We start from the raw sequence: 144,179 nt of genomic DNA, 5'->3' as shown, positions 1-144,179 counted from the left end.
TATTACCCAGTGAACCACCGCACCAGGGCCCTGGATGAGTTGGGTACAGCGCCAGAAGATGGCGCTTCTATGAATGCGCCATTTTCCGGGGTGGCTGCGGACTGCAATTTGCAGCGGGGGGGGCCCAGAAAGCTTGGGCCTCCCTGCGCTGCAGATTCCAGCCCCCAGCTGCCTAGTTGTACCTGGCTGGACACAAAAATAGTGCGAAGCCCCACTTAAATTTTTTTTAATTATTTCATGAAATTCATGAAATAATTAAAAAAAAATTGACGTGGGGCTTCGCACTATATTTGTGTCCAGCCAGGTACAGCAGGCAGGAACGGGCTGCCCCCAACCACCAGCTGCCTATTTGTACCTGGCCGGACACAACAATATAGGGAAGCCCTTTTTTTCTTAATTATTTCATGAAATAATTTAAAGAAAATTGACGTGGGGCTTCGCCCTGTTTTTGTGTCCAGCCAGGTACAACTAGGCAGCTGGGGGCTGGAATCCGCAGCGCAGGGAGGCCCAAGCTTTCTGGGCCCCACCCGCTGCAAATTGCAGTCCGCAGCCGCCCCGGAAAATGGCGCGTTCATAGAAGCGCCATCTTCTGGCGCTGTACCCAACTCATCCAGGGCCCTGATGCGGTGGCTCACTGGGTAATAAAGGGGTTAGGGCCAGCTTGGCATTATCAGCTGGCCCTAAGCCCAAAATTCATGGGGTCACGCCAATATTAGACATGACCACCATGAATTTCTAGTAAAGTATTTAAAAAAAACACAACACCCAGAAAAAAGTCCTTTAATTGAAATAAACACACAATTCTTTATTGTTCTAAATTAAACCATACTTACCGTCACACCCATTCCAGCTGAAGCCAACGATCTCCTGAAATAAAAGAAAAATAATAAAGCAACATCATCCTTACCTTTCCATGGTTCCCATGACAGCTTCAGCTCTGCTACATCGAGATGACAGGCTGGACCGCAGCAGAACGCTGCCATCCAGCCTGTCATCCCGCAGACACCGAGAAGCGCAGGCTTGCTTGCGCTCCACAGTGTCTCTCTGTGAGGGCATCCAGCTGAGCCGAGGTCATGTACAATGAACTCGGCTCACCTCATGCACGTCACTGACAGCGTGGGAAAATTCTCCTGCACTCAGCGCTTCAGCGTGGGAGAATTCTCACACTGAAGCGCTGAGTGCAGGAGAATTCTCCCACGCTGTCAGTGACGTGCAGGAGGTGAGCTGAGTTCATTGGACATGAGATCACCTTATGCACGTCACTGACAGCGTGGGAGAATTCTCCTGCACTCAGCGCTTCAGCGTGAGAATTTTCCCACGCTGTCAGTGACGTGCATGAGGTGAGCCGAGTTCATTGGACATGAACTCGGCTCATCTGGATGCCGTCACAGAGAGACGCTGAGGAGCGCAACCAAGACTGCGCTTCTCAGTGTCTGCGGGATGACAGGCTGGATGGCAGCTTTCTGCTGCGGTCCAGCCTGTCATCTCGATGTAGCAGAGCTGAAGCTGTCGTGGGAACCATGGGAAGGTAAGGATTATGTTGCTTTATTATTTTTCTTTTATTGCAGGAGATCGTTGGCTTCAGCTGGAATGGGCGTGACGGTAAGTATGGTTTAATTTAGAACAATAAAGAATTGTGTCTTTATTTCAATTAAAGGACTTTATTCTGGGTGTTTGTGTTTTTTTGTAGCTTTGACTATGGGGTTAGTAATGGGGGTGTCTTATAGACGCCTCTCCATTACTAACCTGGGCTTGATGTCAGCTGGCATTATAAGCTGACATCAACCCCAGCCCTATTACCCCACTGCCACCACTACAGGGCAGTGGGAAGAGCGAGGCTAAGTGCCAGAATTGGCGCATCCTATGGATGCGCCATTTCTGGGGCGGCTGACGGCTGGTGTTTCTAGCCTGGGAGGGGGCCAATATTCATGGCACCCTTCCTGGGCTATTAATATCAGCCCCCAGCTGTCTGCCTAGCCTTTGCTAGCTATTAAAATAGGGGGGACCCCACGTCAATTTTTTGGGGGGTCCCCCATTTTAATAGCTAGTAAAGGCTAGGCATTCAGCTGGGGGCTGATATTAGTAGCCTGGGAAGCTCCGTGGGTATTACCCCTTCCCAGGCTTCAAACATCTGCCCCAGCCGTCTTCTTAACCTCCGCTAGAGACTAAAATTATGGGGGATCCCAAGCCAATTTTTTTTTAAATAAATCCTTTATTTTAACACTAAATGACAAGTACAGTAACCAACACTGTCACTGTACTTCATATATATGTGACTGACATGTTTCTATCTATCTAATCTATGTGTGATGCTCTATTCTTTCTGTTATAAATTGTCGGGTACCGCTGCTGAATTGCCGGCCGGCTTTTTTAAAGAGACGGTGCATGAAAACACTATTATTTTTTTTGATAAATCCTTTACGCTAAATGACAAGTACAGTAAGCAGCACTTTCACTGTACTTCGTATATATGTGGCTGACATGTTTATATCTATCTAATCTATGTGTGAAGCTCTATTCTTTCGGTTCTAAATTGTCGGGTACAGATGCTGAATTGCCGGCCGGCTTTTTTAAAGAGACGGTGCATGAAAACACTATTATTTTTTTTGATAAATCCTTTACGCTAAATGACAAGTACAGTAAGCAACACTGTCACTGTACTTCATATATATGTGACTGACATGTTTCTATCTATCTAATCTATGTGTGAAGCTCTATTCTTTCGGTTCTAAATTGTCGGGTACCGGTGTATGCCGCTGCTGAATTGCCGGCTTTTCATGTTTCACTGTTGGCACTGTTCCCATCGATTTGGGCAATCACTGTAATGCCACAACCACCATGGCTGTGGCATTACAGTGAGTGGCAGACAATCCCTGCATGATTGGTGCTCTAAATAGCGCCAGACATGCAGGACACGCTTTTGGTGCACGAACAGTTATCGAACATAACCTCGAACAGCCGAATTTTTTGCAAATCGTTCGGGTTCGTCGAACAACTCGAACACCACCCAAAACAGCTCGAATTTGAGATTGGCGAACAGTTCTAGTCGAACACCGCTCATCTCTAGTAAGGACTCTACTTTCTGCACTTCCTCTGTAATCCCTCCTGGAAATGTAAGAACTTTCCTTTATGCACTTCCTCTGTAATCCCTCCTGGAAATGTAAGAACTCTACTTTATGCACTTCCTCTGTAAATCCTCCTGGAAATGTAAGAACTCTACTTTATGTACTTCCTCTGTCATCCCTCCTGGAAATATAAGAATTTTACTTTATGCACTTCCTCTGTAAATCCTCCTGGAATTGTAAGGACTCTACTTTGTGCACATCCCCTGTAATCCCTCCTGGAAATGTAAGAACTCTACTTTGTTCACTTCCTCTGTAATCCCTCCTGGAAATGTAAGGACTCTACTTTCTGCACTTCCTCTGTCATCCCTCCTGGAAATGTAAGGACTCTACTTTCTGCACTTCCTCTTTAATTTCCCCTGGAAATGTACACACTTTACTTTATGCACTTCCTCTGTAAATACTCCTGGAAATGTAAGAACTTTACTTTTTGCACTTCCTTTGTAAATATTCCTGGAAATGTAAGAACTCTACTTTGTGCACTTTCTCTGTAATCCCTCCTGGAAATGTAAGGACTCTACTTTCTGCACTTCCCCTGTAATTCCTCCTGGAAATGTAAGAACTCTACTTTGTGCATTTCCTGTATAATTCCTCCTGGAAATGTAAGAACTTTACTTTATGCACTTCCTCTGTAATCCCTCCTGGAAATGTAAGAATTTTACTTTATGCACATCCTCTGTAATCCCTCCTGGAAATGTAAGAATTTTACTTTAGGCACTTCCTCTGTAAATCCTCCTGGAAATGTAAGGACTCTACTTTGTGCACTACCTCTGTAATCCCTCCTGAAAATGTAAGAACTTTACTTTATGCACATCCCCTGTAATCCCTCCTGGAAATGTAAGAACTCTACTTTCTGCACTTCCTCTTTAATTCCCCCTGGAAATGTAAGGACTCTACTTTGTGCACTTCCTCTGTAAATCCTCCTGGAAATGTAAGAACTCTACTTTCTGCACTTCCTCTTTAATTCCCCCTGGAAATGTAAGGACTCTACTTTGTGCACTTCCTCTGTCATCCCTCCTGGAAATGTAAGGACTCTACTTTCTGCACTTCCTCTTTAATTCCCCTTGGAAATGTAAGAACTTTACTTTATGCACTTCCGCTGTAATCCCTCCTGGAAATGTAAGGACTCTACTTTCTGCACTTCCTCAGTAATCCCTCCTGGAAATGTAAGGACTCTACTTTATGCACTTCCTCTGTAATCCCTCCTGGAAATGTAAGAACTTTTCTTTATGCACTTCCTCTGTAATCCCTCCTGGAAATGTAAGAACTCTACTTTATGCACTTCCTCTGTAATCCCTCCTGGAAATGTAAGAACTTTACTTTTTGCACTTCCTCTGTAAATCCTCCTGGAAATGTAAGAACTCTACTTTATGCACTTCCTCTGTCATCCCTCCTGGAAATATATGAATTTTACTTTATGCACTTCCTCTGTCATCCCTCCTGGAAATGTAAGAACTCTACTTTATGCACTTCCTCTGTCATCCCTCCTGGAAATATAAGAATTTTACTTTGTGCACTTCCTCTGTAAATCCTCCTGGAAATGTAAGGACTCTACTTTGTGCACTTCCTCTGTAAATACTCCTGGAAATGTAAGAACTTTACTATATGCACTTCCTCTGTAATCCCTCCTGGAAATGTAAGAATTTTACTTTATGCACTTCCTCTGTAATCCCTCCTGGAAATGTAAGAATTTTACTTTATGCACTTCCTCTGTAAATCCTTCTGGAAATGTAAGAACTCTACATTGTGCACTTAATCTTTAATTACTCCTGGAAATGTAAGAACTTTACTTTTTGCACTTCCTCTGTAAATCCTCCTGGAAATGTAAGATTTTTACTTTATGCATTTCCTCTGCAATCCCTCCTGGAAATTTAAGGACTCTACTTTCTGCACTTCCTCTTTAATTTCCCCTGGAAATGTAAACACTTTACTTTATGCACTTCCTCTGTAAATACTCCTGGAAATGTTAGAACTTTACTTTATGCACTTCCTCTGTAAATCCTCCTGGAAATGTAAGAACTCTACTTTATGCACTTTCTCTGTAATTCCTCCTGGAAATGTAAGGACTCTACTTTCTGCACTTCCTCTTTAATTCCCCCTGGAAATGTAAGGACTTTACTTTCTGCATTTCCTCTTTAATTCCTCCTAGAAATGTAAGAACTTTACTTTTTGCACTTCCTCTTTAATCCCTCCTGGAAATGTAAGGACTCTACTTTCTGCACTTCTTCTGTAATCCCTCCTGGAAATGTAAGAACTTTCCTTTATGCACTTCCTCTGTAATCCCTCCTGGAAATGTAAGAACTCTACTTTATGCACTTCCTCTGTAAATCCTCCTGGAAATGTAAGAACTCTACTTTATGCACCTCCTCTGTCATCACTCCTGGAAATATAAGAATTTTACTTTATCCACTTCCTCTGTAAATTCTCCTGGAATTGTAAGGACTCTACTTTGTGCACATCCCCTGTAATCCCTCCTGGAAATGTAAGGACTCTACTTTCTGCACTTCCTCTGTCATCCCTCCTGGAAATGTAAGGACTCTACTTTCTGCACTTCCTCTGTCATCCCTCCTGGAAATGTAAGGACTCTACTTTCTGCACTTCCTCTTTAATTTCCCCTGGAAATGTACACACTTTACTTTATGCACTTCCTCTGTAAATACTCCTGGAAATGTAAGAACTTTACTTTGTGCACTTTCTCTGTAATTCCTCCTGGAAATGTAAGGACTCTACTTTCTGCACTTCCTCTTTAATTCCCCCTGGAAATGCAAGGACTTTACTTTCTGCATTTCCTCTTTAATTCCTCCTAGAAATGTAAGAACTTTACTTTTTGCACTTCCTCTTTAATCCCTCCTGGAAATGTAAGGACTCTACTTTCTGCACTTCTTCTGTAATCCCTCCTGGAAATGTAAGAACTTTCCTTTATGCACTTCCTCTGTAATCCCTCCTGGAAATGTAAGAACTCTACAATATGCACTTCCTCTGTAAATCCTCCTGGAAATGTAAGAACTCTACTTTATGCACCTCCTCTGTCATCACTCCTGGAAATATAAGAATTTTACTTTATGCACTTCCTCTGTAAATTCTCCTGGAATTGTAAGGACTCTACTTTGTGCACATCCCCTGTAATCCCTCCTGGAAATGTAAGAACTCTACTTTGTGCACTTCCTCTGTAATCCCTCCTGGAAATGTAAGGACTCTACTTTCTGCACTTCCTCTGTCATCCCTCCTGGAAATGTAGGGACTCTACTTTCTGCACTTCCTCTTTAATTTCCCCTGGAAATGTACACACTTTACTTTATGCACTTCCTCTGTAAATACTCCTGGAAATGTAAGAACTTTACTTTTTGCACTTCCTCTGTAAATATTCCTGGAAATGTAAGAACTCTACTTTGTGCACTTTCTCTGTAATCCCTCCTGGAAATGTAAGGACTCTACTTTCTGCACTTCCCCTGTAATTCCTCCTGGAAATGTAAGAAATCTACTTTGTGCATTTCCTGTATAATTCCTCCTGGAAATGTAAGAACTTTACTTTATGCACTACCTCTGTAATCCCTCCTGAAAATGTAAGAACTTTACTTTATGCACATCCCCTGTAATCCCTCCTGGAAATGTAAGAACTCTATTTTCTGCACTTCCTCTTTAATTCCCCCTGGAAATGTAAGGACTCTACTTTGTGCACTTCCTCTGTAAATCCTCCTGGAAATGTAAGAACTCTACTTTCTGCACTTCCTCTTTAATTCCCCCTGGAAATGTAAGGACTCTACTTTGTGCACTTCCTCTGTCATCCCTCCTGGAAATGTAAGGACTCTACTTTCTGCACTTCCTCTTTAATTCCCCTTGGAAATGTAAGAACTTTACTTTATGCACTTCCGCTGTAATCCCTCCTGGAAATGTAAGGACTCTACTTTATGCACTTCCTCTGTAATCCCTCCTGGAAATGTAAGAACTTTTCTTTATGCACTTCCTCTGTAATCCCTCCTGGAAATGTAAGAACTCTACTTTATGCACTTCCTCTGTAATCCCTCCTGGAAATGTAAGAACTTTACTTTTTGCACTTCCTCTGTAAATCCTCCTGGAAATGTAAGAACTCTACTTTATGCACTTCCTCTGTCATCCCTCCTGGAAATATATGAATTTTACTTTATGCACTTCCTCTTTAATCCCTCCTGGAAATGTAAGGACTCTACTTTCTGCACTTCCTCTGTAATCCCTCCTGGAAATGTAAGGACTCTACTTTATGCACTTCCTCTGTAATCCCTCCTGGAAATGTAAGAACTTTCCTTTATGCACTTCCTCCGTAATCCCTCCTGGAAATGTAAGAATTTTACTTTATGCACTTCCTCTGTAAATCCTCCTGGAATTGTAAGGACTCTACTTTGTGCACATCCCCTGTAATCCCTCCTGGAAATGTAAGAACTCTACTTTGTGCACTTCCTCTGTAATCCCTCCTGGAAATGTAAGGACTCTACTTTCTGCACTTCCTCTGTAATTCCTCCTGGAAATGTAAGAATTTTACTTTATGCACTTCCTCTGTAAATCCTCCTGGAAATGTAAGAACTTTACTTTTTGCACTTCCTCTGTAAATATTCCTGGAAATGTAAGAACTTTACTTTCTGCACTTCCTCTGTAATCCCTCCTGGAAATGTAAGGACTCTACTTTCTGCACTTCCTCTGTAATTCCTCCTGGAAATGTAAGAATTTTACTTTATGCACTTCCTCTGTAATTCCCCCTGGAAATGTAAGGACTCTACTTTCTGCACTTCCTCTGTAATCCCTCCTGGAAATGTAAGAACTTTACTTTCTGCACTTCCTCTGTAATTCCTCCTGGAAATGTAAGAACTTTACTTTTTGCACTTCCTCTGTAATCCCTCCTGGAAATGTAAGGACTCTACTTTCTGCACTTCCTCTGTAATCCCTCCTGGAAATGTAAGAACTTTCCATTATGCACTTCCTCTGTAATCCCTACTGGAAATGTAAGAACTCTACTTTATGCACTTCCTCTGTCATCCCTCCTGGAAATATAAGAATTTTACTTTATGCACTTCCTCTGTAAATCCTCCTGGAATTGTAAGGACTCTACTTTGTGCACATCCCCTGTAATCCCTCCTGAAAATGTAAGAACTCTACTTTCTGCACTTCCTCTGTAAATACTCCTGGAAATGTAAGAACTTTACTTTTTGCACTTCCTCTGTAAATATTCCTGGAAATGTAAGAACTCTACTTTGTGCACTTTCTCTGCAATCCCTCCTGGAAATGTAAGGACTCTACTTTCTGCACTTCCCCTGTAATCCCTCCTGGAAATGTAAGAACTCTACTTTGTGCATTTCCTGTATAATTCCTCCTGGAAATGTAAGAACTTTACTTTATGCACTTCCTCTGTAATCCCTCCTGGAAATGTAAGAATTTTACTTTATGCACATCCTCTGTAATCCCTCCTGGAAATGTAAGAATTTTACTTTAGGCACTTCCTCTGTAAATCCTACTGGAAATGTAAGGACTCTACTTTGTGCACTTCCTCTGTAATCCCTCCTGAAAATGTAAGAACTTTACTTTATGCACTTCCTCTGTAATCCCTCCTGGAAATGTAAGAATTTTACTTTATGCACATCCTCTGTAATCCCTCCTGGAAATGTAAGAATTTTACTTTATGCACTTCCCCTGTAATCCCTCCTGGAAATGTAAGAACTCTACTTTCTGCACTTCCTCTTTAATTCCCCCTGGAAATGTAAGGACTCTACTTTGTGCACTTCCTCTGTAAATCCTCCTGGAAATGTAAGAACTCTACTTTCTGCACTTCCTCTTTAATTCCCCCTGGAAATGTAAGGACTCTACTTTGTGCACTTCCTCTGTCATCCCTCCTGGAAATGTAAGGACTCTACTTTCTGCACTTCCTCTTTAATTCCCCTTGGAAATGTAAGAACTTTACTTTATGCACTTCCTCTGTAATCCCTCCTGAAAATGTAAGGACTCTACTTTCTGCACTTCCTCTGTAATCCCTCCTGGAAATGTAAGGACTCTACTTTATGCACTTCCTCTGTCATAGCTCCTGGAAATATAAGAATTTTACTTTATGCACTTCCTCTGTAAATCCTCCTGGAATTGTAAGGACTCTACTTTGTGCACATCCCCTGTAATCCCTCCTGGAAATGTAAGAACTCTACTTTGTGCACTTCCTCTGTAATCCCTCCTGGAAATGTAAGGACTCTACTTTCTGCACTTCCTCTGTAATTGCTCCTGGAAATGTAAGAATTTTACTTTATGCACTTCCTCTGTAAATCCTCCTGGAAATGTAAGAACTCTACTTTCTGCACTTCCTCTGTAAATACTCCTGGAAATGTAAGAACTTTACTTTTTGCACTTCCTCTGTAAATATTCCTGGAAATGTAAGAACTCTACTTTGTGCACTTTCTCTGTAATCCCTCCTGGAAATGTAAGGACTCTACTTTCTGCACTTCCCCTGTAATCCCTCCTGGAAATGTAAGAACTCTACTTTGTGCATTTCCTGTATAATTCCTCCTGGAAATGTAAGAACTTTACTTTATGCACTTCCTCTGTAATCCCTCCTGGAAATGTAAGAATTTTACTTTATGCACATCCTCTGTAATCCCTCCTGGAAATGTAAGAATTTTACTTTAGGCACTTCCTCTGTAAATCCTCCTGGAAATGTAAGGACTCTACTTTGTGCACTTCCTCTGTAATCCCTCCTGAAAATGTAAGAACTTTACTTTATGCACATCCCCTGTAATCCCTCCTGGAAATATAAGAACTCTACTTTCTGCACTTCCTCTTTAATTCCCCCTGGAAATGTAAGGACTCTACTTTGTGCACTTCCTCTGTAAATCCTCCTGGAAATGTAAGAACTCTACTTTCTGCACTTCCTCTTTAATTCCCCCTGGAAATGTAAGGACTCTACTTTGTGCACTTCCTCTGTCATCCCTCCTGGAAATGTAAGGACTCTACTTTCTGCACTTCCTCTTTAATTTCCCTTGGAAATGTAAGAACTTTACTTTATGCACTTCCTCTGTAATCCCTCCTGGAAATGTAAGGACTCTACTTTCTGCACTTCCTCTGTAATCCCTCCTGGAAATGTAAGAACTTTACTTTATGCACTTCCTCTGTAATCCCTCCTGGAAATGTAAAAATTTTACTTTATGCACATCCTCTGTAATCCCTCCTGGAAATGTAAGAATATTACTTTAGGCACTTCCTCTGTAAATCCTCCTGGAAATGTAAGGACTCTACTTTGTGCACTTCCTCTGTAATCCCTCCTGAAAATGTAAGAACTTTACTTTATGCACATCCCTTGTAATCCCTCCTGGAAATGTAAGAACTCTACTTTCTGCACTCCATCTTTAATTCCCCCTGGAAATGTAAGGACTCTACTTTGTGCACTTCCTCTGTAATCCCTCCTGGAAATGTAAGAACTCTACTTTATGCACTTCCTCTGTAATCCCTCCTGGAAATGTAAGAACTTTCCTTTATGCACTTCCTCTGTAATCCCTCCTGGAAATGTAAGAACTCTACTTTATGCACTTCCTCTGTAATCCCTCCTGGAAATGTAAGAACTTTACTTTTTGCACTTCCTCTGTAAATCCTCCTGGAAATGTAAGAACTCTACTTTCTGCACTTCCTCTGTAATCCCTCCTGGAAATGCAAGGACTCTACTTTCTGCACTTCCTCTTTAATTCCCCCTGGAAATGTAAGAACTTAACTTTATGCACTTTCTCTGTAAATCCTCCTGGAACTGTAAGGACTCTGCTTTGTGCACATCCCCTGTAATCCCTCCTGGAAATGTAAGAACTCTACTTTGTGCACTTCCCCTGTAATCCCTCCTGGAAATGTAAGAACTCTACTTTGTGCATTTCCTGTATAATTCCTCCTGGAAATGTAAGAACTTTACTTTATGCACTTCCTCTGTAATCCCTCCTGGAAATGTAAGAATTTTACTTTATGCACATCCTCTGTAATCCCTCCTGGAAATGTAAGAATTTTACTTTAGGCACTTCCTCTGTAAATCCTCCTGGAAATGTAAGGACTCTACTTTGTGCACTTCCTCTGTAATCCCTCCTGAAAATGTAAGAACTTTACTTTATGCACATCCCCTGTAATCCCTCCTGGAAATATAAGAACTCTACTTTCTGCACTTCCTCTTTAATTCCCCCTGGAAATGTAAGGACTCTACTTTGTGCACTTCCTCTGTAAATCCTCCTGGAAATGTAAGAACTCTACTTTCTGCACTTCCTCTTTAATTCCCCCTGGAAATGTAAGGACTCTACTTTGTGCACTTCCTCTGTCATCCCTCCTGGAAATGTAAGGACTCTACTTTCTGCACTTCCTCTTTAATTTCCCTTGGAAATGTAAGAACTTTACTTTATGCACTTCCTCTGTAATCCCTCCTGGAAATGTAAGGACTCTACTTTCTGCACTTCCTCTGTAATCCCTCCTGGAAATGTAAGAACTTTACTTTATGCACTTCCTCTGTAATCCCTCCTGGAAATGTAAAAATTTTACTTTATGCACATCCTCTGTAATCCCTCCTGGAAATGTAAGAATATTACTTTAGGCACTTCCTCTGTAAATCCTCCTGGAAATGTAAGGACTCTACTTTGTGCACTTCCTCTGTAATCCCTCCTGAAAATGTAAGAACTTTACTTTATGCACATCCCTTGTAATCCCTCCTGGAAATGTAAGAACTCTACTTTCTGCACTCCCTCTTTAATTCCCCCTGGAAATGTAAGGACTCTACTTTGTGCACTTCCTCTGTAATCCCTCCTGGAAATGTAAGAACTCTACTTTATGCACTTCCTCTGTAATCCCTCCTGGAAATGTAAGAACTTTCCTTTATGCACTTCCTCTGTAATCCCTCCTGAAAATGTAAGAACTCTACTTTATGCACTTCCTCTGTAATCCCTCCTGGAAATGTAAGAACTTTACTTTTTGCACTTCCTCTGTAAATCCTCCTGGAAATGTAAGAACTCTACTTTCTGCACTTCCTCTGTAATCCCTCCTGGAAATGCAAGGACTCTACTTTCTGCACTTCCTCTTTAATTCCCCCTGGAAATGTAAGAACTTAACTTTATGCACTTTCTCTGTAAATCCTCCTGGAACTGTAAGGACTCTGCTTTGTGCACATCCCCTGTAATCCCTCCTGGAAATGTAAGAACTCTACTTTGTGCACTTCCTCTGTAATCCCTCCTGGAAATGTAAGAACTCTACTTTGTGCACTTTCTCTGTAATCCCTCCTGGAAATGTAAGGACTCTACTTTCTGCACTTCCTCTTGAATTCCCCCTGGAAATGTAAGGACTCTACTTTCTGCACTTCCTCTGTAAATCCTCCTGGAAATGTAAGGACTCTACTTTCTGCACTTTCTCTTTAATTCCCCCTGGAAATGTAAGGACTCTACTTTCTGCACTTCCTCTTTAATTCCTCCTGGAAATGTAAGGACTCTACTTTGTGCACATCCCCTGTAATCCCTCCTAAAAATGTAAGAACTCTACTTTGTGCACTTCCTCTGTAATCCCTCCTGGAAATGTAAGAACTCTACTTTGTGCACTTTCTCTGTAATCCCTCCTGGAAATGTAAGGACTCTACTTTCTGCACTTCCTCTTTAATTCCCCCTGGAAATGTAAGGACTCTACTTTCTGCACTTCCTCTGTAAATCCTCCTGGAAATGTAAGGACTCTACTTTGTGCACATCCCCTGTAATCCCTCCTAAAAATGTAAGAACTCTACTTTATGCACTTCCTCTGTATATCCTCCTGGAAAAATAAGGACTCTAATTTCTGCACTTCCTCTGTAATCCCTCCTGGAAATGTAAGAACTCTACTTTGTGCATTTCCTGTATAATTCCTCTTGGAAATATAAGAACTTTACTTTATGCACTTCCTCTGTAATCCCTCCTGGAAATGAAAGAATTTTACTTTATGCACATCCTCTGTAATCCCTCCTGGAAATGTAAGAATTTTACTTTATGCACATCCACTGTAATCCCTCCTGGAAATGTAAGAACTCTACTTTCTGCACTTCCTCTTTAATTCCCCCTGGAAATGTAAGGACTCTACTTTCTGCACTTCCTCTGTAAATCCTCCTGGAAATGTAAGAACTCTACTTTGTGCACTTCCTCTGTCATCCCTCCTGGAAATGTAAGGACTCTACTTTCTGCACTTCCTCTTTAATTCCCCTTGGAAATGTAAGAACTTTACTTTATGCACTTCCTCTGTAATCCCTCCTGGAAATGTAAGGACTCTACTTTCTGCACTTCCTCTGTAATCCCTCCTGGAAATGTAAGGACTCTACTTTATGCACTTCCTCTGTAATCCCTCCTGGAGATGTAAGAACTTTCCTTTATGCACTTCCTCTGTAATCCCTCCTGGAAATTTAAGGACTCTACTTTCTGTACTTCCTCTTTAATTCCCCCTGGAAATGTAAACACTTTATGCACTTCCTCTGTAAATACTACTGGAAATGTAAGAACTCTACTTTGTGCACTTTCTCTGTAATCCCTCCTGGAAATGTAAGGACTCTACTTTCTGCACTTCCTCTTTAATTCCTCCTGGAAATATAAGAATTTTACTTTATGCACTTCCTCTGTAAATCCTCCTGGAATTGTAAGGACTCTACTTTGTGCACTTCCTCTGTAATCCCTCCTGGAAATGTAAGAACTCTACTTTGTGCACATCCCCTGTAATCCCTCCTGGAAATGTAAGAACTCTACTTTGTGCACTTCCTCTGTAATCCCTCCTGGAAATGTAAGGACTCTACTTTCTGCACTTCCCCTGTAATTCCTCCTGGAAATGTAAGAATTTTACTTTATGCACTTCCTCTGTAAATCCTCCTGGAAATGTAAGAACTCTACTTTCTGCACTTCCTCTGTAATCCCTCCTGGAAATGTAAGAACTTTACTTTTTGCACTTCCTCTGTAAATCCTCCTGGAAATGTAAGAACTTTACTTTTTGCACTTCCTCTGTAAATATTCCTGGAAATGTAAGAACTCAACTTTGTGCACTTTCTCTGTAATCCCTCCTGGAAATGTAAGGACTCTACTTTCTGTACTTCCTCTTTAATTCCCCCTGGAAATGTAAGGACTCTACTTTCTGCACTCCCTCTTTAATTCCTCCTGGAAATGTAAGGACTCTACTTTCTGCACTTCCTCTTTAATTCCTCCTGGAAATGTAAGCACTTTACTTTATGCACTTTCTCTGTAAATACTCCTGGAAATGTAAGAACTTTACTTTTTGCACTTCCTCTGTTAATATTCCTGGAAATGTAAGGACTCTACTTTCTGCACTTCCTCTTTAATTCCCCCTGGAAATGTAAGGACTCTACTTTCTGCACTTCCTCTTTAATTCCCCCTGGAAATATAAGAACTCTACTTTGTGCACTTCCTCTGTAATCCCTCCTGGAAATGTAAGGACTCTACTTTCTGCACTTCCTCTGTAATTCCTCCTGGAAATGTAAGAATTTTACTTTATGCACTGCCTCTGTAAATCCTCCTGGAAATGTAAGAACTCTACTTTCTGCACTTCCTCTGTAATCCCTCCTGGAAATGTAAGAACTTTACTTTTTGCACTTCCTCTGTAAATCCTCCTGGAAATGTAAGAACTCTACTTTCTGCACTTCCTCTGTAAATACTCCTGGAAATGTAAGAACTTTACTTTTTGCACTTCCTCTGTAAATATTCCTGGAAATGTAAGAACTCTACTTTGTGCACTTCCTCTGTAATCCCTCCTGGAAATGTAAGGACTCTACTTTCTGCACTTCCTCTTTAATTCCCCCTGGAAATGTAAGGACTCTACTTTCTGCACTCCCTCTTTAATTCCTCCTGGAAATGTAAGGACTCTACTTTCTGCACTTCCTCTTTAATTCCTCCTGGAAATGTAAGGACTCTACTTTGTGCACATCCCCTGTAATCCCTCCTGGAAATGTAAGAACTTTACTTTTTGCACTTCCTCTGTAAATACTCCTGGAAATGTAAGAACTTTACTATATGCACTTCCTCTGTAATCCCTCCTGGAAATGTAAGAATTTTACTTTATGCACTTCCTCGGTAATCCCTCCTGGAAATGTAAGGACTCTACTTTGTGCACTTTCTCTGTAATCCCTCCTGGAAATGTAAGAACTCTACTTTGTGCATTTCCTGTATAATTCCTCCTGGAAATGTAAGAACTTTACTTTATGCACTTCCTCTGTAATCCCTCCTGGAAATGTAAGAATTTTACTTTAGACACTTCCTCTGTAAATCCTCCTGGAAATGTAAGAACTTTACTTTATGCACATCCCCTGTAATCCCTCCTGGAAATGTAAGAACTTTACTTTATGCACTTCCTCTGTAATCCCTCCTGGAAATGTAAGAATTTTACTTTATGCACTTCCTCTATAATCCCTCCTGGAAATGTAAGAATTTTACTTTAGGCACTTCCTCTGTAAATCCTCCTGGAAATGTAAGGACTCTACTTTCTGCACTTCCTCTGTAATCCCTCCTGGAAATGTAAGAACTTTACTTTATGCACTTCCTCTGTAATCCCTCCTGGAAATGTAAGGACTCTACTTTGTGCACTTACTCTGTAATCCCTCCTGGAAATGTAAGAACTTTACTTTAGACACTTCCTCTGTAAATCCTCCTGGAAATGTAAGAACTTTACTTTATGCACATCCCCTGTAATCCCTCCTGGAAATGTAAGAACTTTACTTTATGCACTTCCTCTTTAATTCCCCCTGGCAATGTAAGAACTTTACTTTATGCACTTCCTCTGTAATCCCTCCTAGAAATGTAAGAAATTTACTTTATGCACTTCCTCTGTAATCCCTCCTGGAAATGTAAGAACTTTACTTTGTGCACTTCCTCTTTAATTACTCCTGGAAATGTAAGAACTTTACTTTATGCACTTCCTCTGTAATCCCTCCTGGAAATGTAAGGACTCTACTTTCTGCACTTCCTCTTGGAAATGTTATAACGTTGCAAATACCTGTTAGCCGTTATACCCATTATATTGGCGGCTCCTGCCCATCACTGTGCGCTCACCAGAACTGCGATGTACAATTACTGTAGTTTGCATTAAAGGGTTTTTATGGGTGAAAACAAGTTCTCAGCGATGCACAGGTTGGGAAGGTGATCACTTATTTATTGGTGGAATCCGCACTGTCAGAAGATTGTGGCACTTTGAGTATTTGGTGAGATTTTTACCTCTGTATTTATAAGACAAAACCAGGAGTGGAGCAATCCGAGGTCATGTTTTATGCATTTCTCACCCACTCCTGGTTTTGTCTTATAAATACAGAGGTGAAAATCTCACCAAATGCCAACTTGCTTTCTCTGGTGAACCTCTGTAACTGCATCTCTGCTGCTGTGTAATAGTTACAGGACAGGGAGGGGTTAAACATCCAAGTATTTAATATCTATTGGAAATAAAGAGGTTTCCCCTTATTGATATCAGATAAAACAAATGACCAACCAAAATCCACTCTACCAAGACCAATATTACCAGATAGAAGGCAGAAATACCACCACACCGTGACCAGATCACATATTACCACCACATAGTGCCCAAATAATGCCACATACAAGGCACAAATACCGCCACACCATGACCAAAGCACATAATACCACCACATAGTGATCAAATGCTACCAGATACAAGGTATAAATACTGACACACCATGAGACCACATATTACCACCACATAGTGACCGAATAATACCACATACAAGGGACAAATATCGTCATGTCATGACCAAAGAACATAATGCCACCACATAGTGACAAATAATACTAAAATAATAAAAATGTAGAAAAGCTCTGTATATTGGGTCAGTGTACAGTTAATACAGTGATCACCAGTGACATACACAGGAGCTCTGTATATAGTGTACAGGTTATACAGTCATCACCAGTGACATTATGCACAGAAGCTCTGTATATAGTGTCAGTGTACAGGAAATGCAATGATCACCATTGATATTATACACAGGAGCTCTGTATATAGTGTCAGTGTACAGGTAATTCAATGATCACCATTGATATTATACACAGGAGCTCTGTATATAGTGTCAGTGTACAGGTAATGCAATGATCACCATTGATATTATACACAGGAGCTCTGTATATAGTGTACAGGTTATACAGTGATCACCATTGATATTATACACAGGAGCTCTGTACATAGTGTCAGTGTACAGGTAATGCAATGATCACCATTGATATTATACACAGGAGCTCTGTATATAGTGTACAGGTTATACAGTGATCACCACTGATATTATACACAGGAGCTCTGTATATAGTGTCAGTGTACAGGTAATACAGTGATCACCAGTGACATTATACACAGGAGCTCTGTATATAGTGTACAGGTTATACAGTCATCACCATTGATATTATACACAGGAGCTCTGTATATAGTGTCAGTGTACAGGTAATGCAATGATCACCATTGATATTATACACAGGAGCTCTGTATATAGTGTACAGGTTATACAGTGATCACCACTGATATTATACACAGGAGCTCTGTATATAGTGTCAGTGTACAGGTAATACAGTGATCACCAGTGACATTATACACAGGAGCTCTGTATATAGTGTCAGTGTGCATGTATAGGTAATACACATACTCACAAGTTCTTTATCTGCCGCAGACCGATATCACATCTTCTATGCAGGACTTATCTCTGCAGAAAATAACATAGTTAGCTATAACTGATCACTTCCAGAGCACAATCCACACTTTTCCCAAGATTTCTACACTACATGAAATGACAAAAAAGCAACATAGTGCCGCACTACACAGTAACAGTGCTCCAGTGTCATTCTGTGCCTGCTCATCTGTCAGCAGACATATTTGTCTAATGGCAAAGATGTAGCAGAGCTGAAGACAGAAGACCTATGGATTACGTTGGAGTGAGGATTTTTCTTTATTAAAGATGGAGTCCCTAAATGTGTTTTATTTTTAATAAAAAAAAAATTTCTGTCTTCTTTCTTCTGTTTACTAGAAATTCATGGTGGCTATGTCTAATTTGGCGTGACACCATGAATTTCGGGCTTAGTACCAGCTGATAATACAAAGCTGGCCTGGTACTAACCCTATTATTACCCAGGGTGCCACTCACCACCAGGGCAGCTGGAAGAGCCGGGTAAAGCACCTGGAAATGGTGCTATGATGAATGCGCCAATTTCATGGGTGGCTGCGGGCTGCGATTTTCAGCGTGGGGGGCCCAGAATGCTTGGGCCTTACCATGCTGCGAATCCCAGCCCCCAGCTGCCTGGTTTTATCTGGCTGGCGATGAACATATGGCAGGAGCCCACACATTTTTAAAAAAAATATAAATGTTAAATAAGTTTAAAACAAATATTCTGCTTCTCTGTCTTTTGATCGCCAGCCAAGGTAAAGCCAGGCAGCTGGGGTTGGCAGTACGTAGCTGTCTGCTTTATCTGCGGTGAGAATCAAAAATTCTGCGGAGTGCTACATCGTTTTTTAAAAATTTCTTTTCACACTTCTATATGTTACAGACCCAACAGCCAATCGCAGATGCTGTCAAAGAGGATGGGCGTCTGTGATTGGCTGTTTCAGTAATGTACAATCCGCCCATACATTCTAGTATGGTACTATGTATGGGCTGCTTTCAGGTTACTCAAGCAGCCAATCACAGACGCCCATTCTCTGTGTCAGCGTCTGTGATTGGCTGTTGGGACTGTCACACATATAGAAGTGTGAAAATATATAAATAATAAAACAAAATGACATAGCGCTCTGCAGAATTTTTGATTCTCAGCGCAGATAAAGCAGACAGCTACGGGCTGCCACCTCTAGCTGCCTGGCTTTACCGTGGCTGCTGATCAAAAGTCAGGAAAGCCCAATGGTTTTTTTAAATTATTTTAAAGAATTATTTAAAAAAAAAAATGTGTGGGCTCCCGCCATATTTTGATCGGGGGGGCTGGGATTCTCAGCATGGTAAGGCCCAAGCGTTCTGGACCCCCCATGCTGAAAACGGCAGCCTGCAGCCACCCCTGGAATTGGCGCATTCATCGTAGCGCCATTTCCAGGCACTTTATCCGGCTCTTCCAACGGCCCTGGTGGGGGGTGGCACGCTGGGTAATGATGGGGTTAGTACCAGCTTTGTATTATCAGCTGTTACTAAGCCTGAAATTCATGGAGTCACGCCAAACTAGACATGGCCACCATGAATTTCCAGTAAACAGAAGAAAAAAAAGACACAACACAGAGAAATTTTTTTTTTAATAAAGATAAAACACAAAACACATGTAGGGACTCCATCTTTAATAAAAAACAAAATGGGCAATGGGCATGCATGATGGTACCACCAGTGGCTGGCAGGACATGCTGGGCATGATTCATGCCTAGTATATCCTGCCAGCCTCCTTAGTACTATCATGCCCACCCACTATGTCCTGCCAGCCCCTGGTGGTAGTACCTGCTGCTGGGCATAGTACCAGTAACCAGAGGCTGGCAGCAGGACATGCTAGGCAATGGGCATGATGATAATCATGCCCATTGTCCAGTAGTATTTACTGCCAGCCTCGGCCAGGGGTCCTCCCAGTCACCCCTCCCCCCTATCCCTTCCTCCTCTCCCGGCCCCCGTTTCATACTGACGCGTCGAGATGAGCTGCAGCCGCTGCCCGGGGCGACGCCGGGTCCGTACTCCACAGCGCGCACAGGAAGCAGTCCCAGGGCGATGACGTCATCACCCTGAGACTGACCTCCTGCGCACGCGCCGGCAGTGTCGCTGCGCAGAGGAGGCAGAGGGCCCATCACTAATCATATCGGCAGTGCTGCGAACCAGGGGAGGGGGAGGGGGAGGGGGGCATCTGTTCTCCGTACAGGGCCCAGAGGGGGTAGGGGGCGGGGCCCACTGGGGGTTTTCCCGATCCTCCGGTGGGCCAGTCCGCCCCTGCAAGCAATCAGGACCCAGCTCTTCACACTTATGTCCTTACTCACCTCCTCCCTCTTTACCCTACTAAATAAACAGGTGGGACCCCAAGCCAACTCTGACACATACAGACATGTGGATGATTTTTTTAGGTGCATTTTCTAATGGTAAAATTTATAGAAAAGGAAAAGAAAGAAAAAAAAATAAGAAAATCACAAAACTTAGACCATGCTGTGATTAGCAATAAAAGAAAAAACGTAAAAATGCACAGAGGCAACAAAAGTATCAAAAAGACAAAATAATGCAAAATAACGCAAACATAAAAAAATAAATAATCCAAGCAAAAAAAAACACAGTATCAATTTCTTAAAAACATTTGTGAATCTTTTTCTTTATTGCTCTTGGACATGATTTCCATAATCGTAGCAGAGCCGGGCTGTGTGGTGAAGACTGCAATACTTTTGCTGTGATTACAGACATTGCTTGAAAAAAGGAAAACAACATGGTACAAGGGCGACTTATGCAAATGCTATAACAGTCATGGCTATGATCCTAAAAAATAATGCTTCTCATAAATGGCTATATCCTCCGTCTGGACACTTACCAGGCTTCACTGTGCTTCTTAGGTGCTAGTGGTGACGCTACCATCGTACCGATAAGGTTACGATCAGCGAATTTGCATAATATTTGCCACAATCGGAAATTATATGAGGATATATCATAGAAGGACATATATTTTCTGGTATGCCTCATTGTAAACTAGCATTGTGATGTACGATCCCTCCCCTGTGGATCCCCAGTAGAATAACAATATAGACATTCTTACCTTGCCCTCCTTTATTTTGGCCTTACACTGGAGGAAGTACCAGTACGGCGTGTTTCTTCTTCCCCTGGACCTATTATGAGCGGGTTGTGTGCCCCCAGTAATGTCCTCATCCTTTTCATATCTCAAGTCCTGGACCTCTGGAGACAATTTCTTAAACACAGTTCTTGAGGAGTATGTCTTGGACAATGTCCCAAAGTTGTCCTCCTCTGGTACCGGTGAATTATGACCAGCACCGGCATGGTCGGAGATAGTCCTGAATCGCGGTACTCTCTGCTGGGATAACAGCCGATGCGTTGCTGGAGTCCGATAAGGAGTTAGACAAATCTGTCTGCACATGGGTTGTACTGTTATTAACCATCCTGATGCCAGGGAGTAAGATGGCAACTTAGCGAGGATCTGCAGCATGCCCATGGTAGAGGGCGAGCAATGGTCTTCAGGCAGCTGAAACAATTCCCAAAAATAAAAATACATCAGCTCTAAAGAGCACGGCTGCTCCGTGGTCAGTAATGTCGCCTTACTGCACTGAAGTGGTGCAGACATACACAGTATATAGTGGGTGTACATATCCAGGCACAACCTAGAAGGAGGTAGATACAGTACAGACCAAAAGTTTGGACACACATTCTCATATAAAGATTTTTCTGCATTTTCATGACTATGAAAATTGTACATTCACACTGAAGGCATCAAAACTATGAATTAACACATGTGGAATTATATACTTAACAAAAAAAGTGTGAAACAACTGAAAATATGTCTTATAATCTAGGTTCTTCAAAGTAGCCACCTTTTGCTTTGATGACTGCTTTGCACACTCTTGGCATTCTCTTGATGAGCTTCAAGAGGTAGTCACCGGAAATGGTCTTCCAACAATCTTGAAGGAGTTCCCAGAGATGCTTAGCACTTGTTGGCCCTTTTGCCTTCACTCCGCGGTCCAGCTCACCCCAAACCATCTCGATTGGGTTCAGGTCTGGTGACTATGGAGGCCAGGTCATCTGGCGTAGCACCCCATCACTCTCCTTCTTGGTCAAATAGCCCTTACACAGCCTGGAGGTGTGTTTGGGGTCATTGTCCTGTTGAAAAATAAATAATGGTCCAGCTAAACGCAAGCCAGATGGAATAGCATGCCGCTGCAAGATGCTGTGGTAGCCATGCTGGTTCAGTATCCCTTCAATTTTGAATAAATCCCCAACAGTGTCACCAGCAAAGCACCACCACACCATCACACCTCCTCCTCCATGCTTCACGGTGGAAACCAGGCATGTAGAGTCCATCAGTTCACCTTTTCTGCATCGCTCAAAGACACGGTGGTTGGAACCAAAGATCTCAAGTATGGACTCATCAGACCAAAGCACAGATTTCCACTGGTCTAATATCCATTCCTTGTGTTCTTTAGCCCAAACAAGTCTCTTATGCTTGTTGCCTGTCCTTAGCAGTGGTTTCCTAGCAGCTATTTTACCATGAAGGCCTGCTGCACAAAGTCTCCTCTTAACAGTTGTTGAAGAGATGTCTGCTGCTAGAACTCTGTGTGGCATTGACCTGGTCTCTAATCTGAGCTGCTGTTAACCTGTGATTTCTGAGGCTGGTGACTCAGATGAACTTATCCTCAGAAGCAGAGGTGACTCTTGGTCTTCCTTTCCTGGGGCGGTCCTCATGTGAGCCAGTTTCTTTGTAGCGCTTGATGGTTTTTGCAACTGCACTTGGGGACACTTTCAAAGTTTTCCCAATTTTTCAGACCGACAGACCTTCATTTCTTAAAGTAATGATGGCCACTCGTTTTTCTTTACTTAGCTGCTTTTTTTCTTGCCATAATACAAATTCTAACAGTCTATTCAGTAGGGCTATGACTTAGGATAAAATCCAAATCAGAATCTCAATTTGCAGACTCGGTGTTTCGGGCTGTTGGCCCTCGTCAGTGCAAAGTATGAGATCTGATTTGGCTAGGTGAGAGGCTATAATTCCACATGTGTTAATTCATAGTTTTGATGCCTTCAGTGTGAATGTACAATTTTCATAGTCATGAAAATACAGAAAAATCTTTAAATGAGAAGATGTGTCCAAACTTTTGGTCTGTACTGTATATATCCATCTAAACTAACAGTCCTACTGAGGACTAATCCAGCTGCATATAATCAGTGCTAGGCAGGAGTTAGGCAGGCAGGCAGGCAGGCATATATATATATATATATATATATATATATATATATATATATATATATATACATATTGTAATGCAGCGACTTGCTGGCATTACGGTAATGGTCCAGGATGTGTTTTACCTGACCATGTACCTTCCCCCTCAGCTGTCTGATCACATGACTGTGACATCAGCAAGGTCCTGTCAGTATGTGTGTGTGTGTGCACGGGATGCATATATAAACCCTGCTTGATGGGAGACAGGTGTGTTCTGTGAGAGAGGCGTAAGGCCTGTTCCCGTGTGTGTGGGACACCGACCGTGTGAGGCCTAGTGAGGCCGAGTGAAGCCTGGTGCCTGAAAGGTCGAGACTGGATCCTGTGTGGATGCTAGTGACCTTGGAAGGAAGAGGTTTTGATGAAGAGTCCTGAAAGGCAGAGCCTGGATCCTGTGTGGATGTCAGTGGCCTTTGAGGGAACGACAGCTAGAGACCCCCACCTGGGAAGCCGCAAAGCCACAGTGGTGGCGGATTATTGAGGAAGAGTCCTGAAAGGCAGAGCCTGGATCCTGTGTGGATGTCAGTGGCCTTTGAGGGAACGACGGCTGGAGACCCCTACCTGGGAAGCCGCAAAGCCACAGTGGTGGCGGAGTAATGGACTGAGACAGCTAAACCCGGCAAAGGTAATACACTGTGTTATATGGACATTAATATGGACATTGCTATATGATTACCTTGCTGAAGGCTGTACCTGGAGCAAGTGGGCCTGTGTGTCACTTGGCTCATGAACATTATATATATATATATATATATATGTGTGTGTGTGTGTGTCGGCGTGCCACTGAGTTGGACCCGGTGAACTGTGGTTTATGAAGTAATAAACTGCAGCGTTGTGAAAAACGGAAAGACATTTCACGTGTGCATTGATTGTCGCAGCGAAGCGAGTATCCCCCATTATGATGACTAGTGCTGCCTTACATATGGTTCCAGAGTCCGGGCAGCTGCAGTCTGGTTGCTAGGGGCAACGGCACAGGACGAGTGTGGATTAAAGCATCTGGCTGCAACTCGGTGGGGTTGCGAAGATTAGCGTCGCACTCAAACCTGGTTTGCTGTGGCTCGGCGGGGCTCACGAAGTTTAAAGCATCTGGCTGCAACTCGGCGGGGTTGCGAAGGTTGTCGTCGCACTCAAATCCGGTTTTGCTGTGGCTTGGCGGGGCCACGAAGATTTTTCCGGGGAGAGCGGTGTGTGAATAGTGTCCTGAGGAAATGCAGGAGCAGATAAATATGGCTGTGAAAGGAGCAGCAACTGAGTCTGAAGCTATTGAGCGATTAGAGCGATTAAAGTGCCTGTTAAAACCGGAGCAGGAATTTGAGAAACATCTGCTGGACATGGTGCTGGGACCGCTGGAGCTGTGGGCACCATATAGACGGGCGGCAGCGGACCATTCTTTGAACTCTCCGGGGGCGCCCTTGTTGTCCCAGAGTGCCCGGGGAGGTGGTAAGAGCTGTTGTGAACTGAGTCCTAAGACTATTGTTGATTTTTCTGGTAAAAATTCCCCTGCCGGTGTGGTTGTTAAAAAAGGGGCGGTTGTTCAAAACAGCGTGGAGGATAGAAAATCAAAAAAAATTACTGGTGGTCGGTTGGTACCTCCTAAAAATGACAATGTGACCTTTGATAACGGGGTAGCTCCAGTAGAAGGGGGTGACTTCAAAGAGGGAGGTGACCTGTTAGTCCACAACACCATGGAGAGTGACACAGACCCCGCAGCTGACGGTGACACTATGAAAGTAGAGAGAGAGTTCAGTCAGGAGGGGTTAGACGAGGTGAGAGAGTCCCCATCTTGTCGACGGCGCAAGGGCCACAAAATGGTTGCTCCTGTAGACTTGGCTGAAAATGAAAATAAAGAGAATGTAGTACTGTGTGCCTTTGCTTCAAGTGTGGATCCTCCATTAGAGGTAGAAGAGGAGGTGACGTTGCCAGTAGCAACCTCCGGTACGGTACCGAGTCAGAAGGATCTGACAGTCCTGAAAGAGGAGGCGGCCAGTCGTGACCAAGAGCTGGAGCCTATCAGCCAGCAGTGTCAGAGTGACGTGCAGCAACAATGTGGAAACCTGGAGATCGTGTCCTCAGACCAGCCGAACCTGGAGTCTGAAAGGCAGAAATTATACCAGGTTGTGAGGAATTTACAGCAAGACCTGAAGGGAAGCAACGAGGAAATTAACCAGTGGAAGGAAATGTTCTACGCAATTAAGGAGGACCGCCGCAAAATCAAGGAAGAGGTTTTGCAGTTGAAGCTTGAGAAGGAGGCGCGGCAGGATGGTGTTTCTGGACGCGAACAAATCCTAGAACGACTGCGCAAACAGCTCAACCAGGAGCTGTGTGACTCCAAGAAGGAGTGTGGTCAACGCAGTAGGGAACTGCAACAGAGTAAGAGAGATTATGAGGATCTCCTCAAGATGAAGGAAAAACTAGAGGAGGATAAGGCGGGTGCAGAGCAAGTGCGCCAAGTGGTTGAGACCACTCTGTTAGACACCCGTGAGGAGAATGATGATCTCCGGGGAAAGACCCTAGATCTGGAAGCTCAGGTGAAGAAGCTACAGATGTCCTGTGATACTCTCCAGAAGGCGGAGACGTACCGTAAGGAAACAGTCAGCAAGATGGAAGCTGAGCGAGAGAAGATGGAGGAGTCCATCGGAAAAGCCACAGACCAGGGCCAGGAGTTGACCGCTGGTGATGGGAGGTATGAAGCAGATACCTCATCGAGTGATGTGGGCTCGGAGGATTCGGTGGATGTCGGAGCCGAGATCAAGCGGCTCAAGGAGTTGCTACAAGCCCAGTGGACGCAAGAGAAGCGTGAGAGACTGGCTATTGAGAGCCGAGAGGGCGCATTGGAGACGGAGAGGTCTGAGAGAGCTCTGCTGCTGGAAGAGCAGTTGAAGCAGGAAGAGCTTCAGAGATGGACTGCTGAGAGGCGAGTAACTGAGCTGGAAGGAGAAGTTTTAGAGCTCAAAGGTTGCCTAGCAAAGTGTCACGCGGTGAACGAGGTCTCCTTGGAGAAGGGAAAAGGCAAACAAGTTGCACTTACTCCCTTAGACCATGAGAAGGTGGTCCTGAGGAGAGCTAAGAGTAGGGTGTTGGAAGATAAAGGTGAAGTGGAGGTGGTCAAGACGAAAAGTTGTGAAGTTGTAACTGTGAGTCAGCTCAGGGGAAGCATACAGGGTGAAGATGCTGGAAAGCAGTGGTCCCTGAAACCTGAGCTGGTTGATCGTCTGGGAACCACTGGTGAGACCGAAACGTCTCAGTACAAGTGCCTCGTAGATGTACCCGAGGATTTGAGGGAAGAATGCCCAAGTGAGTACGTGCATGAGGAGTTTAAGAAGGCCGTGGGAGCCTGTAAGGTGTACTTGACCTCAGAAGCTAAACAGCTGGTGGTCCTGTCCACGACCGAAGTCACAGTGAAGAGGGTGGCTATCCTAAGTGACATGCACTGGCGATGTATTCGCACGAAGCGGTTTCTCCGGTTGAAGACGGAACAAGCCGTTAGACAACTGGAGTTGTTGAGGAAAGCTCACAGTATGTGTGAAGAAGTCATCCGGGTGCCTCATGTTCTGGTGAGGAAGCTCGTTGGGAGAAATGGTCGAGCCATGCAGATGATGGTCAAAAAGTCTGGTGTGGGGAAAGTAAGCAGTCCACGTGATCGTCAGGACTGGATACCAGACGAAGACGGCATGGTATCATTCTCCGCTGTAGGAACAGAAGAAAGCCTGGGGATATATGCGCATGCTGTTGGAGTACCGAGTGACCTACCTGCGAGAGGTAGAACAGTTGAATCTCGCTAGACTGCGAGTGGATAGACAGCATCATCTGAGTAGCAGAAGATGGCAGCCGTCTAGAAATTATGAGACCAGACAGAGAAAGGGCCCCCTAAATAACAGAACAGCTATAGCTGGAGTTAGGGACCTTTCAAGATGTCCTGAGAGTAGTGGGCGTGGGTTTAGAGGTAGTGAAACCTCCAGTAACTCAGGTTTGAGCAGCCCATACAAATGACCCAATAGAGGACGGGACATTACGGAGTCTAACCGGACCTTAGATACCAGGGCATGTGAGTCACACCGCTGTATGACTGACCGCTGGGAGGGGGGAGACCTGACAAGGCTACGACTGACCGCTGGGAGCAGGGGAGGTCTGACAAGATTATGACTGACCGCTGGGAGCGGGGGAGACCTGACAAGGTTACAATTGACCGCTGGGAGCGGGGGAGCTCTGACAAGGTTACGACCCGGAAAGGTGACCTGATGAAGTCAGTGACAGTGACAAATGGTAGGTCCCTAAGGAATGGGCTAATGTCGTTGACTAATGTTCCAGGGGCTGAGTAGCACAATTGTAAAGTACATGGTCTCTATGTGAACTGGGGGTTATAATGTCATTGTGTATATTATGTGTTCAACCCCACAAGTTTGAACAGAGCTGGGGGTTATAGTGATTGTGTATATTATGTGTTCAACCCCACAAGTTTGACCACAGGGGGGGGGATATGTAATGCAGCGACTTGCTGGCATTACGGTAATGGTCCAGGATGTGTTTTACCTGACCATGTACCTTCCCCCTCAGCTGTCTGATCACATGACTGTGACATCAGCAAGGTCCTGTCAGTATGTGTGTGTGCACGGGATGCATATATAAACCCTGCTTGATGGGAGATAGGTGTGTTCTGTGAGAGAGGCGTAAGGCCTGTTCCCGTGTGTGTGGGACACCCACCGTGTGAGGCCTAGTGAGGCCGAGTGAAGCCTGGTGCCTGAAAGGTCGAGACTGGATCCTGTGTGGATGCTAGTGGCCTTGGAAGGCAGAGGTTTTGATGAAGAGTCCTGAAAGGCAGAGCCTGGATCCTGTGTGGATGTCAGTGGCCTTTGAGGGAACGACGGCTAGAGACCCCCACCTGGGAAGCCGCAAAGCCACAGTGGTGGCGGATTATTGAGGAAGAGTCCTGAAAGGCAGAGCCTGGATCCTGTGTGGATGTCAGTGGCCTTTGAGGGAACGACGGCTGGAGACCCCTACCTGGGAAGCCGCAAAGCCACAGTGGTGGCAAGCCTAATGGACTGCAGCAGCTAAACCCGGCAAAGGTAATACACTGTGTTATATGGACATTAATATGGACATTGCTATATGATTACCTTGCTGAAGGCTGTACCTGGAGCAAGTGGGCCTGTGTGTCACTTGGCTCATGAACATTATATATATATATATATATATATATATATGTGTGTGTCGGCGTGCCACTGAGTTGGACCCGGTGAACTGTGGTTTATGAAGTAATAAACTGCAGCGTTGTGAAAACGGAAAGACATTGCACGTGTGCATTGATTGTCGCAGCGAAGCGAGTATCCCCCATTATGATGACTAGTGCTGCCTTACAATATATATAAAATTATATACACGGTGGGGGAAATAATTATTTGATCCCTTGCTGTCTTTGTTAGTTTGCCCACTAACAAAGACAGGAACAGTCTATAATTTTAAGGGTAGGTTAACTTTAACATTGAGAGATAGAATATCCAAAAAAAAAATCAAGAAAATCACATTGTATAAATTAGATAATTTTTTTTGCATTTTGCAGTGAGAAATAAGTATTTCATTCCCTCTGGAAAACCACACTTAATACTTGGTGGTAAAACACATGTTGGCAAGCACAGTAGTCAGACGGTTTTTGTAGTTGATGATGAGGTTTGCGCACATGTCGGGAGGAATTTTGGTCCACTCCTCTTGAAAAGATCATCTCTAAATCATTAAGATTTTGAGGTTGTTGCTTGGCAAATCAGAGCTTTAACTCCCTCTATAAGTTTTCTATTGGATTAAGGTCTGGAGACTGGCTAGGCCACTCCATGACCTTACTGTGCTGCTTTTTGATCCACTCCTTTGTTGCTTTGGTTGTATGTTTTGGGTCATTGCCTTGCTGGAAGACCTAGTCACGACCCATCTTCAATGCTCTTACTGAGGGAAGGAGGTTGTTGGCCAAAATCTCGCGCTACATGACGCCAGCCATCTTCCCTTCAATACCGTGCAGTCGTCATGTTCCCTTTGCAGAAAAGCACCCCCAAAGTATGTTTACCCCACCATGCTTCATGGTTGGAACGATGTTCTTATTGTTGTACTTCCTTCTTCTTCCTCCAAACACGGCGAGTTGAGTTAATGCCAAAGAGCTCAATTTTTGTCTCATCTGACCACAGCACCTTCTCCCAATAACTCACAGAATTATCCAGGTGTTCATTGGCAAACTTCAGATGGGCCTGCACATGTGCCTTCTTGAGCAGGGGGACCTTGCGGGCACTGCAGGATTTTAAACCTTTAAGGCGTAATGTGTTACCAATGTTTTCCTTGGTGACTGTGGTCCCAGCTGCCTGGAGATCATTAACAAGTTCCCCCCGTGTAGTTTTAGGCTGATCTCTCACCTTCCTCATGATCGAGGATAACCCACCAGGTGAGATTTTGCATGGTGCCCCAGATCGATGTTGATTGACAGTCATTTTGTATTTCTTTCATTTTCTTACAATTGCACCAACTGTTGTCTCCTTCTCACCCAGCGTCTTACTTATGGTTTTGTAGCCCATTCCAGCTTTGTGCAGGTCTATGATCTTGTCCCTGACATTCTTAGAAAGCTCTTTGGTCTTGCCCATGTTGTAGAGGTTAGAGTCTGACTGATTAATGGAGTCTGTGGACAAGAGTCTTTTATACAGGTGACTATGTAAGACAGCTGTCTTTAATGCAGGTAACGAGTTGATTAGGAGCATCTAACTGGTCTGTAGCAGCCAGAACTCATAATAGTTTGTAGGGGATGAAATACTTAATTTTTTTTGCATTTTGCAGTGAGAAATATCTAATTTATACAATGTGATTTCCTTGATTTTTTTTTGGGGGGGGATATTCTATCTCTCAATGTTAAAATTAACCTACCCTTAAAATTATAGACTGTTCATGTCTTTGTCAGTGGGCAAACTTACAAAAACAGCAAGGGATCGAATACTTTTTTTCCCCCACTGTGTATGTGTATATATATATATTGTAATGCAGCGACTTGCTGGCATTACGGTAATGGTCCAGGATGTGTTTTACCTAACCATGTACGTTCCCCCTCAGGTAACTGGTCACATGACTGTGACATAGCACAGGTCCTGCGCGCACAGAATGTCTGTCTGATCACATGACTGGGACATCAGCAAGGTCCTGTCAGTGTGTGTGTGTGTGCACGGGATGGATATATAAACCCTGCTTGATGGGAGACCGGTGTGTTCGGTGTGTTGGGCGTGAGGCCTGTTCCCCATGTGTGTGGGACACCGTGATACAGAGAAGCCTGGAAGCCTGAAAGGTCGAGGCTGGATCTTGTGTAGATGCCAGTGGCCTTGGAAGGCAGAGGCTTGCGGAAGAGTCCTGAAAGGTGCAGGCTGGATGTGAGTGAAGACATACCAGTAGCCTTCGAGGGACGACGGCTAGAGACCCCCACCTGGGAAGCCGCAAAGCCACAGTGGTGGCGGATTAAAAGGACTGCAGCAGCAACTAAACCCGTCAAAGGTAATACACTTTGTTATATGGACACTTGTATGGACATTGCTAAAGTATTACTTTGCTGAAGGCTGTAACCTGGGCCAAGTGGGCCGGTCTGCCACTTGGGCTCGTGGACATTATATGTGTGAACTGTGGTTTATGAAGTGCAATAAACTGCAGCATTGTGAAATACCGGAAAGACATTGCTGGTGTGCATTAATTGATCCGGTGCAGCGAGTATCCCCCATTATGATGACTAGTGCTGCCTTACATATGGTGGAGGATGCGGGCAACTGCAGCCCGGTTGCTAGCGGCAACGACAACCCGGTTGCTAGGGGCAACTGCAGTCCGGTTGCTAGGGGCAACTGCAGTCTGGTTGCTTGAGGTAACTGCAGCCCGGTTGCTAGGGGCAACGGCACAGGATGACGAGTGTGGTTACAAGCATCTTGCTGTGGCTCGGCGGGGCTCACGAAGCTTAAAAGCATCTGGCTGCAACTCGGCGGGGTTGCGAAGATTGTCGTCGCACTCAAACCTGGTTTGCTGTGACTCGGCGGGCCTCACGAAGGTTAAAGCATCTGGCTGCAACTCGGCAGGGTTGCGAAGGTTGTCGTCGCACTCAAATCCGGTTTTGCTGTGGCTCGGCGGGGCCACGAAATTTTTCAGGGGAGAGCTGTGTGTGAATAGTGTCCTGAGGAAATGCAGGAGCAGATAAAAATGGCTGTGAAAGGAGCAGCAACTGAGTCTGAAGCTATTGAGCGATTAGAGCGATTAAAGTGCCTGTTAAAACCAGAGCATGTATTTGAGAAACGTCTACTGGACATGAAACTGGACATGGTGCAGGAACCACAGGAGCTGTGGGCACCATATGGAATGGCGGCAGTGGACCATTCTATTAACTCTCCGGGGACGCCATTGTTGTCTCAGAGTGCCTGGGGAGGTGGTAAGAGCTGTTGTGAACTGAGTCCTAAGACTATTGTTGATTTTTCTTCTAAAAATTCCCCTGTCGGTGTGGTTGTTAAAAAGGCGGTGGAGTCTAAAAAAGGGGCGGTTGTTCAAAACAGCGTGGAGAATAGAAAATCAAAAAAAATTACTGGTGGTGGGTTGGTACCTCCTAAAAATGACAATGTGACCGTTGATAACGGGGTAGCTCCAGTAGAAGGGGGTGACGTCAAAGTGGGAGGTGACCTGTTAGTCCACAACACCATGGGGAGTGACACAGACCCCGTAGCTGACAGTGACACTACGAAAGTAGAAGGAGAGGTCAGTCAGGAGGGGCTAGACGAGGTGAGAAAGTCCCCATCTCGTAGACGGTGCAAGGGCCACAAAAAGGTTGCTCCTGTAGACTTGGCTGAAAATGAAAATAAAGAGAATGTAGTACTGTGTGCCTTTGCTTCAAGTGTGGATCCTCCATTAGAGGTAGAAGAGGAGATGACATTGCCAGTAGCAACCCCCGGTACTGTACCGAGTCAGAAGGATCTGACAGTCCTGAAAGAGGAGGCGGCCAGTCATGACCAAGAGCTGGAGCCTATCGGCCAGCAGGGTCAGAGTGACGTGCAGCAATTATGTGAAAACCTGGGGAACGTGTCCTCAGATCAGTTGATCCTTGAGTCTGAACAGCAGAAAATACACCAGCTTATGAGGAACTGGCAGCGAGACGTGGAGCAAAGCCACGCGGAAATTAACCAGTGGAAGGAAATGTTCTACGGAATTAAGGAGGACCGCCGCAAAATCAAGGAGGAGGTTTTTCAATTAGAGATTGACAAAGCGGTGTGTGAAGATGAGTTATGCGAGGTGAAAGATCGCTTCTCCCTGGTACAGTTAGAGCTGTCTGCCCTCAAAGAGTCGCTGCAGCATGAAGTTGCTGGGCATGAACAAAACCTAAAACGACTGCGCGAACAGTTCCACCAGGAACTGTGTGACTCCAAGAAGGAGTGCGATGAAAAGTTCGGTAAGGAACTGCAACAACGTAGGAGAGATTATGAGGATCTCCTCAAGGTTAAAGTAAAACTAGAGGAGGATAAGGCAGGTGCAGAGCACGTGCGCCAAGTGGTTGAGACCACCCTGCAGGACACCCGTGATGAAAATGGTGATCTCCGCAGGAAGACCCTAGGTCTGGAAGCTCAGGTGAAGGAGCTACAGATGTTCTGTGATACTCTCCAGAGGGCGGTGACGTGCCTTAAGGAAACAGTCAGCAAGATGGAAGCTGAGCGGAAAAAGGTGATGGAGTCTATTGGAGAAGCCACAGACCAGGGCCAGGAGTTGGACACTGGAGATGGGAGGTATAAAGCAGATACCTCCTCGAGTGATGTGAGCTCGGATGATTCGGTGGATGTAGGAGCCGAGATCAAGGAGCTCAAGGAGTCGCTACAAACCCATTGGAAGCAAGAGGAGCTTCAGAGACGAGCCGCTGAGAGGCGAGTTGCGGAGCTAGAGGAAGAAGTTCCCGGGCTCAAAAGTCACCTGACAAAGTATCACTCAGTGAACGAGGCCTTCTTGGAGAAGGAAAAGGGCGAACACGTTGCACTCACTCCCTTATACCAAGAGAGGGTGGACCTGAGGAGAGCTAAGAGAGTGTTAACCACAGATAAATATGAGATAGAAGTGGTCAAGACGAAAATTGGTGAATTTGTAGCTGTGAGTCAGCTCAGGGGAAGCGTAAAGGGGGAAGAAGCTGAAAGTCAGTTGTCCCTGAACCCTGAGCTGGTTGATCGTATGGAAACCACTGGTGAGACCGAAACGTCTTGGTACAAGTGCCTCGTAGATGTACCCGAGGATTTGAGGGAAGAATGCACCAGTGAGTCCGTGCATGAGGAGTTTAAGAAGGCCGTGGGAGCCTGTAAGGTGTACTTGACCTCAGAAGCTAAACAGCTGGTGGTCCTGTCCACGACCGAAGTCACAGTGAAGAGGGTGGCTATCCTAAGTGACATGCACTGGCGATGTATTTGCACGAAGCGGTTTCTCCGGTTGAAGACTGAACAAGCCGTTAGACAACTGGAGTTGATGAGGAAAGCTCACAGTATGGGTGAAGAGGTCATCCGGGTGCCTCATGTTCTGGTGAGGAAGCTCGTTGGGAGAAATGGTCGAGCCATGCAGATGATGGTCAAGAAGTCTGGTGTGGAGAAAGTAAGCAGTCCACGTGATCGTCAGGACTGGATACCAGACGAAGACGGCATGGTATCATTCTCCGCTGTAGGAACAGAAGAAAGCCTGGGATATATGCGCATGCTGTTGGAGTACCGAGTGACCTACCTGCGAGAGGTAGAACAGTTGAATCTCGCTAGACTGCGAGTGGATAGACAGCATCATCTGAGTAGCAGAAGATGGCAGCCGTCTAGAAATTATGAGACCAGACAGAGAAAGGGCCCCCTAAATAACAGAACAGCTATATCTGGGGACCTTTCAAGATGTCCTGAGAGTAGTGGGCGTGGGTTTAGAGGTAGTGAGACCTCCAGTAACTCAGGTTTGAGCAGCCCATACAAACGACCCAATAGAGGACGGGACATTACGGAGTCGAACCGGACCTTAGATACCAGGGTTTGTGAGTCACACCGCTGTATGACTGACTGCTGGGAGCGGGGGAGACCTGACAAGGTTACGACTGACCGCTGGGAGCGGGGGAGGTCTGACAAGATTATGACTGACCACTGGGAGCGGGGGAGACCTGACAAGGTTACAACTGGGAGTGGTGGAGCTCTGACAAGGTTACGACCCGGAAAGGTGACCTAACGAAGTCAGTGACAGTGACAAATGGTAGGTCCCTAAGGAATGGGCTAATGTCGTTGACTAATGTTCCAGGAGCTGAGTAGCACAATTGTAAAGTACATGGTCTCTATGTGAACTGGGGGTTATAATGTCATTGTGTATATTATGTGTTCAACCCCACAAGTTTGAACAGAGCTGGGGGTTATAGTGATTGTGTATATTATGTGTTCAACCCCACAAGTTTGAACAGAGGGGGGGGATATGTAATGCAGCGACTTGCTGGCATTACGGTAATGGTCCAGGATGTGTTTTACCTGACCATGTACGTTCCCCCTCAGGTGACTGGTCACATGACTGTGACATAGCACAGGTCCTGCGCGCACAGAATGTCTGTCTGATCACATGACTGGGACATCAGCAAGGTCCTGTCAGTGTGTGTGTGTGTGTGCACGGGATGGATATATAAACCCTGCTTGATGGGAGACAGGTGTGTTCGGTGTGTTGGGAGTGAGGCCTGTTCCCCATGTGTGTGGGACACCGTGATACAGAGACGCCTGGCAGCCTGAAAGGTCGAGGCTGGATCTTGTGTAGATGCCAGTGGCCTTGGAAGGCAGAGGCTTGCGGAAGAGTCCTGAAAGGCGCAGGCTGGATGTGAGTGAAGACATACCAGTAGCCTTCGAGGGACGACGGCTAGAGACCCCCACCTGGGAAGCCGCAAAGCCACAGTGGTGGCGGATTAAAAGGACTGCAGCAGCAACTAAACCCGTCAAAGGTAATACACTTTGTTATATGGACACTTCATAGAATCATAGAATGGTAGAGTTGGAGGGGACCTCCTGGGTCATCTGGTCCAACCCCCTGCTCAAAGCAGGATTCACTAGATCATCTCAGACAGATGTCTGTCCAGCCTCTGTTTGAAGACGTCCATTGAAGGAGAACTCACCACCTCTCGTGGCAGCCTGTTCCACTCATTAATCACCCTAACTGTCAAAAAGTTTTTTCTAATATCTAATCTGTGTCTCCTCCCATTTAGTTTCATCCCATTGCTTCTAGTCTTTCCTTGTGCAAATGAGAATAAAGATGATCCTTCTACAATGTGACAGCCCTTGACATATTTGTAGACAGCTATTAAGTCTCCTCTCAGTCTTCTTTTTTGCAAGCTAAACATTCCCAAATCCTGCAACCGTTCCTCATAGGACAGGGTTTGCAGACCAGTCACCATTCTGGTCGCTCTTCTCTGAACTTGCTCCAGTTTGTCTATGTCTTTTTTAAAATGTGGTGCCCAAAACTGTACACAGTATTCCAGATGAGGTCTGACCAAAGAGGAGTAAAGACCGATAATGACTTCACGTGATCTAAACTGTATGCTTCTGTTAATACATCCCAGAATTGTATTTGCCTTTTTTGCTGCTGCATCACACTGTTGACTCATGTTCAGTGTATGATCTATTAGTATACCTAAGTCTTTTTCACATGTACTGTTGCTTAGCTCTATTCCTCCCATTCTGTATATGCTTTTTTCATTTTTATTGCCCAGATGTAGTACTTTGCATTTTTCCCTGTTAAAAATCATTCTGTTGGTTGCTGCCCACTGCTCCAGTTTATTTAGGTCTTTTTGAATCCTCTCTCTCTTCTCTAGTATTAGCTATCCCTCCTAGCTTTGTGGCATCAGCAAATTTAATCAGTTTACCCTCAATTCCTTCATCTAAATCATTGATAAAGATGTTGAACAATACAGGTCCCAGGATGGAGCCCTGTGGTACCCCACTTGAGACATTCATCCAGCTGGATGTGAAGCCATTTACAACCACTCTTTGAGTCCGATCACTAAGCCAGTTATGAATCCACCTAACAGTTGCCTGGTCCATTGCATACTTGGTCATTTTTTTCAATAAGGATGGTGTGAGATACTTTGTCAAATGCTTTGCTGAAGTCAAGATATACTATATCTACAGCATTTCCCTGATCCACCCAGTCAGTGATTCTGTCATAGAAGGAAATTAAGTTAGTCTGACATGACTTGTTAGTTACAAACCCATGCTGACTCTGGTTAATCACTTCATTCTTATCCAGGTACTTACATACATGTTGTTTAATAATTTGTTCAAAGATCTTTCCTGGTATAGAAGTCAGACTCACCGGCCTATAGTTCCCTGGGTCCACCTTCTTCCCCTTTTTGAAGATAGGAACAACATTTGCTCTTGTATGGACCTTGACTGTAACCTGGGCCAAGTGGGCCGGTCTGCCACTTGTGCTCGTGGACATTATATGTGTGAACTGTGGTTTATGAAGTGCAATAAACTGCAGCATTGTGAAATACCGGAAAGACATTGCTGGTGTGCATTAATTGACCCGGTGCAGCGAGTATCCCCCATTATGATGACTAGTGCTGCCTTACAATATATATCTGTAGCTTTGTCGCCATAAAAAGGTGGGGGCTCGGACACATTTCTTGCACTTGGGCCCCAAGCTGTTAATGTCCCCCCCTACTTTTTTCAACCTATGTAACTATGTAGAATGCACATTAGGAAAATGCTTGAAATGCAATTTCCAATAATATTATTTTACAAGTAATTTCCTCTTTTTTTTTTCTTTGTAAAGTGCTAGTTATAAACCCAGACTCTGGATCTAGAAAGTGCAAAACACTCATGACAAACTTGCACATTTAATTTGTAATCTGTATTTCTTATGGTGCCTAAGGGAAGCCATAATGATAAGGCCCCTGCTTGGTAACAAGTGCAGTTATCTGCCTCTGTAACAAAAGCAAATTACCAATGATGAAAGGGTTAATACTTGTGCCCTGCATCAGTAATAGACCCTGTAGTCACCATGACAACTGTTATGAGGTCATAAACAAGTGTCATAAAGAAGATTCCATAAAAGAATGCCGCGCTACCACGATTAGTGCCATTACTGATGCGCCTGAGGACCTTGAGCTTGACCATCCCACGTAATGTGCCGACCTTGGTGTAATTTGGAGGTTCTAGCAGGGAAAGGGGTTGTCTGCTTTAGACACCCCTAGGGCATGGGAAGGTAACAAAGGGGGGTCCCTAGACCAGGATCCCCTTCTGTTACCCTCTATATAGAGCAGCTCTCCTTTGGGAGTTCATGGACTGATCTATGACTTTAATGGGTGATAAATTGGGAGGGATTATTTATCCTATTAGGGATTAGGCATAGCGAACTGTAACCAAATGTCCAATTTTTTGAGAGGTGGACCTGGATGTGTAAGGGAGAAATTATACATCCACCTGGCCAATCAGATCAGCCAAATTCGCTCCATGAATCAATGTGGTGACAGATATCGCAGCCAGATCTCTCCCACATCCGGTTTATCATATTTATAGTCTGTATTCATGTTGTTCTCTATAAATCTGGTAAAATGTACAAATTGTAAAATTCTGCAGTTACATCTGTTATATATTGGCACTAACTGTCTAAGCCCAAGGGATGGGCAGCCCTCCAGCCATGGTTCCCTAGAGGTTTCCTCCACAGGGGGTTTTCCTCTCCTGAGTGCTGGGGGGTGACTCTTCGTGAGTCGGGGGTTGTGCTATTTTTGGTATCATCTAAATTTAAATAAAATTTTGACCATTTGACACCTAATTACAATGCTTCGTGTATTTATTTTGTGTGCTTCTGTCTGATTAACTTTGTTTGGGGGTCGGGGTCTATCACATACGGCTGGACATCTGCCAGCAGCACAGAACCCAGTAAGCGCATTTTTCCCCAGGGGTCGCCCCTGCTCTGATGATGATGGTGAAGAGGAGACTAACATTACAGCACAACTCCTGGACGCATGCTCTCATCATTGGATAAAAGAATTGTTTTACAGCAGTATAAGCAGATTACTCATCTATTCCTGTAATTTCCGTTGTCTTCAATGGATGGAGGAGGCTGCAAGCAAGATGGTCTATAGGAACAGAGGCTACACAGAGTCTTCTTTATCCTGATAGGTGATGGTTCGGTGTCATGTAAATTTAAATAAAGTTGAGAACGTTTGACACCTAATTGCAATGCTTTGTGTATTTATTTTGTATGCTTCTGTCTGATTCATTTTGTTTGGGAGTCGGGCTCCATCACATATCACTGAGTGATACGTCTGACATCTGCCGACCGCAGTTTAGCCCCAGGGGTTGCCCCTGCTCTGGGGAGTATGATGGAGCAGAGAAGATAAGCATTACAGCACAGCACCTGCAAGTGAGCGCTCATCCTCAGAATAAGGACTTATATTACAGTATTACAAGCAGCTTCCTCGCCTCATTCACACAGTGAGTATTTTGGGCAGTAATTTACATTAGTATTTGTAAGCTAAAAACCAGAGAGGAACAAACACAGAGAAAAATAATAACTGAATCACTCTCACCTCTTCTGTGTTTTGGATCCACTCCTGGCGTCTGTTAACAAATACTGATGCAAAATATCGCCATGTAAAAGGGCCCTAAATCCTTACTGACTGATTTGACAATTCTTTAGAAAAAAACAATATATGCCTGACCATGCATTTAATCCATCCTGCTGCTCATATCTTCTGGGCTCAGACCCACAATGCCGTGACTCTCGGCCAGTGTACATAAGGAGAAAGTGGGAAAAGTCTCCAATAAAAAATAATTCTCACTTTATTGGTGCAAAATATTAAAATATACAAAAGTCCATGATAGCGGAGATGCAATCTCGACGCGTTTCTGGCTTACGCCCTTAGTCAGTGATCCTGTTGTCATGACAATCCGTGCCTCCAGGTATCCCAGTGACTGTGGCCTGCTTAGATCGAGCTAGGAGCATGGTCTCAGAGGCTTCTATCACTGTAACACTGACAGGTAGAATTCATTGCAATGCTTTATAACAGTGACTATACTAATAAAAGCTAGTCCCATAGAGGGACTAAATGAAAAAGTAAAAAAAAGAATGTGAAAAAATATTTAAAAAAAAAACTAATAAAAAAATAAACAGAAAAAAATGAAAATAATGTTATATCAATAAATGGGTATATTCATATGAAAACTAAAATAAACCAAAAAGGTCCACATATTTGTTATGATCACATCCACGGCCTATAAAATGGTCACACTAGTTAACGCCTTCAGCGGACACTGTAAAAAAAAAAATATTCTTTTTCATCTTACCGCCAAACAAAGAGTGGAACAAAACACGATCAAAAAGTCGAATGGAAATAAAAATGGTTTAGCTAAAAACTAGTGACGAGTGAGCACTAAAATGCTCGGGTGCTCGTTGCTCGAGTCGAGCAAATTGGAATACTCGGGTGCTCGGTCCAAGTAACGAGCCCAATGTAAGTCTATGGGAAACTCGAGCATTTTTCCGGCGCCCCCCCCCCCGTCGGTCTGCAGAGGGCCTAAAAATTGCCCAAATCGATGGGAACAGTACTCAAACGACATGAGAACAGCATGGGGAAGACTCCTGGAAGCATCTCAGGCTCCCAGGTCAATGATGTCAACAATGTTGTCAGAGGTATTACGCTACTTTTACGGACTCACAATAAAACATACAAAAACTAAACCAAAATGGATTTTCCTGGGAAATATGTTAAGGAACATCCTTTCCAGAGTAATGACTTGTATATAAGGCAAAATAAATAACCAAAAATAAAAATGCTCCATCACACCTTGGGCTATGTTCACACATAGCATTTTTGATGCATTTTTGCACTTTTGCATTGCTTTCAACCGTGACAAATACATTCACCAGGAAATGGCATTTTAACATTTTACAACCTTATCTGGCAATGTGGTGTATGAAACATCATCAGACATATCCTGTTTCATTTATGAAGGAGGGTTTGTGAAAGTCACAAACACTATTTTTACTGCCTTACTATTCTTAAAGGGCCAGGAGTCGGCTATGCTTTGTTGTTCCCATTATTAAAGAGTGGGTCTCCTATACTGTTATTGCGTATGCAGTGACTGCAAGGACTGCCAAAAATTTGGACACAACCCAATACCCGTTTGAAGAGACATACAGGAGGGTCTCAGTAAAAAAAATGTTCCCATTATAAAGGAGTGGGTCTCCTATAGTGGTAATGCCCATGCTGTGACTGCAAGGGCTGCCAAAATTTGGGAAAAACCCCACTAACAATTTAAAGACACATAGAGCTGGGCCACAGTAATGACATGTTCCCATTAGAAAGGATAAGGATCTGCTATACAGTTATAGGGTATGCAGTGAGTCCAACAGCTGCTAAAATTTAGGAAAAACCGCACTAACAATTTAAAGACACATAGAGCTGGGCACAGTAACGACATGTTCCCATTAGAAAGGAGACGGTCTCCTATCCAGTTATAGGGTATGCAGTGAGTCCAACGGCTGCCAAAATTTAGGAAAAACCCTATTAACAATTTAAAGACATATGGAGCTGGGCTACAGTAATGAGTACGACATGTTTCCATTAAAAAGGAGTGGGTCTCCAATACTATTTGCCTATGCAGTGAATGCAATGGCTGCCAAAAATTACGAGGCACTCCAATGCCCCTTGCAAGAGATGCAGAGGTTGGAGGGCCTCCTGAAAACAATGTTCCCATTATTAGGAAGTGGGTCTCCCATACTGTTTGCCTATGCAGTGAATGCAACGGCTGCCAAAAATTTGGAGGCACTCCAATGCCCCTTGCAAGAGACGTAGATATGGTGATATGGTAGATATGGTAGTGATATGGAGGAGAATGTGAAGGATGAGGAGAAGGAGGAGGACAAGAGCAAATAGACAAAATCAGGAAGCGTATACCCATGTCTGGGTGTGAAGACAGAGGTGCATGGGAATACAGTTAGACCTCCCAAAAAAACACACTGTATTTGAGTTTATGTTACGCTGCTATCATTCAGTGGTGTTGAGAAGTCTGGCCCAAACCAGCCTTTGATCATTTTTAAAAGAGTCAGCCTGTCAGCATTTTCAGTTGACAGCGGCAGGGCAGGCCAGGACCTTCAAGGTGTAGAGAGCCAGTTCATGCCACGTGTCCAGCTTGGATACCCAATAATTATAAGGCACAGAAGAATCAAGGACTACGTTGGCACGGTCGGCAAGGTACTCCCTCACCATCTTCCGAAACTTTTCCCTCTTTGGGAGAGTACCCCGCGCCTCAGGACCTATGAGATGGGAGGGTCTGGGAAAACTGTCCCAGAACTTTGACAGTGTTCCCCTGCCTCTGCTGGATTGAATTTGTGTCTCTCTCGCTTGTACTCCTTGGTTGTCCAACGAACTGTGACCTCTGCCGCCAGCGTTTTCAGATGGGAATTTTTTAAATAATTCCGCAACAAGAGCCTTCTCGTACTGCACCATTTTATTAGGTCTGTCCTGCAAGGGAATAAGAGACAGAAAGTTCTCCTTGTAGCGTGGGTCTAGAAGTGGCACCAACCAGTAAGGACTGTCACTCAAAATTTGGACAACGCAAGGATCACGGGAAAGGCAGCGTAGCATAAACTCAGCCATGTGTGCCAGATTGCTAACAGGCAAGACTTCCGTGTCCTCACCAAGAGGACGACTTACCATGCTCTCCTCCTCATCCTCCTCCTCTGCCCTGTCCTCAGGCCATTCACGCTGAACAGACAGTTTGACAGTTGTGCAGGTAGTACCATCTATAGTGCAGGAAACTAGCTCCTGTTCTTCCTCCTCCTCCTCGTCTTCCTCATTGTCACCTAATCCATGTTGGAATGAGATGAGGTTGGGCTGTATGGAATCACCCTGTATGGTTCCTTGCTCCATCTCATCGTGCTCTGCCTGCAATGCATCCTCTTTAATTGTGAGCAGAAAACGTTTCAGAAGACAGAGAATCGGGATGGTGACGCTAATTATGGAGTCATCGCCGCTCACCATCTTGGTGGAGTCCTCAAAGTTTTGGAGGATGGTACATATGTCTGACATCCATGTCCACTCCTGAGGTCTTATGTGTGGAGTCTGAACTGAAAACCAACGGCCTTGTTGATGCTGGTAGTCAACAACTGCCCTCGTCTGCTCACAAATACTTCCCAACATCTGCAATGTAGACTTCCAACATGTGGGGACATCACAGATCAGTAGGTAAGCTGGAAGCTGCAAACGCTGCTGAAGTACGGCAAGGGCGGCGGAAGCTGTAGCTGACTTTCTAAAACTGGCACATGGGCGACGCATTTTAAAAAGCAGATCCGGCATATTTGGGTAAGTTTTGAGAAACCGCTGAACCACGAGATTAAGCACATAGGCTAAGCATGGTACGTGTGTGAGCTCGCCTCGCCTCAGAGCTGCCACCAGGTTCCGCCCAGTGTCACACACGACCATGCCTGGCTGTAGGGCCAGCGGTGTCAGCCACAGATCTCCCTGCTCTTTCAGAGCTGTCCAAAACTCTTCAGCGTTGTGCGGTTTGTCACCTAAGCATAACAGATTCAGCACAGCCTGTTGCTGCTTGGCCGAGGCAGTACTGCAGTGCTTCCAGCTTGCGACTGATATGGTAATTTCGGAGATGGAGGCTGAAGAGGGGGAGGATGAGGTGGTGCAGGAGCTGTAGAATGTGGGGGCAACCCTGATTGATCCAGGGCCCGCAATCCTCGCGTCGGGAAGATGTGTTCCATCCAAAGGGCCAACTGGGTCCCAGCTTCCAATATATTAACCCAGTGTACTGTCAGCGAGATGTACCATCCCTGCCCACAAGCACTTGTCCAAGTTTTCTTGGTTAGGGGAACTTTCCCAGTAACTGCGTTGCTGAGGGCACAGCTAATGTTGTGGGACACATGCTCATGTAATGCAGGGACGGCACACCAGGAGAAATACCGGCGGCTGGGGACCGAGTACCAAGGGACGGCCGCCACCATCAGGTTGTGGAAAGCTTCCATCTCCATGAGCCTAAAAGGCAACATTTCTAAAGTAAGCATTCATGAAATGTGTGAATTTAGCAGTATGGCCTATGGGGCGTACGCTGCGTATTTGTGCTTGCATTCCATGGACTGGGGTAGGGACAACTGAACGCTGCACTGGGACAAGGAAGTGGACATGCTTGCTGATGGTGCTAGTTGAGAGTGTGTACCTACACGTGCAGGGCGGGAGGCATCATTGCATGCGTCATGGACAGGGGATTGGCGTGCACGCACAACAGCGGAAGAAGCAGTGGTGTCACCCGCAGACACTGTTTCTGGACCCTGGGGTTCGGCCCACTTAGTCGTGTGCTTTGCTGTCATGTGCCTGATCATGCTGGTGGTGGTCAGGCTGCTAGTTTTGCTACCCCTGTTGATGCTGGCCTGGCAGGTGGTGCAAATGGCCTTTTTGGAGTTATCTGCAGAGTCTTTAAAAAACAACCAAACTCAGGAAGACCTAACAGTTGTACTGGCAACTTCCGTCATGCTGGCGTTACGAGGAGTTCCCTCCCGCCTTGTGTCTGCGGCCACCACACTGCTTCTTTCTGCCTGTTGTGGTGCTACTCCTCCCTCCCCCCTGTGTGCTGCTGTCCTCGCTCTGTATGTCCCCCTGCCAGATTGGGTCAGTTACTATATCATCAACCACCTCGTCTTCCACTTCCGCACCCTGGTCCTCCTCCTGACTTTCTGGCAATTGTGTTTCATCATCATCCACCTCTTGCGACAGTAATTGCACTTTCCCACCATTGCCTGTGTTTGAACGTGGCTGCTCCAATATTTGGGTATCACTACACCCGTTCTCCTCTTGACTCGCTTGAAGCTGGCCAAGCGATAGGCCCCAATCTGCAAATGGAAAAGTGAACAACTCTTCTGAGTGTCCAAGTGTGGGATCCATTTGTCATGGAGGAAGGAAGGAGGATCAGGATGAGGAATATGCATTCCAGACTCACAGCTACTGAGACTTGACTGTGTGGAAGACAGGATGGTGGTGGTGGCAAAGTGACTGGAAGCATTATCTGCTATCCAACCAACAACCTTTTGACACTGCTCTGGGTTCAATAGTGGTGTACTGGGGTCCCTTAGCAATTGGGACAGGAAGGTGGAGCGACAAGATGTGGGTGTTTGTTGTGGCACAATTTCAGCTTCCCACGGCCACGTCCTCGGCCTGTGCATGCACCATCACTATCACGTCCACTTCCCCGTCCCTTGCCACGCACCTTGCCCATTTTAAATAGAGGACAATATTTTCCACGTTCACGAGAAATGGCTGATTTAGAAACGCAGTTATATGTGATACGTCTGATAAAGAACCACGGTTTTAAATAGCAGGCCTGTAATTTACTAATATTATTCTACACAGAGACCTAGTGTGAATAGCTTGACCGACACACTGCAATGAAATGAAAATGGAAGAAATGGCTGATTTTGGAACACTGTTATAGATGATATGTCTGACAGAAAACCACAGTTTTAAATAGTAGGCCTGTAATTTACTAATATTATTCTACACAGAGACCTAGTGTGAATAGCTTGACCGACATACTGCAATGAAATGAAAATGGAAGAAATGGCTGATTTTGGAACACTGTTATAGATGATATGTCTGACAGAAAACCACAGTTTTAAATAGCAGGCCTGTAATTTACTAATACTATTCTTCACAGACACCTACTGTGAATATCTTGACCGAAACACTGCAACAGAATGGAAAAGGAGGCCGATATTTTCCATGTTCAGTTCAAATTTCTGGATTTTTATCGCTGAAATATGGAACAGATCTGGCTGTATTCTGCAGTGCTAATAAGCAAATGGAGCAGAAAAATAGTGTACTCTGGATTGCTTTTTAAGCAAATAACCAGGATTAAGATAAAAAAAAAATTGTCCTGGCCCCTGATATCTGGGGCAATGTCTACAAATATCTATAATTATTACAGCAGCAGCAGACAGGATGTTCAAGGGACCCTCTTGCGCTATATGCTCTGCAGTCTGCCACATACACTGCCTGCCTGCCTAACTCCTGCCTAGCACTGATTATATGCAGCTGGATTAGTCCTCAGAAGGACTGTTAGTTTAGATGGATATATAGAGCACAGACCAAAAGTTTGGACACCTCTTCTCATTTAAAGATTTTTCTGTATTTTCAGGACTATGAAAACTGTACATTCACAGCGAAGGCATCAAAACTATGAATCAACACATGTGGAATTATATACTTAACAAAAAGTGTGAAACAACTGAAAATATGTCTTATATTCTAGCTTCTTCAAAGTAGCCATCTTTTGCTTTGATGACTGCTCCAGGTAACATCTATCAGCCATCACCATTCATACTTACCTCTTCCTGTTCTGACGCATATAAAATGGGACACATTTCCCATGTGCATACACCGGCACACTGACTGTTAGTTATGCCACATGGACGCACCCTGGTGATACTCCTGGATTCAAATAAGTAAGTTGCACAGCTATATACTCAGTTTGATACTCTCTGATACGCACTCTGAGGACTCCAGTTTCTTTTTACCTTTGGGGCATATTTATGACTTTTCATATATTTCACTATTTCTCCAAGTATTCTACCTCCTGCTTTGTTCTGAAATGAATACCTTTGGAATTCTAAGTTTGCCAGTTCCCCTTTTTTTGATTATATGGCATTGGATGATTTCTTACTGATTATTTTTATATTATAGGTACAATTTGCGCTTGAATATGACCGCCTATGCTTAAAATAAGTGACCCACTACTTGGCAACCTTGCATATGAGCTTTATGTATGTTTGGAAAAAAATATATGTATGTAATATGTATGGCTCTATTATTTGTGTGACCATATTAAATGTAGTATTCATATTTTTCATTGACACAGATAACCTTGATAAAGGCAATTAGCCGAAACAAAACGTTCCGGTGGTTATTATCTTGTTACAGTCACTCTTTGGAATTAAAAAAAAAATTCTTGAAATGATATACAGTTGTTTTTTCACTTATTAGTGCCGGAGGTTTAGTTAAGATATTAATGGACTATTTTCCTCCTGAGCACAAAATTTTTTTTTTAAACAGTGTGAACCCTTATTGCTCTTCTGATATCCTTTGACTTAAACCAGGGATGCCAAACTCAAACTCAGAGGGCCAAAATGAAAAACTTGGACAAAATCGCGGGTCAACCGGTATACAGTATAATGGGCCCCACATAGTCCTCCATACAGAATAATGGACCCCATATAGTCCTCCATACAGAATAATGGGCCTCACATAGTCCTCCATACATTATTATGGGCACCACATATTCCTCCATACATAATAATGGACCCCATATAGTCCTCCATACAGAATAATGGGCACCACATATTCCTCCATACAGAATTTTTATGGCTTGCTTTCAAAAAACGCTTTATTTTTGCCACTCTTCCATAAAGACCAGATTTCTGGACTAGTAGTTGTCCTGTGGACAGATTCTCCCACCTGAGCTGAGGATTTTCAGCTCCTCCAGAGTGACCATGGGCCTCTTGGCTGCTTCTCTAATTAGTTCTCTCCATACAAGGACTGTCAGTTTAGGTGGACGGCCATGTCTTGATAGGTTTGCAGTTGTACCATACTACTTACGTTTTTCTTTATTATCGATTGAACTGTGCTCCGTGAGTTGTTCAGAGCTTGGGCTATTTTTTTTTATAACCTAACCCTGCTTTACTCTTCTCCATAGCTTTATCTCTGACCTGCCCGGTGTATTCCTTGGTTTTCATGATGCTGTTTGATTCCTAATGTTCTCAAATAAACCTCTGAGATTTTCACAGAACAGCTGTAGTTATACTGACAATAAATTGTACGCAGGTGGACTCAGTTTACTCATTATGTGACTTCATTGGTCATTCAGGATTTTATTTAGGGGTAGTAAACTACAGGGGGCTGAATACAAATGTGGCGACCTGCTGTGCATTGCTGCCACAGATCCTAGAGGGGCGCATGAACAGATTCCTCCATAAGAGGCCCTCATAGCATACACACACCTCCACCTTCCACCTCAGACCACCAGAGGGAGCCCGTTAGGGATATAAAAAGGCAAGGTGGAGCTAGGCAGTCAGTCTGGAGAACAGTTTCCTCTGGGACAGAGCTAGTTCCAGTCTGTGAGGATCCAGTCTGTAGAAGGAAGCCTGTTGAGAGGAGCTCCTGCAGTAGCCATCCTGCAGTGGAGCACAGTCCAGACTCATTGAGCTCAGGTAGTGAGCCCAAGGCGTGCCGACGCCATAAGAGCGGTGAAGAGTAGCGAGGCCTACTGCCAGTGTGAAGCCTAGTGAGGGCCCCGAGCAGGCCGAAGGCAAGTGGAGTAAGCGAGCTACATAGGGGGCAGAGGAGCTTAACCAGCTTACCCCACAAGCATTTACCGGACACCGGGTCCGTGTCTGCAAGGATCTCTAGGACAAGCAGAAACAACCGGGATCCCTGGCGAACTACATGTCCCAGGAATACCAAAAGCTGACCGTAAAACCAGGGTCAGGAGTCACTGAGGCCCAAGAAACCAGGGAGTGTGAACTCCAACAGAAGGCCCTACCACCAGGTCAGCAGGTGCAAGACAGAGACCAAGTTAGGCCTAGCTTCAGGCAGGTCATAAACTTACTAGGAAAAGGCAAGAAACAGGAGGCTCCACACCCGCTCACTGGAGAGAGTCCTGAAATGCACCCTTCACCCTACAGTACCCCGGATCATGCCTGAAAACACCACCAGTAAAGGTACTGAAGTGAACTGTCGTGTGTGTGCCTATTCTTCCTTTCACCCGGCTGGGTCCCCTCTGTCCTGCATCCCTTCTCCTACACTGCCCTGAGGCCCCGCTCCACCTGTGGGGAGCAGAACCAACTAAGCTGCCCGACCACCAGCCTCAGAGGACTGTAACAGCTCTGGTGAGTCTCACCAGACACCACAGGTGGCGTCACGTACTTTCCCCTTTTCCCATACACCTTTCTCCCAATTCCTTGGTTTTTTTTTTAAGAGTGACCCCAGGGTACGGCCCTGGGAGTCGGCCACCTCGGCATCCCCCAAAACTAACAGCAAGGCCCGGGCGCCGAGTCCCCATCCCTTGGGCGCGTCATCTCTTCCTGGCGTCACGAACAGGATCCCGTGCCCGCTGCAACGACGGAGTGTTGTGTCCGTTGCCACCGGGTACTGTGCGCCTTTAATCAAAAACTGTATATTTAACTGTGGCGAAGATTGCCGCCATTGTTGGGCCGCCGAGCGGAAAGAAGGGCGTAAACGCGGGAAACTGAGAGGTGTACCTGCTAAAGCGCGCGAAGCCCCGGACTCGCCCCACGCCTCGAAGTCAAACCAGGAAGCGGCAGGTCCTGGAAGGAGCGCCGGTGAACGCTCTGACGTAGGACGCAAGGTCCTGAAGAAGAACGTCACCTGTGGAGCTGCGGCCTACCGGAAGAAAAGAAGAGAAGGTAGGCCACGGTTAACTAGGGGGGCGCCAGAATGTCCGAAGAACAGCACAACGCCGAAATACCGGTTAACCGCCCTGATGCTCAACTTGCGCCCGACGCCGAGCAGGCCGAAGCAGCCGCTCCACCAGCAGGGCCTGTAACCCCTGTCATACCCATGGCCCTACCGTACATCCCCGGAACGAAGTGGCTCCCCCAGTACAGCGGCAAACCAGATACCCTGTCTGGATTTAAGTGGAAAATATGCGGTATACTGGATATGTACTCTATGGCAGGCAAGCAAAGAACCGCTGTGGTATTAGGACAATTAACTGGTGCTGCGGAGCAAGAAGTAGAAACCTGGTCGGCCGCAGACCAAGAGTCAGTGTCCGCAATCTTTAAAAAGTTACAGACTGTCTTTGAGAATCGTACTGAGACAGACCTCCGGATGAGGTTCTACAACTGCTCTCAGCAACCGGAGGACTGTGATCCGGACTATGCCTGGCGTTTACAAGGGTCCCTGCGAGCTCTGAAACAGGTTAGTCCAACCAGCATCAATAATGAAAATAAAATGCTGAAGGAACAGTTTATACGGGGACTGAGGTCTCAAGAAGAGAGCAGGACTGTGCTTTGGTGGTCCCTGGATCATCCAGATGCCACCTTTGACATCCTTAAGGACATGGCTACAAAAGGACTGCAGCCCCTGGAAACAACTACTATCCAATGTTACCAGGGTGGGGCCACCCCAGTGCCTGCAGCGTCCACCTTTTCCCCAGTGGCTGCTGAAGCCAAGGTGCAAGCAACGTCCCCTAGTGAGCTGGACAGCCTGCGCTCTGAAGTGCGTCAGTTGAGCAAAACCCTGACCACTGTACTGAGAACCCTGCAGCTGCGGACGGAGCCCGAGGAGGAAAGAAGGATCCTGCTAGCCGACAGCCCTGAAGATGTCCCCTGGATGAGAAGGAGGAAGAGGACAACGCCACCCCCTGGGAGGATCAGCGACCAACGCCGTCCACCGAAGGACCCTGTCTGCCACTGCTGCCACAAGTCAGGTCACACCATCCAGAGCTGTCCTTTAAACGAGAAAACCCTGGGGCCAAGGGCCGACACCCAGGAGTAGACTCCCCAGGCCCAACAGACTGGTACAGCAGGTTCGTGGGAGGAAGACCTTTCCTGTCCGTTGTGCTGGACGGCATTGCGACATCCGCTCTGCTGGACCCACGATCTCAGGTAACCATCATGCCTGACGTCCTCTACAAAAGGTTCTGGTCCATGGATGACCTAAGCCCACCAGCTCCAAACCTTTCCGTTTATGCCTCAAATGGCCTCCCCCTTAACCTAGTCGGGGTTAAGGATGTGGCAATAAAGGTGGGAAGAGTGGAACTGCAGGACCAGGGACTAATTGTAGTAGAGACTAATCCTAATGATACCAACTTGTATATGGTACTTGGCACTAATATTGTTAGGAACTGTATGGGAGAAGTTGTGTTCTTGCTCCAACAGATAGCTGACACTGCCAGACCAGGGCAGAGAAGGGCGCTGCAGAAAGAGATCCGAGCCCTTATGTACCAGCAACAGGTAAAGCTAACAGGCGGTGAAATTGGTAATGTACGGGTGACAGACCCGGTACCCATTGTGATACCCCCTATGAGTCAAATGCTGATATGGTGTAGAGCAGCAATAGGTTTTAAAGGACGGAGCTACCAGGCGGTAGTAGAGCCGCTTAGCTCGGAACATAGGCCTACACTCTTGACTGCTAGAGGGGTAGTGGATGTACGCAATGGGAGGGTGCCCGTACGCCTCCTAAACTATGGGGAGGACTAGGTTAGATTACCACTAGTGTTGAGCGAACATGCTCGACACTGCTCGGTACTCGCCCGAGCATCACGCTACTCGGGATGTTCGGCGAGCACCGAGCATTTCCGGGTTACTCGGGCGGGAGCTCGGGTCTCCGCCCTGCATGTTTGGCGCTCTTTACAGAGCCAATGAACATGCAGGGATTGCCAGCCAGTCACTGTAATGCCGCAGCCATGTTGTTTGTGGGCATTACAGTGATTGGCTGGCCGCATAGCGTCACCTCCCAGACGATCAGCCCGTCATGATTGGTGTGTGTGTGTGTCTGTGCGTGTGTCTGCGAGTGTGTGCGGGGTGTCTGTGCGTGTGTCTGCGCGATGTCTGCGGGTGTGTGCGGTGTCTGCGGGTGTGTGCGATGTCTGTGCGATGTGTGCGGGTGTGCGCGGTGTCTGTGCGATGTCTGCGGTGTCTGTGCGATGTCTGCGAGTGTGTGCGGTGTCTGTGCGATGTCTGCGAGTGTGTGCGGTGTCTGTGCGATGCCTGCGGGTGTGTGCGGTGTCTGTGCGATGTCTGAGAGTGTGTGCGGTGTCTGTGCGATGTCTGCGGGTGTGTGCGTGCAGGCAGACATAGGCCGATGTGACACTACTACTCCCATCGGCCTATGTCTGTCCCCCGTCCACTCGTGCCAGCAGGATCAGCTCGATGGGAGCAGTAGTTCCCATCAGCCTGATCCTGCTATTTAAATTGCCCTACTGTGTCCCCAATAAATTTTAAATACATGTCATTGGTGGCCAGTGCTTGCCTACAATAAATTAGTTCATACATTACCTGTCCCCGCCGATCGCCACCTAAAATAAAGTAAAAAAATAAAAAACTACACCTATACTCACCTAGACACCTAATTCCCCGAAGCCATCGATCTCCTGTAATAAAATATAAAATAATAAACCACAACCTTATCCTTACCCCTCCGTAGTAGTCCACGAGTGTCCCACGATGATCTCCAGTTTAGAGCAGCCACATAGAATGTGACTGCTCTGAACCGCCGCCGCCGCTAGAATGACGGGGCCGTAAAGCAGCCCCGTCATTGCATAAGCGGGTTCGCCGGAGTTCAGGCAGCGCTGCTCCGGTTAGCTCCTTTACGGCCCTGCTGTATCGTGAGAAATTCCCACGGTACAGCAGTGCCGTAAAGGAGGTCTCCGGAGCTGCGCTGCCTGAATGCACTCCGGTGACCTCAGTCAGTGGCTCCCGCTGCCGGGAGCGGACATGTTCCCGGCAGTGTGAGCTTACAGCAGCCATGCACAGCTGTCACCATCTCCAGATGTGACAGCTGTGCATGGGAGATCAGCGCAGGAACGTGGAAAGGTAACTATTTTTTTTTTGTAAACTAAGAATTAAATAAAATTGTGTGTTTTATTTCAAATAAATTATTTTTTTCTGGGTGTAGTGTGTTTTTTCTTTTTAACACTTTGTAGGTTAGTAATGGGGGTGTCTTATAGACGCCCATCATTACTAACCTGGGCTTCATGGCAGCTGGCGCTGACATGAACCCCAACCCTATTACCCCCTGCCACCGCACCAGGGCAGCGTGGAAGAGCGAGGCTAAGTGCCAGAGTTGGCGCATCCTATGGATGCGCCATTTCTGGGGCGGCTGACGGCTTGTGTTTCTAGCCTGGGAGGGGCCAATATTCATGGCACCCTTCCTGGGCTATTAATATCAGCCCCCAGCTGTCTGCCTAGCCTTTGCTAGCTATTAAATAGGGGGTACCCCACGTCATTTTTTGGGGGGGTCCCCCATTTTAATAGCTAGTAAAGGCTAGGTATTCAGCTGGGGGCTGATATTAGTAGTCTGGGAAGCTCCGTGGGTATTACCCACTTCCCAGGCTTCAAACATCTGCCCCAGCCGTCTGCTTAACCTCCGCTAGAGCCTAAAATTATGGGGGATCCCACGCCAATTTTTTTTTAAATAAATCCTTTATTTTAACACTAAATGACATTTGAGGAGTTAATAAAGATGCAGTCCCTAAATTATTATTTATTTTTTAATTAATTTTTCCCAAAAATTTTGACGTGGGCTTTGCCATATTTTTGTATGCCAGCCAGGTACAGCATCCAGCTTCTATGAACGCGCCATTTTCCGGGGTGGCTGCGGTCTGCAATTTGCACCGGGGAGGGGGGCAGAAAGCTTGGGCCTCCCTGCGCTGCAGATTCCATCCCCCAGCTGCCTAGTTGTACCTGGCTGGACACACAAATAGGGAGAAGCCCCACGTATTTTTTTTTTTAATTATTTCATGAAATTCATGAAATAATAAATAAAAAAAGGGCTTCCCTATATTGTTGTGTCCGGCCAGGTACAAATAGGCAGCTGGTGGTTGGACGCAGCCCGTTCCTGCCTGCTGTACCTGGCTGGACACAAATATAGTGCGAAGCCCCACGTCAATTTTTTTTTAATTATTTCAGGAAATTCATGAAATAATTAAAAAAAAATTGATGTGGGGCTTCGCCCTATATTTGTGTCCAGCCAGGTACAACTAGGCAGCTGGGGGCTGGAATCCGTAGCGCAGGGAGGCCCAAGCTTTCTGGGCCCCACCCGCTGCAAATTGCAGTCCGCAGCCACCCCGGAAAATGGGGCGTTCATAGAAGCGCCATCTTCTGGCGCTGTACCCAACTCATCCAGGGCCCTGGTGTGGTGGCTCACTGGGTAATAAAGGGGTTAAGGCCAGCTTGGCATTATCAGCTGGCCCTAAGCCCGAAATTCATGGGGTCACGCCAATATTAGACATGACCACCATGAATTTCTAGTAAAGTATTTAAAAAAAACACAACACCCAGAAAAAAGTCCTTTAATTGAAATAAACACACAATTCTTTATTGTTCTAAATTAAACTCTACTTACCATCACGCCCATTCCAGCTGAAGCCAACGATCTCCTGCAATAAAAGAAAAATAATAAAGCAACCTCATCCTTACCTTTCCATGGTTCCCACGACAGCTTCAGCTCTGCTACATCGAGATGACAGGCTGGACCGCAGCAGAACGCTTCCATCCAGCCTGTCATCCCGCAGACACTGAGAAGCGCAGGCTTGCTTGCGCTCCTCAGTGTCTCTCTGTGACGGCATAAAGATGAGCCGAGGTCATGTCCAATGAACTCGGCTCACCTCATGCACGTCACTGACAGCGTGGGAGAATTCTCCTGCACTCAGCGCTTCAGCGTGAGAATTTTCCCACGCTGTCAGTGACGTGCATGAGGTGAGCTGAGTTCATTGGACATGACCTCACCTCATGTATGTCACTGACACCGTGGGAGAATTCTCACGATGAAGCGCTGAGTGCAGGAGAATTTTCCCACGCTGTCAGTGACGTGCATGAGGTGAGCTGAGTTCATTGGACATGAACTCGGCTCATCTTTATGCCGTCACAGCGAGACACTGAGGAGCGCAAGCAGGCCTGCACTTCTCAGTGTCCGCGGGATGACAGGCTGGATGGCAGCGTTCTGCTGCGGTCCAGCCTGTCATCTCGATGTAGCAGAGCTGAAGCTGTCGTGGGAACCATGGAAAGGTAAGGATGATGTTGCTTTATTATTTTACTTTTATTGCAGGAGATCGTTGGCTTCAGCTGGAATGGGCGTGATGGTAAGTATGGTTTAATTTAGAACAATAAAGAATTGTGTCTTTATTTCAATTAAAGGACTTTATTCTGGGTGTTTGTGTTTTCTTTTAACTTTGACTATGGGGTTAGTAATGGGGGTGTCTTATAGACGCCTCTCCATTACTAACCTGGGCTTGATGTCAGCTGGCATTATAAGCTGACATCAACCCCAACCCTATTACCCCACTGCCACCACTACAGGGCAGTGGGAAGAGCGAGGCTAAGTGCCAGAATTGGCGCATCCTATGGATGCGCCATTTCTGGGGTGGCTGACGGCTGGTGTTTCTAGCCTGGGAGGGGGCCAATATTCATGGCACCCTTCCTGGGCTATTAAAATCAGCCCCCAGCTGTCTGCCTAGCCTTTGCTAGCTATTAAATTAGGGGGGACCCCACGTCATTTTTTGGGGGGGGTTCCCCCATTTTAATAGCTAGTAAAGGCTAGGTATTCAGCTGGGGGCTGATATTAGTAGCCTGGGAAGCTCCGTGGGTATTACCCACTTCCCAGGCTTCAAACATTTGCCCCAGCTGTCTGCTTAACCTCCGCTAGAGCCTAAAATTAAGGGGAACCCCACGCCAATTTTTTTTTAAATAAATCCTTTATTTTAACACTAAATGACAAGTACAGTAAGCAACACTGTCACTGTACTTCATATATATGTGACTGACATGTTTCTATCTATCTAATCTATGTGTGATTCTCTATTCTTTCTATTCTAAATTGTCGGGTACAGATGCTGAATTGCCGGCCGGCTTTCTTAAAGAGACGGTGCATGAAAACACTATTATTTTTTTAAATAAATCCTTTACACTAAATGACAAGTACAGTAAGCAACACTGTCACTGTACTTCTTATATATGTGTCTGACATGTTTCTATCTATCTAATCTATGTGTGAAGCTCTATTCTGTCTGTTATAAATTGTCGGGTACCGCTGCTGAATTGCCGGCCGGCTTTTTTAAAGAGACGGTGCACGAAAACACTAATATTTTTTTTAATAAATCCTTTACACTAAATGACAAGTACAGTAAGCAACACTGTCACTGTACTTCATATATATGTGACTGACATGTTTCCATCTATCTAATCTATGTGTGAAGCTCTATTCTTTCTGTTGTAAATTGTCGGGTACCGGTGAATGCCGCTGATGAATTGCCGGCTTTTCATGTCATTCTACATTATTCTTAGTTGTTTTACTTCATGTAGAATTAACCTACAAGGAAAGAAAGGGTTTATTTTCATTCCGATATTTGTGTCCCATTGACTTGCATTGGTTTCCGGTATCGGAATCGGCGATATCCGATACTTTTTGGGTATCGGCCCGATCCAATCCGATACGATATTTCCTGATATCGGAAGGTATCGCTCAACACTACTCTTCACTGAAAAACAAGTCACACACTTACTTTCGTTCGCACTTACGCTCCGGACACACGCAGCTCGTTCACACTCGCAAACTAAGAGATTTAAAGTGTTTTTTTTTTTTTTTTTTTCCCTTTTCCAGCAATGTACCCTTCACCTCAATGCACTTCCAAAGGACTTTATGCCCAACCAGCTGCCCCTTATAAACCCTTAATTATGACCCCTTCCCCTTAATTAACCCCTTGTGAGTAAATCTACACCTCAGGATTTTAGTGCAATGTAGTTAACCCTTAAATACACAGGTAGTAAACTAAGAAACTAAAACTGTAGTGAGAAAATAGATTTTAAAAAGCCCAATAAATCTAAACAGGTAGAAAAGCACTCAGCAGGTCACAATGCAGCACTCACCGCAATTCACACAGGTATTTTCTGCAGGATTCCCAATACCTCTTCACGCAATTCACACAGGTATTTTCTGCAGGATTCCCAATACCTCTTCACGCAATTCACACAGGTATTTTCTGCAGGATTCCCAATACCTCTTCACCTTCACCTCAATGCACTTCCAGTTTAGGCTTTATCAGGTAAGTTTTGGCAAACTCCAGCCTGGCTTTTTTATGTCTCGGGGTAAGAAGTGGGGTCTTCCTGGGTATCCTACCATACAGTCCCTTTTCATTCAGACGCCGACGGATAGTACGGGTTGACACTGTTGTAGCCTCGGACTGCAGGGCAGCTTGAACTTGTTTGGATGTTAGTCGAGGTTCTTTATCCACCATCCGCACAATCTTGCGTTGAAATCTCTCGTCAATTTTTCTTTTCCGTCCACATGTAGGGAGGTTAGCCACAGTGCCATGGGCTTTAAACTTCTTGATGACACTGCGCACGGAAGACACAGGAACATTCAGGTCTTTGGAGACGGACTTGTAGCCTTCAGATTGCTCATGCTTCCTCACAATTTGGTTTCACAAGTCCGCAAACAGTTCTTTGGTCTTCTTTCTTTTCTCCATGCTCAATGTGGTACACACAAGGACACAGGACAGAAGTTGAGTCAACTTTAATCCATGTTAACTGGCTGCAAGTGTGATTTAGTTATTGCCAACACCTGTTAGGTGCCACAGGAGCTCTTTCAGCTGCTCATAAAACCCGGCCCTGTAATCCGGACCCATTAAATTCCTCTCAGCACTATGTGTGCTGGAGCCTGCTTCTCCGGATCCTACATCACCGAAGCATGGCACTTCGAGGACACATACCTCCCGTCCACGATCTGTCCGGCAGCAACCTTGCATACACCCCCCCTCTGTCCAAAGCCGTAGGGCTTGGCACCTTCTGTCACCATACAATAAACCCTTGACAAGGCAGCGGCATTCCCATGTTGTTTCCCAGGCCTATGCTCTACCCGGAAACTAAAATCTTGTAGAGCCAGGAACCACCTAGTCACTCTGGCATTGTTTCCCTTCTTTTCTCGCATCCACCTCAATGGGGCATGGTCTGACACTAACCTGAACCTTCTACCTAATAGGTAATACCTCAGAGTGTTTAACGCCCACTTAATGGCCAAACATTCTTTTTCTACAATGGAGTAGTCCTTCTCACAAGCGGAGAGCTTCAGACTGAGGTATTTTACAGGGTGTTCTTCTCCGTTAATCTCCTGGGACAAGACTGCTCCCAGCCCGACATCCGATGCATCCATCTGGACCACAAACTCCTTGGAGAAGCTGGGTGCCACCAAGACTGGTTGTTTACAGAGGACCAGTTTCAATTCCTGGCAGGTCGCTTCTGCTTCCGGGGACCACTTGGCCATAGCTGACTTCATCCCTTTCAGAAGATCCATCAGTGGGGCTGCTATCAGGGCAAAGTTAGGGACAAATCTTCGATAGTAGCCCACAATGCCTAGAAACGCCATGACCTGCTTCTTCGAGAGGGGCTGTGGCCAGTTCAAGATCGCCTCGACCTTATTTATTTGTGGTTTTATTTCCCCTCTACCAACCACGTACCCTAGGTACTTGGCTTCCTCCATCCCCATGGCACATTTCTTCGGGTTGATAGTAAAGCCCGCCTTCCTTAGGGCATCAAGTATGGCTTGAACTTTGTCCAGATGACTTTCCCAGTCCTGGCTAAATATGACGATGGCATCTAGGTAGGCCGCTGCATACTGTTTGTGGGGTGCTAAGATCCGGTCCATGGCTCTCTGGAAGGTGGCCGGAGCTCCCTTCAACCCAAACGGCATCCTGACGTATTGGCGTTGAGAAGGCTGTCTTCTCCTTAGCCTCTTTGGACAGGGGAATTTGCCAATATCCTTTGGTGAGGTCCAGAGTGGTGATGTACCGAGCGGGTTCTAGCCTTTCGATAAGCTCATCTACCCTAGGCATTGGGTAGGCGTCGAACTTTGAGACCTCGTTCAGCTTCCTATAGTCGTTGCAAAACCGCCATTCCCCATCTGGTTTCGGCACTAAGACTATAGGACTGGACCATCCACTTTTGGACTCTTCAATGACTCCCAGGTTTAGCATCCGCCTTACTTCTTTAGAGATCACCTCTCTGCGGGCTTCAGGGATCCGGTATGGTTTTAGATTGACGCGAACATGAGGCTCTGTGAGAACCTCATGCTCTATGACCTGAGTGAGTCCTGGCAACTCCGAAAACATGTCTTTATTTCGCTGTAACAACTCTTTGCACTGTTGCTTTTGGGCATGTGACAGTGACTCTGCCACCTTGACCTCTTTCACATCGGCCTCAGCCATTAAACAGGGAGCTTCCGCAGGCTCTCTATCTTGCCATGGCTTAATCAAGTTAACATGGTAAATTTGGTAGGGCTTCCTCTTCCCTGGTTGGTGGATCTTAAAGTTGACTTCCCCCACTTTCTCTACCACCTCATAGGGGCCCTGCCACTTGGCCATGAACTTGTCTCCACTGTGGGACTAGCACAAGCACTCGATCTCCTGGGTTGAACGATCTCACCCTGGCCGACCTATTATACACCCTGGACTGTGCCTTTTGTGCCTTAAGGAGGTGCTCCCTCACAATGGGCATCACATGGGCAATCCTCTCTTGCATCTGGGCAACGTGCTCCACCACTCTCCTATAGGGAGTGGTCTCAGCTTCCCAGGACTCTTTCTCCACCTCCAGGAGTCCTGAGGGTGTCGTCCATAGAGTGGTTCAAACTGGGAGAAACCTGTGGAAGCTTTGGGAACTTCCCTCATGGCGAACAACATATAGTCCCAGTCTCGGCCATCCTTTTCCACTGCTTTCCTCAACATTGCTTTCAAGGTTTTGTTAAACCTCTCTACCAGTCCGTCCGTCTGGGGAGAGTACACGGAGGTTCTCAGTTGTGCAATCTGCAGTGTCTTGCACAATTCCCTCATGACCTTCGACATAAATGGAGTTCCTTGGTCTGTTAGGATCTCGTTAGGCAACCCAGTTCTTGAAAACATGTGGACTAACTCCCGGGCTATACACCTGGTGGAGGAGTTTCGTAGTGGTACGGCCTCCAGATACCATGTAGCATAATCTAATACCACCAGGATATACTGATGCACTTGGGCGGACTTGACCAGAGGCCCCACTAGATCCATTGCTATGCGTTCGAATGGAACCTCGATGACTGGTAGTGGCACTAGGGGACTGCGGAAGTGGGCCACTGGGGAGGTTATCTGGCATGTGGGGCAGGAACGACAATAACTCTATATTTCTCTATAGCAACCTGGCCAGTAGAATCTTTGGAGGATCCGTTCTTGAATCTTGTCTGCACCCAGGTGACCACCCAACACATGAGAATGAGCCATGTCTAACACCCTGCGTCTATAGGGCCCTGGCACCAGCAACTATTCTATTACCTCACCCCTTGGCTTGGTTATTCTGTACAGCAAATCCCCATTCACAGCAAAATGAGGGAACCGAGTGTCAGCCCCCGGTTCCTGAGGCACCCCATTTAACACAGTAACATTTTCAAAGGCCCCTTTCAGAGTTAAATCCCTGAGTTGGGCAGTTCCAAAGTTTCCCTCGGACACCTAAAGCTCAGGGATATTGGACTCAGGGGATGCTACTTCAGCCTCATTGCCCACCAGCACACACATGGGAAACTCATCTACTATGTTCTGCGGGTAAGTTTCCTTAGGAGCGATCTGGCTGTCGTCCAAGCAACCAGGTGTCCCCGCTTTCCCCCACATTTCCCAGAATAATGCAAAGTAACGTCCAATTATTATGGGATGCAATAGGTCCTTAACGACCGCCACTTCATGAGATGTGGTGCCACAGTCTGTGTTTACATCCACCTGGGCCACAGGATAGTTCTTAGCGTCCCCATTGATACACCGGACACCCACCACCTTCCCAGAAACCAGCCGATGAGGGAGTGTGGCCCTTATCAGGGTCACCAAACTTCCTGAGACCAATAGTCCAGAGACTTGTGCCCCGTTAACTGACACTGAGCATGCCTGAGGGCCCTCGCCATGTTGACGAACCGCGCTGCAGGCGGGGTAGGCAAAATAAGAGCAACGCCGGCCCATGTTACAGTCCATTGGTTCAGAGGTTATGGGACACCGGGAGGCAATATGGCCAGGGGTATGACATCTCCAACACACTATATTATGGGGTGGGACCTTGGGCAGCAACTCAGACCCCTCCTGAACTCTAGGATGCCCCCCAGGTGTGGCGCTAGCTCCCTTCGTTTGGGTGTCCGCCACCTTTTGGGAACCCCAGTATTGAGAGGCTACGACCCCTTGTTTTCCCAACGGACTCTCAACCGCCTGGTATCTTTCCACCAACCCCACCAAGTCATCAGCATTATAGGGATCTCCCTGGGCAACCCAGGATTTTACCGACTTCGGGAGAGAGTGTATAAACCTGTCTATAACGACCTCTATCTCATATCATAGGACTATCTATCATCTATCTATTATCTATATGACGCGCCCCCTGGGCCATGGGGCACCCGGGACCGGACTTCAGGGCAATGCTGGGAGTAGTTGTGGCGACCTGGTCCCGTGGCTCAGGGTGGCCAGACCAATATTGTGGCAGTCTCTGTATCAGTATAATGCAATGTCCGACTACGCCACCCGTGGATTGCGGTCAATAAGAACGGCCGCTGCTGAGCAGACCTCTGAGGCTGATGTTGTGAGGGCAGCAGAGTGTAGTATAACTCCCCACGGGAGGAGTATAGCCTCAGGCTAGTGAGTGTGGATGATAGGAGTGATGGTACACGAGCGCAGCAGGAACGACTCAGAGGCTTTGCAGTGCAGTTCAGGGTCTTTACTGATGGTGATAAGGCAGACCCTCCCGGGAGTACTGGCTAGCATAAGAGGCCTGGTCAGTCTGTGAGCAAACTGGAGTTCCCCTGGCCAGGTGGAGTTGTAGGCCTCCCCGACTATCTGCACTCTTCCTGGCTACCTTGCTGTAAGCGAGTGGAAGTAGCCCACGTCCCTGAGTGTTCCGTGTGGTGCTCACCTGTATGGCTGGTGACTTGGGGCCTTCTGATAGCCCCCGCTCCTCGATTGCAGTGCTGGTCCCTTGCTCGTGACTGAGCCTCCGGGCTTCTATGGCCAGAGGACTTGAAATCCCCTGCCGGCGGGTTTCTGCTGCTGGGTATATATAAGTCCCCGCAACCTCGGACTCCTGTGTCCGGTTCTCAGAGTCTTCTGCCAGGACGAACTCCGCTTAGCTCAAGTCCCTGGTCTTCAGCTCCTGCTCCTACAGAGCTCCTCGCTGTTACTTTCCCTGTGTCTGGAACTAACTCCAGGCTCTGACTTCACTAACCCCGCCCCAGATCCAGTTTATATAGGGCAGGTTCCTCCCCTATCTGGTCTGGGACAGGAGGTGTTGCATGTTTAAGGGCTCCGAACCAGGAAACCTCCCACTTGCTCTCAGACATAATATTTCTATTACAGTGGTAACCAGACCCCTGGGGAGCCACATATCCATCTATCTATCTCATATCTATCTATCTATCAATCTCATATCTATCTATCTTCTCCACTTTTTATCTGGTCTCAGGTATGACTTTCATATTACCCACGACTGTTACTTGCCACAGGTGAGTTTTAACGAGCATCACATGCTTGAAGCAAAGTTGTTTTTCCACAATTTTGGAAAAGTGCCAACAATTTTGTCCGGCCCATTTTTGGAGTTTTGTGTGAAATTATGTCCAATTTGCCTTTTTTTCCCATTTTTTTGTGCTGTTTCAATACACACAAAGGAAATAAATACTATAACAAATGTATAACAAAACATGTGTAATTGTAATAATTTTCTGGGAGAAATACTTCACTTTCTGGAACAATCTCAAGGTTGCTAAACACTTCCGGCCATGACTGTGTGTATATATGGGCCCTCAATAAACCATCCCTCTCAACGAAAAGGCCACAGCAAGGGTCAGGAATCGGTGTCCTTCCCTCTCCGAATCTTAGGGAGAGACGGTTGTGCTTCCAGCATCCACCTAGGCTGCCACCCCAGTGGAACTAATAGCAGGGTAGCCAACTGTCCAGAAATTCTTGGACAGTCCATAAAAATAGGGCACTTTTTTCCCTGTCCGTAAAAAAAAATGTGATGCGTCCATAATCTTTCTGAAGTTGGAGAGACTTGTTCAGATGGAGGGAGATGTAGGGGCATCATATTGTGTATAGGGAGATGTAGGGGCATCATATTGTGTATAGGTATCATATTGTGTATCTGCATGTGTGGGGACATCATACGGTGTATATGGAGCTGTGAGCACATCATACTGTATTTAGGGAACAATGAGGGAATCATACTGTATACAAGGAGCTGTGGAAACATAATGCTGTGTAAAGGGTCTGTGGGGTCATCATCTAATATACAGTACAGACCAAAAGTTTGGACACACCTTCTCATTTAAAGATTTTTCTGTATTTTCATGACTATGAAAATTGTACATTCACACTGAAGGCATCAAAACTATGAATTAACACATGTGGAATTATATACTTAACAAAAAAAGTGTGAAACAACTGAAAATATGTCTTATATTCTAGGTTCTTCAAAGTAGCCACCTTTTGCTTTGATGACTGCTTTGCACACTCTTGGCATTCTCTTGATGAGCTTCAAGAGGTAGTCACCGGAAATGGTTTTCACTTCACAGGTGTGCCCTGTCAGGTTTAATAAGTGGGAGTTCTTGCCTTATAAATGGGGTTCGGATCATCAGCTGTGTTGTGCAGAAGTCTGGTGGATACACAGCTGATAGTCCTACTAAATAGACTGTTAGAATTTGTATTATGGCAAGAAAAAAGCAGCTAAGTAAAGAAAAATGAGTGGCCATCATTACTTTAAGAAATGAAGGTCAGTCAATGCAAAAAATTGGTAAAACTTTGAAAGTGTCCCCAAGTGCAGATGCAAAAACCATCAAGCGCTGCAAGAAACTGGCTCACATGAGGACTGCCCCAGGAAAGGAAGACCAAGAGTCACCTCTGCTTCTGAGGATAAGTTTATCCGAGTCACCAGCCTCAGAAATCGCAGGTTAACAGCAGCTCAGATTAGAGACCAGGTCAATGCCACACAGAGTTCTAGCAGCAGACACATCTCTTCAACAACTGTTAAGAGGAGACTTTGTGCAGCAGGCCTTCATGGTAAAATAGCTGCTAGGAAACCACTGCTAAGGACAGGCAACAAGCAGAAGAGACTTATTTGGGCTAAAGAACACAAGGAATGGACATTAGACCAGTGGAAATCTGTGCTTTGGTCTGATGAGTCTAAATTTGAGATCTTTGGTTCCAACCACCGTGTCTTTGTGCGATGCAGAAAAGGTGAACGGATGGACTCTACATGTCTGGTTCCCACCGAGAAGCATGGAGGAGGAGGTGTGATGGTGTGGGGGTGCTTTACTGGTGACACTGTTGGGGATTTATTCAAAATTGAAGGCATACTGAACCAGCATGGCTACAACAGCATCTTGCAGCGGCATGCTATTCCATCCGGTTTGCGTTTAGTTGGACCATCATTTATTTTTCAACAGGACAATGACCCCAAACACACCTCCAGGCTGTGTAAGGGCTATTTGACCAAGAAGGAGAATGATGGGGTGCTACGCCAGATGACCTGGCCTCCACAGTCACCAGACCTGAACCCAATCGAGATGATTTGGGGTGAGCTGGACCGCAGAGTGAAGGCAAAAGGGCCAACAAGTGCTAAGCATCTCTGGGAACTCCTTCAAGATTGTTGGAAGACCATTTCCATTGACTACCTCTTGAAGCTCATCAAGAGAATGCCAAGAGTGTGCAAAGCAGTCATCAAAGCAAAAGGTGGCTACTTTGAAGAACCTAGAATATAAGACATATTTTCAGTTGTTTCACACTTTTTTGTTAAGTATATAATTCCACATGTGTTAATTCATAGTTTTGATGCCTTCAGTGTGAATGTACAATTTTCATAGTCATGAAAATACAGAAAAATCTTGAAATGAGAAGGTGTGTCCAAACTTTTGGTCTGTACTGTATATAATCGTCTAATCCCGTCTGTCTGTCTGTCCTTCTGTCCAGGAAATCCTGCGTCGCTGATTGGTCCAGCCGCGGCCAATCAGCGACGCGGGATTTCAGAAAAAGATGGCGGCCGTTAGCAGCTCATCTGCCGCACGGAGGTCAGCGGCGATGCAGCCGGGAGATGACCGGCGCTAGCCGCTCATCTCCCGGCTGCTCGCAGCAGAAGTACCGCGACCGGCGGCGCTGCTGACCTCCATGCGGCTACCGTCGGGAGATCAATGGTTAGGGCCGCTGATCTCCCGATGGCAAGTGTGAAGCGAGGACCGGGGAGCGGCGCCGCCAGTCGGGATACTTCGGCTGTGAGCAGCCGGCCATCACCCGGTTCCTCGCAGCGGAAGTACCCGCACAGGTAGCGTCGCTGCCCGGTCCTCAGTAATACGATTCGCTGATTGGTCGGAATCAGCGATATTGGCGCCGCGACCAATCAGCGATTTTGGCGCCACATTTAAACACCACTCTGTTGATTGCGCCTGGTCGGCCGCATACAGATTCTAGAATACCCGATGCGTTAGAATCGGGACACCATCTAGTACTGTATATAAAGAGCTGTGGGAGCCATCACACTATATATAGAGACCTGTGAAAAGCTAATGTGTTGATCCAGAGGAAGTCAAAAAACCCCATGAGGCAGATGCTGCTTGCCCAAAATTAGGGGAAAAATTCCTTCCCGACTCCACATATGGCAATCAGACTAGTTGCTTGGATCAACGTCCCATAACAAAATCTAGTATGAATAACCTGTAATGTTATTCAAGAAAGTCACACAGGACCTCCTTGAACTTTTTTTTAGAGAATTAAGTATTACAAGGTCATGTGGTAGAGAGTTCCATACCTCACACAATAAAACATTGCCATCTAACTTCCTTTAGACAAAGCGAATTAGGAGCTTGATGCTAGAGTAGTTGAATTAAAACTGAAAAAAATTATTAACACAGCAAAAAAGAGGAACAGTATTTATTCTCCAGCCCAGGTCTCAAAACTAATGCACTAATCAGGATGAAGCAAACCATATAATAAAGGCAGGGGCAGCACAGGTGCAAAATACTGATGAGACAACCAACTCATAACCTACCAATTCTTGGAGGGGGTCATTGCTTAGTATTAAAACTGCACACAAAAAATGGCTTGTATAGGTCACTGGTCACACACAGATTGTTAGGGGAATGGTTGCAAACAACTTTATTAAATAATGGAAAGCAAACGAACCCGGGGTCCGTGATGCAGCCTGGAGGACTGCGGACGAACACCTTCCGGGTAAGAAGGTAAAACAACCAACTGAAATAACAATCCCCCCCGTGTTACTGCACACCGGAACGGGAATAGGGATTCGCACTATCTCCGTTAACTGCACGAGAGATGTGCGACAAATAATGGAGCCGTAGCCCTGTTAACTGCACAGAGGCTACGCAGCAGGCGCTCGGATGCGTGTGTGATTCACGCCGGCTTATACGTGCTCCCAGCCGGCTTGCTACCGGACTGAGGAGTATCTCTCCACGTGGCTAACAGGCGGTGCCGGGAATACGGAGTCCGCAGTCTGCTCGGGGTGTATAGCGACCCCCTTGTTGGAGCCAGAGTGTCAGACGAAGCTACCTGCCTCCCTCCATCTAAGGCTGTCTATCCCCTGCTAAACCTGCCTGTCAGAAGCTATAACAGCAAAAGTACACGTGGAGCCGAAACGACCAAGCGTCCACACAATAACACCAACTCAGCTCAATGATCAGAGCGCGCCGCCATGTTTGTGGGCGTGCTATTTAAATATTAAGCCCTGCCCACCGTCACATTATTGGTGACGTCACCCGCGACCAATCAGGCGGTGCCAGGTCACCGGATCAGCTGACTCCCAAACCACCAATCACGGTCCGCCATGTCACGGGCATGCTCAGTGCAGTGTATCCTGGACTTAGGCTGTAACAGCCCTGTTTCCCTCCGCAACCTATCCTTCATGTTGCTAGGAACAAAGACCCAAGAGACAGCTTGTACATCTCGTGCACCAGCTAGGCGTTGGGACCGATGACGATGCTGAGCAGCATCTGGACCGGAATGGGAGACCACAGAATCCACTGATGATTCTGAACCCATTTCGGATCCAGAAAACACCTGACGCCTAACACAGATAGTGCTCAATATAGGGCTTACAGCCTATTAGTGACCCTCATACTGTTAGATTAGGCAGGCTGCAAAGCACTATCTAAGTGCACCCCATGAGGACAGACCCCCTAGTTTACAAATCCAGCATTGATGGGCTTGTCTGAACCCTGAATAAAAATAACATGCAAAATCTATATATGAGGTACTGGTAGATATTTTGGCGCTGGTCACGCACAGTGTCTGGTTTACAGCCTATTAGTGACGCCCATACTATTAGATTAGGCGGGCTATGCTCCCCTCATACACCTTACCACGGTGTGTAGTGTGACATGGAGCTAAACCCCCTGTCTTCTTAAGAATAAGGCTGCGAAAAACCTTCTCTTTATTGATAGTAGAGAAACCTCCATACAGTAGATGCGGAAAACATACGATGAACCCCAGTATTGTACCACATAGATAGGGCTCTTACCGGCTAAGCTTGGAGCAGGCTGTGTGCACAGAGCCCAAGATACAAAACTGTAGGGATGTGGACTGTCTTACCCTGTTCCTGCCCCTGAAGACAACAAACGCGTCATGTGAATACTGTCTTGCGGTTTTATATCTAAAAGTGATATGTGTCTTATGTAATGTATAATGGTGATGTAACAGCATGTGAAGTGTTAATGCATAATGTGAGTATAGCATAAGATAAGCTTAGGATACCATAAGACATAAGTATAACATAAACCCTAAAATACAAATTTTATTAAATCTCTTTAAAATCGGGACATGCGGCATAAAGATGATCCGCATCAGTATTGCACTTTATCAAGATAAGTTCCTTTTATTGTTTAGTCTTGTGATCATTTATGTCATTGATACCTCTATGGGTGATTAATTCCAGGGCTGGCTAGGGTTATCCAGGGATAGCCGCCGTGGAGCGGGGCGCCACAGTGTCAACATTAACTAGGGTGTCACCCTCCACTATAAGGCAGGTAATCAGCATCTAGGGTGTTGAACAGGGCTGATTGTAGCCTTTGTTTGGATGCCCGAATGTATCCTTTGGCTTGGAGGTCCAAAGATATTAGGAACGTTCTTGGGTGTTTTTATAAATTTGCACATTGTCACTTTATTCACTGTTGTCACTTTAATCATTTAGTACACACTGAGGATTGATTGTTTGATGTGATATCTGTACCAGTTTCTGGTAGACTGTCAGATCTTTGGTCTATGTAAGTACGAATAAGGGACTTTTAGGGTCTAGGGGCAGCTGCCGTTCAGCAAGGGTGCCATTGTCATCTATATGTAGGATGCCCATCTCCGTTGACATGCAGGTTCAGGCTAGGGTATCTATAGGGTGAGTTTTATTGAAGTACAGTGGGTACGGAAAGCATTCAGACCCCTTTAAATTTTTCACTCTTTGTTTCATTGCAGCCATTTGGTAAATTCTAAAAAGTTCATTTTTTTCTCATTAAAGTCCACTCTGCACCCCATGTTGACTGAAAAAAACAGAAATGTAGAAATTTTTGCAAATTTATTAAAAAAGGAAAACTGAAATATCACATGGTCATAAGTATTCAGACCCTTTGCTCATATTTAAGTCACATGCTGTCCATTTCCTTGTGATCCTCCTTGAGATGGTTCTACTCTTTCATTGGAGTCCAGCTGTGTTTAATTAAACTGATAGGACTTGATTTGGAAAGGCACACACCTGTCTATATAAGACCTCACAGCTCACAGTGCATGTCAGACCAAATGACCAGTATTGAGTAGAAGCCCCCTTTTGAGCTAGTGCATCCATGAGTCTTCTTGGGAATGATGCAACAAGTTTTTCACACCAGGATTTGGGGTTCCTCTGCCATTCTTCCTTGCAGATCCTCTCCAGTTCTGTCAGGTTGGATGGTGAACGTTGGTGGACAGCCATTTTCAGGTCTCTCCAGAGATGTTCAATTGGGTTTAGGTCAGGGCTCTGGCTGGGCCAGTCTAGAATGGTCACAGAGTTGTTCTGAAGCCACTCCTTTGTTATTTTAACTGTGTGCTTAGGGTCATTGTCTTGTTGGAAGGTGAACCTTCGGCCAAGTCTGAGGTCCAGAGCACTCTGGAAGAGGTTTTCATCCAGGATATCTGTGTACTTGGCCGCATTCATGTTTCTTTCAATTCCAACCAGTCGTCCTGTCCCTGCAGCTGAAAAACACCCCCATGATGCTGCCACCACCATGTTTCACTGTTGGGATTGTATTGGGCAGGTGATGAGCAGTGCCTGGTTTTTTCCACACATACCCCTTAGAATTATCACCAAAAAGTTCTATCTTAGTCTCATCAGACCAAAGAATCTTATTTCTCATAGACTGGGAGTCCTTCATGTGTTTTTAAGCAAACTCTGTGCAGGCTTTCATATGTCTTGCACTGAGGAGAGGCTTCCGTTGGGCCACTCTGCCATAAAGGCTCGACTTGTGGAGGGCTGCAGTGATAGTTGACTTTATGCAACTTTCTCCCATCTCCCTACTGCATCTTTGGAGCTCAGCCACAGTGATCTTGGGGTTCATCTTTACCTCTCTCACCAAGGCTCTTCTCCCACGATTGCTCAGTTTAGCTGGACGGCCAGGTCTAGGAAGACTTCTGGTGGTCCCAAACTTCTTCCACTTAAGGATTATGGAGGCCACTGTGTTCTTAGGACCCTTGACTAATGCAGAAATTCTTTTGTAAACTTGGCCAGATCTGTGCCTTGCCACAATTCTGTCTCTAAGCTCCTTGGGCAGTGTCAGGATGCCAGGTTTAATTTTACTTTGCCAGTAGTTTTTCCCTTAGCCAAGATGGCTTCCATTGCCTCACTGGGGTCATGTGTTTCCTGCCTGTGGACCTACTTAAACTGCATGTGTTGCAATCATGCCTTGCCTGAGTATTGTGTGCTTTTAGCTTTCTACTCACCTGTGCTAGCCCTCTGAATAGAGTCTTGCTGACCTTGTGTTTACTCCTAGTCATCCGCTGAAAGGATTGCTGCCTGAATCCTCTGCTAAGGGGACTTCTGCTGAAAGGAACCACTGGCTGTTGTTCACTCACGCTGGGATCTCTGAACTTTTGTCTTCCTGAAGAAAACTTCTCCTGGATCTCTACACCTCTGGTATAGTCACCATCTTGCTCTGTGTTTAAATACCCGGCTCCAGCTCTGCTTAAGACATCGCTGTTTGCTCCGCTGCACCTCCTGCATTCTTCAATATCCAGATCCATATTCCAGTTTGTCTTCTCTTCTGCACTACGTGAGTCCACAATCAACTGAGGAATACCTACGTCTGCTTACTATCCTTATTTCTGTTTGCATATTACAGTACCTAAGTAAACTTGGACTATCGTTAACGTTTACATACCCTAATAGTAATGAAGGCCGTGCCTTACAGATTAGGTTCTAAGAAGTGTTGTTTGGAATGAACTTACCTTCATAAAATGTTTGCTGTGATCTTTTGCACTTGAGTTTAAAATAGACTTTCACACTACTCTTGTCTCAGTCTCTGCTTTTGGCCCACGCCATTGGACTTCAGGGTATCTACTAACATCGTAACAGGCAGTTCCTTTGAGCTCATGATTCTCATTTGGTCTGACATGCACTGTGAGCTGTGAGGTCTTATATAGACAGGTGTGTGCCTTTCCAAATCAAGTCCTATCAGTTTAATTAAACACAGCTGGACTCCAATGAAAGAGTAGAACCATCTCAAGGAGGATCACAAGAAATGGACAGCATGTGACTTAAATATGAGCAAAGGGTCTGAATACTTATGACCATGTGATATTTCAGTTTTCCTTTTTTAATAAATTTGCAAAAATTTCTACATTTCTGTTTTTTTCAGTCAAGATGGGGTGCAGAGTGGACTTTAATGAGAAAAAAAATGAACTTTTTAGAATTTACCAAATGGCTGCAATGAAACAAAGAGTGAAAGATGTAAAGGGGTCTGAATGCTTTCCGTACCCACTGTATATAGTACTCAATGTTCCAGGCAGTGGGAGGCATTACTGGGATCCAGAGCAGTCGCTCCAGTCACGTCCAGAGCCTAAGGTCTGGCATAGGAGCTGCCGGACACTTTGTGTGCTCTGAAGTACAAAGGAAGATGGACAGGGACCTGCATAGATGGAAGTTGAAGGCCAGTCCCGGGTGCACTGCAGAGGTGGACGAGAAATACAGGATGAGCTAGCAACAGGGCTGAAGAGGAGTTATGCTAAGAAGGAGGATAATGTGAATTGCTGTGCCTTATCCCATCTGTACCCACCTGATGAACTTGAACTGTCAAGTATATGTTTGACTGTTACAAAGAACTTCGTGTTCCCTAAATTGTGAGCGGCGGCTTCTGAGGACAGAAGCCTGAAGGCAGTGGAGGCCTGCGGCCTACAAGAGAGTGTGCTGCACCCCACACCCTAGAGCACACTGGGACTGGGACACCCATTGTCTGTAAAGTGCCAGAGCGAAATCAGACCGACGTTCAGTCACGACTACCGCTCTGTGCCACTTTACAAGATGAGTGATAAGGGAACTTCTCCATCAGAAGAGAAGAGGAAATAATGGTCGCTGCCCAAACTGTGACAAGAACAGGACCACAATGCAACAAGAACTGTCTCACAATGCTCTTGGAACTTTCCCATAATGCATTGCAAATTGAAACTAGAGCAAATACATTAAATCACTAGCAGACAGTGCAGTTATCAAACAATAAAAAAGAGACAGGATTCAAATGCAAGCAACATAATGTCAGAACTGATATACACATAAAGTGACTAGATTCCCTGGATAGCTAAATTCGCTGCTGAGGCAAGAACACGGGCTGCCCAGCACTATTTAAGTGCACCCCATGAAGATAGACACTCTAATTTACAAGGCCATAACATATAGGTGCATCTCACAAAATTAGAATATCATCAAAAAGTTAATTTATTTCAGTTCTTCAATGCAAAAAGTGAACCTCATATATTATATAGAGTCATTACAAACACAGTGATCTATTTCAAGTGTTTATTTCTGTTAATGTTGATGATTATGGCTTATAGCCAATGAAAACACAAAAGTCATTAACTCAGTAAATTAAAATAATTAACAAAAAACACCTGCAAAGACTTCCTAAGCATTTACAAAGGTCCCTTAGTCTGTTTTAGTAGGCTCCACAATCATGACAATCATGATGAAGACTGCTGGCTTGACAGATGTCCAGAGTTCCAATTTTCATTTGAAATCAAGGTCCCAGAGTCTGGAAGAAGAGTGGAGAGGCCACAATCCAAGCTGCTTGAGGTCTAGTGTGAAGTTTCCACAATCAGTGATGGTTTGGGGAGCCGTGTCATCTGCTGGTGTAGGTCCACTGTGTTTTTTCAACACCAAAGTCAGCGCAGCCGTCTACCAGGAAATTTTAGAGCACTTCATGCTTCCCTCTGCCACAGTATCAAGCTACCAGGGGGGCAAAGGGGGCGGTGGCCCCGGGCCCCTCGCTCTTAGGGGGCCCATCCAGGGCTACACCAGTGTAACTGTATCTAGCATGCCCCTGGTGCCAGCATCGGGCCCCACTGCCCGCCACCGCCGCAAGTTTACTGATGAGAGAGGGAGCGCGGATCTCTCTCCCATTAGTCCCTTCTGTGACTGACGTCTCTGACATCATCACTTGGCGCCCAGCCCGCTGTGCTGAAGATGTGTGCGTGCTGGGTGCTCTGAGCAGCGAGGGAACCAGGAGGAGAGATGAGTACTGTTTATTTATTTTTTGCCGGGTGGGGGGCGGCATTATATTACAGACTCTGCCTATGGGAAGGGGGAGGTGCATTATACTACAGACTCTGCCTATGGGGGAGCATTATCCTAAAGACTCTGCCCACAGAGAGGGGGGGCATTATACTAAAGACTCTGCCTATGGGGAGGGGGGGCATTATACTACAGACTGTCTATGGGGAGGGGGGGAGCATTATACTAAAGCCTCTGTCTATGGGGGGGCATTCTACTACAGACTCTGCCTATGGGGGGCATTATACTACAGACTCTGTTTATGAGCAGGGGAGAGCAGTAGACTACAGACTCTGCCTATGGGGGGACATTGTACTACAGACTCTGCCTATAAGAGGGGGAGCATTATACTACAGACTCTGCCTATGGGGGGGTGCATTTTACTACAGACTCTGCCTATAGGTGGGGCATTATACTACAGATGCTGCCTATGAGATGGGGGGGGGATTATACTACAGACTCTGACTATGAGGAGGGGGGAGCATTATACTACAGACTCTGCCTATGGGGGGCATTATACTGCAGACTCTGCCTATGGGGGGGCATTATACTACAGACTCTGCCTATAAGGAGGGGGGGAGCATTATACTACAGACTCTGCCTATGGGGGGGACATTGTACTACAGACTCTGCCTATAAGAGGGGGAGCATTATACTACAGACTCTGCCTATGGGGGGTGCATTTTACTACAGACTCTGCCTATAGGTGGTGCATTATACTACAGACGCTGCCTATGAGATGGGGGGGGGCATTATACCACAGACTCTGCCTATGAGGAGGGGGGGCACATTACACTACAGACTCTGCCTATGAGATGGGGGGGGGCATTATACTACAGATTCTGCCTATGAGGAAGAGGGGGCATTATACTACAGACTCTGCCTATGAGGAGGGGGGAGCATTATACTACAGACTCTGCCTATGGGGGGGGCATTATACTGCAGACTCTGCCTATGGGGGGGCATTATACCACAGACTCTGCCTATGAGGAGGGGGGGAGCATTATACTACAGACTCTGCCTATGGGGGGGAGCATTATACTACAGACTCTGTCAATGGGGGGAGCATTTTACTACAGACTCTGCCTATAGGGGCGCATTATACTATACGAAGGACTATGGGGAGTGCATTATACTATATTGAGGACTATCTGGTGCATTATACTATATGTAGGCTATTTATACAGTGTGGGAGATAATGTGGGTTCTTTGAACAGCGTGGGGGCCATCATACAGTGTGGGAGATAATGTGGGGTCTTTGTATAGTGTGGAGGCCATCATACAGTGTTGGAGCCATCAGCTTGGGGGCTACTAAGGGGTCAGTATACTGTGTGGGGGTACTATACAGTGAGGGGGAATTATATCGTGAATAGGAGAACATCATACTGGTTAGAGCGGAGCTCTACATGGGGGGAGACTCAGGACATTATTAAATCTTAGGTGGGCACTTATTGTTATAGGGGAACTCAGGTTATCGTGACTGTCGAAGGGGCACTATTACTTTCTAGGGGGCACAATGTGGGCACTGTTTTCTAGGACACTTGCACACGGCATTACTTTATTTTAGAGGTTTGTTTTACCATCTAGAGGGCACACAGTAGGTGCAGTAATAGGGACACATTTTGCAGCAGAGGCTCAGTATTGGGGTATCAGCAGGATGAGAAGTTTGTGCAGGTTGGGGATAGATGTGGTCAGTGCCTGAAATGTAAGGAGTCAAATGTGTCTTTGTTGTGATCTCTGCATACCTGAGACTCTGAGTCCTGGCTGGAGAAGTAGTCGTGTCGGTCTGGGCCAGATGGAAAAGACGGGAAAAGTGAACAATTTAATCAGAAAGAACGTCAGCTGTAAGGTACTATATATAACTGAGCTGTGATCTCTTATATGTTCTGCAGGACTGGCATCTATCAATATATGTCACCATATGGCGGTAATATCAGTGCTGGTCTTTGTATAGAGATTATTTTTAGTAACAGCGCGGTCATCTGCTGAGGTTTTCCTACATCAACTATCTGGGTGCGCCGCTATAGTTGGAATCAGGGTTACCTGGTTAGAGGCCCACTCAGAAGTTTCGGCCCCCTGAACCAAAACCTTAGCTACGCCAAGCTTTTTGGAGATGGAAATGTCATTTTCCAGCAGGACTTGGCCCCTGTCCACACTGCCAAAAGTACTAATACCTGGTTTACACACAACAGTATCACTGTGCTTGATTTGCAGCAAACTCGCCTGACCTTAACCCCATAAAGAATCTATGGGGTATTGTCAAGAGGAAAATGAGAGACACCAGACCAAACAATGCAGACGAGCTGAAGGCTTCTATCAAAGCCACCTGGGCTTCCATAACCCCTCAGCAGTGCCACAGGCTGATCCCTCCATGCCACATTGCCGCATTGATGCAGTAATTGATGTAAAAGGATCCCCGACCAAGTATTGAGGGCATTTATTGAACATACATTTCAGTAGGATAACATTTTGGATTTTGAAAACATTTTTCAAGCTGTTGTTATAAGGTATTCTAATTAATTGAAATAATGACTTTTGAGTTTTCATTGGCTGTAAGCCATAATCATCAATATTAACAGAAATAAACACGTGAAATAGATCACTCTGTGTGTAATGGCTCTATATAATATATGAGTTTCACGTTTTGTATTGAAGAACTGAAATAAATTAACTTTTCTGGTGATATTCTAATTTTGTGAGATGCACCTGTAGATGGGCTTGGCTGCACCCTGAATAAAAATAGCATGTAAAAAATATATATGATATATATGAGGTATTGGTCGATATTTTGGCCAAAATATACAAGCTCGCAACCTGCTCAAGGGTCCTCATACTTGCGAGTCCCTACACTAACATTAAAAGCAAAGTCACAAAAACAAGGAATTAAAGTTCCCACCAAAATTCAAGAATTAACACAGCAAATACAGCAACAATAATTACAAGGATGCAGCAAACCCATATAATGAAGAAGTCAGCAACACAGGTGCAAAATATTGATGAGACAACCGCTCACAACCTACCAATTCATGGAGGGGGTGATTGCTTAGTATTAAAACTGCACACAAATAAGCCTTGTATAGGGCACTGGTCACACATAGGTAGTGCACAATGTCTGGCTTACAGCCTATTAGTGAAGCCCAAACTATTAGATTAGGCGGGCTGCCCAGCACTTTTTAAGTACACCCCATGAAGACAGACACCCTAGTTTACAAGGCCAACATTGATGGGTCTGGCTGCACCCTGAATAAAAATAACGTGCAAAAAATATATATGATATATATGAGGTATTAGTAAATATTTTGGCCAAAATACACAAGCTCGCAACCCGCGTCAAGGGTCCTCATACTTGCGAGTCCCTACACTAACATTAAAGCAAAGACAAATTTAAATTCCCACCAAAATTCAAGAATTAACACAGGAAAAAAGGGCAACAGTGTTTACCTGCCTAGGTCTCAGTACTAATCATACCATATAATAACGATGACAGCAATACAGGTGCAAAATACTGATGTGACAACCACTCACATATTACCAATTAATGGAGGGGGGTGATTACATAGTATTAAAACTGCACACAAAATTATATGGGATTGCTACATCCTAATAGTGCATTAGTTCTGAGATCTGGGCAGGTAAATGCTATATTAATAATTGATTTTTTGAGGAAAGTTAAATTCTCTTTTGTTGGCTTTACTTTTAATCTAACTGAAATACACATAAGCTTTTTTCCTAAACATTAGGATCTGTGTAGAGCCATCAGCTCAAAAAGGCTTCCTTTGACAGACTTGGCATAAGCAGGTCAAAAGGAACCCTGATCTTTACCATTACACCCCTTTACAGGAATGGAGACTTACCACATGCTCAGGGTTGCATCTACAGAGTAGCTGCTGGCCAGAGGAGCGAGCTTGAGGCTATAACTCTAACTAAAGCTTTTTTATTACTAAATGATGGGTTCTGTCTAAGGCCATTGGCTCAAAAAGGCTTCCTCGGACAGACTTGGCGCAAGCTACTCCATTCTGCAGATCCCAAGGGAACCCTGGCCTTTACCATTACACCCCTGTACAGGGATAGATACTTACCATAGGCCCAGGGTTGCATCTACAGAGTAGCTGCTGGCCGGAGGAGCGAGCTTGAGGCTATAGTGGTTGATTCAACTCTAACTAAAGCTTTTTTTTCCTAAATACTGGGATCTGGTTAAGGCTGTTGGCTCAAACAGACTTCCTCGGACAGACTTGGCGCAAGCTACTCCATTCTGCAGATCCCAAGGGAACCCTGGTTTTTACCATTACACCCCTGTACAGGGATAGATACTTACCATAGGCCCAGGGTTGCATCTACAGAGTAGCTGCTGGCCGGAGGAGTGCGCTTGAGGCTTGAGTAGTTGAGTCAATCCTAACTAAAGAAAAACCTATCTAATGACACTTTCTTGTTAGGACCTGTCTGAGGCCTATGGCTCAAAAAAGCTTCTTTGGAAAAACTTGGCAAAAGCCAGTCTATCCTACAGGTTCCAAAGGAACTCTGACCTTCACTCTTACAGCCCTGTACAGTGATAAAGACTTATTACAGGGCCTTGATTGCATCTACATAGTAGATGCTGACTGGAGGGGCAAACTTAAGGTTAGAATGGTTCAGCCAACCCTAACTATTGCTACTTTCTTAAATGTTAGGATATTTCTGAGGCCGTTGGCTCAAACAGGCTTCCTTGGACAGACTTGGCGCAAAACACACCATTTCTGATGTTTCCAAATGAACCCTGGGCTTCACCCTTGAACCTCTATACAGGGACCGTTTCATAGTTTTAAGGTTGAAAGACACAAGTCCATCAAGTTCAACCTAAAAGCTAATGTGTTGATCCAGAGGAAGGCAAAAACCCCATGAGGCAGATGCTAATTGCCCCATATTAGGGGAAAAATTCCTTCCCGACTCCACATATGGCAATCAGACTAGTTCCCTGGATCAACGTCCCATAACAAAATCTAGTACGGATAACCTGCAATTTTATATTATTCAAGAAAGGCACACACATGCCCTCCTTGAATTTTTTTTAGAAAATTAAGTATTTCAATTTCATGTGGTAGAGAGTTTCATAACCTCATTGCTCACACAATAAAAATTTGCCAACTAACTTCCTTTAGACAAAGTGAATTAGGATCTTTATGCTAGAGTAATTGAATTAACTCTAACTGAAATAGATTAATGCTTTTTTCCTAAATGTTGAAATTTGTTTAAATCCATCAGCTCAAAAAGGCTTTCTCGGACAGACTTGGCGCAAGCTACTCCATTCTGCAGATCCCAAGGGAACCCTGGCCTTTACCATTACACCCCTGTACAGGGATAGATACTTACCATAGGCCCAGGGCTGCATCTACATAGTAGCTGCTGGCCGGAGGAGCGAGCTTGAGGCTATAGTGGTTGATTCAACTCTAACTAAAGCTTTTTTTTCCTAAATACTGGGATCTGTTTAAGGCTGTTGGCTCAAACAGACTTCCTCGGACAGACTTGGCGCAAGCTACTCCATTCTGCAGATCCCAAGGGAACCCTGTTTTTTACCATTACACACCTGTACAGGGATAGATACTTACCATAGTCCCAGGGTTGCATCTACAGAGTAGCTGCTGGCCGGAGGAGTGCGCTTGAGGCTTGAGTAGTTGAGTCAATCCTAACTAAAGAAAAACCTATCTAATGACACTTTCTTGTTAGGACCTGTCTGAGGCCTATGGCTCAAAAAAGCTTCTTTGGAAAAACTTGGCAAAAGCCAGTCTATCCTACAGGTTCCAAAGGAACTCTGACCTTCACTCTTACATCCCTGTACAGTGATAAAGACTTATTACAGGGCCTTGATTGCATCTACATAGTAGATGCTGACTGGAGGGGCAAACTTAAGGGTAGAATGGTTCAGCCAACCCTAACTGGAAAGAGGGAGGCATATCTAAAGAAGATTATAATGCAGTCTGCAGATCCTGCAGGGCACGTATCAGGTTAGCTAAAGCTGACAATGAATTAAGGCTTGCAAGAGATGTCAAAAGCAATAAAAAAGGATTTTGGGGGTATGTCAAAAGTAAAAGAAAAGTCAAAGATGCTATAGGATTTTTACAGGATGAAAATGGAGAAATGGTAAGAGAGGATGTTGAGAAGGCCGAACTTTTTAATTCCTATTTTGCATCTGTTTTCTCTCAGAAAGAAAATGTAACATCAACTGATCTTCACTGTCCTTTTAAAGGAATAGAGGAATCCAAGTTATCTGTAAACAGAAAGATTGTGAGGGAATATTTAGCTAACATAAATGAGTTCAAGTCTCCAGGTCCAGATGAATTACACCCCAGAGTACTGAAGGAGATCGTAGAAGAAATTTTAGAACCACTCTCCATAATCTTTGAAAATTCTTGGAGAACAGGAGAAGTCCCAGAAGACTGGAGAAGAGCAAATGTTGTTCCTATCTTCAAAAAGGGGAAGAAGGTGGACCCAGGGAACTATAGGCCGGTGAGTCTGACTTCTATACCAGGAAAGATCTTTGAACAAATTATTAAACAACATGTATGTAAGTATATGGATAAGAATGAAGTGATTAACCAGAGTCAGCATGGGTTTGTAACTAACAAGTCATGTCAGACTAACTTAATTTCCTTCTATGACAGAATCACTGACTGGGTGGATCAGGGAAATGCTGTAGATATAGTATATCTTGACTTCAGCAAAGCATTTGACAAAGTATCTCACACCATCCTTATTGAAAAAATGACCAAGTATGCAATGGACCAGGCAACTGTTAGGTGGATTCATAACTGGCTTAGTGATCGGACTCAAAGGGTGGTTGTAAATGGCTTCACATCCAGCTGGATGAATGTCTCAAGTGGGGTACCACAGGGCTCCGTCCTGGGACCTGTATTGTTCAACATCTTTATCAATGATTTAGATGAAGGAATTGAGGGTAAACTGATTAAATTTGCTGATGACACAAAGCTAGGAGGGATAGCTAATACTAGAGAAGAGAGAGAGAGGATTCAAAAAGACCTAAATAAACTGGAGCAGTGGGCAGCAACCAACAGAATGGTTTTTAACAGGGAAAAATGCAAAGTACTACATCTGGGCAATAAAAATGAAAAAAGCATATACAGAATGGGAGGAATAGAGCTAAGCAACAGTACATGTGAAAAAGACTTAGGTATACTAATAGATCATAGACTGAACATGAGTCAACAGTGTGATGCAGCAGCAAAAAAGGCAAATACAATTCTGGGATGTATTAACAGAAGCATACAGTCTAGATCACGTGAAGTCATTATCGGTCTTTACTCCTCTTTGGTCAGACCTCATCTGGAATACTGTGTACAGTTTTGGGCACCACATTTTAAAAAAGACATAGACAAACTGGAGCAAGTTCAGAGAAGAGCGACCAGAATGGTGACTGGTCTGCAAACCATGTCATATGAGGAACGGTTGCAGGATTTGGGAATGTTTAGCTTGCAAAAAAGAAGACTGAGAGGAGACTTAATAGCTGTCTACAAATATGTCAAGGGCTGTCACATTGTAGAAGGATCATCTTTATTCTCATTTGCACAAGGAAAGACTAGAAGCAATGGGATGAAACTAAATGGGAGGAGACACAGATTAGATATTAGAAAAAACTTTTTGACAGTTAGGGTGATTAATGAGTGGAACAGGCTGCCACGAGAGGTGGTGAGTTCCCCTTCAATGGACGTCTTCAAACAGAGGCTGGACAGACATCTGTCTGAGATGATCTAGTGAATCCTGCTTTGAGCAGGGGGTTGGTCCAGATGACCCAGGAGGTCCCTTCCAACTCTACCATTCTATGATTCTATGATTCTAACTATTGCTACTTTCTTAAATGTTAGGATATTTCTCAGGCCATTGGCTCAAACAGGCTTCCTTGGACAGACTTGGCGCAAAACACACCATTTCTGATATTTCCAAATGAACCCTGGGCTTCACCCTTGAACCTCTATACAGGGACCGTTTCATAGTTTTAAGGTTGAAAGACACAAGTCTGTCAAGTTCAACCTAAAAGCTAATGTGTTGATCCAGAGGAAGGCAAAAACCCCATGAGGCAGATGCTAATTGCCCCATATTAGGGGAAAAATTCCTTCCCGACTCCACATATGGCAATCAGACTAGTTCCCTGGATCAACGTCCCATAACAAAATCTAGTACGGATAACCTGCAATTTTATATTATTTAAGAAAGGCACACACATGCCCTCCTTGAATTTTTTTTAGAAAATTAAGTATTTCAATTTCATGTGGTAGAGAGTTTCATAACCTCATTGCTCACACAATAAAAATTTGCCAACTAACTTCCTTTAGACAAAGTGAATTAGGATCTTTATGCTAGAGTAATTGAATTAACTCTAACTGAAATAGATTAATGCTTTTTTCCTAAATGTTGAAATTTGTTTAAATCCATCAGCTCAAAAAGGCTTTCTCGGACAGACTTGGCGCAAGCTACTCCATTCTGCAGATCCCAAGGAAACCCTGGCCTTTACCCTTACACCCCTGTACAGGGATAGATACTTACCATAGGCCCAGGGCTGCATCTACCGAGTAGCTGCTGGCCGGAGGAGCGAGCTTGAGGCTATAGTGGTTGACTCAACTCTAACTAAAGCTTTTTTTTCCTAAATACTGGGATCTGTTTAAGGCTGTTGGCTCAAACAGACTTCCTCGGACAGACTTGGCGCAAGCTACTCCATTCTGCAGATCCCAAGGGAACCCTGGTTTTTACCATTACACCCCTGTGCAGGGATAGATACTTACCATAGGCCCAGAGTTGCATCTACAGAGTAGCTGCTGGCCGGAGGAGTGCGCTTGAGGCTTGAGTAGTAGAATCAATCCTAACTAAAGAAAAACCTATCTAATGCCACTTTCTTGTTAGGAGCTGTCTGAGGCCTATGGCTCAAAAAAGCTTCTTTGGAAAGACTTGGCAAAAGCCAGTCTATCCTACAGGTTCCAAAGGAACTCTGGCCTTCACTCTTACAGCCCTGTACAGCGATAAAGACTTATTACAGGGCCTTGATTGCATCTACATAGTAGATGCTGACTGGAGGGGCAAACTTAAGGCTAGAATGGTTCAGCCAACCCTAACTATTGCTACTTTCTTAAATGTTAAGATATTTCTGAGGCCGTTGGCTCAAACAGGCTTCCTTGGACAGACTGGGCGCAAAACACACCATTTCTGATGTTTCCAAATGAACCCTGGGCTTCACCCTTGAACCTCTATACAGGGACCGTTTCATAGTTTTAAGGTTGAAAGACACAAGTCTGTCAAGTTCAACCTAAAAGCTAATGTGTTGATCCAGAGGAAGGCAAAAACCCCATGAGGCAGATGCTAATTGCCCCATATTAGGGGAAAAATTCCTTCCCGACTCCACATATGGCAATCAGACTAGTTCCCTGGATCAACGTCCCATAACAAAATCTAGTACGGATAACCTGCAATTTTATATTATTTAAGAAAGGCACACACATGCCCTCCTTGAATTTTTTTTAGAAAATTAAGTATTTCAATTTCATGTGGTACAGTTTCATAACCTCATTGCTCACACAATAAAAATTTGCCAACTAACTTCCTTTAGACAAAGTGAATTAGGATCTTTATGCTAGAGTAATTGAATTAACTCTAACTGAAATAGATTAATGCTTTTTTCCTAAATGTTGAAATTTGTTTAAATCCATCAGCTCAAAAAGGCTTTCTCGGACAGACTTGGCGCAAGCTACTCCATTCTGCAGATCCCAAGGGAACCCTGGCCTTTACCATTACACCCCTGTACAGGGATAGATACTTACCATAGGCCCAGGGCTGCATCTACAGAGTAGCTGCTGGCCGGAGGAGCGAGCTTGAGGCTATAGTGGTTGACTCAACTCTAACTAAAGCTTTTTTTTCCTAAATACTGGGATCTGTTTAAGGCTGTTGGCTCAAACAGACTTCCTCGGACAGACTTGGCGCAAGCTACTCCATTCTGCAGATCCCAAGGGAACCCTGGTTTTTACCATTACACCCCTGTACAGGGATAGATACTTACCATAGGCCCAGAGTTGCATCTACAGAGTAGCTGCTGGCCGGAGGAGTGCGCTTGAGCCTTGAGTAGTTGAATCAATCCTAACTAAAGAAAAACCTATCTAATGCCACTTTCTTGTTAGGACCTGTCTGAGGCCTATGGCTCAAAAAAGCTTCTTTGGAAAGACTTGGCAAAAGCCAGTCTATCCTACAGGTTCCAAAGGAACTCTGGCCTTCACTCTTACAGCCCTGTACAGTGATAAAGACTTATTACAGGGCCTTGATTGCATCTACATAGTAGATGCTGACTGGAGGGGCAAACTTAAAGCTAGAATGGTTCAGCCAACCCTAACTATTGCTACTTTCTTAAATGTTAAGATATTTCTGAGGCCGTTGGCTCAAACAGGCTTCCTTGGACAGACTGGGCGCAAAACACACCATTTCTGATGTTTCCAAATGAACCCTGGGCTTCACCCTTGAACCTCTATACAGGGACCGTTTCATAGTTTTAAGGTTGAAAGACACAAGTCCATCAAGTTCAACCTAAAAGCTAATGTGTTGATCCAGAGGAAGGCAAAAACCCCATGAGGCAGATGCTAATTGCCCCATATTAGGGGAAAAATTCCTTCCCGACTCCACATATGGCAATCAGACTAGTTCCCTGGATCAACGTCCCATAACAAAATCTAGTACGGATAACCTGCAATTTTATATTATTCAAGAAAGGCACACACATGCCCTCCTTGAATTTTTTTTAGAAAATTAAGTATTTCAATTTCATGTGGTAGAGAGTTTCATAACCTCATTACTCACACAATAAAAATTTGCCAACTAACTTCCTTTAGACAAAGTGAATTAGGATCTTTATGCTAGAGTAACTGAATTAACTCTAACTGAAATAGATTAATGCTTTTTTCCTAAATGTTGAAATTTGTTTAAATCCATCAGCTCAAAAAGGCTTTCTCGGACAGACTTGGCGCAAGCTACTCCATTCTGCAGATCCCAAGGGAACCCTGGCCTTTACCATTACACCCCTGTACAGGGATAGATACTTACCATAGGCCCAGGGCTGCATCTACAGAGTAGCTGCTGGCCGGAGGAGCGAGCTTGAGGCTATAGTGGTTGATTCAACTCTAACTAAAGCTTTTTTTTCCTAAATACTGGGATCTGTTTAAGGCTGTTGGCTCAAACAGACTTCCTCGGACAGACTTGGCGCAAGCTACTCCATTCTGCAGATCCCAAGGGAACCCTGGTTTTTACCATTACACCCCTGTACAGGGATAGATACTTACCATAGGCCCAGGGTTGCATCTACAGAGTAGCTGCTGGCCGGAGGAGTGCGCTTGAGGCTTGAGTAGTTGAATCAATTCTAACTAAAGAAAAACCTATCTAATGCCACTTTCTTGTTAGGAGCTGTCTGAGGCCTATGGCTCAAAAAAGCTTCTTTGGAAAGACTTGGCAAAAGCCAGTCTATCCTACAGGTTCCAAAGGAACTCTGGCCTTCACTCTTTCAGCTCTGTACAGCGATAAAGACTTATTGCAGGGCGTTGATTGCATCTACATAGTAGATACTGACTGGAGGGGCAAACTTAAGGCTAGAATGGTTCAGCCAACCCTAACTATTGCTACTTTCTTAAATGTTAGGATATTTCTGAGGCCGTTGGCTCAAACAGGCTTCCTTGGACAGACTGGGTGCAAAACACACCATTTCTGATGGTTCCAAATGAACCCTGGGCTTCACCCTTGAACCTCAATACATGGACAGTTTCATAGTTTTAAGGTTGAAAGACACAAGTCCATCAAGTTCAACCTAAAAGCTAATGTGTTGATCCAGAGGAAGGCAAAAACCCCATGAGGCAGATGCTAATTGGCCCATATTAGGGGAAAAATTCCTTCCCGACTCCACATATGGCAATCAGACTAGTTCCCTGGATCAACGTCCCATAACAAAATCTAGTACGGATAACCTGCAATTTTATATTATTCAAGAAAGGCACACATATGCCCTCCTTGAATTTTTTTTAGAAAATTAAGTATTTCAAGTTCATGTGGTAGAGAGTTCCATAACCTCATTGCTCACACAATAAAAATTTGCCAACTAACTTCCTTTAGACAAAGTGAATTAGGATCTTTATGCTAGAGTAATTGAATTAACTCTAACTGAAATAGATTAAAGCTTTTTTCCTAAATGTTGAAATTTGTTTAAATCCATCAGCTCAAAAAGGCTTTCTCGGACAGACTTGGCGCAAGCTACTCCATTCTGCGGATCCCAAGGGAACCCTGGCCTTTACCATTACACGCCTGTACATGGATAGATACTTACCATAGGCCCAGGGCTGCATCTACAGAGTAGCTGCTGGCCGGAGGAGCGAGCTTGAGGCTATAGTGGTTGATTCAACTCTAACTGAAGCTTTTTTTTTTCCTAAATACTGGGATCTGTTTAAGGCTGTTGGCTCAAACAGACTTCCTCGGACAGACTTGGCGCAAGCTACTCCATTCTGCAGATCCCAAGGGAACCCAGGTTTTTACCATTACACCCCTGTACAGGGATAGATACTTACCATAGGCCCAGGGTTGCATCTACAGAGTAGCTGCTGGCCGGAGGAGTGCGCTTGAGGCTTGAGTAGTTGAATCAATCCTAACTAAAGAAAAACCTATCTAATGCCACTTTCTTGTTAGGACCTGTCTGAGGCCTATGGCTCAAAAAAGCTTCTTTGGAAAGACTTGGCAAAAGCCAGTCTATCCTACAGGTTCCAAAGGAACTCTGGCCTTCACTCTTACAGCCCTGTACAGCGATAAAGACTTATTACATGGCCTTGATTGCATCTACATAGTAGATGCTGACTGGAGGGGCAAACTTAAGGCTAGAATGGTTCAGCCACCCTAACTATTGCTACTTTCTGAAATGTTAGGATATTTCTGAGGCCGTTGGCTCAAACAGGCTTCCTTGGACAGACTGGGCGCAAAACACACCATTTCTGATGGTTCCAAATGAACCCTGGGCTTCACCCTTGAACCTCAATACAGGGACAGTTTCATAGTTTTAAGGTTGAAAGACACAAGTCCATCAAGTTCAACCTAAAAGCTAATGTGTTGATCCAGAGGAAGGCAAAAACCCCATGAGGCAGATGCTAATTGCCCCATTTTAGGGGAAAAATTCCTTCCCGACTCCACATATGGCAATCAGACTAGTTCCCTGGATCAACGACCCATAATAAAATCTATTACCACTAACCTGAAATGTTATATTATTCAAGGAACATTTTTCATCAAGCAGTTTTCACCGGAAATGTGTTGCACAACTGTTTGAATCTCAGTAAATTCCTGCGCAACTTACATTTAAATACTCTGACCTTTTTACACCCACTCTTTTAACTTCTTAAATAGTGAACAGAGCTTATCTGGACCGCTTGTGACTTAGCTTTACCTGAAAACTTATTACAAATTAGGCTGGAAAAGTGGTGTAAAATAGGACTGAAATTGACTCCATCTTTTGACTGGAGTACATTTCTTGAGGTGTAGTACGTCAGCTTTAAGGGGATATTTCAATAAATGAATGACCCTGGCTGCAGGTATAAAGAATCAAACTGTGCTGTCCTGACCCATTCCTGGGATTGTGTATGGCACTGACATCACCTCAATACTGCCGCAGCCAACAAATGTAATCAGACGGACTGCCCAGCTGAGCGCACTGAGCTGCTGCAGCTCTGAGATGGTGGAACCTCTTTTTTTTAATTAAATGACCTGCAGCTAGGGACATTCATTTATTGAAAGGGAACAACCCCTTTAAGGATGAGTCAAGTTCATTAAGAGGTTTAGTCTTTTTAATGAATTTGGTGCACGTTCCTCCAATAGGCGCTTCATGAATGCTGGTATAGAAATCCACCAGCCTTGATGAATCGGCCACCATAGGTTTACATGGCATGAGCATATACAGAACAGTTGTGTAGTATACGTTACCAGGCCCTCATGATGCTCTTGGTCCTGGATGACCTTCCACAGTCTGCTTTCTTGCTTCATCATCTTGAAGGGCTCCACTTTCTTTTCTTCTGGCTGGCATGGTGCGGCTCTATCATCCTGCTCCTTTAACACGAAGGGACGAATGACTGTAAAGCTGCCAGGAGCGTTTTTTTATCCCCTTAGATCATTGTGACACCACAAAGTGATGACATAGACAAGTGGGTGAGGCGCCTTTATTCAGTCATCGGGTGTGGTCAGAAGAAATTAGCATATTCCGTGATGTTACTACAATGAGAACAGACATGAACATTCTATTCGGAACCCGACCGCCATTATCAGCGGAACCTTCACTGCTGTCAGATTGGCACTAAAAACAAAAAGAGACCGCGGTGAACCTGGACAGTAACAATCTACAGGGACAGTGACTGCTAAGCGGACTTCATGTCAGATGTTATGCAGTTTTGTCAGAAAAAAAAACAATAAAATATATAAAAGACAGGCTCCAATAAACCTTAAACACTGGGCTGTAGTCACAGATTCTCCTTCCACCTGCAGTACATTGCTCCCCTGCCTAACCCTCCCCGTCCTGCAGCATGTTTCTCACCGCTTAATTCTCCCACTCCTGCAGCACATCACTCCCCTGTCTAAACCTCCCCCTCTTGCGGCACATTGCTCCCGTCTAATCCTCCCCTCCTTGCAGCACATTGTGCCCTTTCTAAATCTCCCCCTTCCTGCACCACATCACCCACTGCCAAATCCCCTCTTGCACCACATCGCCCACTGCCAAATCCTGCCCTTCCTGCAGCATATCGCTCCCTGCCTAATCCTCTCCTATTGCATTACATCACTCCCCTGCATAAGCCACCTCTTCCTGCAGCACATCGCTTCCCTGCCTAAGCCTCCCCCTCCTGCATTACATCACTCCCCTGCCTAATCCTCCTCTTCCTGCAGCACAGCGCTCCCTGCCTAATCCTCCTCTTCCTGCAGCACATCGCTCCCTGCATGATTCTCCCTATCCTGCATTACATCACTCCCCTGCATAATCCTCCTCTCCCTGCAGCACACCACTCCCCTGGCTAATCTTCCCCCTCCTGCAGCACATCGCTCCCCTGACCCCCTCTTACGTGACATCTTTTCTATCAGTTACATTTGTGAAGTAACTGCTGTCTCCTGTGAGCAGTGGAGAGCGAAGCTGAGAGCCAGGAGGCTCTGCCCCTCTGCCCCTTCTTGCCACATCATCATCCATCTACATCAGGGCTGTCAAACTCAATTATATAGAGGGCCAAAAGGAAGAGTTTAACCCAGAAAAATAAGTCAACACTTTATCAGATGTTTCTGTGAAAACTTGAGTACAACAAATAAGATTTTGTTATTTTCCCTCAGTTATAAAAAAAATAGTTATGAGAAAAGTGTGACAAAAAGGAGTCATAAAATGCACCAAAATGAAATATCACAATTTATGGCTCAAATTGAGGTGAAGCAAGGAAGAGGTTGAGCTTAGCTAATGAGATGCATCAAACATACAGGTGCTTCTCACAAAATTAGAATATCATCAAAAAGTTAATTTATTTCAGTTCTTCAATCCAAAAAGTGAAACTCATATATTATTCAGAGTCATTACAGAGTGATCTATTTCAAGTGTTTATTTCTGTTAATGTTGATAATGATGGCTTACAGCCAATGAAAACACAAAGTCATTATCTCAGTAAATTAGAATAATTAACAAAAATCACCTGCAAAGGCTTCTTACGCATTTAAAAAGGTCCCTTTGTCTGTTTCAGTAGGCTCCACAATCATGGGGAAGACTGCTGACTTGACAGATGTCCAGAAGGCAGTCATTGAGACACTCCACAAGGAGTGTAAACCACAAAAGGTCATTGCTAAAGAAGCTGGCTGTTAACAGAGTGCTGTATCCAAGCATATTTATGGAAAGTTGAGTGGAAAGAAAAAGTGTGGTAGGAAGAGGTGCACAAGCAACCGGGATAACCGCAGCCTTGAAAAGATTGCTAAGGAAAGGACATTCAAACATTTGGGGAAGATTCACAAGGAGTGGACTGCTGCTGGAGTCATTGCTTCAAGAGCCACCACACACAGACGTATCCAGGACATGGGCTACAAGTGTCACATTCCTTGTGTCGAGCCACTCATCACCAATAGACAACGCCAGAAGCATCTTACCTGGGCCAAGGAGAAAAACACCTGGACTGTTGCTCAGTGGTCCAAGGTGTTGTTTTCCGATGAAAGTAAATTTTGCATTTAATTTGGAAATCAAGGTCCCAGAGTCTGGAGGAAGAGTGGAGAGGCCACAATCCAAGCTGCTGGAGGTCTCGTGTGAAGTTTCCACAATCGGTGATGGTTTGGGGAGCCATGTCATCTGCTGGTGTAGGTCCACTGTGTTTTATCAAGACCAAAGTCAGCGCACCCGTCTACCAGGACATTGTAGAGCACTTCATGCTTCCCTCTGCCCACAAGCTTTTTGGAGATGGAAATGTCATTTTCCAGCAGGACTTGGCCCCTGTCCACACTGCCAAAAGTACCAATACCTGGTTTACACAACAGTATCACTGTGCTTGATTGGCAGTAAACTCACCTGACCTTAACCCCATAGAGAATCTATTATAGAGAATCTATGGGGTATTGTCAAGAGAAAGATGAAAGACCCCAGACCCAACAATGCAGACGAGCTGAAGGCTTCTATCAAAGCCACCTGGGCTTCCATAACACCTCAGCAGTGTCACAGGCTGATCCCTCCATGCCACATTGCCGCATTGATGCAGTAATTGATGCAAAAGGAGCCTGGCCAAGTATTGAGGGCATTTACTGAACATATATTTCAGTAGGACAACATTTCAGATTTTAAAAACATTTTTCAAGCTGGTGTTATAAAGTATTCTAATTTACTGAGATAATAACATTAACAGAAATAAACACTTGAAATAGATCACTCTGTCTGTAATGACTCTATATAATATGAGTTTTACTATTTGTATTGAAGAACTGAAATAAATTAACTTTTTGATGATATTCTAATTTTGTGAGAAGCACCTATAGTATGCTATATGCCCAATTTTAACAAATGTACTGCAATTTTTGCTGAATGTGTTCAGAAATGTACAGATGTGTAAGCAGACAAATGCAGAGACTTAGGCTATGTGCCCACGATGCAGAAATGCTCCGGATTTTTCCTGAGCGTTTCTGCATCTCGCTGGCAGAAAAAAAGCATGCGGATTGTACATGCGGATTGTACATGCGGATTGTACATGCGGATTGTACATGCGGATTGTACATGCGGATTGTACATGCGGATTGTACACGCGGATTGTACACGCGGATTGTACACGCGGATTGTACATGCGGATTGTACACGCGGATTGTATATGCGGATTGTAAACGCGGATTGTACATGCGGATTGTATATGCGGATTGTACACGCGGATTGTACACGCGGATTGTACATGCGGATTGTACATGCGGATTGTATATGCGGATTGTACACGCGGATTGTACACGCGGATTGTACATGCGGATTGTACATGCGGATTGTATATGCGGATTGTACACGCGGATTGTACATGCGGATTGTATATGCGGATTGTACATGCGGATTGTACACGCGGATTGTACATGCGGATTGTACATGCGGATTGTATATGCGGATTGTATATGCGGATTGTACACGCGGATTGTACATGCGGATTGTACATGCGGATTGTATATGCGGATTGTACATGCGGATTGTATATGCGGATTGTATATGCGGATTGTACACGCGGATTGTACATGCGGATTGTACATGCGGATTGTATATGCGGATTGTACACGCGGATTGTACATGCGGATTGTATATGCGGATTGTACATGCGTTTTTCCTGCCAGGGACATGCAGAAGTGGAGCGTTCTTCACATGCATTTCCGCATGCGGGTTGACAAGCGCTTTACAAGCGATTTTAGCATCACTTGGAAAGTGCTTGTCAACTTGGTCACACTATAGAAATCCATGAAAACGGCATGGATTTATATAGTGTGACCCCAACGACTGGTTAAAAAGAAAAAAATAAATCTATACTTACCTTCCGATGGCCCCCGCAGTCTCGCTTCGCTCCGTCCTGGCTGCCGGCAGATCGCGGTACACTGAAGGACCTGCCGTCACATGACTATGACGTCAGCGCTGGTCCTTCAGTCCATCGCGAGCTGCCGACATGGGAGGACGAGCGCAGCGGGGGCCGTCAGAAGGTAAATATAACATTTATTTTTTATTTTATTCTTTATTTTGACACGTTCTATGGTACCCGGGTCCGGAGGAGAGTCTCCCATCCTCCACACCCGGGTACCATCCGCACATTGAACGCATGTATTCCGCATGTGCTTATCTAGTGAAGCGGAATCCATGCGTTCCAATGCAAGTCAATGGCCAGGAAAACGCTGCGCTTCCGCAAAATAATTGGTAGTGCTGCGTTTTTTTCCGCAATGATAATCCACAGCACATGCGGACTATCATTGGGGAACATGGCAGACCTTCTAACATGCGTCTTTAAGCGTTTCTGCAGCGTTTTTGCCATGCGGAAACGCTTAAAATAAGCGTCGTGGGCACACAGCCTTAGGCCATGTGCCCACGTAGCGTTTTTGTAGCGTTTTTGCGGCGTTTTTACAGCCGCGAAAACGCTTGTAAAACAGTCTGCCATGCAAAGCCATGTGAATTCGGATGTGCTGTGCACATGATGCGCTAATTTGCGCGCCGAATTCGCATTACTTTGCAAAACGCAGCATGACCATTTCTACTGCGATTACGCTGAAGCTTATTCGCGATGCGTGTGGTACCTGGGATGAAGACGAGACTACAACTCCTCTTCATCCCGGCTACCACGCGGTGAAAAAAAGAAATAAAAAAGTTAAAAATAAACAAAACCTGTATATTCACCTCTCCGGCGGCCCCCGGTCTGCTCTCCGGTCTCCTCCGGTCTGCTGTCTGTACTGTCAGGACCTGCGCTGACGTCATTTAGTCAGGTGATGGTCGCATGACCGCTGACGTCGGCATCAGGTGATGGTCGCGTGGCCATCAGCTGACTAAATGACGTCACCGCAGGTCCTGACCATACACTGCAGGACGCTGAAGAGAGAAGACGCGGCCGGGAGCAGACCGGAGGAGACCGGAGAGCAGACCGGGGGCCGCCGGAGAGGTGAATATACCGTTGTTTTTTTTTATTTATTAACGTTTTGATTCTTTTTTTTACTATAGATGCTGCATTTAAAGCATCTAAGTTGTTCACACATTATAGATCCAAGTCGGTTGCATGGATTTATATTGTGTGATCAACTTGTCAAGCACTTTTCCAAGTGATGCTCAAAATCGCTTGGAAAATTGCTTGAAAAAATGCATGTGAAAACGCTTCTCTCTGGCAGAAAAAACGCATGTAAATCTGCATGAGAGAGGCAAAAACGCTCTGCATCAAATCTGCTAGGTGTGCACACAGCCTTATAGCTGGTTTTGCTCTGAGCTGAGATGTCCAGGCTGAATAATGCTCTGGGAGCAGAACCCATCAGCAGAATCTGTTTCCTGCCTTGTAGCAGTGGATCCCGGCTATTTAGCTCACAGAGCATTGTCTACACAAGATACAATTGTATCCAATTTTCAGCTGGGAACAGGACTAAGGACAAGTTTTGCAGCAACTGCATTTGTGATAGGAAATGTTGATCAATCTAGATTTTCTTCAGTGTTCTTATTCATTGCAGAAAATCTTAAAAAAGCCGAGGAATGTGGGCAACATGGTGGGTCAATGATTAACGCTGTAGGGCTGGGTTCATATAATAGCAAGGACAACATCTGCAAGGAGTTTGTATGTTCTCCCCGTGTTTGTGTGGGTTTCCTCCGGGTTCTCCGGTTTCCTCCCACACTCCAAAGACATACTGATAGGGAATTCATATTGTGAGCCCCAATGGGGACAGTGATGATAATGTCTGTAAGGTGCTACAAAATCTAACGGCGCTATATAAGAGAGTAAAATAAATATATAACTAAATAAAATGAATGTATTAAAAGGCTAAGATTGCAAAGAGCTTGTAAAAACAAGAAACTTTGCAATTTCCTTCTTATTCAAAATCTTCTCTGTTCTCAAGAAGGAAAAGATTTTTAATTCTGCAGTGTACAGCTCATTGCTATGGTTACTGACCACCTGAGAAGTGGCCGGTCTCCTTGGCAAGAAGCGCTCACTTGCAGACTGGTGGACTTCAGCGCCCCTGTGCCTGTCCCATTCTGCAGAGGCAAAGCCGCCTCTGCCCGCAGAATGCAAGAGGGCACAATTCAGACAAGCGGCTCAGCCAAGCCACCGGCCAGAACTGTAAATCTTCAGCTTCTGATGAGAGGAACACAAGACCACCCCTTTAATAAAGGAGTAGAGCAGAACTCATACAGTGATTAGTGGGGGTCTGACACCTGAAATCCCCAGACATCAGCTACTTCTGCAAGATGATGTACACAGTGTTAAGAGCTGGAATAGCACAGCTCCGCACACTGTGCAATGGCTGGTTTCAGGTACTACAGCTCAGATCACAATCATTTCAATAGGAGCTGCAGTACCAAGATCGGCCACTACACAGTGTACAGCGCTGTGCTGTTTGGTCTCTACGCTGAGTATTTCCAGCTGCTGTCTTATTGGTGAGGGGGCCGTGTGTTGGAACCTCACTGATCTGATATTGATGACCAGGGTCGGACTGCGGTGTCTGGGGCCCACAGGGGAAATTAACTCTAGGGGCCCACCTACAGCAAGATGCAAATATCTGTTATCCGCTCTTGCTGTTATAGTGGAGCATTGACTGGCGGCTCCTGCACATCTACTGGGCGACACTCTAACTGGGATGGACATGTTTGCATTAAAGGGCTTCTTTGGTTAAAACTAGTGTTGAGCGAGTATGTTCTGTTAACCCTTTCGGCGAGTATGCTCGGGCCGAGCTCCGAGTATTTATAGCTGCTCGGTGATATGGTTGATTCGCTCCCGTGTGCATGATTTGCGACTGTTTGACGGTTTTAATACATGTGAGGAATGTGTAAGAAATAGACATTCCTCACATGTATTAACCCCTTAAGCCGCGGAGCATTTTCCGTTTTTGCATTTTCGCTTTTTGCTCCACTTGTTCCCAGAGCCATAGCGTTTTTATTTTTTAGTCAATATGGCCATGTTAGGGCTTATTTTTTGCGGGACGAGTTGTACTTTTTAACGTCATTACTAGTTTTACCATGCCGTGTACGGGAAAACGGGAAAAAAATTCCAAGCGCCGTGAAATTGCAAAAAAAGTGCAATACCACTGAGGTTTTTTTTTATTTTTTTTACCACGTTCACTGAATGCTAAAACTGACCTGCCATTATTATTCTCCAGGTCATTACGAGTTCGTAGACACCAAACATGTATAGGTTCTTTTTTATTTAAGTGATGAAAAAAAATTCCAAAGTTTGGTAAAAAAAAAAAAAATGGTGCCATTTTCCGAGACCCGTAGCGTCTCCATTTTTCAGGATCTGGGGCAGGGTGAGGGCTTATTTTTTGTGAACCGAGCTGAAGTTTTTATAGATGCTATTTTGGGGTAGATCCGATGTTTTGATCGCCCGTTATTGCATTTTATTGCAATTTTACGGTGACCAAAAAACGTAATTCTGGCGTTTAGAATTTTTTTCTCATTACGCCATTTACCGATCGCATTAATTCTATTTTTATATTGATAGATCAGGCGATTCTGAACGCGGCAATGCCAAATATGTGTATGTGGGGTTTATTTTATGATTTTAGGGGGTGATTTAAACTTTTACATTTTTTTATTTTTTTTCATATTTTTTAAAACTTTTTTTTTTCACTTTTTGCTTGCTTCTGTAGTCTCCATAGGAGACTTGAAGCAGCAACTGTCCGATCGCCTCTGCTACATACAGGGAACCAGCAGTTCCCCTGTATGCAGCAGAAATGATTCTGTCCTATGAGCGCCGACCACTAGATGGCGCTCATAGCGACAGGATCATTACAACCACTGGTGTCTGCTGCAGACCCAGGGTTGTAATGACCACACATCGCCGACCCGCGATCATGTGACGGGGTCGCCGATGGGCGGGGTAAGTGACGCGCTTCCAGGAAGCGCGCATTAAATGCCGCTGTCGGAGATTGACAGCGGCATTTAATATGTTAACAGCCGCTGGTGGATCACGATTCCACCCGCGCCTGTTGCGGGCACATGTCAGCTGTAATAATCAGCTGACATGTGCTTGGTTCAGTGCGGGCTCAGCGCCGGAGCCCTCACTGAACCGGAGGATAACGACATGCGCGTACTAATACGTGACATGTCGTTAAGGGGTTAAAGCTGTCAAACAGTTGCAAATCATGCACACGGGAGCGATTCAACCATATCACCGAGCAGCTGTAAATACTCGGCGCTCGGCCCGAGCATACTCGTACAGAACATACTCGCTCAACACTAGTTAAAACAAGTTATCACCGATCCATGGGCTCTACAGGATAGGTGATCACTTATTGAGCATTTGTGTCCGAACATTGGAAAACGCACCTATCGGAAGAATGGGGAAGTTTTATCCCTGACAGAACACTTATCCCTATTTTAAAATGCTGCGGCAGGTGGGACGTCTGACCGCAGCTCTATTCATTCTCTTAGAGACTTGCAAAAAAGAGCAGCGCTCACAGCCACTGAGAGAATGAATGGATCAGTGGTCGCATCTCACATGCCGCTCCAGTCTAATGGGGAGAAAAGCTCCACATTCTGCCGGTGTGTGCAAGCAGTCAGACCCCCACCAATCAATATTATCAATGATCCTGTGGAGAGGTGATTACTTGTTTTCACCGGAGAACCCCTGTAAGTGCATCTCTGCCGCTCTTGTCCAAGTATTTAATCGCTAAGGCCACGGCCCTACTATCAGTATTCGGTCAGTGTCCAGTCAGTATTTTTTCTCAGGAGTGGGAGCCAAAACAGGTGATGAACAATCAGAGAAAAGGTATAATAGAAACAAGTCACCAATTCTGCATTAATCAACCATTCCTGGTTTCGGCAGCCACTCCTGAGAAAAATACTGACCAAATACTGATGGTGGGGCTGTGGCCTAATGGAAAAAAATCTTTTCCTAGTTAAGATCAGCGAGAATAAAATGACCGCCATACACAACACAGTCCACTATATCAACACCAATAATACCACATACAAAAGGGACAAATATCGCCACACCTTGACTAGATCACATATTACCACTACATAGTGACCGAATAATACCACATACAAGGAACAAATATGGCCAAACTATGACCAGACCATATATTACCACCCCAAGGTGACCAAATACTACAATACTGATCATGAATACAAAACCACAATACTAACAACACTGTTATTACCACCAGCAACATTATACACAGGAGCTCTGTATATAGTGTCAGTGTACAGGTAACACAGTGATCACCAGTGACATTATAGACAGGAGCTCTGTATATAGTGTATAGGTAATACAGTGATCACCAGTGACATACACAGGAGCTCTGTATATACTATATACACACGTGGTCAAAATTGTTGGTACCCCTCGTTTAATGAAAGAAAAACCCACAATGGTCACAGAAAAAAACTTGAATCTGACAAAAGTAATAATAAATTAAAAATCGATGAAAATGAACAAATGAAAGACAGACATTGCTTTTCAACCCTGCTTCCACAGAATTTAAAAAAAAATTAAACTCTTGAAATAGGCCTGGACAGAAATGATGGTACCCCTGAAAATAATGTGACAAAAGGGACATGTTAAATCAAGTTGTGTCCACTAATTAGCATCACAGGTGTCGACAATCTTGTAATCAGTCAGTGGGCCTGTATATAGGGCTACAGATACTCACTGTGCTGTTTGGTGACATGGTGTGTACCACACTCAACATGGACCAAAGGAAGCAAAGGAAAGAGTTGTCTCAGGAGATTAGAAAGAAAATTATAGACAAGCATGTTAAAGGTAAAGGTTATAAGACCATCTCCAAGCAGCTTGATGTTCCTGTAACTACAGTTGCACATATTATTCAGAAATTTAAGATCCATGGGACTGTAGCCAACCTCCCTGGACGTGGCCGCAGGAGGAAAATTGATAACAAATCAAAGAGACGAATAATATGAATGGTAACAAAAGAGCCCAGGAAAACTTCTAAAGAGATTAAAGGTGAACTTCAAGCTCAAGGAACATCAGTGTCAGATCGCACCATCCGTCGTTGTTTGATCTAAAGTGGACTTCATGGGAGACGACCAAGGAGTACACCATTGTTGAAAAAAAATCATAAAAAAGCCAGACTGGAATTTGCCAAACTACATGTTCACAAGTCACAAAGCTTTTAGGAGAATGCCCTATGGACAGATGAGACAAAAATGGAAGTTTTTGGCAAGGCACATCAGATCTATGTTCACAGATGGAAAAATGAAGCATATCAAGATAAGAACACTGTCCCTACTGTGAAACATGGAGGAGTCTCTTTTATGTTTTGGGGCTGGTCTGCCGCATCTGGCACAGGGTGTCTTGAATCTGTGCAGGGTACAATGAAATCTCAAGACTATCAAGGGATTCTAGAGAGAAATGTGCTGCGCAGTGTCAGAAAGCGTGGTCTCAGTCGCAGGTCATGGGTCTTGCAACAGTATTATGACCCAAAACACACAGCTAAAAACACCCAACAATGGCTAAGAAGAAAACATTGGACTATTCTGAAGTGGCTTCTATGAGCCCTGACCTAAATCCTATTGAGCATCTTTGGAAAGAGCTGAAACATGACGTCTGGAAAAGGCAACCTTCAACCATGAGACAACTGGAGCAGTTTGCTCATGAGGAGTGGCCAAAATACCTGTGGAGAGGTGCAGAAGTCTCATTGACAGTTACAGGAGTCGTTTGATTGCAGTGATTGCGTCAAAAGGTTGTTCAGCAAAATATTAAGTTAAGAAGAACCATCATTTCTGTCCAGGCCTGTTTCATCAGTTTATTTTATTTTTTTTATTCTGTGGAAGCAGAAAAGCAATGTCTGACTTTCATTTGTTCATTTTCATAGATTTTTAATTTATTATTACTTTTGTCAGATTCAAGTTATTTCTGTGACCATTGTGGGTTTTTCTTTCATTAAACGAGGGGTACCAACAGTTTTGACCACGTGTGTAGTGTAAGTGTACATGTGTGTCACCCTGGCCTGGATGCCACAAGTGTAATTAAAGCTGTGTCTGAGAGCAGGGGGGAGGTTCTCTAGTCAGGGGAACATTAGCATGCAATGCCTCCTGTCTCAGGCCAGTAGGGGGAGCAGGCTGCCCCTATAAAAGCTGGTGCTGAGGTCAGGGTTAGAGAGAACCCAGATGACCTGTCTCAGGACTGAGACGTGTCTCAGCAGAGCAGGGACAGACAGTTGCACTGCACCTAAGAGGAAGTGTGGCAGGAGGAGAGCCACAAGCCAGAGACAAGAGGCGAAGAGAGCCTGTCTTGGCAGATAACAGACTTAATCTACCAGACTTTGGTGTCTGAGGCTGGAAGGATTCCACATCCCCCAGCAGAGAACCAGTCCGCAAGGGACTGTATATTCCTTGGCCTAAGAAGCCTGGAGGCCCTGCCACAACAGAAGGGACCAGTAAAGCCATACAAGGCTGGGAGCAGAAAGGAACCCACGTCGCAGGCCATACAGGCGAGAAAACATGGAAAGCTCGGAAACGTGGGCTGTTACCCTATCAGGAGGAGATAGCCAGAAGGAGCGCAGAAAGCACGGTAGGCCTACACCCTCACCCTGACCAGGGCCAATTTCCCCGTTGCTCTCAGACATCCAGGTCCCCTCCTTGCCGGGACTGTTTGTGGGTCAGTTTACCTGTTTAGTAAAGACCCTAGACTGCAACCTGTTGTCTGTGTGCTCCTTGCTCCTCCAGCACTATCAGCACTGGGACTCCCACTACCATCACTCCCAACATCCATTATACTGCCCTGGGGCCGCACTCTTCCCGTGGAGAGTCACACTACCCTAGCTGCACACCTCATCAGCCCCAGCGGTCTGCATGCAGCGGCGGTTCCTAATAACCGCAATCCATGGGTGGCGTAGTCGGACATTATCAGCAGAACATAGCAGACTACCATTGGCCTGACCACCCTGAGCCACGGAACCGGGTCGCCACTACTACCCCCATCGTCTCCCTATTGCCCGGATCCGAGTGCCGCACGGCCCAGGGGGTGAGTCAGCTTTGGCGTAGTCGGCAGGATTTCGTGCCCGCAACCGCCGGGTACTGCGTGCCTGAAAAAGACTTTTGTAACTTACCTGTGGCAAAGTTTCCCGCCGTCCGGAGTCTTTTCCCGCCATCCGGAGCCGATTCCCGCCATCGGACGCCATCTTGGACCGTTTCCCGCCATCTTCTGCCGCCTTCCCGCCATCCGCAGCTGCTTCCCGCCATCGGACGCCATCTTCAGGACGCCGCACGGGAAGAAGAGGGGCGTGGACGTCAAAACCGCGCGAGATCCGAAGCTCCGCCCAACGCACCGACGCTGCGCAAGGTCCTGGAAGGGAGAGAGAGCGACGCTGACGTCATCAGGACGCGACGCCAGGTCCTCGTCCATAGCAGCAGCAGCGGAGCCGCGGCCTACAGAAGAGGATCGTCGGAAGGTAGGCCACGCGTAACTAGGGGGGGAGGAAGATGACGGACACAGAGGCGCCCACTACCACCAACGCAACTGCAGCAGCGGTGATGCCCTTTTCCTTGCCCTACATCCCTGGAGCGGCCTGGCTGCCCAAATACTCAGGGGAGCCCCATGCCCTAACTGACTTCAAGGAAAGGCTATACAGTTTGTTCCACGTTTACCCCCTGACAGAGGAACAGAAGGTCAGCATATTAACAGGGCAGTTAACTGGCGCAGCCCAGCGGGAGGTAAAATCATGGCCCACTGAGGAGAAAAGGACTGTGAAGGGTATTCTGGCCCGGCTGCGGGGTACCTTTGACACACGTACCTCCGCTGAGATTAAAATGAGGTTCTATGGATGTAAGCAGCGGGCACAGGACAGCATCAGAGACTATGCCCTAAATCTGCAGGAAGCCTTGAGGGCTATTCAACAAACTGACCCTGGCAGTGTGCAGGAAACGGATAAGCTGCTAACAGAACAATTCATAGAAGGTCTGCTGTCTAGCGCCCACAGGGCCCAACTGCGCCTCATGTTCTTTCAGAACCTCGACCTGACCTTTGCCCAATTTAAGGACAGGGCCATAAGGGTGCTCAGTGAATCTGCAACCAGTGGCGCTATAAACCCCCGGCGCCCTGCTATCACTTACCACCAGGAGGCGGCGCCCTCCTCTATGGACTCCGTGGAGGCTGATGCACAGGCCCTGAACCAAGCCCCGTCGAAAGATCTGCACCAACAAGTCCAGGAGCTGACCAGGAGCGTCGCGGCGTTGACCAGGACCGTCCAGGCGTTGCAAGTGGACCCGTCAAGACCCATCGAGCTGGCTTCAAGTCCGGAGGATGTCCCATGGCGTCGACAGAGGAGGATCCCGTCGTTCCGAGGGAGGCCCACAGACCGCTACGCAGAGGATGGACAGCCCATTTGCCGTCGATGCAACCAGCCCTGACACATTTCCAGGTACTGTAATTTAAACGGGTCCAACCTGGGGCAGAGGGCCAACCCCCAGGCATAAGATCACCAGGCCCTTACAATTGGCGTAATAAGTACGTTGGGGGGCGCCCGGTTTTACCCGTGGTGCTGGACGGTATCCCCATGAGCGCCTTGCTGGATACTGGGTCACAAGTAACCACTATCCCTTATGTACTTTTTAAGCAGTATTGGACTGATGCTGATATCACACGGTATCCAGACGGTAACTTGAGCATCATCGCCAGTAATGGCTTACCCGTGCCGCAGATGGGGTTCAAGGAGATGACCATTAAGATTGGTAAAGTTGAACTACCGGCACAGGGAGTGATTATTGTGGACATTGACCGTCGTGAAAGTCACCCTAAAATAACTGTGGGTACTAATGTAATTGAAAATTGTCTTTCAGAGGTAATTGTAATCTTACAACAGGTGGCGGTGAATGCTAGTTCCAGCCAACAGATAGTTCTCAACAAGGAGATAAAGGCCCTGATGAGACGGCAGCAGGTAGAACTGTCTGGTGGTGAGATCGGTAGCGTAAGACTGAGTGACCCATTCCCCATTTCCATGCCTCCCAAAAGTGAAATGATGATCTGGTGTCGGACTGCAATCGGGTTGAGAGGTAGAGACTACCAAGCCATGGTAGAACCCGTGTACTCAGACAGCAGGCCCACCATTTTGACAGCCCGGGGGGTGGTTGATGTCCGTCATGGGAGGGTGCCCGTCCGCATCCTCAACATTGGGGAGAGGGAGGTACACTTACCCAGGTACGCTACACTCGCCAAGCTGTTTGTGGTCGAACACAAAGCTATCAGGGCCGTGGAACCCTTGCCTCCATCTCCTCAGGCGGAGGGTAATGGCTCCCAGAAACAAAAGGAGGACTGGTGCCAGAAACTCCACGTGGGTGCTGACTCCACTCCCCTGCACCAAAAACAAGGAGTCTACCGGGTGGTACAGGAGTACGAGAGAGTCTTTAGTAAGCACCCGCTAGACTTCGGCAGAGTAAAGGGGATAGAACACCACATCCCCACAGGGAGCCACCCACCGATAAAAGAGAGGCACAGACCTGTACCCCCTGCACATTATCAGAACGCAAGGGGCATGCTAAGAGAGATGAAAGAAGCTGGGGTTATTAGAGACAGCTGTAGCCCCTGGGCAGCCCCCTTGGTTCTGGTCAAAAAGAAAGACGGCACCATGAGAATGTGCGTCGACTATAGACAAATCAACCGTATCACTCACAAAGACGCATATCCGCTGCCTAGAATAGAGGAGTCTTTAGCCGCACTAAAATCAGCTAACTTCTTTTCTACTTTGGACCTTACTAGCGGGTACTGGCAGGTTCCTGTGGCAGAGGCTGACAAGGAGAAGACCGCCTTCACCACCCCGATGGGACTGAGCGAATTCAACTGCATGCCTTTCGGGCTCTGCAACGCACCAGGGACCTTCCAGCGGCTGATGGAATGCTGTCTAGGGCACCGAAACTTCCAGACGGTCCTCCTTTACCTGGACGACGTGATCGTCTATTCGAAGACCTACGAGGACCATCTGAAGCACCTGGCCGAGGTGTTCGAAGCCCTGGCAGGCTATGGCCTGAAGGTGAAACCATCGAAGTGTCACCTGCTGAAACCAAAGGTCCAGTACCTAGGGCACGTGGTAAGCGCGGAAGGAGTGGCCCCCGACCCTGACAAGGTCACGGCAATCAAGAGCTGGCCAAGCCCCTCGAACATCAAAGAGGTGAGACAGTTTCTCGGGTTGGTAGGCTACTACCGGAGATTCATCCCCGGGTTCACCAAGATGGCAGCTCCTATGCAGGACCTCCTGATCGGACAGTCTAAGTCCAGGAGGCAAAAGCCGCCCTTCAAGTGGGATAAACCGGAAGAGGAGTCCTTCCGCCAGCTAAAGATGGCCCTCACAGGGGATGAGATCCTGGCCTACCCTGATTATGGCCAGCCTTTCATTCTCCACACAGATGCCAGTAATGTGGGACTGGGAGCCGTATTGTCCCAAAACCAACAGGGCAGAGAACGGGTGATTGCATATGACGCGCCCCCTGGGACATATTCCGTTTTGAGGGGAATACCCGGCACCGGATCAGATGGGGGGGGGTTGTAGTCTCCGAGCGGCTGTGACCCGGTCCCGTGCCCAGGGCGTCAAGCTCAGGGTTATGTGGCAGTCTTTACTGATGTTATTAAAGTTCGTTGTGTCGACTACGCCACCCGTTGTGATGCGGTCACTGTGGCCGCCGCTGCAGCAGGGTCCGCTGAGGCTGATGGTGGATGCGCAGCTTGGTGGGATAACCCCCAACGGGAGGGGTATAGCCTCAGAGGGGACAGGCGCAGAGGATGGGGGTTGTGGTGGTGCGATGCAGCCGGTAATGATGACAGACTCGGGTAGTGCAGTTAAGGGTCTTTACTTACTGCAGATGTTCCTGGTCACTCTAGCTCCAAGTGACCTCCCGAGCCGTGCTGCGTCCACCAGGTCCTGGATCCGGCCAACCCCCAAACAAGTCCGGAGCGTGGCCCTGAGCTCTCCCTCTGTCCTTCCTTCAGCCGTCCCCACCAGTGATTCACCTAAATCCAGCTCCCTCGGGCCTTCTGTTGGGCAACCTTTGGCCTCAGGTTCCCTGACCCTCCATGTGGTGTGCCTTCAGGGTGAATGTAGTGGGTGACCGTGACAGACTCTGCCCACGGTCTCCGGTCTCTGGCTGGGGAATGTCTTTACCCCCACCAGCTTGGGTTCCGGTACCCTTCTGCTGGCTCCTCACCCGGTGTTCTTATTTGGGTTCTTGGGTCCCTTCTTTGTCCCCCTCTGGGTCTCCTTCTTTACTCCACTCTCTCTCCAGGGCTGTTGTTTCTTTCTGCAGGCTTGTCCTCTGCATCTGACTTACTCTCTGCGTCTGACCCTGATCCTAGTTGGTGCCCTCCTTATATATCCCTCTATGTGTGAGCTCAGGTGACCAGCACCCAATGAGCTCCTACCACTACCCAGACTGCTCCCCCTATCTGCCCCTACACTACATGGGATGTTCCTCCCCCCTCCCACTCCAGCCAGGAACAGGCTCGGTCGCACCTGCACATTTCTAAGTGGGAGTGCCGTCGGCCTGCTCCTCTGGAATGGGATGTATGTAGTGCATGCAGTCTATCTGAGCTCAGTTCCACACTCCATCCTTACCCGGGAGTGGAATATCACACCTCTGGGTTGAGGTGCAATACCCCTGTAGCAGCCGAATCCTCAGGGTGCTACATTCCCCCCTGGTAAATCACAGCACGTCCTCGGGCTGCAAAGACAAAAACACCAAACATACAAATTTTTATAAACATATAAAACATATAAAATATTATATATATATAAACTTTTTCATATAAACATCATCATAACATTCTCGTCGTCTCTTTCTTTCTTCCTCCTCTGGTCACCGTGCAACTCGTGACCAGGTAAAGTGCGACAGTCTTTTGAAAAACAGTTTCTCATATAAAACCGGTAGGGGGCGCTTTAAGAAGCGCAACTATGTACAGGGAAATTTTGGCCGTTCTCAGTCCCCGGCCAGGTAAAGGGAAAGGGATGGCTGCTCACAGTCCTCAGCCTGGTATGGAAGGGGTCACACAGGTAAACAGTTCACTGGTCCCAACGGGGACTAAACTTTAAAGCAGCCACGGTTACTTGGGTACCCCGACAGGTAACTATATACAGTTTTTCTTTACTACTGTTCTTAATCGTAGTACCTCCTAGCCTTGAACCCGTCCGGGTCTTCTGGCTCTTCCTCCCTACACCGCAACTCCTCCTCTGTCAGGCGATGCACGTGGAGGGCGTAAGGTCCCTTGGCACACTTGTGCCGGGTGAACGTTACCTCGTCACCGACGTAGAGGTCACGGCCTTTGTGACCCTCTGGCAGGTGAGACTCGACATCCCGTCGGGTAACGAAGACGTCACCCATGGTGTTCTGGTCCTTTATGAAGCCCCACCCATGCTGCGCATTAAACTTTATTACCGTCCCGATGGTACGGGGACGATCTGCTGCACGGGGGTCCCTTCTGGTCCGGCTCTTTTGCTCCGCGCTGCGGGTCCGGGCCCATTGCTCTCTGGCCCGCCTCTCCTCCCGCTCTCTCTTGAACTCTGCCAGCTGTTGACGGCAACACTCGGTACGCTCTGCTGCAGCTGCCCGAGTCTCTCCGGTGAACCCCATCAAATCTTCTCCCGTGGGGTCCCACACGAACTGGGCTTCCTCGAGTGGAGGCGAGACCCGAGTCACGGGCTTTGGAGCCGGGATCAGGGGCTCACACAAGGGCCCTAGTCTTTGCTGCCGCTCTAGCTCAGGGTACCCTTCGGGCCAGATGAAGGGCCGCCCGTCCGGCCATGTGAGCTGGCCGAAGAGGTCCTCCCCCAGGTGTGGCACCCTTGGTATTACGGGCGCGGGCGCGGTGGTGATGGCGCCCGGGTTGCCCAGGCCTTGCGGCCAGGCCTGGGGCACCTGGAAGGTGAAGGGCACCGTTAGGACGGCGGCGCCCTGGGTTACCTGGCCTTGCGACCAGGCCGGAGGCTCCGCGGAGGTAGATGGCTCTGCTTTGGATGCGGCGCCCGGAAACGCTAGGCCCTGTGACCAGGCCGGAGGCTCTTCTTCCTGCGCCACGCTCCGGGTCACGACGCGTGACGTCACTGGGGTCGCGACGGCGGCTTCCGGTCGGGGCCTAGTCGGTGGCGGTGTCATGGCGGTCTCGGGTACGGCAGGGGGACTTTCGGGCTCTGCGACGGGGAGCTGGGGCAGGTGGGTGGTCTTCCGGTATGGGGTATAGGCATCCCCCTTACCTGCTGCCATACGTCTCGCTCCCTCTTCTGCGCCGTCTCCGGCCTTGGGTCCTCCCGCGTCATCCGCAGAGGTAGTCGGTGTCTTCTTCCAAGGGAGCGGGTTCCGTGGGCGGATTCCAGCTTGCTGGGCCATCTCCCGGCCCCACTCCGCCAGGATCTCCCTCTGCACTCGGGCCATCCTTCCCGCGAGGCCCTCCAGGGCACTCCGCGCGCACTCCCGATCTCGGGGAAGCTGCGCCAGGATCTCCGCTAAGCCTAGCGGGGTTGTTGACTCTAGCAGGCTCCTGACCATCGGGTCGGTGCTGCTCTGCTCTTCTTCCGGCAGGCTCCTGGCCAGCGGGCCGGTGCTGCTCTGCTCTCCTCCTTCTTCCTTCTGCAGGCTCCTGGCCAGCGGGCCGGTGCTGCTCTGCTGCCGCTCCATTCCCGGGTCTACTCTTTCTCTCCTCGACTCCGGGTGCTCTTGCTCTGGACACCTCGCCTCCGGGTGCGCTCGTTCTAGACTGCTCCAAGCGACACCCATCTTTGCTCTTTTCTTTCGTCTCCTCCCACTTCGAGGGCGGTCCCGGGGCAACTCGGTGACTGTCAGCTCCAGGGGTAGTTCTTTCACGCTGACAGACACCTCCAGCATCACAGTCTCTGTTGGTGGGGGCGGTTTCCACTTTTGGCGCCATTTTCTGTCCCGGCCCACGATGGGAGGTGGCCTCTCGCCCTCCTTTGGCACGCCCATAATGGCGTCCGCTGCTCTTCCAAGGCGGGAAATCTGCGGTTTTGGCGGGAAGCGTCGCCCAGTGGCGGGAAACTCTGCAGATGGCGGGAACAAGCTGGAAATGGCGGACAATCGGCGGGAAACGACTGGTGATGGAGTCTGATGGCGTGGACCCTCCGGAACCGGCAGGAGTCTTCTTTCTGAGGTAAACTTGCACTTTTCTTCAGGCACGCAGTACCCGGGTGTTGCGGGCACGTAATCCTGCCGACTACGCCAAAGTTGACGCGCCCCCTGGGACATATTCCGTTTTGAGGGGAATACCCGGCACCGGATCAGATGGGGGGGGGGTTGTAGTCTCCGAGCGGCTGTGACCCGGTCCCGTGCCCAGGGCGTCAAGCTCAGGGTTATGTGGCAGTCTTTACTGATGTTATTAAAGTTCGTTGTGTCGACTACGCCACCCGTTGTGATGCGGTCACTGTGGCCGCCGCTGCAGCAGGGTCCGCTGAGGCTGATGGTGGATGCGCAGCTTGGTGGGATAACCCCCAACGGGAGGGGTATAGCCTCAGAGGGGACAGGCGCAGAGGATGGGGGTTGTGGTGGTGCGATGCAGCCGGTAATGATGACAGACTCGGGTAGTGCAGTTAAGGGTCTTTACTTACTGCAGATGTTCCTGGTCACTCTAGCTCCAAGTGACCTCCCGAGCCGTGCTGCGTCCACCAGGTCCTGGATCCGGCCAACCCCCAAACAAGTCCGGAGCGTGGCCCTGAGCTCTCCCTCTGTCCTTCCTTCAGCCGTCCCCACCAGTGATTCACCTAAATCCAGCTCCCTCGGGCCTTCTGTTGGGCAACCTTTGGCCTCAGGTTCCCTGACCCTCCATGTGGTGTGCCTTCAGGGTGAATGTAGTGGGTGACCGTGACAGACTCTGCCCACGGTCTCCGGTCTCTGGCTGGGGAATGTCTTTACCCCCACCAGCTTGGGTTCCGGTACCCTTCTGCTGGCTCCTCACCCGGTGTTCTTATTTGGGTTCTTGGGTCCCTTCTTTGTCCCCCTCTGGGTCTCCTTCTTTACTCCACTCTCTCTCCAGGGCTGTTGTTTCTTTCTGCAGGCTTGTCCTCTGCATCTGACTTACTCTCTGCGTCTGACCCTGATCCTAGTTGGTGCCCTCCTTATATATCCCTCTATGTGTGAGCTCAGGTGACCAGCACCCAATGAGCTCCTACCACTACCCAGACTGCTCCCCCTATCTGCCCCTACACTACATGGGATGTTCCTCCCCCCTCCCACTCCAGCCAGGAACAGGCTCGGTCGCACCTGCACATTTCTAAGTGGGAGTGCCGTCGGCCTGCTCCTCTGGAATGGGATGTATGTAGTGCATGCAGTCTATCTGAGCTCAGTTCCACACTCCATCCTTACCCGGGAGTGGAATATCACACCTCTGGGTTGAGGTGCAATACCCCTGTAGCAGCCGAATCCTCAGGGTGCTACACATACGCCAGCCGGAAGCTGAGGCCCACCGAGAGGAACCCGGAGAATTACAGCTCCTTCAAGCTAGAATTCTTGGCGGTGGTGTGGGCCGTGACGGAACGCTTCAAGCATTACCTGGCCTCCGCAAAGTTCACCGTGTACACGGACAACAACCCGTTGACACACCTGGACAATGCAAGACTGGGTGCCCTGGAACAGCGGTGGATGGCCCGTCTCTCCAACTATGACTTCGTGATCAAGTACCGGGCAGGCAAAACCAACTCCAACGCGGACGCCCTATCAAGGATGCCTCACTTACCTGAAGGTGACGATGACCCAGAAGAGCTGGAGGAGGTAGAACTCCCCGCGTTTCACCGGTATGGAGCCGCTCAACACTCTCACCGCGTGAAGGAGGAGGATCTAACAACTGTGATGATGAATCCCCTACCTCACCACAGCTGGGCCGAGACCCAAGATAGTGACCCTGCAGTCCGCCTGGTGAAAGATCTGCTGACCCGGGAAGACGCCCGCTTAGATCCAGATGCCCCAGAGGAAGCCAAGCAGCTATGGAAGGAGAAGAGCAAGCTGTTCCTCTACGAAGGCAAGTTGTGCAGAAGGATTGTCAACCACCGGACGCACGAGCTGACCTGGCAAGTCGTGGTCCCAAGGAGGGATGCAGCTATGGTCCTGGGGGCTTACCATGACAGAGCGGGACACTTCGGTTGGAATAAACTGGAGTTCCTACTAAGAGGAAGATTCTTTTGGGTCGGCATGAGAGGAGCTGTAGAAAAATGGTGCAGAGACTGTGGCCCTTGTCACCTAAGGAGGAAGGACCGTGCCAGCCAGAAGACACCCTTGAGGCCCATCGTCACCACGCAGCCTCTTGAGCTGGTAGCTCTGGACCACGTCAAATTGGCTCCCAGCCGGTCAGGATACATCTATGCTGTTATGCACACGCCCGGGCTGAGCGGCGTGTGCGTGTGATTGTAGTGATTCCACTGGACCATGAACCGGAGAGTGCCTGGAGGGGCGTGACTAAGTATCTGGCCGATCCGACCAAGATGGCACGACGGCATATGACGCCAGTGCACCAGGGAGAAACCGGGCAGAGGGACCAGGTGCTACTCCAGGTCAAACTCCGGACACGGGGGTTGACCCACACAGGGATTACTAGATCAGGCTGGTTAGGCTGGCGCACAGACTGGAGGGTATAGGCAGGCACGACTGGTATGCAGGCAGGCGGGTAAAGGCAAGCGCAGCTAGAGTGCAGACAGGGAGGCACTAGCAGGTAGGAACACAGGCGGGATAGGACCCAGTACACACTGGGACTCAGGAACAATACAGGTAGAGGGGTACAGGCAAGCACAGCTAGAGTGCAGACAGGGAGGCACTAGCAGGTAGGAACACAGGCGGGATAGGACCCAGTACACACTGGGACTCAGGAACAGGCAGGTTAGGCTGGCACAGACTGGTGGATATAAGCAAACACGGCAGGTATGCAGATGGGTGGATACAGGCGAGTATGCAGGCAGGGAGGTACTGGCCGAAAGGACGGGCTGGAGCACAGAAAGGTTAAGACCCAGTACAGACTGGGTCACAGAACCGCAGATGCGGTAGACAACCACAGCAGAGAGAGAACGCCCGAAGCGGTGGGCAAGAACAGAGCAGGACGGGGCTGCAGGAGCAGCGAGCACAAGCAGGGCAGGACAGGACTGCCGGAACAGCGGGCAGAAGCAGGGCAGGACAGGACTGCCGGAACAGCGGGCAGAAGCAGGGCAGGACAGGACTGCCGGAGCAGCGGGCAGAAGCAGGGCAGGACAGGACTGCCGGAGCAGCGGGCAGAAACAGGGCAGGACAGGACTGCCGGAGCAGCGGGCAGAAGCAGGGCAGGACAGGACTGCCGGAGCAGCGGGCAGAAGCAGGGCAGGACAGGACTGCCGGAGCAGCGGGCAGAAGCAGGGCAGGACAGGACTGCCGGAGCAGTGAGCAAGGAGTCAGAGCAGGCTAGAACCGCCGGAGCGGTGAGCAAAGGAGTAAGAGCAGGCTAGGCTGAGTAGGGGGGACAGGGCTCTGTTCACACGGAACAGACAGGAAGGGAAGGCAGAGCCAGACACCCACAGGGTACTTGCAGTGAAGTAGCGAGTGGACCACAAACTCACAAACGGGAGTACAGAGACAACAAGCAGGAGTTAGGTACGAGTTCAGACTCTGCAGAAAAAGGAAGGGAACGGACATAGAGGCAAAACAGGTAAAGGATAGGAGAGAGTTCAGACTGGAACTGAGTGTACGGAGGAGACCGACACTGCAGCGGGATACAGGAGCGGGTCTGGGAATACGGCCCCCAGAGAGGCAGGACGAACAGGCAAGGAGCGTGTTCAGACAGGACAGACAAGATACAGGAGCGGGTCTAGGTAATCAGCCCCTAGAAGGCGAGAGGAACAGGCTAGGAGCGTGTTCAGACAAGATACAGGAACAGGTCTAGGTAATCGGCCCCTAGAAGGCAGGAGGAACAGGCTAGGAGCGTGTTCAGACAGGCCTGGAAATACAGCCTCCAGGATAGGCAGAAAAGAGAACACAGAACGGGACCTGGCACCTTCAGAGTGCAAGCACACACTGAATGAAACACTATGCTCAGGCGCCATCTTGAGGAAGAAGGTGGTATAAATACCCAAAGATGGACAGCAATAGGCTGAAGGTGCAACAGGGGCGTGTCCGCAGCAGGTACAAGAAACAGGAAGTTCAGCGGGCGTCGCCCTATGCAGCCAAAACAGACAAACAGACAGCAAGGAGGGAAGCCAGAGAGACATTCTGGACTGGAGATCAAGTGCGCGCTCTTGCACAGTGGGAGATGGACCACCATGCAAGGACGCCGCCAGGTATGTTACAGTACCCCCCCCCTTACGCCCCCTCTTCTTCAGGCCTGCCAGAATCTTCCGCAGGGAATTCGAGGGCCAATTCTTCACTTCGAAGAGATCACTTCCACTGTCCACCGGAAAAACTGGTCTCCTCTGGGTAGCTAGGATGCTACCTCCCATCCAGCCACCCTTAGCAACAGACGAAACGGGTGGAGTACCAGGAACAGCACACAAGGAAGTCTCTCTCCACATATTTTCAGGTGGCACCCCAGAGGGTACAGGAGACAACTGGAAGTCCTCCACCGGGTTGGAGGGGGACAGAGACTTGGGGGTAATCTCTGCTTCGAGGTACATCTTGTCAAGCTCACAGGAAGAAATAGACGGGTTATCAGGTACATAATGAGGAAAAGTCACTGTCTCTTTGTTTTCTGGTGGTACCCCGGAGGATTCAGGAAACAACTGGAGGTCCTCCGCCGGGTCAGAAGAGTGCAGAGGCTCAGAGAAAACATCTGCTTCAGAGTACACTAGGTCGGACTCACTGGACGAAGCAGGCGAGGTATCGGGTACCGAGTATAGGAAAGTCTCTGTCCATTCTCCACCAGGTGGCACCCCGAAGGGTTCTGGAGACAACTGGCGGTCCTCCGCCTGGTCAGAGGGGTGTAGAGACTCACGGGTAACCTCTGCTTCAGAGTACACTAGGTCGGACTCACTGGACGAAGCAAGCGAGGTATCAGATCCAGGATATAGGAAAGTCTCTATCCATTTACCACCAGGTGGCACCCCGAAGGGTTCTGGAGACAACTGGAGGTCCTCCGCCTGGTCAGAGGAGTGTAGAGACTCGGGAGTAACCACTGCTTCAGAGTACACTAGGTTGGACTCACTGGACGAAGCGAGCGAGGTATCAGGTACAGAGTATAGGAGAGTCTCTGTCCTTTCGCTACCAGGTAGCACCCCGAAGGGTTCAGGAGACAACTGGAGGTCCTCCGCCTGGTCGGAGGGGTGTAGAGACTCGGGAGTAACCTCTGCTTCGGAGTACACTAGGTTGGACTCACTGGACGAAGCGAGCGAGGTATCAGGTACAGAGTATAGGAGAGTCTCTGTCCTTTCGCTACCAGGTAGCACCCCGAAGGGTTCAGGAGACAACTGGAGGTCCTCCGCCTGGTCGGAGGGGTGTAGAGACTCGGGGGTAACTACCACTTTGGGGTACCCATTGTCAGGCTCACAGGACGAAGCGGACAAAGTATCGAGTACCGGGTGTAGAGAATTCTCTCTCCATTTGTCATCGAGTGGTATCCCGGAGGATTCAGGAGGTAACAGGGGGTCCTCCGCCAGGTAGTAGAGGTGCACAGACTCTGAGGTAACCACAGCTTTGGAGCATCCTTGGACATGCACACCGGTTAAAGTGGGTGAAGCATCTGATGCCGGGTGCAGGAAGTTCTCCTGTGTGGAGTCTGGATGGGCAGAAGTCTCTTCGGGCAGGAGAACTGGTGCACTACCCACGCACATTACCCGTTGGGGCTTCTCCGGGATACAGGGAGATGAAGCTTCAGTAGGGACTTCAAGGTTGGGGTCAGGAGGTCTCAGGGAGGACAGACCCTGGCGTGACGGCTTGCCTCTACGTCTAGCACGTCTGGACTGCCTCTTGAGGTTGGGAGAAGTATTCCGGAAAGCGTAGTCACCCTGTGAGGATTCTGGGTGGGCAGTAGTCTCATTGGGCTGGAGGACTATTGCGCTACCCACACACATTACCCATTGGGGCTGCTCCGGGATATTGGGAAGTGAAGCTTCAGCAGGAGCCTCCGGGTTAGGATCATCGAAGACCATTAGAAAGGCCACCAGGAAGGCCATTAGGTCCAGGAGGATCGGATCCTGTGTTTCATATAGGGGGTTGATCCATTCCAAGGCATCACCCGCCAGGTAAGACATAATGAATGCCACCTTAACCCGATCGGTGGGAAAACATAGAGGGTAGAACTTGAAGTGTAGCATGCATTGCTCCACAAATGCACGACTTTGTCTAGGATCCCCATAGTAACGTAGCGGATCCGCGGGAACGAGAGCAGATAGATCCATCTGGACGGGTGCGTAATTCGCCTGGAACTCAGCTAAAGGAAAAAAAAATATATTTATTTATTTATTTTAATGCATGTATTCGCTGGAAAACTTCTCAGAGAGCGAAGGCCGTGGGGCTCAACGGGAACCATGGCCTGAGCATGCTGTTATGCACACGCCCGGGCTGAGCGGCGTGTGCGTGTGATTGTAGTGATTCCACTGGACCATGAACCGGAGAGTGCCTGGAGGGGCGTGACTAAGTATCTGGCCGATCCGATCAAGATGGCACGACGGCATACGACGCCAGTGCACCAGGGAGAAACCGGGCAGAGGGACCAGGTGCTACTCCAGGTCAAACTCCGGACACGGGGGTTGACCCACACAGGGATTACTGGATCAGGCTGGTTAGGCTGGCGCACAGACTGGAGGGTATAGGCAGGCACGACTGGTATGCAGGCAGGCGGGTAAAGGCAAGCGCAGCTAGAGTGCAGACAGGGAGGCACTAGCAGGTAGGAACACAGGCGGGATAGGACCCAGTACACACTGGGACTCAGGAACAATACAGGTAGAGGGGTACAGGCAAGCACAGCTAGAGTGCAGACAGGGAGGCACTAGCAGGTAGGAACACAGGCGGGATAGGACCCAGTACACACTGGGACTCAGGAACAGGCAGGTTAGGCTGGCACAGACTGGTGGATATAAGCAAACACGGCAGGTATGCAGATGGGTGGATACAGGCGAGTATGCAGGCAGGGAGGTACTGGCCGAAAGGATGGGCTGGAGCACAGAAAGGTTAAGACCCAGTACAGACTGGGTCACAGAACCGCAGATGCGGTAGACAACCACAGCAGAGAGGGAATGCCCGAAGCGGTGGGCAAGAACAGAGCAGGACGGGGCTGCAGGAGCAGCGAGCACAAGCAGGGCAGGACAGGACTGCCGGAACAGCGGGCAGAAGCAGGGCAGGACAGGACTGCCGGAACAGCGGGCAGAAGCAGGGCAGGACAGGACTGCCGGAGCAGCGGGCAGAAGCAGGGCAGGACAGGACTGCCGGAGCAGCGGGCAGAAACAGGGCAGGACAGGACTGCCGGAGCAGCGGGCAGAAGCAGGGCAGGACAGGACTGCCGGAGCAGCGGGCAGAAGCAGGGCAGGACAGGACTGCCGGAGCAGCGGGCAGAAGCAGGGCAGGACAGGACTGCCGGAGCAGTGAGCAAGGAGTCAGAGCAGGCTAGAACCGCCGGAGCGGTGAGCAAAGGAGTAAGAGCAGGCTAGGCTGAGTAGGGGGGACAGGGCTCTGTTCACACGGAACAGACAGGAAGGGAAGGCAGAGCCAGACACCCACAGGGTACTTGCAGTGAAGTAGCGAGTGGACCACAAACTCACAAACGGGAGTACAGAGACAACAAGCAGGAGTTAGGTACGAGTTCAGACTCTGCAGAAAAAGGAAGGGAACGGACATAGAGGCAAAACAGGTAAAGGATAGGAGAGAGTTCAGACTGGAACTGAGTGTACGGAGGAGACCGACACTGCAGCGGGATACAGGAGCGGGTCTGGGAATACGGCCCCCAGAGAGGCAGGACGAACAGGCAAGGAGCGTGTTCAGACAGGACAGACAAGATACAGGAGCGGGTCTAGGTAATCAGCCCCTAGAAGGCGAGAGGAACAGGCTAGGAGCGTGTTCAGACAAGATACAGGAACAGGTCTAGGTAATCGGCCCCTAGAAGGCAGGAGGAACAGGCTAGGAGCGTGTTCAGACAGGCCTGGAAATACAGCCTCCAGGATAGGCAGAAAAGAGAACACAGAACGGGACCTGGCACCTTCAGAGTGCAAGCACACACTGAATGAAACACTATGCTCAGGCGCCATCTTGAGGAAGAAGGTGGTATAAATACCCAAAGATGGACAGCAATAGGCTGAAGGTGCAACAGGGGCGTGTCCGCAGCAGGTACAAGAAACAGGAAGTTCAGCGGGCGTCGCCCTATGCAGCCAAAACAGACAAACAGACAGCAAGGAGGGAAGCCAGAGAGACATTCTGGACTGGAGATCAAGTGCGCGCTCTTGCACAGTGGGAGATGGACCACCATGCAAGGACGCCGCCAGGTATGTTACATATGCCCTGACAATCGTGGACCACTATTCCCGTTTTCTAGTGGTGGTCCCGGTAAAGGACTTGACAGCCCAAACAGCGGCCAGAGCCTTCCAGCAATATTTCTGCCGTCCACACGGGTATCCGGAACAGGTCCTGACAGACCAGGGTCCAGCATTCGATGCTGAAATCTTCCAGGAGTTCTGCAACCTCTATGGCTGTAAGAAGATTCGTACAACGCCTTACCACCCCCAAACCAACGGGATGTGTGAGAAGATGAACAATATAGTCATTGATCTCCTGAAGAAGTTGCCCCTGGAGGAACGCAGCCTGTGGCCAGAAAAACTGCCGGACCTGATAGACCTATACAACAATATCCCGGTGAATGCTACAAACTGCACCCCGGCTTACCTGATGCGAGCTAGACCAGGAAAGCTGCCCGTAGACCTGGAGATGGGAGTCCTAATACCTGAGGACACCTCCCCGGATGCGGACTGGGATACGGAAAGGCAACTGCAGTACAAGAAGGTACAGGAGAGTGTGGAGAAGAGCCTGGCCCAGGTGAGAGAGAAGCAAGAAAGACTCTTCAATCAACACGCCCCTGCTAGTCCCCTAGAACCTGGTGAGCAAGTCCTAAAGCGAAAAAGAAGGCTACATAAGTTGGACGACCAGTGGGAAAGGGAACCCTACACCGTACTGCAGTCTGACCACGACAACCCAAAGGTGTGCGTAATCACCAAGGACGGAGGAGAAACCACTAGTGTCGTCTCCAGAGACCATCTCAAAAGGTGCCCTGAGCAACTCCGTAGTGCAGAAGAGGATCAGAGTGACCTTGAACCCGCAGAGGACAAAGAAGAAATGATCAGCACCGTTCTCGGAGAGTTCCCTCAGTCCTGGACTCGCATAAATGATGCCATAGTGGTACCTGTCCTGCATTTCCTGCAACCGGCACAGCAACAACCAACACCAGAGCCGGAAGGTGAAGAGGAGCAAGCAGTTCCAGAGGCAGAAGAGCCTGTACCAGCAGCCCAGGAGAGTCAACCCTCTGCTGACAGTGAGCCTGCCATGCCTGCGGTAAGCCAAAGGACCCGCAGACAGCTGCCTGCCCTACCTGTACACCCAGCTGGTAGCTGCACCCCTAACGCTAGTGGGGAAAGCCAAGTCAGTCCACCACCAGACAGTGGGCTACATAGGTCAACCAGGAGCACAAAGGGACAGATACCCGCTCGCTGGGAAATATAGAGTGTACTAAAATTGTAAATAACCCTGTTGCCAAATGTTGAATTGTTTGCAAAGTTACATGCATGTTTGGTAATACTCTGTTTCAGTTTCTTGCAGCTACCGTAAGGACTCACAGGTTATGGACTTTTTATAACCGGGACCTTGTATGGACTGCGTTCAGAGCCTAACCCAGGAATGAACTAAGACTGTGAAGGACTTGGGGTAGGACAGACCCCCACCTGGTTAAGGCTCCCCGTTGTGCTGGTGATATGGACACCCGGTCACAGGCCACACTGTGACCTTAAGAACTCAATTTGTGCGTCGTCTGTCTATTAATGTTTTATTGTTATGCATATTGTCTTTGTTTACTGTTTAGTCCCGGAGTACTAAATTTCACTAGGGGGGAATGTGTCACCCTGGCCTGGATGCCACAAGTGTAATTAAAGCTGTGTCTGAGAGCAGGGGGGAGGTTCTCTAGTCAGGGGAACATTAGAATGCAATGCCTCCTGTCTCAGGCCAGTAGGGGGAGCAGGCTGCCCCTATAAAAGCTGGTGCTGGGGGCAGGGTTAGAGAGAACCCAGATGACCTGTCTCAGGACTGAGACGTGTCTCAGCAGAGCAGGGACAGACAGTTGCACTGCACCTAAGAGGAAGTGTGGCAGGAGGAGAGCCACAAGCCAGAGACAAGAGGCGAAGCAAGCCTGTCTTGGCAGATAACAGACTTAATCTACCAGACTTTGGTGTCTGAGGCTGGAAGGATTCCACATCCCCCAGCAGAGAACCAGTCCGCAAGGGACTGTATATTCCTTGGCCTAAGAAGCCTGGAGGCCCTGCCACAACAGAAGGGACCAGTAAAGCCATACAAGGCTGGGAGCAGAAAGGAACCCACGTCGCAGGCCATACAGGCGAGAAAACACGGAAAGCTCGGAAACGTGGGCTGTTACCCTATCAGGAGGAGATAGCCAGAAGGAGTGCAGAAAGCACGGTAGGCCTACACCCTCACCCTGACCAGGGCCAATTTCCCCGTTGCTCTCAGACATCCAGGTCCCCTCCTAGCCGGGACTGTTTGTGGGTCAGTTTACCTGTTTAGTAAAGACCCTGGACTGCAACCTGTTGTCTGTGTGCTCCTTGCTCCTCCAGGACAATCAGCACTGGGACTCCCACTACCATCACTCCCAACATCCATTATACTGCCCTGGGGCCGCACTCTTCCCGTGGAGAGTCACACTACCCTAGCTGCACACCTCATCAGCCCCAGCGGTCTGCATGCAGCGGCGGTTCCTAATAACCGCAATCCACGGGTGGCGTAGTCGGACATTATCAGCAGAACATAGCAGACTACCATTGGCCTGACCACCCTGAGCCACAGAACCGGGTCGCCACTACTACCCCCATCGTCTCCCTATTGCACGGATCCGAGTGCCCCACGGCCCAGGGGGCGAGTCACATGTAATACACTGACTCACCAGTGACGTCTCTAGGTGAAGTCCTTCATCTTCGCTTTTCTTCTTCATCTGGCACAGACGGCCATCACTTCTTCCAGCCAGGAATCATCTCTGCAGAAAATAACACACAGTTATCAATAACTGATCTCTTCTAGGGAATATTCCCACTCCACCCCCCGACTTCTACACTACACCAGTTGAAGAAAAAAAGCGATATAGTGCCGCCCTGCACAGTAACAGGAGCCTGCTTTTGTCCTATCCCATGGAAAACAATTTCCTAAAAAGTAAATTATATTACAGAAGTAATAATGTCTCTAATTGGACTCTAAAATAATAATGTTCCTCACTGGCCACCATAAACTAATAAAGTATGTTCCTCAATCTGGCACCAAACAGTAATTAAGTCCCTTGTTCAGCCTGGCACCCCCATATATCCATCCTGGCCCCCCCTTCCCTGCATATATCCATCCTGACACCCCCCATATATCCCTTCTGGCCCCCATATGTCCAGTGTGACCCCTCCATATATTTATCCTAGCCCACGTGTATCGAGCCTGCCCCCTCCCATATACCCATCCTAGTTCTCCATGTGGCCCTCCTGTTCCCCCCATATATCCATCCTGGCCTCCATGTGTCCAGCCTGCCCCCCCACATATCCATCCTGGCCTCCATGTTTCCAGCCTGCCCCCCCATATATCTGTCCTGGCCTCCATGTGTCCAGCCTGCCCCCTCCCATATATCTGTCCTAAAGCCCCATGTGTCAAGCCTGCCCCCCCATATATCCATCCTGGCCTCCATGTGTCCAGCATGCCCCCCCTACATATCCATCCTGGCCTCCATGTGTCCAGCCTGCCCCCCCCCCAATATATCCATCCTGGCCTCCATGTTTCCAGCCTGCCCCTCATATATCCATCCTGGCCTCCATGTGTCCAGCCTGCCCCCTCATATATCCATCCTGCCCTTCCCCCCTGCATATATCCATCCTGACACCCCCCCATATATCCATACTGGCCCCCATATGTCCAGCGTGGCCCCTCCATATATTTATCCTAGCCCACGTGTATCGAGCCTGCCCCCCCGCATACCTATCCTAGCCCCCATGTGTCCAGCCTGCCCCCCACATATCCATCCTGGCCATCATGTGTCCAGCCTGCCCCGCCCCCCATATATCCGGCCCCCCATATATCCATCCCTCTCACATATCCATCCTGGCCTCCATGTGTCCAGCCTGCCCCACCATATAGCCATCCTGCCCACCCTTTCCCATGTGTCCAGCCAGGCTCCCCTTTATGTGTCCAGTCAGGCTCCCCCCCTTGTGTGTCCAGCCAGGGTTCCCCCTTGTGTGTCCAGCCACGCTCTCACCCTTGTGTGTCCAGCCAGTGTTCCCCCTTGTGTGTCCAGCCAGGGTTCCCACTTGTGTGTCCAGCCAGGGTTCCCTCTTGTGTGTCCAGTCAGGGCTTCCCCTTGTGTGTCCAGCCAGGGCTCCCCCTTGTGGGTCCAGCCAGGGTTCCCCCTTGTGTGTCCATCCAGCTCCCCCCTTATGTGTCCAGCCAGGGCTCCCCCTTGTGTGTCCAGTCAGGGCTCCCCCTTGTGTGTCCAGCCAGGGCTTCTCCTTGTGTGTCCAGCCAGGGCTCCCCCTTGTGTGTCCAGCCAGGGTTCCCCCTTGTGTGTCCAGCCAGGGCTCCCCCTTGTGTGTCCAGCAAGGCCCCCCTTGTGTGTCCATCCGGTCCCCCCTTTGTGTGTCCAGCCAGGGTCCCCCCTTGTGTGTCTAGCCGGGCCCCCCCTTGTGTGTCCAGCCAGGGGCCCTTCCCATTCTGCATCCACTCATATACACACAGACACACACACAGACACCTCTTACCTTCCTGCTCTCCCGTGCGGTGTCCTCCTTCTCCGGCGGCTGAGTTGCGCGCCTCCTTCACTGCAGGCGCATGACGATGACGTCATACGCCGGCCGGGGAAGGGAGACGCGCAGCTTCAGCTGCTTCACTGGGACGTGTGTCACGGCGGTTCAGGTAATGAACGCCGCGTGAGCGCGTCCCTGCATACACGGTGCCTGCGCTTTTAAAGGGCCCGTGCCCCTTAAAACCGCAGGTTTTTTTATTTTTTCATTCTCTTCTCCCCCTCTCCTCTGCAGAAGGGTACCCCGCCAGCCCAGTCCCTCCCTGTTGATGACTTATCCTAAAATCGGTCATTAATATATAAGTCCTGGACAGTCCCGTTAAGCTTGTTTTACCTAGTTATAAAAGCCCTTTAAGTCCTCATTATAAGGTAAGGTATGAATGGATCTAATTAAATTCTCCAAAGAGAACTATTTATACATTTTAGTCACTGTGAGCTTTCTACAAGATATTGCGGGCAGTATATAGCGAATATACGGACACAGAGCCATTCGCCGGCTCAGATTGCCAATAAGCATCTTGTAAATATGAGACCTTGACATCATAGGTTACTTGGCTTAATATGAAATTGTCCCTCATGTGTACCGCATTGTGGGCAGGGACTATATGTACATCACTGCAGAATATGTTGGCAATAAAAAGTCAACAGAAATGAATATCATGCAGATCCTCACCAGGACTCCAGCAGTGTCACCATCCTGCCACCATACAGCTATAGAAGGACAATAAACCTGCAGGGTTCTCCCCTCAGTTATTTTTTCCTTTAATTTTATTATCTGTTTCTTACTCACAGTGAAAGAACAGTCATCAGATATTTTATTCTTCACTTTTTATTTTACAGTCTCAGCTCTGAAGAATAGAACGTCTTATGAATAAATGACAGCTCACTTATTACAGTGGTGGCCAAAAGTATTGGCACCCCTGCAATTCTGACAGATAATACTCAGTTTCTTCCTGAAAATGATTGCAATCACAAATTCTTTGGTATTATTATCTTCATTTAATTTGCTTGCAAGGAAAAAACACAAAAGAGAATGAAGCAAAAATCAAAACCTTGATCATTTCACACAAAACTCCAAAAATGGGCCGGACAAAAGTATTGGCACCCTCAGCCTAATACTTGGTTGCACAACCTTTAGCCAAAATAACTGCGAACAACCGCTTCCGGTAACCATCAATGAGTTTCTTACAATGCTCTGCTGGAATCGTAGACCATTCTTCTTTGGCAAACTGCTCCAGGTCCCTGATATTTGAAGGGTGCCTTCTCCAAACTGCCATTTTGTGATCTCTCCACAGGTGTTCTATGGGATTCAGGTCTGGACTCATTGCTGGCCACCTTAGAAGTCTCCAGTGCTTTCTCTAAAACCATTTTATAGTGCTTTTGGAAGTGTGTTTTGGGTCATTGTCCTGCTGGAAGACCCATGACCTCTAAGGGCGACCCAGCTTTCTCACACTGGGCCCTACATTATGCTGCAAAATTTGTTGGTAGTCTTCAGACTTCATAATGCCATGCACATGGTCAAGCAGTCCAGTGCCAGAGGCAGCAAAGCAACCCCAAAACATCAGGGAACCTCCGCCATGTTTGACTGTAGGGACCATGTTCTTTTCTTTGAATGCCTCTTTTTTTTTCCTGTACACTCTATGTTGATGGTTTTTCCCAAAAAGCTCGACTTTTGTCTCATCTGACCAGAGAACATTCTTCCAAAACATAGTAACATAGTTTGTAAACATAGTTAGTAAAAGCCGAATAAAGACTTGCGTCCATCAAGTTCGACCTGTTAGTTCTGTAACTGCTAAAGTTGATCCAGAGGAGGGCAAAAACCCCAAATGATTTGGCCAATCTTCACCTGAGGAAAAATTCCCTCCTGACTCTGAAACCAGCAGTCAGAATAAATCCCTGTATCAACTTACTATTTTATTTTATTTTTAAGTATATGCTGAAATCTGCCTGGTATCTAGAAATGCATCCAGTCCCCGCTTGAACTGGTTTAGTGAATCTGACATCACCGTCTCCTCACTCAGTGAATTCCATATTCTCACTGCTCTTACCGTAAAGAACCCCTTCCTATGCTGGTGCTGAAACCTTTTCTCTTCCAGTCTTAGTGAATGCCCTCTTGTTACCGTAATATCCCTCCTTTTGAACAAATCCCTGGCAAGGTCTCTATACTGTCCCCTAACATATTTGTACACATTTATTATGTCCCCCCTCAACCTTCTCTTTTCCAGGCTGAATAGTCCTAGTTTTGCCAACCTCTCTGGGTATTGCAGTCCCTCCATTCCCTTTATTAATTTTGTTGCCCTCCTTTGTACCTTTTCAAGCTCATTTATATCCTTTCTATATATTGGGGCCCATAACTGAGCACAGTATTCCAAGTGTGGTCTGACCAGTGCTTTGTACAGTGGAAGAACAATGTTCTCATCCTTTGCAGCTATACCTCTTCTGATACATCCCATTACCCTGTTTGCTCTTACAGCAGCGGCCTGACTTTGGGCACTCCAATTTAGTTTGCCATCAATCAAGATGCCCAAGTCCTTCTCCATCTCTGAATTCCCCAATGATTTCCCATTCATTGAGTACTGGTGACTTCCATTTTTCCTTCCCATATGTATGACCTTACATTTCTCCTCGTTAAACCTCATTTGCCATTTAATGCTCCACCTACCCAGCTTATCCAAATCCCTCTGTAGGTCTGCACTGTCCTCTTTTGTATTAATTGTTTTACATAACTTTGTGTCATCTGCAAATATTGATATTTTACTATTTATCCCGTTGACTATGTCGTTAATAAAGATATTAAATAACATTGGGCCTAGTACAGACCCCTGTGGTACCCCACTAGTGACGCTTACCCAATCTGAGTATATTCCATTTATAACCACCCTCTGCCTTCTATCCCTTAGCCAGTTAGCTACCCACTTGCAGACATTTTCCCCCAGCCCCATCATTCTCATTTTGTATACCAACCTATTATGTGGCACGCTATCGAAAGCTTTTGAGAAGTCGAGATACACGACATCCACTGGTTCCCCCTGATCTACTCGAGAGCTAACCTCCTCGTAGAAGTCAATCAGGTTTGTTTGGCAGGAGCGATTCCTCATGAATCCATGTTGGTTCGGGATTAAAAGATTATTAGCATCAAGATGCTCCATAATTGCCTCTTTAATGAAGCTTTCAAAAATTTTGCCCACAACGGACAAAGACTCACCGGCCGATAGTTTCCGGCGTCACTTTTCGCTCCCTTTTTGATTATTGCCACTACATTCGCCTGTCGCCAATCAAGTGGCACAGACCCAGTCTCAACAGAGTCCTTAAATATAAGATATAACGGTCTGTCTATCACATTACTTAGTTCCCTTAGTACCCGTGGGTGTATGCCATCAGGTCCTGGTGATTTGTTTATTTTAATGTTACTGAGGCGTTTCTGTACCCCAGCTTGGGTTAGATTTGTCATACTTAGTGGAGGATTAAGTTTGTCACTTCTCATTTCTCCTGTTAGTTCGATTTCCTTTGTGAAAGTTGTCGAAAAAAAATTATTTAATAGATTAGCTTTATCCTCATCTTTCTCTATGATTTTGCCTTCCTCACTTTTTATCGGTCCAATATTATCCGATTTAATCCTTTTACTATTTATATACGTAAAGAACAGTTTGGGATTTGATCTACTTTCCCTAGCAATACGTCTCTCTGTTTCCTCCTTCGCTATTTTTATTTGTTTTTTACAGGTTCTCGTTTTTTCCTTGTAACACATTAGTGCCTCCTTACTGTTTTCCTGTTTTAATCTCTTGAATGCCTCTTTTTTGCTATTTAACGCCCCTTTTACGTTCTTGTTCAACCATATTGGTTTCCTCTTATTTCTGGCCCTTTTATTCCCATACGGTATATACCTCTCGCACTGAGTATTCAGAATTCTTTTGAAGGTTTCCCATTTACTATTCGTATTCCTTTGATTAAGAACTTTGTCCCAGTCAATAAGTTGAAGGCTTTCTTTCAGCTGATCAAACTTCGCCCTCCTAAAGTTTAATGTTTTTGTTGTTCCCTTATTGATAACCCTACTGAAGGGCATTTTGAAGTCGATAATATTATGGTCGCTATTACCTAGGTGCCCCCCTATCTGTACCTCAGTTATTCTATCAGGCCTATTAGTCAATATTAAGTCCAACACGGCCTTCCCTCTCGTTGGTTCCTGCACTAGTTGGGAGAGATAATTATCCTTAATATTTGTCAAGAACCTTTTTCCTTTCTGAGATCTACAGGTTTCTGTTTCCCAGTCAATATCCGGGTAGTTGAAATCCCCCATTACAATCACTTCATTATGTTTTGCTACTTTGTCTATTTGTCCTAATAGCAGTTTCTCATTCTCCTCTGTTATATTGGGTGGCTTATAGCAGACCCCCAGTAATATTTTATTATTATTTTTAGTTCCCTCTATCTCTACCCACATGGACTCGACCCCCTCTTCTCCCTCTCCTATATCTTCCCTTAGTCTGGGTTTTAGACATGACTTTACATATAAGCAGACTCCTCCGCCTTTCCCCTGTTTCCGGTCCCTTCTAAATAAACTATAATCTAATAAATTTACCGCCCAGTCGTAGCTATCGTCTAGCCAAGTCTCTGTTATACCTACGATGTCATACCTCTCCTCCCATATAAGCGCCCGCAGCTCATCCGCCTTATTGGTCAGGCTTCTTGCGTTGGTCAGCATGCAAGATAAAACTTTGTGGTTATTTAGCATCCTATTCTTCTCTAACGATCTAACTGTACTATTCCCACCCCCCTCTCCACCCTCATTATATTCACTTCTCCCCTTCCCCCTTGCTTGCCTCACATCCCACCTATTTCCTTGGTTTCCCCCCCCGTCTCTAGTTTAAAAACTCCTCCAACCTATTAGCCATCTTCTTCCCCAGCACCGCTGCACCCTCCCCATTGAGGTGCAGCCCGTCCCTACGGTAGAGCCTGTAGCCGACCGCGAAGTCGGCCCAGTTCTCCATGAACCCAAACCCTTCTGCCTTGCACCAACTCTTTAGCCACTTATTCACCTCCCTAACCTCCTGTTGGCGCTCCTGTGTGGCTCGCGGGATTGGTAGTATTTCTGAGAAAACTACCTTGGAGGTCCTTGCCCTAAGCTTCCTACCTAGGTCCCTGAAATCATTTTTAAGGACCCTCCATCTACCACTCACTTTGTCATTGGTGCCGATGTGGACCATGACCGCTGGGTCTTCGCCAGCCCCACCCAGTAACCTGTCAACCCGATCCGCGATGTGCCGGACTCGAGCGCCAGGGAGGCAGCACACCGTTCGGCGATCCCGGTCTTTGTGACAGATTGCCCTGTCTGTCCCCCTAATAATAGAGTCACCCACTACCAGAACCTGTCTTGCCTGCCCTACACTTCCCCCCTCCCCCTCATTACTGGAGCATACACTCCCCCGGCGGTCAGAGGATCTGTCGTGCTCCAATAATGCCGGTTCTGAACCAGCCTTCCTATACTTCTTCCCTCTATCCCTCCTTACTGTTATCCAGCTCCCTGCCTGTTCAGCCTGCACTTCCCCTCTATGCTCCACCCCCAGTATTGACCCATTGAGTGTCTGCTCGGTGAGCAGCAAACTCCGTTCTATGTTGTCGATGCTCCTCGGTACCGCTATCTGAGCACTTAGATCCAGAATTTGGGCTTCCAAGTGCACGATATGCTCACATCTCTCGCAGCAGTATGGATCCTCGAGCGGGTGCTCACGGAATGCATACATTGCGCAAGATGTACACTGCACGGCTCCGTCCAACATGGACGTCATTCTAAATATGGGGATACAGTCAGTATATATATACAAGTACAAAACACAATTATTTATATATAGGTGTATGGACGGGGATCAATTAGGGATGTGCAAGTGTATCAATTAGATATCGGCGGGGGATCAGTTAAGTATGGACGGGGGATCAATTAAGTATCAAGTATGGACGGGGGAATCAGCTAAGTAGGTCAGGTGGATTAATTAAGTAAAAAGTAAAGTAAAGAAAGAATGAAATACAGTCAGCAATTCAGTCCTAAGTCCTCCCTTCCAAACTCCCTGAATCCAAAGTCACTGAAAAACAAGTCACACACTTACTTTCGTTCGCACTTACGCTCCGGACACACGCAGCTCGTTCACACTCGCAAACTAAGAGATTTAAAGTGTTTTTTTTTTTTTTTTCCTTTTCCAGCAATGTACCCTTCATCTCAATGCACTTCCAAAGGACTTGATGCCCAACCAGCTGCCCCTTATAAACCCTTAATTATGACTAGTGTTGAGCCACCCCCGTAGTGTTCGGGTTCGGTTCGGTTCGTCGAACACCGGGATGTTCGAGGAACTGTTCGTCGAACACCTTAGAACACCGTCGAACACCGTTAAAACCAATGGCAGGCAAACAAAAACACATAGAAACACATAGAAAACACCTGCAAAGGTGTCCAAAAGCTGACAAACTGCTCAGAAGACACTCTCTTTAAAAAAGCCGGCCGGCAAATTCAGCAGCGGCATAAACCGGTACCCGACAATTTAGACAAGAAGGAATAGAGCATCACACATAGATTAGATAGATAGAAACATGTCAGTCACACACATAAGAAGCACAGTGACAGTGTTGGTTACTGCACTTGTCATTTAGTGTAAAGGATTTATTAAAAAAAATATTAGTGTTTTCATGCACCGTCTCTTTAAAAAAGCCGGCCGGCAATTCAGCATCTGTACCCGACAATTTGGAACAGAAAGAATAGAGCTTCACACATAGATTAGATAGATAGAAACATGTCAGTCACATATATAATAAGTACAGTGATAGTGTTGCTTACTATACTTGTCATTTAGTGTAAAGGATTTATTTAAAAAAATAATAGTGTTTTCATGCACTGTCTCTTTAAAAAAGCCGGCCGGCAATTCAGCAGCGGTACCCGACAATTTAGAACAGAAAGATAGAGCATCACACATAGATTAGATAGATAGAAACATGTCAGTCACATATATATGAAGTACAGTGATAGTGTTGGTTACTGTACTTGTCATTTAGTATTAAAATAAAGGATTTATTATTAAAAAAATTGGCGTGGGGTTCCCCTTAATTTTAGGCTCTAGCAGAGGTTAAGCAGACGGCTGGGGCAGATGTTTGAAGCCTGGGAAGGGGGTAATACCCACGGAGCTTCCCAGGCTACTAATATCAGCCCCCAGCTGAATACATAGCCTTTACTAGCTATTAAAATGGGGGACCCCCCCAAAAAAATGACGTGGGGTCCCCCCTAATTTAATAGCTAGCAAAGGTTAGGCAGACAGCTGGGGGCTGATATTAATAGCCCAGGAAGGGAGCCATGAATATTGGCCCCCTCCCAGGCTAGAAACACCAGCCGTCAGCCGCCCCAGAAATGGCGCATTCATAGGATGCGCCAATTCTGGCACTTAGCCTCGCTCTTCCACGCTGCCCTGGTGCGGTGGCAGGGGGTAATAGGGTTGGGGTTGATGTCAGCTTATAATGCCAGCTGACATCAAGCCCAGGTTAGTAATGGAGAGGCGTCTATAAGACACCCCCCCATTACTAACCCCATAGTCAAAGTTAAAAAAAACACAAACACCCAGAATAAAGTCCTTTAATTGAAATAAAGACACAATCCTTTATTGTTCTAAATTAAACCATACTTACCATCACGCCCATTCCAGCTGAAGCCAACGATCTCTTGCAATAAAAGAAAAATAATAAAGCAACCTCATCCTTACCTTTCCATGGTTCCCACGACAGCTTCAGCTCTGCTACATCGAGATGACAGGCTGGACCGCAGCAGAATGCTGCCATCCAGCCTGTCATCCCGCAGACACTGAGAAGCGCAGGCTTGCTTGCGCTGCTCAGCGTCTCTCTGTGACGACATCCAGATGAGCCGAGTTCATGTGCAATGAACTCGGCTCACCTCATGCACGTCACTGACAGCGTGGGAAAATTCTCACGCTGAAGCGCTGATTGCAGGAGAATTTTCCCACGCTGTCAGTGACGTGCAGGAGGTGAGCTGAGTTCATTGGACATGAGCTCACCTCATGCACATCACTGACAGCGTGGGAGAATTCTCCTGCACTCAGCACTTCAGCGTGAGAATTTTCCCACGCTGTCAGTGACGTGCATGAGGTGAGCCGAGTTCATTGGACATGACCTCGGCTCATCTGGATGCCGTCACAGCGAGACAGTGAGGAGCGCAAGCATGCCTGCGCTTCTCAGTGTCTGCGGGATGAGAGGCTGGATGGCAGCGTTCTGCTGCGGTCCAGCCTGTCATCTCGATGTAGCAGAGCTGAAGCTGTCGTGGGAACCATGGAAAGGTAAGGATGAGGTTGCTTTATTATTTTTCTTTTATTGCAGGAGATCGTTGGCTTCAGCTGGAATGGGCGTGACGGTAAGTATGGTTTAATTTAGAACAATAAAGGATTGTGTCTTTATTTCAATTAAAGGACTTTATTCTGGGTGTTTGTGTTTTTTTTAACTTTGACTATGGGGTTAGTAATGGGGGTGTCTTATAGACGCCTCTCCATTACTAACCTGGGCTTGATGTCAGCTGGCATTATAAGCTGACATCAACCCCAACCCTATTACCCCCTGCCACCGCACCAGGGCAGCGTGGAAGAGCGAGGCTAAGTGCCAGAATTGGCGCATCCTATGAATGCGCCATTTCTGTGGCGGCTGACGGCTGGTGTTTCTAGCCTGGGAGGGGGCCAATATTCATGGCTCCCTTCCTGGGCTATTAATATCAGCCCCCAGCTGTCTGCCTAGCCTTTGCTAGCTATTAAATTAGGGGGGACCCCACGTCATTTTTTTTGGGGGGTCCCCATTTTAATAGCTAGTAAAGGCTATGTATTCAGCTGGGGGCTGATATTAGTAGCCTGGGAAGCTCCGTGGGTATTACCCCCTTCCCAGGCTTCAAACATCTGCCCCAGCCGTCTGCTTAACCTCCGCTAGAGCCTAAAATTAAGGGGAACCCCACGCCAATTTTTTTAATAATAAATCCTTTATTTTAATACTAAATGACAAGTACAGTAACCAACACTATCACTGTACTTCATATATATGTGACTGACATGTTTCTATCTATCTAATCTATGTGTGAAGCTCTATTCTGTCTGTTATAAATTGTCGGGTACAGATGCTGAATTGCCGGCCGGCTTTTTTAAAGAGACGGTGCATGAAAACACTATTATTTTTTTTGATAAATCCTTTACGCTAAATGACAAGTACAGTAAGCAACACTGTCACTGTACTTCGTATATATGTGGCTGACATGTTTCTATCTATCTAATCTATGTGTGAAGCTCTATTCTGTCTGTTATAAATTGTCGGGTACCGCTGCTGAATTGCCGGCCGGCTTTTTTAAAGAAACGGTGCATGAAAACACTATTATTTTTTTTTATAAATCCTTTACGCTAAATGACAAGTACAGTAAGCAGCACTTTCACTGTACTTATTATATATGTGACTGACATGTTTATATCTATCTAATCTATGTGTGAAGCTCTATTCTTTCGGTTCTAAATTGTCGGGTACAGGTGTATGCCGCTGCTGAATAGCCGGCTTTCCATGTTTCACTGTGAGCACTGTTCCCATCGATTTGGGCAATCACTGTAATGCCACAACCACCATGGCTGTGGCATTACAGTGAGTGGCAGACAATCCCTGCATGATTGGTGCTCTAAATAGCGCCAGACATGCAGGACACGCTTTTGGTGCACGAACATAACCTCGAACAGCCGAATTTTTTGCAAATCGTTCGGGTTCGTCGAACAACTCGAACACCGCCCAAAACAGCTCGAATTTGAGATTGGCGAACAGTTCTAGTCGAACACCGCTCATCTCTAATTATGACCCCTTCCCCTTAATTAACCCCTTGTGAGTAAATCTACACCTCAGGATTTTAGTGCAATGTAGTTAACCCTTAAATACACAGGTAGTAAACTAAGAAACTAAAACTGTAGTGAGAAAATAGATTTTTAATAGCCCAATAAATCTAAACAGGTAGAAAAGCACTCAGCAGATCACAATGCAGCACTCACCGCAATTCACACAGGTATTTTCTGCAGGATTCCCAATACCTCTTCACTGAAAAACAAGTCACACACTTACTTTCGTTCGCACTTACGCTCCGGACACACGCAGCTCGTTCACACTCGCAAACTAAGAGATTTAAAGTGTTTTTTTTTTTTTTTTTTCCTTTTCCAGCAATGTACCCTTCACCTCAATGCACTTCCAAAGGACTTTATGCCCAACCAGCTGCCCCTTATAAACCCTTAATTATGACCCCTTCCCCTTAATTAACCCCTTGTGAGTAAATCTACACCTCAGGATTTTAGTGCAATGTAGTTAACCCTTAAATACACAGGTAGTAAACTAAGAAACTAAAACTGTAGTGAGAAAATAGATTTTAAAAAGCCCAATAAATCTAAACAGGTAGAAAACCACTCAGCAGATCACAATGCAGCACTCACCGCAATTCACACAGGTATTTTCTGCAGGATTCCCAAAACCTCTTCACGCAATTCACACAGGTATTTTCTGCAGGATTCCCAATACCTCTTCACGCAATTCACACAGGTATTTTCTGCAGGATTCCCAATACCTCTTCACCTTCACCTCAATGCACTTCCAGTTTTAGGCTTTATCAGGTAAGTTTTGGCAAACTCCAGCCTGGCTTTTTTATGTCTCGGGGTAAGAAGTGGGGTCTTCCTGGGTATCCTACCATACAGTCCCTTTTCATTCAGACGCCGACGGATAGTACGGGTTGACACTGTTGTAGCCTCGGACTGCAGGGCAGCTTGAACTTGTTTGGATGTTAGTCGAGGTTCTTTATCCACCATCCGCACAATCTTGCGTTGAAATCTCTCGTCAATTTTTCTTTTCCGTCCACATGTAGGGAGGTTAGCCACAGTGCCATGGGCTTTAAACTTCTTGATGACACTGCGCACGGAAGACACAGGAACATTCAGGTCTTTGGAGACGGACTTGTAGCCTTCAGATTGCTCATGCTTCCTCACAATTTGGTTTCACAAGTCCGCAAACAGTTCTTTGGTCTTCTTTCTTTTCTCCATGCTCAATGTGGTACACACAAGGACACAGGACAGAAGTTGAGTCAACTTTAATCCATGTTAACTGGCTGCAAGTGTGATTTAGTTATTGCCAACACCTGTTAGGTGCCACAGGTGCTCTTTCAGCTGCTCATAAAACCCGGCCCTGTAATCCGGACCCATTAAATTCCTCTCAGCACTATGTGTGCTGGAGCCTGCTTCTCCGGATCCTACATCACCAAAGCATGGCACTTCGAGGACACATACCTCCCGTCCACGATCTGTCCGGCAGCAACCTTACATACACCCCCCCTCTGTCCAAAGCCGTAGGGCTTGGCACCTTCTGTCACCATACAATAAACCCTTGACAAGGCAGCGGCATTCCCATGTTGTTTCCCAGGCCTATGCTCTACCCGGAAACTAAAATCTTGTAGAGCCAGGAACCACCTAGTCACTCTGGCATTGTTTCCCTTCTTTTCTCGCATCCACCTCAATGGGGCATGGTCTGACACTAACCTGAACCTTCTACCTAATAGGTAATACCTCAGAGTGTTTAACGCCCACTTAATGGCCAAACATTCTTTTTCTACAATGGAGTAGTCCTTCTCACAAGCGGAGAGATTCAGACTGAGGTATTTTACAGGGTGTTCTTCTCCGTTAATCTCCTGGGACAAGACTGCTCCCAGCCTGACATCCGATGCATCCATCTGGACCACAAACTCCTTGGAGAAGCTGGGTGCCACCAAGACTGGTTGTTTACAGAGGACCAGTTTCAATTCCTGGCAGGTCGGTTCTGCTTCCGGGGACCACTTGGCCATAGCTGACTTCATCCCTTTCAGAAGATCCATCAGTGGGGCTGTTATCAGGGCAAAGTTAGGGACAAATCTTCGATAGTAGCCCACAATGCCTAGAAACGCCATGACCTGCTTCTTCGAGAGGGGCTGTGGCCAGTTCAAGATCGCCTCGACCTTATTTATTTGTGGTTTTATTTCCCCTCTACCAACCACGTACCCTAGGTACTTGGCTTCCTCCATCCCCATGGCACATTTCTTCGGGTTGATAGTAAAGCCCGCCTTCCTTAGGGCATCAAGTATGGCTTGAACTTTGTCCAGATGACTTTCCCAGTCCTGGCTAAATATGACGATGGCATCTAGGTAGGCCGCTGCATACTGTTTGTGGGGTGCTAAGATCCGGTCCATGGCTCTCTGGAAGGTGGCCGGAGCTCCCTTCAACCCAAACGGCATCCTGACGTATTGGCGTTGAGAAGGCTGTCTTCTCCTTAGCCTCTTTGGACAGGGGAATTTGCCAATATCCATTGGTGAGGTCCAGAGTGGTGATGTACCGAGCGGGTCCTAGCCTTTCGATAAGCTCATCTACCCTAGGCATTGGGTAGGCGTCGAACTTTGAGACCTCGTTCAGCTTCCTATAGTCGTTGCAAAACCGCCATTCCCCATCTGGTTTCGGCACTAAGACTATAGGACTGGACCATCCACTTTTGGACTCTTCAATGACTCCCAGGTTTAGCATCCGCCTTACTTCTTTAGAGATCACCTCTCTGCGGGCTTCGGGGATCCGGTATGGTTTTAGATTGACGCGAACATGAGGCTCTGTGAGAACCTCATGCTCTATGACCTGAGTGAGTCCTGGCAACTCCGAAAACATGTCTTTATTTCGCTGTAACAACTCTTTGCACTGTTGCTTTTGGGCATGTGACAGTGACTCTGCCACCTTGACCTCTTTCACATCGGCCTCAGCCTCAGCCATTAAACAGGGAACTTCCGCAGGCTCTCTATCTTGCCATGGCTTAATCAAGTTAACATGGTAAATTTGGTAGGGCTTCCTCTTCCCTGGTTGGTGGATCTTAAAGTTGACTTCCCCCACTTTCTCTACCACCTCATAGGGGCCCTGCCACTTGGCCATGAACTTGTCTCCACTGTGGGACTAGCACAAGCACTCGATCTCCTGGGTTGAACGATCTCACCCTGGCCGACCTATTATACACCCTGGACTGTGCCTCTTGTGCCTTAAGGAGGTGCTCCCTCACAATGGGCATCACATGGGCAATCCTCTCTTGCATCTGGGCAACGTGCTCCACCACTCTCCTATAGGGAGTGGTCTCAGCTTCCCAGGACTCTTTCTCCACCTCCAGGAGTCCTGAGGGTGTCGTCCATAGAGTGGTTCAAACGGGGAGAAACCTGTGGAAGCTTTGGGAACTTCCCTCATGGCGAACAACATATAGTCCCAGTCTCGGCCATCCTTTTCCACTGCTTTCCTCAACATTGCTTTCAAGGTTTTGTTAAACCTCTCTACCAGTCCGTCCGTCTGGGGAGAGTACACGGAGGTTCTCAGTTGTGCAATCTGCAGTGTCTTGCACAATTCCCTCATGACCTTCGACATAAATGGAGTTCCTTGGTCTGTTAGGATCTCGTTAGGCAACCCGGTTCTTGAAAACATGTGGACTAACTCCCGGGCTATACACCTGGTGGAGGAGTTTCGTAGTGGTACGGCCTCCAGATACCATGTAGCATAATCTAATACCACCAGGATATACTGATGCACTTGGGCGGACTTGACCAGAGGCCCCACTAGATCCATTGCTATGCGTTCGAATGGAACCTCGATGACTGGTAGTGGCACTAGGGGACTGCGGAAGTGGGCCACTGGGGAGGTTATCTGGCATGTGGGGCAGGAACGACAATAACTCTATATTTCTCTATAGCAACCTGGCCAGTAGAATCTTTGGAGGATCCGTTCTTGAATCTTGTCTGCACCCAGGTGACCACCCAACACATGAGAATGAGCCATGTCTAACACCCTGCGTCTATAGGGCCCTGGCACCAGCAACTGTTCTATTACCTCACCCCTTGGCTTGGTTATTCTGTACAGCAAATCCCCATTCACAGCAAAATGAGGGAACCGAGTGTCAGCTCCCGGTTCCTGAGGCACCCCATTTAACACAGTAACATTTTCAAAGGCCCCTTTCAGAGTTAAATCCCTGAGTTGGGCAGTTCCAAAGTTTCCCTCGGACACCTAAAGCTCAGGGATATTGGACTCAGGGGATGCTACTTCAGCCTCATTGCCCACCAGCACACACATGGGAAACTCATCTACTATGTTCTGCGGGTAAGTTTCCTTAGGGGCGATCTGGCTGTCGTCCAAGCAACCAGGTGTCCCCGCTTTCCCCCACATTTCCCAGAATAATGCAAAATAACGTCCAATTATTATGGGATGCAATAGGTCCTTAACGACCGCCACTTCATGAGATGTGGTGCCACAGTCTGTGTTTACATCCACCTGGGCCACAGGATAGTTCTTAGCGTCCCCATTGATACACCGGACACCCACCACCTTCCCAGAAACCAGCCGATGAGGGAGTGTGGCCCTTATCAGGGTCACCAAACTTCCTGAGACCAATAGTCCAGAGACTTGTGCCCCGTTAACTGACACTGAGCATGCCTGAGGGCCCTCGCCATGTTGACGAACCGCGCTGCAGGCGGGGTAGGCAAAATAAGAGCAACGCCGGCCCATGTTACAGTCCATTGGTTCAGAGGTTATGGGACACCGGGAGGCAATATGGCCAGGGGTATGACATCTCCAACACACTATATTATGGGGTGGGACCTTGGGCAGCAACTCAGACCCCTCCTGAACTCTAGGATGCCCCCCAGGTGTGGCGCTAGCTCCCTTCTTTTGGGTGTCCGCCACCTTTTGGGAACCCCAGTATTGAGAGGCTACGACCCCTTGTTTTCCCAACAGACTCTCAACCGCCTGGTATCTTTCCACCAACCCCACCAAGTCATCAGCATTATAGGGATCTCCCTGGGCAACCCAGGATTTTACCGACTTCGGGAGAGAGTGTATAAACCTGTTTATAACGACCTCTATCTCATATCATAGGACTATCTATCATCTATCTATTATCTATATGACGCGCCCCCTGGGCCATGGGGCACCCGGGACCGGACTTCAGGGCAATGCTGGGAGTAGTTGTGGTGACCTGGTCCCGTGGCTCAGGGTGGCCAGACCAATATTGTGGCAGTCTCTGTATCAGTATAATGCAATGTCCGACTACGCCACCCGTGAATTGCGGTCAATAAGAACCGCCGCTGCTGAGCAGACCTCTGAGGCTGATGTTGTGAGGGCAGCAGAGTGTAGTATAACTCCCCACGGGAGGAGTATAGCCTCAGGCTAGTGAGTGTGGATGATAGGAGTGATGGTACACGAGCGCAGCAGGAACGACTCAGAGGCTTTGCAGTGCAGTTCAGGGTCTTTACTGATGGTGATAAGGCAGACCCTCCCGGGAGTACTGGCTAGCATAAGAGGCCTGGTCAGTCTGTGAGCAAACTGGAGTTCCCCTGGCCAGGTGGAGTTGTAGGCCTCCCCGACTATCTGCACTCTTCCTGGCTACCTTGCTGTAAGCGAGTGGAAGTAGCCCACGTCCCTGAGTGTTCCGTGTGGTGCTCACCTGTATGGCTGGTGACTTGGGGCCTTCTGATAGCCCCCGCTCCTCGATTGCAGTGCTGGTCCCTTGCTCGTGACTGAGCCTCCGGGCTTCTATGGCCAGAGGACTTGAAATCCCCTGCCGGCGGGTTTCTGCTGCTGGGTATATATAAGTCCCCGCAACCTCGGACTCCTGTGTCTGGTTCTCAGAGTCTTCTGCCAGGACGAACTCCGCTTAGCTCAAGTCCCTGGTCTTCAGCTCCTGCTCCTACAGAGCTCCTCGCTGTTACTTTCCCTGTGTCTGGAACTAACTCCAGGCTCTGACTTCACTAACCCCGCCCCAGATCCAGTTTATATAGGGCAGGTTCCTCCCCTATCTGGTCTGGGACAGGAGGTGTTGCATGTTTAAGGGCTCCGAACCAGGAAACCTCCCACTTGCTCTCAGACATAATATTTCTATTACAGTGGTAACCAGACCCCTGGGGTGCCACATATCCATCTATCTATCTCATATCTATCTATCTATCAATCTCATATCTATCTATCTTCTCCACTTTTTATCTGGTCTCAGGTATGACTTTCATATTACCCACGACTGTTACTTGCCACAGGTGAGTTTTAACGAGCATCACATGCTTGAAGCAAAGTTGTTTTTCCACAATTTTGGAAAAGTGCCAACAATTTTGTCCGGCCCATTTTTGGAGTTTTGTGTGAAATTATGTCCAATTTGCCTTTTTTTCCCATTTTTTTGTGCTGTTTCAATACACACAAAGGAAATAAATATTATAACAAATGTATAACAAAACATGTGTAATTGTAATAATTTTCTGGGAGAAATACTTCACTTTCTGGAACAATCTCAAGGTTGCTAAACACTTCCGGCCATGACTGTGTGTATATATGGGCCCTCAATAAACCATCCCTCTCAACGAAAAGGCCACAGCAAGGGTCAGGAATCGGTGGCCTTCCCTCTCCGAATCTTAGGGAGAGACGGTTGTGCTTCCAGCATCCACCTAGGCTGCCACCCCAGTGGAACTAATAGCAGGGTAGCCAAGTGTCCAGAAATTCTTGGACAGTCCATAAAAATAGGGCACTTTTTTCCCTGTCCGTAAAAAAAAATGTGATGCGTCCATAATCTTTCTGAAGTTGGAGAGACTTGTTCAGATGGAGGGAGATGTAGGGGCATCATATTGTGTATAGGGAGATGTAGGGGCATCATATTGTGTATAGGTATCATATTGTGTATCTGCATGTGTGGGGACATCATACGGTGTATATGGAGCTGTGAGCACATCATACTGTATTTAGGGAACAATGAGGGAATCATACTGTATATGTGACACCCCAGGGGTCTGGTTGCCACAGTGATAGAGATATTACGTCTGAGAGCAGGTGGGAGGTCTCTTGGTCAGGGATCCTATGCATGCCACACCTCCTGCCCAGTCCTGGGAGGGGAAGAACTTCCCCTATATAAACCTGGGGCTGAGGCAGGGTTAGTGAGTAGAGAAGAAGCAGAGAAAAGAAGCAAATATAGGAAGAAACAACAGGAGCTCTGTGGGAGCAGTGTTACAAGGAGTCAGGGGCTGGCAGCTGCAGAGCTCGCCCTGACTGAGAAGATTTCTTACCGGACCCGGAGTCCGAGGCTGTGGGGACTAACTCCTACCCAGCAGCAGAATCCGTCAGGCAGGGGATTCCAGGTCCTCTGGCCAAGAAACCTGAAGGCACGGTCACACGCATGGGACCAGCACCGCCATCGTGGAGCGGAAGCTACTAGAAGGCCCCGAGTCACCGGCCATACGGGTGAGCACCACACGGCACACTCAGGGACGTGGGCTACTTTTATCCGCCTCTAGCAAGGTAGCCAGAAGAGTACAGTTAGTTTGGGAGGCCTACAACTCCGCCTGGCCAGGGGAGATCCCATCTGCTCAAGGACTGACCAGGCCCCAATCGCTAGCCAGTACTCCGGGAGGGTCTATCCTTGTCACCAGTAAAGACCCTGAACTACACAGTACCGTCTCCGAGTGGTTCCTGCTACCCCCATCATCCACGTCGGCTGCCCTGAGGCCATACCCCTCCCGTTGGGGGTTATACTATCACGCTGCACAATCCTACCACCGGCCTCAGCGGTCTGCCCTGCAGCAGCAGCTCCCTGGCTGAACTCAACGGGTGGCGTAGTCATCTAACATCTACTGCTAAAACATCGCCGCTTAGTCTGACTCCCTGGGCACGGACCGGATCACCGCCACGAGACTACAACCCTCAACAGATCCGGCTCCGGGTAGGCTCCCGCGTGCGCAACGCAGCGCGACACAGGCCCAGGGGCGCGTCATATACAAGGAGCTGTGGAAACATAATGCTGTGTAAAGGGTCTGTGGGGTCATCATCTAATATACAGTACAGACCAAAAGTTTGGACACACCTTCTCATTTAAAGATTTTTCTGTATTTTCATGACTATGAAAATTGTACATTCACACTGAAGGCATCAAAACTATGAATTAACACATGTGAAATTATATACTTAACAAAAAAAGTGTGAAACAACTGAAAATATGTCTTATATTCTAGGTTCTTCAAAGTAGCCACCTTTTGCTTTGATGACTGCTTTGCACACTCTTGGCATTCTCTTGATGAGCTTCAAGAGGTAGTCACCGGAAATGGTTTTCACTTCACAGGTGTGCCCTGTCAGGTTTAATAAGTGGGAGTTCTTGCCTTATAAATGGGGTTCGGATCATCAGCTGTGTTGTGCAGAAGTCTGGTGGATACACAGCTGATAGTCCTACTAAATAGACTGTTAGAATTTGTATTATGGCAAGAAAAAAGCAGCTAAGTAAAGAAAAATGAGTGGCCATCATTACTTTAAGAAATGAAGGTCAGTCAATGCAAAAAATTGGTAAAACTTTGAAAGTGTCCCCAAGTGCAGATGCAAAAACCATCAAGCGCTGCAAGAAACTGGCTCACATGAGGACTGCCCCAGGAAAGGAAGACCAAGAGTCACCTCTGCTTCTGAGGATAAGTTTATCCGAGTCACCAGCCTCAGAAATCGCAGGTTAACAGCAGCTCAGATTAGAGACCAGGTCAATGCCACACAGAGTTCTAGCAGCAGACACATCTCTTCAACAGCTGTTAAGAGGAGACTTTGTGCAGCAGGCCTTCATGGTAAAATAGCTGCTAGGAAACCACTGCTAAGGACAGACAACAAGCAGAAGAGACTTATTTGGGCTAAAGAACACAAGGAATGGACATTAGACCAGTGGAAATCTGTGCTTTGGTCTGATGAGTCTAAATTTGAGATCTTTGGTTCCAACCACCGTGTCTTTGTGCGATGCAGAAAAGGTGAACGGATGGACTCTACATGTCTGGTTCCCACCGAGAAGCATGGAGGAGGAGGTGTGATGGTGTGGGGGTGCTTTGCTGGTGACACTGTTGGAGATTTATTCAAAATTGAAGGCATACTGAACCAGCATGGCTACAACAGCATCTTGCAGCGGCATGCTATTCCATCCGGTTTGCGTTTAGTTGGACCATCATTTATTTTTCAACAGGACAATGACCCCAAACACACCTCCAGGCTGTGTAAGGGCTATTTGACCAAGAAGAAGAATGATGGGGTGCTACGCCAGATGACCTGGCCTCCACAGTCACCAGACCTGAACCCAATCGAGATGATTTGGGGTGAGCTGGACCGCAGAGTGAAGGCAAAAGGGCCAACAAGTGCTAAGCATCTCTGGGAACTCCTTCAAGATTGTTGGAAGACCATTTCCATTGACTACCTCTTGAAGCTCATCAAGAGAATGCCAAGAGTGTGCAAAGCAGTCATCAAAGCAAAAGGTGGCTACTTTGAAGAACCTAGAATATAAGACATATTTTCAGTTGTTTCACACTTTTTTGTTAAGTATATAATTCCACATGTGTTAATTCATAGTTTTGATGCCTTCAGTGTGAATGTACAATTTTCATAGTCATGAAAATACAGAAAAATCTTGAAATGAGAAGGTGTGTCCAAACTTTTGGTCTGTACTGTATATAATCGTCTAATCCTGTCTGTCTGTCTGTCCTTCTGTCCAGGAAATCCTGCGTCGCTGATTGGTCCAGCCGCGGCCAATCAGCGACGCGGGATTTCAGAAAAAGATGGCGGCCGTTAGCAGCTCATCTGCCGCACGGAGGTCAGCGGCGATGCAGCCGGGAGATGACCGGCGCTAGCCACTCATCTCCCGGCTGCTCGCAGCAGAAGTACCGCGACCGGCGGCGCTGCTGACCTCCATGCGGCTACCGTCGGGAGATCAATGGCTAGGGCCGCTGATCTCCTGACGGCAAGTGTGAAGCGAGGACCGGGGAGCGGCGCCGCCAGTCGGGATACTTCGGCTGTGAGCAGCCGGCCATCTCCCGGTTCCTCGCAGCGGAAGTACCCGCACAGGTAGCGTCGCTGCCCGGTCCTCAGTAATACGATTCGCTGATTGGTCGGAATCAGCGATATTGGCGCCGCGACCAATCAGCGATACTGGCGCCAAATTTAAACACCGCTCTGCTGATTGGTCGTGGCCGGCGGCCGTGACCAATCAGCGATTTTGGCGCCACATTTAAACACCACTCTGTTGATTGCGCCTGGTCGGCCGCATACAGATTCTAGAATACCCGATGCGTTAGAATCGGGACACCATCTAGTACTGTATATAAAGAGCTGTGGGAGCCATCACACTATATATAGAGACCTGTGAAAAGCTAATGTGTTGATCCAGAGGAAGTCAAAAAACCCCATGAGGCAGATGCTGCTTGCCCAAAATTAGGGGAAAAATTCCTTCCCGACTCCACATATGGCAATCAGACTAGTTGCTTGGATCAACGTCCCATAACAAAATCTAGTATGAATAACCTGTAATGTTATTCAAGAAAGTCACACAGGACCTCCTTGAACTTTTTTTTTAGAGAATTAAGTATTACAAGGTCATGTGGTAGAGAGTTCCATACCTCACACAATAAAACAATGCCATCTAACTTCCTTTAGACAAAGCGAATTAGGAGCTTGATGCTAGAGTAGTTGAATTAAAACTGAAAAAAATTATTAACACAGCAAAAAAGAGGAACAGTATTTATTCACCTGCCCAGGTCTCAAAACGAATGCACTAATCAGGATGAAGCAAACCATATAATAAAGGCAGGGGCAGCACAGGTGCAAAATACTGATGAGACAACCAACTCATAACCTACCAATTCTTGGAGGGGGTCATTGCTTAGTATTAAAACTGCACACAAAAAATGGCTTGTATAGGTCACTGGTCACACATAGATTGTTAGGGGAATGGTTGCAAACAACTTTATTAAATAATGGAAAGCAAACGAACCCGGGGTCCGCGATGCAGCCTGGAGGACTGCGGACGAACACCTTCCGGGTAAGAAGGTAAAACAACCAACTGAAATAACAATCCCCCCCACCGTGTTACTGCACACCGGAACGGGAATAGGGATTCGCACTATCTCCGTTAACTGCACGAGAGATGTGCGACACATAATGTAGCCGTAGCCCTGTTAACTGCACAGAGGCTACGCAGCAGGCGCTAGGATGCGTGTGTGATTCACGCAGGCGTATACATGCTCCCAGCCGGCTTGCTACCGGACTGAGGAGTATCTCTCCACGTGGCTAACAGGCGGTGCCGGGAATACGGAGTCCGCAGTCTGCTCGGGGTGTATAGCGACCCCCTTGTTGGAGCCAGACTGTCAGACGAAGCTACCTGCCTCCCTCCATCTAAGGCTGTCTATCCCCTGCTAAACCTGCCTGTCAGAAGCTATAACAGCAAAAGTACACGTGGAGCCGAAACGACCAAGCGTCCACACAATAACACCAACTCAGATCAATGATCAGAGTGCGCCGCCATGTTTGTGGGCGTGCTATTTAAATATTAAGCCCTGCCCACCGTCACATTATTGGTGACGTCACCCGCGACCAATCAGGCGGTGCCAGGTCACCGGATCAGCTGACTCCCAAACCACTAATCACGGTCCGCCATGTCACGGGCATGCTCAGTGCAGTGTATCCTGGACTTAGGCTGTAACAGCCCTGTTTCCCTCCGCAACCTATCCTTCATGTTGCTAGGAACAAAGACCCAAGAGACAGCTTGTACATCTCGTGCACCAGCTAGGCGTTGGGACCAATGACGATGCTGAGCAGCATCTGGACCGGAATGGGAGACCACAGAATCCACTGATGATTCTGAACCCATTTCAGATCCAGAAAACACCTGACGCCTAACACAGATAGTGCTCAATATAGGGTTTACAGCCTATTAGTGACCCTCATTCTGTTAGATTAGGCAGGCTGCAAAGCACTATCTAAGTGCACCCCATGAGGACAGACCCCCTAGTTTACAAATCCAGCATTGATGGGCTTGTCTGAACCCTGAATAAAAATAACATGCAAAATCTATATATGAGGTTCTGGTAGATATTTTGGCGCTGGTCACGCACAGTGTCTGGTTTACAGCCTATTAGTGACGCCCATACTATTAGATTAGGCGGGCTATGCTCCCCTCATACACCTTACCACGGTGTGTAGTGTGACATGGAGCTAAACCCCCTGTCTTCTTAAGAATAAGGCTGCGAAAACCCTTCTCTTTATTGATAGTAGAGAAACCTCCATACAGTAGATGCGGAAAACATACGATGAACCCCAGTATTGTACCACATAGATAGGGCTCTTACCGGCTAAGCTTGGAGCAGGCTGTGTGCACAGAGCCCAAGATACAAAACTGTAGGGATGTGGACTGTGTTACCCTGTTCCTGCCCCTGAAGACAACAAACGCGTCATGTGAATACTGTCTTGCGGTTTTATATGTAAAAGTGATATGTGTCTTATGTAATGTATAATGGTGATGTAACAGCATGTGAAGTGTTAATGCATAATGTGAGTATAGCATAAGATAAGCTTAGGATACCATAAGACATAAGTATAACATAAACCCTAAAATACAAATTTTATTAAATCTCTTTAAAATCGGGACATGCGGCATAAAGATGATCCGCATCAGTATTGCACTTTATCAAGATAAGTTCCTTTTATTGTTTAGTCTTGTGATCATTTATGTCATTGATACCTCTATGGGTGATTAATTCCAGGGCTGGCTAGGGTTATCCAGGGATAGCCGCCGTGGAGCGGGGGCGCCAAGGTGTCAACATTAACTAGGGTGTCACCCTCCACTATAAGGCAGGTAATCAGCATCTAGGGTGTTGAACAGGGCTGATTGTAGCCTTTGTTTGGATGCCCGAATGTATCCTTTGGCTTGGAGGTCCAAAGATATTAGGAACGTTCTTGGGTGTTTTTATAAATTTGCACATTGTCACTTTATTCACTGTTGTCACTTTAATCATTTAGTACACACTGAGGATTGATTGTTTGATGTGATATCTGTACCAGTTTCTGGTAGACTGTCAGATCTTTGGTCTATGTAAGTACGAATAAGGGACTTTTAGGGTCTAGGGGCAGCTGCCGTTCAGCAAGGATGCCATTGTCATCTATATGTAGGATGCCCATCTCCATTGACATGCAGGTTCAGGCTAGGGTATCTATAGGGTGAGTTTTATTGAAGTACAGTGGGTACGGAAAGCATTCAGACCCCTTTAAATTTTTCACTCTTTGTTTCATTGCAGCCATTTGGTAAATTCTAAAAAGTTCATTTTTTTCTCATTAAAGTCCACTCTGCACCCCATGTTGACTGAAAAAAACAGAAATGTAGAAATTTTTGCAAATTTATTAAAAAAGGAAAACTGAAATATCACATGGTCATAAGTATTCAGACCCTTTGCTCATATTTAAGTCACATGCTGTCCATTTCCTTGTGATCCTCCTTGAGATGGTTCTACTCTTTCATTGGAGTCCAGCTGTGTTTAATTAAACTGATAGGACTTGATTTGGAAAGGCACACACCTGTCTATATAAGACCTCACAGCTCACAGTGCATGTCAGACCAAATGACCAGTATTGAGTAGAAGCCCCCTTTTGAGCTAGTGCATCCATGAGTCTTCTTGGGAATGATGCAACAAGTTTTTCACACCTGGATTTGGGGTTCCTCTGCCATTCTTCCTTGCAGATCCTCTCCAGTTCTGTCAGGTTGGATGGTGAACGTTGGTGGACAGCCATTTTCAGGTCTCTCCAGAGATGTTCAATTGGGTTTAGGTCAGGGCTCTGGCTGGGCCAGTCTAGAATGGTCACAGAGTTGTTCTGAAGCCACTCCTTTGTTATTTTAACTGTGTGCATAGGGTCATTGTCTTGTTGGAAGGTGAACCTTCGGCCAAGTCTGAGGTCCAGAGCACTCTGGAAGAGGTTTTCATCCAGGATATCTGTGTACTTGGCCACATTCATGTTTCTTTCAATTCCAACCAGTCGTCCTGTCCCTGCAGCTGAAAAACACCCCCATGATGCTGCCACCACCATGTTTCACTGTTGGGATTGTATTGGGCAGGTGATGAGCAGTGCCTGGTTTTCTCCACACATACCCCTTAGAATTATCACCAAAAAGTTCTATCTTAGTCTCATCAGACCAAAGAATCTTATTTCTCATAGACTGGGAGTCCTTCATGTGTTTTTAAGCAAACTCTGTGCAGGCTTCCATATGTCTTGCACTGAGGAGAGGCTTCCGTTGGGCCACTCTGCCATAAAGGCTCGACTTGTGGAGGGCTGCAGTGATAGTTGACTTTATGCAACTTTCTCCCATCTCCCTACTGCATCTTTGGAGCTCAGCCACAGTGATCTTGGGGTTCATCTTTACTTCTCTCACCAAGGCTCTTCTCCCACGATTGCTCAGTTGAGCTGGACGGCCAGGTCTAGGAAGACTTCTGGTGGTCCCAAACTTTTTCCACTTAAGGATTATGGAGGCCACTGTGTTCTTAGGACCCTTGACTAATGCAGAAATTCTTTTGTAAACTTGGCCAGATCTGTGCCTTGCCACAATTCTGTCTCTAAGCTCCTTTGGCAGTGTCAGGATGCCAGGTTTAATTTTACTTTGCCAGTAGTTTTTCCCTTAGCCAAGATGGCTTCCATTGCCTCACTGGGGTCATGTGTTTCCTGCCTGTGGACCTACTTAAACTGCATGTGTTGCAATCATGCCTTGCCTGAGTATTGTGTGCTTTTAGCTTTCTACTCACCTGTGCTAGCCCTCTGAATAGAGTCTTGCTGACCTTGTGTTTACTCCTAGTCATCCGCTGAAAGGATTGCTGCCTGAATCCTCTGCTAAGGGGACTTCTGCTGAAAGGAACCGCTGGCTGTTGTTCACTCACGCTGGGATCTCTGAACTTTGTCTTCCTGAAGAAAACTTCTCCAGGATCTCTACACCTCTGGTATAGTCACCATCTTGCTCTGTGTTTAAATACCCGGCTCCAGCTCTGCTTAAGACATCGCTGTTTCCTCCGCTGCACCTCCTGCATTCTTCAATATCCAGATCCATATTCCAGTTTGTCTTCTCTTCTGCACTACGTGAGTCCATAATCAACTGAGGAATGCCTACGTCTGCTTACTATCCTTATTTCTGTTTGCATATTACTGTACCTAAGTAAACTTGGACTATCGTTAACGTTTACATACCCTAATAGTAATGAAGGCCGTGCCTTACAGATTAGGTTCTAAGAAGTGTTGTTTGGAATGAACTTACCTTCATAAACTGTTTGCTGTGATCTTTTGCACTTGAGTTTAAAATAGACTTTCACACTACTCTTGTCTCAGTCTCTGCTTTTGGCCCACGCCATTGGACTTCAGGGTATCTACTAACATCGTAACAGGCAGTTCCTTTGAGCTCATGATTCTCATTTGGTCTGACATGCACTGTGAGCTGTGAGGTCTTATATAGACAGGTGTGTGCCTTTCCAAATCAAGTCCTATCAGTTTAATTAAACACAGCTGGACTCCAATGAAAGAGTAGAACCATCTCAAAGAGGATCACAAGAAATGGACAGCATGTGACTTAAATATGAGCAAAGGGTCTGAATACTTATGACTATGTGATATTTCAGTTTTCCTTTTTTAATAAATTTGCAAAAATTTCTACATTTCTGTTTTTTTTCAGTCAAGATGGGGTGCACAGTGTACTTTAATGAGAAAAAAATGAACTTTTTAGAATTTACCAAATGGCTGCAATGAAACAAAGAGTGAAAGATGTAAAGGGGTCTGAATGCTTTCCGTACCCACTGTATATAGTACTCAATGTTCCAGGCAGTGGGAGGCATTACTGGGATCCAGAGCAGTCGCTCCAGTCACGTCCAGAGCCTAAGGTCTGGCATAGGAGCTGCCGGACACTTTGTGTGCTCTGAAGTACAAAGGAAGATGGACAGGGACCTGCATAGATGGAAGTTGAAGGCCAGTCCCGGGTGCACTGCAGAGGTGGACGAGAAATACAGGATGAGCTAGCAACAGGGCTGAAGAGGAGTTATGCTAAGAAGGAGGATAATGTGAATTGCTGTGCCTTATCCCATCTGTACCCACCTGATGAACTTGAACTGTCAAGTATATGTTTGACTGTTACAAAGAACTTCGTGTTTCCTAAATTGTGTGCGGCGGCTTCTGAGGACAGAAGCCTGAAGGCAGTGGAGGCCTGCGGCCTACAAGAGAGTGTGCTGCACCCCACACCCTAGAGCACACTGGGACTGGGACACCCATTGTCTGTAAAGTGCCAGAGCGAAATCAGACCGACGTTCAGTCACGACTACCGCTCTGTGCCACTTTACAAGATGAGTGATAAGGGAACTTCTCCATCAGAAGAGAAGAGGAAATAATGGTCGCTGCCCAAACTGTGACAAGAACAGGACCACAATGCAACAAGAACTGTCTCACAATGCTCTTGGAACTTTCCCATAATGCATTGCAAATTGAAACTAGAGCAAATACATTAAATCACTAGCAGACAGTGCAGTTATCAAACAATAAAAAAGAGACAGGATTCAAATGCAAGCAACATAATGTCAGAACTGATATACACATAAAGTGACTAGATTCCCTGGATAGCTAAATTCGCTGCTGAGGCAAGAACACGGGCTGCCCAGCACTATTTAAGTGCACCCCATGAAGATAGAC

This window comes from Phyllobates terribilis, unplaced genomic scaffold, assembly GCF_046119375.1.
Source record: "Phyllobates terribilis strain yellow unplaced genomic scaffold, ASM4611937v1 Scaffold_130__1_contigs__length_5004896, whole genome shotgun sequence".
NCBI classification, from domain to species: domain Eukaryota; kingdom Metazoa; phylum Chordata; class Amphibia; order Anura; family Dendrobatidae; genus Phyllobates; species Phyllobates terribilis.
The sequence above is the reverse complement of the archived record's forward strand: the minus strand, read 5'-3'. Positions refer to the sequence as shown.